Genomic DNA, 144,179 nt, shown 5'->3' with positions numbered 1-144,179 from the left:
TAGCTGAGAGGAACTTAACCACCTGGTTGATAAAAAGTATGACTAGGGTGGGGGCCAGGACACAGCCCTGTCTCACTCCACGGGTCACGGGGAAGGAGTCTGTAACCTGACCCTGGCGGCCCCATCTGACTCTCGCGAAATTTCCCTCATGCATCCTGATGGTAAGTTCTAGGAGTGCAGTTGGAACATCCATCCTTCTCAGAGCTGCCCACATCTTTCCTCTGGGGACCAAATCAAACGCAGATTTGAGATCCACAAATGCTGCGAATATAGTGCCTCCTCTCAAAAACACAGTTTTCCAGTAGATCATAACAAATCTAAGTATCTGGTCAACTGTGCTAGTGTTTGCCCTGAAACCAGCCTGCAATGGAGACAGAATGTCAGCTTCAGTCATCCATGACTGGATTTTTCCTAGCAGCATTCTGGCAATTACCTTTTGAAGGGCGTCGATGAGGCTGATGGGTCGATAGTTTCCCGCATCAGTTCTATCCCCTTTTTTGTACACGGGCAGAATCTCAGCCCCTTTCCACGAGTTTGGTATCCTAGCCCCTCTGGCTATAGTATTCGCTAAGGTGGTTATATACGGGACCCAGTGCGCTTGGGCAAACTTAAAAAGGTCCGCAGGGACACAGTCCATACCGGGGGCTTTACCATTCTGCACTTGTTTTAGGGCTTTAGTGGCTTCCATTTCAGTAAAAACAATATGATCAAATGGGGCACCACAGTCTGTACACTGGTATCTTCCCTAGTAATAAGGGAGATCCGTTCCGTGTTACTAAACTGTGCCGCATAATGCTTGACCCATTGCTCTGCAGGGACATGGTTGACAGGAACTTGCTGGTCCCCAGTCCCTCCCCATTTAACAACCTCCCAGAATTTTTGTTGGTAGAGGTACTTGCAAGATATAAATCTAACCAGCGCTGTTCATCCCAGTTAGTTTTTGCCTCTTTAAGCACCTTCTTGTAGTTAACCCTTTCTAATTTTATATCAATGGCTGACTTAGATTTAATAGCAGCTATCAGGGAGCTAAGGGCAAGGCGGCATGTTTTATTATACCATTTTGCCCCGGTTTGAGCTGGGCCATTTTTTCTTCCTTTTACAGGTTCAATAAAAAAAGTTTTAATTTTGTTAAAAAGAAACTCATGGATCATCCCAATTTGATCCAATGGTGTGCCTTCGTTTAATATGGGTACCATCAGATTTGTAGCTGGTAAAACCTCAACTGTAACCTTATCAATAATGGTGGGATTATCTAAGAACCTAGCCCAGCGTACCCTTCTGCAGTCGTTCGTAAGAACAGCCTCGGCTGTGACAAAATTGGTTACAGTATCCATAAGAAAACCCCCATTCATTAATAGTTTTATTACCAGAGGATTGTGATCGCTTTCTGGTCTTGTGACTACTTCCATATCCTCCAGTAAATTCCAAAACTTTAACCTTATTAGGAAATAATCAATACGGCTAGAATGGAGGGAATTGTCAAATGTAACCTTTCCCATCAAATCTGATTTTGTCCTTCCGTTCGCTGCTCGTAGATCCCATTCAAGACAAAGACCTAACCACTGCATAGCAGCCTCAGTTACTTTTTTAACAGGAGGGATAGATAGATGGGGAATGTTCCAAATTTGATTGGCTTCCCCATATCCCCCATTATCCAGATTGGGAAACGGTTCAAAAGAACAGTTAAAATCCCCTGCCACCATAACACATTTTTCTCTGCCAATATTATTCAGTAGGGAATCTAAATCATCTGCCGCTCTCACAGGCTTCCCACCAGGTCTCCCTCTTGCATAAATATTAATCAGGAAAAAGTCATGGTTATTTTTACTGGTTAGTTTCAAGGCTAATATGTCATTACTTGGAATAGGAAGGTCTGTGATTTTAAATGCTAAGGATTGTCTAATCCAAATGACCAGACCTCCAGATGGGCGACCTTTAGGGCCTTTACAGGCTGGTTTGTAATAATTAAGGTAACCAACCCGGTAAATGGCATCAGTTGACCAACTTTCCTGTAATATGATTACATCATGAGAATCCACATAAGAGCCCCAATCATCCTCTGACATTTTCCCCTTTAGCTCCGCTATATTCCATGACAAGACCGTGAGATTATATGTAGATGTCTTTGGCAGATTAACAGCTGGGTCCACAATCTCCCCAGGGATCAAGGGTCTAGGGGTGTGATTTGAGGGTTTATCCCTTCCTTTCCCCCCCTGGATGATTTCGGTAGTCCCTGAAACAGTCTCTTCCATAGTAGATGTAAAGTTATTGGGGGAGCGATTCACTGCAGCTCCAGTCATCCCAGATACCGGAGGTTCATTATCAAGTCAGTCCACACCTTCCAGACCGGATAGGGGGGCAAACCGGTTCGAAAGGTGGGGTTGAAACATTGGGTAGATTGGTGTTTCAAAATGAAATCTTCCTCTTGGTCTATCCCTTCTGGAATGATGGAACGGTGTTTGGGCTCTATTTGCGTATAAAGCGGGATAAAAATAATGCAACAATAGAGTCTGCACATCCCCAACTCTTCCATATCTTGGTTCCCTACTAATGAATTCAGCCACCCATGGCTCTCTAAAACTGATTACCACACAATCCCCCTCAAGATCTTTTTTGCTGTAGCCTACCCAGTCCACCCTCCTAACATTAAGGATTTCAGGATTCGAGTTTGGAGGGAGTGGGCGATTTTTATTCAGCCAGAACGTTACCTTGTTGTAAAGATCCTTATGTGTTTCTCTCTTACCTTCTCCAAGAGGAGCCACGCCAGTTAAGATGATAGTGTAAGGCAGTGACTCTGGGGGGAGGTTCACACATTGTTTCCTTGGGATGGGTTTGATCCTGGGCCGAATACTTTGGTCGTGACTACTGGTGGGGATAGGGTTTTTCTTAGCCTGGGGATGCATTATGGCCTTGTGCTGGGGTATGCTCTCAGTGATAGATGTTTTCTTTGTAACAGGTATGGGTTTTTGCTGCGGGACTTTTGCAGTAGAAGGTCCCGCTTTTAGACTGTTACCCCCAGTTTTATTATTCAAGGTGATAGTCTTCGGAAGGGTCGGGGCTGAGGGGGCTAAACCTTTAGAGGCTAAGGTGGCAAGAATTCTATTAGATGTCGCTATATTATCTTTTACCAGCATATCTAAAGAGTCCATTTTTGTATTTAATAGTCTGGTCCTTTCAAATAGCGGTAAGAGTAATGATTTAATTAGCAACTCTATCTTAGCCAGGAGTATTCCTTCTACAATGTTAACTGTGGTGTTATGTTCCTCAGGCTGAACAACCGCCTTAAAGTTAGGTAGCTGTGTGGGGGATATAGAGGTAATTCCCGAGCCCTCAGTATGTTCCCCTAAATCAGGCGAGTCTATCCTTTTACGTTTCCCAGGATTGTGAATGGGTGGGTGTTGCGAATGGGTAGAGGAATTCGCTTGCTCAGTACTTATAATAATATTTGGGGAGTCTGAGAGACCTGATTTCTCACCAGACTGGTCTAGGTAAATAGTCCCACCATTCAACAAGTTATCATGGGCCGTGTCATATGCACTTTCTTGACCAATCCCCTCTGAATCCAATGTGTCATATGCACACTCGACCAATAAGAATTAACGTCACGGAACAACCTAATGTATTGAGTGCATGGGGTCTCCCAAAAGTGACCGGACACCATCCCTGGGGAAATTGTAGTGTTTGCCACTTGACGACAACAACAAAAACACTACATTTGGCCAATGGAGAAACTTGGACGCAGCGTATACATACCAACTGTAACAGTGCAAACATGGTGTACCCGATTATCTGCCCATGTGGACTACAGTATTTGGGCATGACTGGAAGGAGGGTCAAGCAACGCATCTGTGAGCATAGAAGCTCAATCAGTTGTAAAAAATCACTACAAAACTAACAGAACATTTTTGGGCAGTCAACCACTCCACGAACGATCTTAGGTGGACAATAATTGAGCAAATACAATCAGGTGACAACATAACCCATTGTCTATTCGAAAAAGAACACCGCTGGATATATCGGTTATCAACTCATATATCTGGATTGAACGATAATATACCATGGTCCACTGTAAAAAAGAGATAATAAATGTCATTTCGCTATCCATAATGCTCCCTTAATCTAATGAAAAACGACACCTTAGGGCGCTAAGTTGATTTTCCATCGAACTGATAATTCAAGAATATTTCATGAAAACCATAGATATAGATCAGACATTCGGGCTGACTGAATAAACAACGATCTCTACCTACTATCTCATTTTAGTTTTTAGTCTTTTCTGGCGTTTTTATTGATCTTTTTTTCCCGCACATCATATTGTCTATTCAAGTAAACTGAAAGGGTGTCAATAAAGTTTCATTATTTCACCATTTTCGGTATTCCCTTACATTATAAACCACTGCCTCTTTGTACACAATCCCTTAGGGAACAGCCACGAGTTCAAACAGCAAGTGCCCCACTCATCCAATGAAAAGGGTTATGTTTAAATACGTGGAAGTCGAGGAGACAGTATACCCGGGACACCGTGCAAGAAAGATAGGTTTCTAGCGGGCTCATGCCGACCGACAAGTAAGTGACTGGAAGTAGTGAACCTTTGCCTATTTTTTTTTTTAAAAATGGGTGCCGTTACCTATGCACTCCTGGCTTTTATAACGATTAATTTGGGTGTTTTCTCATTTTCCAATAGAACGCTCGTAGGCTGCCCCCCCATGGTATCCATGAGGCCACAATAGTACCTCACACAAGTAAGTCCATGATCAGTTTTTCTGTCTGTTGGGCATAATGGGTATGTTTTGCATTACTGGCAACTAGTATTGACGGACGACCTGATCTCTCGCCATATTTAACATATGTGAGTCCGTAAAATAAGAGTGACCACATATTAAGAGTGATTTAATACAAGTCAAATTAATGTCCTTACAAATAGTTAAGGTACGCGTGTGACCCATTGTTAATAATAGCGAAAACGGCAATGGAACCCGGTCAAAAGACTCTATCTGAGTTATAACCCCAATGTTGGCCATAACCAATGCATGCTAAATATCACGCATTTAACACATGAACGGAGATGTATGATTATCTGAACAGAGCATCACTATCACTATGTCATGTCATCTTGTTTCAGGTATTTACACAAAATGCTGTAAAAAAGAAAGATATAACCGTGAGTACGCGGTATTCACATTGGAGGGTCTGGGAAGGGTACACCTTAGCGTGTGCAGACCTCCCGTCCCCCCAACTTTGGTCCTGAAGAAAACCTACAATCATATAAGGTTGAAACATGTAGACCTCCTTTTAATTCACATTTTTGAAACTACTTGGCCAATATAACCATGAAAATTATCTCACTTGTTTTTACTTGTGTTACACTGGCTCCAGAATAAATCCATTTGATGAGCACATGATGTACACCTTTTAATATCTCACCATTTCTTTTTTTCACATTTTCACCCAAAAAAAACAGCTCTGCTGCAATTGCAGGCGTCGCAGCACACCTAAGTGGCACTCGGCTACTTGGATGGGCCCCGATGATGAAGCATGTCACCGACCAGGTCGGTGAGTGAGGGGTTTCTTAGAAAAAGAAAAACTTTTTTCCTTTTTCCTTTTTCTTCACTCTTCTCCGTTCTGGTTTGCTAGGACTTCCTGTCATGGTGACTACTCCTTTCTTTGTTTTTTGGAGCAAATTGAGATGCCAGTCAGTGGAGCTGAAATGGTAAATAAGTAAGCAAAAGGGATGGCATGTGCTTGACGGAACACCCAAATGTTAGATAAATATTGTTAATGGAAAGGTTTATATACATTTGTTAAAGTATCAAAATGTGATTGGTAAATTAAGGACTTTTTTCTTCAGTAATACTCCATATTTAATTTAAGATAATTGAGTTTATTGACACACAAATTGCTCCTCATATGTTCATCATAGAAAGTCTGTCTGCAGATAGGAGCGCCGAATAGTCTCACACCAAAGCCACGGGGTTGCTAGAATATTGGATTCTGACATCCATTACCCTTGTTCTGCAATATATTGAACACATTTCCATAAAAAAGTATTTTGCTTTCAAACACACATTTTTGCAGGTGAAATGCTTATTTAAGAGTGTTATATTTGCTTCCAATTCATATTTAGCTGCATTTGAGGAATCATGCATCCATAGCAACAATTCCTGCTTTGAACATTTGCTGTGTAAATGCTATATGCACTCCCTGCAGCCCCCAGAACAGTTTTTGTAACATTTTGGTGGTGGCGTTGTCCAGATTAAGGAACCACTTCCCTTTTTAATAAAATACTGCTCTGGAGGTAGGAGTCCCCAGGGATGGGGACCTCAAGCCTGAGAAGGCTCGGGGAGGAGGCCAGGAAGGCCCCTTCCGCTTTTTTCTTGCATTTGTTACTGGGGGGGTGGGGTCCCCAGAGCCAAATGAGGCTCAGGAAGGGGGATCCTGCGTCCTCTCCCCTTTTTTAATTGATTATGTCCCCATGGGATGGGGTCATAGGGTCTTTAACTGCGGGGGGAGGGGTTCATGCAGCCCCTTCACATTTTTGTTGAATTTGGCCCTAGGGAATGGGGTCCCTGGTGCCTAATTGGGCTTTGGGTATGCCCCCCTGCCCTTTCTTAAATTAATTTGGCTCTGGGGAATTGTGTTCCTTAGACTAATGAGGCTCAGGTAGGGGGCCATGGGTCCCTGCCCCTTCTTTTATTGCATTTAGCCCGTGGGTTTGGGGAACTCGGACATAATGAGGCTCGGGGAGCCATACGACTTTCTTCCCTTTTTAATGGAATTCAGCAATGAGGATGGGGTCTCTGGAACGTAATAATACTTCTGGAGGGAGGCTGCATGCCCTCTGCCCTTAATATATGTGTTTTGGCTCCGGGGATGGGGTCTCCAGGGGCTCAAAGACAACCCTTTGATGTGCAAAGCTTGGCTTGGAGTTGGCAGACTGTAGGAGGGGTAGGCTGCATTCCGGTGGGCTGGTCACAGGGCCTAGCTGCAGGCCAGGTCCTCTGGCCAACTCCTGCTGTGCACAGCCTAAGGCCATATGCAGCGTGGGGTTGGCTGCCTTGGGGGTGGCCACAGGGCCAGTATAGTTGCCTCTTGCTACAAGGTAACTATAACTCGCACCGTCCCCATGCAATGCTAAATACCCATATATTACATTGTTCACGATATCTTCCATGACTTCATTAGATATATATATATATATATATATATATATATATATATATATATATATATATCCAGGCAAGCTTCACTTCACCCAAGAAAGAACCGGAGGGACACAAGCAGGGGGTCATGATGGAAGCACTTTAATACAGCACTGGAGGCATGACGCGTTTCGGGAAGAGTCCCTTTATCAAATGCCAAACACTGACTGCTGCCACCTGTAGCTTATCTGTGATCCATCTTGCTGCAATTGGTGGAAGCCCAGCTGAGCCAAATTTCCTGAACGTCTGGACGCTGTCTCGTAGAAGACTTCGTTTCCCAGTATGCACCATCTTGGCTGCCAGGTAAGCGTTTTCAGTTAGGCTCAATGAAACCCCAAAATAGAGTGCTGGCGATCGTGATCAAGCTTGTGTAGGTGCAGTTAAAATTAAACAGTGTCCTTGCTGCTCCAAAGTTCTGCCCGGCCCCCTTGACGTCTCACCGCAATTTTCAAAGTCCATAGTGGTGTGGAGACTCAGCTGCAGTGATGCCGTGATGCTGATCCCTCCGTGCAGTCACGGACTGCGTACGCAGCAGCACCAAAATGTTCTTTGGTTGCGGGGACCAGAGCTGTTTCGAACCTCGGATCCCACGAAAAGCTGCAAAGCAGATACCCTTGGGCTCCGGCCACAAAGCGAGACGGGTCCCTCAATCACGCCCAGGATATGGCGCAAAAATTATCCAGGCAAGATTCACTTCACCCAAGAAAGAACCGGAGGGACACAAACAGGGGGTCATGAAGGAAGCACTTTAATACAGCACTGGAGGCATGACGCGTTTCGGGAAGAGTCCCTTTATCAAATGCCAAACACTGACTGCTGCCACCTGTAGCTTATCTGTGATCCATCTTGCTGCCATTGGTGGAAGCCCAGCTGAGCCAAATTTCCTGAACGTCTGGACGCTGTCTCGTAGAAGACTTCGTTTCCCAGCATGCACCATCTTGGCTGCCAGGTAAGCGTTTTCAGTTAGGCTCAATGAAACCCCAAAATAGAGTGCTGGCGATCGTGATCAAGCTTGTGTAGGTGCAGTTAAAATTAAACAGTGTCCTTGCTGCTCCAAAGTTCTGCCCGGCCCCCTTGACGTCTCACCGCAATTTTCAAAGTCCATAGTGGTGTGGAGACTCAGCTGCAGTGATGCCGTGATGCTGATCCCTCCGTGCAGTCACGGACTGCGTACGCAGCAGCACCGAAATGTTCTTTGGTTGCGGGGACCAGAGCTGTTTCGAACCTCGGATCCCACGAAAAGCTGCAAAGCAGATACCCTTGGGCTCCGGCCACAAAGCGAGACGGGTCCCTCAATCACGCCCAGGATATGGCGCGAAAATTATCCAGGCAAGATTCACTTCACCCAAGAAAGAACCGGAGGGACACAAACAGGGGGTCATGAAGGAAGCACTTTAATACAGCACTGGAGGCATGACGCGTTTCGGGAAGAGTCCCTTTATCAAATGCCAAACACTGACTGCTGCCACCTGTAGCTTATCTGTGATCCATCTTGCTGCCATTGGTGGAAGCCCAGCTGAGCCAAATTTCCTGAACGTCTGGACGCTGTCTCGTAGAAGACTTCGTTTCCAAGCATGCACCATCTTGGCTGCCAGGTAAGCGTTTTCAGTTAGGCTCAATGAAACCCCAAAATAGAGTGCTGGCGATCGTGATCAAGCTTGTGTAGGTGCAGTTAAAATTAAACAGTGTCCTTGCTGCTCCAAAGTTCTGCCCGGCCCCCTTGACGTCTCACCGCAATTTTCAAAGTCCATAGTGGTGTGGAGACTCAGCTGCAGTGATGCCGTGATACTGATCCCTCCATGCAGTCACGGACTGCGTATGCAGCAGCACCGAAATGTTCTTTGGTTGCGGGGACCAGAACTGTTCCGAACCTCGGATCCCACGAAAAGCTGCAAAGCAGATACCCTTGGGCTCCGGCCACAAAGCAAAACGGGTCCCTCAATCACGCCCAGGGTATGGCGCGAAAATTATCCAGGCAAGATTCACTTCACCCAAGAAAGAACCGGAGGGACACAAGCAGGGGGTCATGAAGGAAGCACTTTAATACAGCACAGGAGGCATGACGCGTTTCGGGAAGAGTCCCTTTATCAAATGCCAAACACTGACTGCTGCCACCTGTAGCTTATCTGTGATCCATCTTGCTGCCATTGGTGGAAGCCCAGCTGAGCCAAATTTCCTGAACGTCTGGACGCTGTCTCGTAGAAGACTTCGTTTCCCAGCATGCACCATCTTGGCTGCCAGGTAAGCGTTTTCAGTTAGGCTCAATGAAACCCCAAAATAGAGTGCTGGCGATCGTGATCAAGCTTGTGTAGGTGCAGTTAAAATTAAACAGTGTCCTTGCTGCTCCAAAGTTCTGCCCGGCCCCCTTGACGTCTCACCACAATTTTCAAAGTCCATAGTGGTGTGGAGACTCAGCTGCAGTGATGCCGTGATGCTGATCCCTCCGTGCAGTCACGGACTCCGTATGCAGCAGCACCGAAATGTTCTTTGGTTGCGGGGACCAGAGCTGTTCCGAACCTCGGATCCCACGAAAAGCTGCAGAGCAGATACCCTTGGGCTCCGGCCACAAAGCGAGACGGGTTCCTCAATCACGCCCAGGGTATGGCAGGAAAATTATCCAGGCAAGATTCACTTCACCCAAGAAAGAACCGGAGGGACACAAGCAGGGGGTCATGAAGGAAGCACTTTAATACAGCACTGGAGGCATGACGCGTTTCGGGAAGAGTCCCTTTATCAAATGCCAAACACTGACTGCTGCCACCTGTAGCTTATCTGTGATCCATCTTGCTGCCATTGGTGGAAGACCAGCTGAGCCAAATTTCCTGAACGTCTGGACGCTGTCTCGTAGAAGACTTCGTTTCCCAGCATGGACCATCTTAGCTGCCAGGTAAGCGTTTTCAGTTAGGCTCAATGAAACCCCAAAATAGAGTGCTGGCGATCGTGATCAAGCTTGTGTAGGTGCAGTTAAAATTAAACAGTGTCCTTGCTGCTCCAAAGTTCTGCCCGGCCCCCTTGACGTCTCACCGCAATTTTCAAAGTCCATAGTGGTGTGGAGACTCAGCTGCAGTGATGCCGTGATGCTGATCCCTCCGTGCAGTCACGGACTGCGTACGCAGCAGCACCGAAATGTTCTTTGGTTGCGGGGACCAGAGCTGTTCCGAACCTCGGATCCCACGAAAAGCTGCAAAGCAGATACCCTTGGGCTCCGGCCACAAAGCGAGATGGGTCCCTCAATCACGCCCAGGATATGGCGCGAAAATTATCCAGGCAAGATTCACTTCACCCAAGAAAGAACCGGAGGGACACAAGCAGGGGGTCATGAAGGAAGCACTTTAATACAGCACTGGAGGCATGACGCGTTTCGGGAAGAGTCCCTTTATCAAATGCCAAACACTGACTGCTGCCACCTGTAGCTTATCTGTGATCCATCTTGCTGCCACTGGTGGAAGCCCAGCTGAGCCAAATTTCCTGAACATCTGGACGCTGTCTCGTAGAAGACTTCGTTTCCCAGCATGCACCATCTTGGCTGCCAGGTAAGCATTTTCAGTTAGGCTCAATGAAGCCCCAAAATAGAGTGCTGGCGATCGTGATCAAGCTTGTGTAGGTGCAGTTAAAATTAAACAGTGTCCTTGCTGCTCCAAAGTTCTGCCCGGCCCCCTTGACGTCTCACCGCAATTTTCAAAGTCCATAGTGGTGTGGAGACTCAGCTGCAGTGATGCTGTGATGCTGATCCCTCCGTGCAGTCACGGACTGCGTATGCAGCAGCACCGAAATGTTCTTTGGTTGCGGGGACCAGAGCTGTTCCGAACCTCGGATCCCACGAAAAGCTGCAAAACAGATACCCTTGGGCTCCGGCCACAAAGCGAGACGGGTCCCTCAATCACGCCCAGGGTATGGCGCGAAAATTATCCAGGCAAGATTCACTTCACCCAAGAAAGAACCGGAGGGACACAAGCAGGGGGTCATGAAGGAAGCACTTTAATACAGCACTGGAGGCATGACGCGTTTCGGGAAGAGTCCCTTTATCAAATGCCAAACACTGACTGCTGCCACCTGTAGCTTATCTGTGATCCATCTTGCTGCCATTGGTGGAAGCCCAGCTGAGCCAAATTTCCTGAACGTCTGGACGCTGTCTCGTAGAAGACTTTGTTTCCCAGAATGCACCATCTTGGCTGCCAGGTAAGCGTTTTCAGTTAGGCTCAATGAAACCCCAAAATAGAGTGCTGGCGATCGTGATCAAGCTTGTGTAGGTGCAGTTAAAATTAAACAGTGTCCTTGCTGCTCCAAAGTTCTGCCCGGCCCCCTTGACATCTCACTGCAATTTTCAAAGTCCATAGTGGTGTGGAGACTCAGCTGCAGTGATGCCGTGATGCTGATCCCTCCGTGCAGTCACGGACTGCGTATGCAGCAGCACCGAAATGTTCTTTGGTTGCGGGGACCAGAGCTGTTCCGAACCTCGGATCCCACGAAAAGCTGCAAAGCAGATACCCTTGGGCTCTGGCCACAAAGCGAGACGGGTCCCTCAATCACGCCCAGGGTATGGCGCGAAAATTATCCAGGCAAGATTCCCTTCACCCAAGAAAGAACCGGAGGGACACAAGCAGGGGGTCATGAAGGAAGCACTTTAATACAGCACTGGAGGCATGACACGTTTCGGGAAGATATATATATATATAACGGGAAGCGTCATTCCAAATCTTCCTCCCACGGAAAGAAAAACAACGCAGAGTAAGCCAAAAATTAAGTGCAAGGTCTCAGTGCTTTATTGTGCAATCTAGCAGCCAGCCGTCCGCCATGACGTGTTTCGCCTCTAAGCCGAGGCTTGATCACATGACTATATATATATATATATATATATATATATATATATATATATATATATATGTGTGTGTGTGTGTATATATATATATATATATTACCTACTGGCGGTCGCCATTAGGTATATATAGTTAGGATTTTTTCTCTATGGAACTTTTGAAAATTCTATGTCTAATAACTTTGGCGTTTGTGGACCGAATCGGCTGACATTTTCAGGAAAATGGCACATTTTGTTTCTGAGCAGCCCCTAAAAATTTGGGGGGGTTCCGTCAAGGGGGGGCCGAGAAAAAAGGGGGGTCCCAAAACGCGTTTTTCCCATTCATTTTTCCATAGGGCGTTTGGCCTCACTTTTAGCTCGAACGGCTAAATGGATTTGCACGAAACTTGGCAAAATTGTAGGGACTGTTAGCCCGATGTGCCTTTGCTGGGTCTCAATATATGTGCTCCAGTGGATTTTGAGAAATTAACGTTTAAAAAAACAGATATATCTGTGACAGCGTCCCGGATAGCGCTCCAGATCGCGTACTTTTCGCATAACCGAGCTTTGCGAAGCGAAGCTGATTGGCTCTCCGGTGTCTGTCAACATTCTAAACAGTCCGGTGCGGCGGCCATCTTCTCTCTCGGTAGGATCGAGAGACAAGAGGAGGAGAAAAAGGAAGGGGGAATTTAATGAAAGGGGGCAAGGTAGACTCCTCTTGACCCCCTAGGAATGATGTTGGGGATATTAAAGGGTCCCGTGGGGCAAATAAAAAGAATTTGATTTTTCGCGGTAGAAGCGCTTCTCGGTTCGCGAACCGGGTCGCAAACTGGTAGCGAAAAGGGAATTTTGCCATTTTGTGTTTCGATTTAATTAAATTACAAGATGGAGGAAAAGCAAAGTGAGTATTGGGTATAAGGGGGTATGGGAGACGTATCCTGACCCCCTATGTTTTCTGAGGGTGGTTGAGGAGGCTCATATATGTTGATACTTGTCTTCCAGCGGCTGCGCGTGAGCGTTCTTTTTTTTTTTGCCGCTTGACTTCTGTTAACATTTGATTCGAAGGAAATCAGGAAGTGTTGACCGCCATTTTGACACTGCGAGTAAATATATTGTTAAAAATAATTGTTATAAATTAATTCGTATTGATAAACATTGTCTGCGCCATCTTGCTTTTTTTCCAATGCCACACTTTTGTCGTGCACGGCAGCCATTTTAGATGCCTTGACCAGACCCACTCTCTGCACGCCGCCGATCCTCAGCATGGCTCCCCACCCTCGCAAGCATCTCCCCCACGCACTGGTCACCCCTGCTCTCTCTCTCATGCATGGGCCATAAACCTCCCCCCATTGCGCTGCTCTTCCCTGAGTATTACACCCTGTGCCCGCCCGACACCTCCCTTTCACCCTATTTACTACCGCACCCTCTGACACTCCTCTTCCTCTGTGTCTGATTGTCCAGGCCGGTCCCAGGCTATCACCTAGCCCTGCGGATGTAGTTTATGGCCCCAACTGTAAAGAATCACCCCTGTTCAAAGGAGTTACAGTAGATCAAGGCCCCCACCTGATGAGATCCGTCACACCACACGCATTCCTACTATCTGATAACGATCCTGTATTGTGATTGGGGAGGGGATTCTCACTGTAAGGGTGTGTGGGACCGAGCCTGAAGCGGAAGATTCCAGGGATGCCTTTTTGTACTTCAAAGTCTTCACAATTATGTGTCACATTAAAAATAAATAGCACTCCAACAAAGTAGTAGGATTATAACACTTTAATACCTTATAAATATATACAACGCTCCAACAAAGTAAACACGTTAAAAAAAAACTTTTTAAACAACTATTTACATGACATTGCTTTAACCAGGATAGACAAAGAAATGACACAGTGATGTAAAAGTTTCTGAAAGAAATGCCAAGAACGTCCCATGTGAAAGTGAATTTTATCTGGCAATTTTTTTCTTTTCCTTCTCATGAAAAGAAAGTTAAAGCCAGGTTCGTTACCTGCCTCATCTGAAAAAAAAAACTCTCGAGAGGGACGGAAAAAAAATATAGCTATGGTAATCATACCATGCATCGGCACATGGAGAGGTGGCACCCTCTTAATTATTCTAAAGCACAACTTCGAGATTTGGTGGATAACCCCCGACCGGCAAAAACATCCACCAATGACTTAGCAATAAGTGAGTCAGAGGCAAGGGAAATGGTCCCAAATCTGCAAAAGAACTTTGGGCAGATGAGATTGACTTGTGTAGCATGTGGAAAATTAATTTCATGCAGAGAGATGAGTATTACTTTAATAAATAGATCATATGAAAATCATCAATGTCCAAAACGTCCTAGAAAGTAATTTTTGTCATTTTTGAGGAAGAGAGATAACCTACAGTGGTACGGGTCGCTTTCATTCGTACTAGGGGGGCCAGGTGACATTCCTTCGGGGTGGCTTAGGGGCATTTAAAACAACTTTCCTGATACAGGTAGCATATAAAGTAGAGGCTAAATACCAGGATCTTTATCGATTGCTTTATGCTGTACAAAAATGAAAAACATATACAACAAACCTGGACCATTCATATTTTCAATTTATCTGCGTACTATACTTTTTAACCCTTAACTAATTGAGCTGCTTCATTTCACCTGCTTTTTTAAAAAAAAATTAAAAAAATCCGAAACAGTGGCCATTTATTCGAAACTTACCAATCTACGTGTTACAACTACGTTTGCTTTTTCAAAAACCTTTAATAAAAATGTTGGTGCCCAAATACGGGCCTACAACCGCGTGGGCCGGCCACGGAGCAGGCTGGAACTGTAAATGGGGGGGGGTATTTATTTGTGGAAAACATAACAGAGAGTCAGTGGTCGTTGATTTCATAGTAAAAAGTGCGACAAGTGCAACAAAATCATATCGATAATTCATTGTGAGCAAGTACCAAAAGTGTCGACAATTCGAACCTTCAATAATAAATACAGTAATCAATGATGCATTAGAACTTAATATCAATTCATTGTTCGAACGTGTAATCAGTACCCGTCCCATGTCAATTCATTGTTCGAACGTATAATCAATACCCACACTGGATGAATTCATTGTCCGAACATATAATCAGTCTTATCCCATATCAATTCATGTGCAAAAAACTGCATACATATCTCATGATATCAAGGCTGAGCAATCGGGGCACAACAAGGTGTTGAGAGTTTCATTTGTACCAGCGCCATTTTGGGTGAGGTCAGGAAGGTCCAAGTATAGTCAAAATGTCTCCACCAACTCGTGGTTGGACCGGGACCTCTTTCGGCAGTCCAAAAGTTTTCTTTGACGGGTAGCAGAGGGGACTGCCGACATGAACCATCAGTCAAAGTGGGGTGGGAGGCAACAATCTCTCCTACCGGGTTATACTGGTGTCCCACCGGAACTGATCAAGTTGGTAGTCTTGCAGGATTTTGGTCATTTCAAGACTGAGGCCGGCGCCGGCATGAGCGCGCCGACGTCCCGCGGCTACGTCGTGGTCGTTCCGTGGGTGATCATGGCAGTCATTCCCCATCGGGGGTGTCTGCGGGGGTCGGGGGCCCCCGTGGCTCTTATAGAATCTTCAAAGTTGAGGAGAACATTTCAGGACGCAGGACTCATTTTCTAGTTGAACTCAGAAGCGCCGTTGCACCGCAACAGTGGACGAGACCCCCGCTGGGTGAGCGGAGCATCATTGCCTCGCAATAGTGGACGAGACCTTTTGTCTGGTGAGTGCAGCGCCGCTGCATCGCAAGAGTGGAGGAACCCTTGTCGGGTGAGTGGAGCGTTGGGGGTGCAGCTGAGGGGCCGCCTCTCCCTCCCAGCGCACCCCACGCCGACACCTGGCATTGATATCCGTGATGTCCAGACCAGGCGATAAGAGGGGGGGGTCGGAGGCAGAGGCAAGACATCCCCCCCCCCGTGGCCTGCAAGGTGGCAGAAGAAGGGAATCGGGAGACCAGTACATTTTGGGCCATCCACCCCACGGCTGATGGCGGTTAGCTGGCCCCGCCCTGCACGTGTCGAGGACTCATCTTCCGGATGGGCGTAACCGTGGCCGTGTTGCACTTCGGGAGTTTCCGGAATGGGGGTAGGTATCTGCTGATTTGTATCTATTTCATGTTACCGTTAATGGGCGTGGCGGGTGGCGGGTGGTGGGACAGACATGCTTGGAGCAGTGGGGGGGGGTGGCGGAGCCTAGCTACCTCGTGGTTGCCGTAACGTCAAGCTTGGCTTCTTTCACCACTTCCATGTTTCTTATTTCTAGCGAAGTCAAAAACTCATCAGTGGCCTACTGATTTTGTTCGATTTCTTTCCCTTCCTTTTCAAGTGTGTTTCATGCTAAAGTTTCTGTTTAACAGGATACAGTGATTACTTCGTATTTTACATATGTCTTCTTTATTAGGGGTACTCTCCGGTTGAGCCAGATGATGTACCTCTAATAAATGGTCCGGGTGGAACTAGTTTCTCATTCAGTGGGGAGTAGATGGGCATGACAGATTATAACGGGGGACAAAGGTCCGCATTACCCACCCTTCACTATTTGTAAAGACTAGACAGAATATTTCTATTCCACGTTATTTGCAAACAGAGAATACCTCGAGAGAACTATTCCTTGAACAATAAATGTCCAGCCAATCAATCAATCAGTGGGGTGAAAAACAGGCATGACGGATTACAACGGGGGACAAAAGTCTGCATTACCTATCCTTCACTATCTGCAAAGGGAGACAGAATATTCCTATTCTTCTCTGTTTGTAGACAGGGAATATCTCAAAGAGCAATAATCGATAAAAAATTAGTAGGATTATAACACTTTAATAACTTATAAATATATACATCGCAACAAAAACAGTAAACACCTTAAAACATTTTTTATTAAAACAGAAGCAACAATGACAACTAACAGTAGTGATATCCTGGGCGGGTGATGGAACTGGGATTGTTAATGGAAAAAATCTACAGAGAAAGGTATTGGTGAATTACACTTTTCCGGAAATTTAAAACTCACAAATGTTTTATTTGTGTAATCGTTTCAGGTCAAACGGATTGTGGGACAATGTTCAGAATGAAAGAGTCACCCTGTAACGCCCTGAACGTCTCAGGATCGTTTAACAGACACGATAATGAGGACGCAACCACTTGTGAAGGGTTAGTTATTTTAATGAAGGCAAAAATAATACAAAGAGTAAACAAAAGTTATAGTCACTGGAATCCTCCAGGCTAAGTACGTTACCAGCCCACAGCACGGATGGTCCTAACCGTCCTCTGCATATACGCCGATCCCGGCGTATGCCAACAGAGGGCAGAAATGAAATGGCCGACAATGCCAATTGGTAGGCTGTGAGGGGCACGAAGAGTGTTGGGGAGAATCGAGGAGTCAGGGAAACACCCAGCCGGGGTCTCTAACTGAAGGGAGCAGCCGCTCAACCTCTTCCTCAGACTGCACCGGGACGCGGAGTCACCTCCTGGTGATGCGTCACCGATACCCCAATCAAAAGCAAGAAGACTGAACCGAGAGCAGCCGCTCGATCGATGCTGTGGACTTCCGAGTCTGTAACGCGGCAAACACCTCCTGGTGTGCGTTACAGCTGGCAGTCCCTGTATCTCTGGTCGGGCTAGGAGTTACGACTCCAACCAGCAAAAGCGCCACTGCGCTTTGACTCAGCCGAGTCAAAAAGCGAAGCTCAATGGTTGACCGGTAGAGCTTCCGGGTCCTTCACAGGTGACGATGGGGCAAGACACGGCCCAGGGAGTAACGACTCGACCTACCTCCGTTCTTGCCTTACTGGAGCACCACTCCGGAACACTGCTCTTCACAAAGCAGGTACGTTGGTGTAAACACAATATCCGACAGCGTTGTACCTCCCGGTTCCTCCCTTTATAGGGCGTGTTTTCCTTGAGTTATGTAACAGCTCTCCTGTTTACATAAGGGCGTGTTTTCCTTGAGTTATGTAACAGCTCTCCTGTTTACATAAGGGCGTGTTTTCCTTGAGTTATGTAACAGCTCTCCTGTTTACATAACCTCTCAACCGCTAAGCATCCTGGGAGATGTAGTCTGTTTTCGCTGGTTACCGTTTTCCTCCCCTCGCATGACAGGAATTCTTGACAGTACATCCTCCCTCTCAGCGGCTCCCCACGGGCCAGCGCTGGCAGGAAAACGCCGATGGAACAAGGAGACCAAGCGCGGAGCATGAACCCCTTCAGCCGGTTCCCATGATTGCTCCTCCGGGCCATAGCCTTTCCACGCAACCAGGTACCACAGCTTCCCCCTGCGCCATTTGGACGCCCGTGTGCCCGACACTTCATACTCCAACTCCGACTCCACGCATACCGGCCTAGGTGTCCCAGACGGCTTGGAGGGTGCTGGTTTGAGCAATGATACATGAAAGACAGGGTGTATCCGCAATGGCTGGGGCAAGCACACCTTCACGTTCACGGGACCCATACACTTGGTAATTCGATAGGGGCCCATGTACTTGGGATGGAACACACTGTTCTTTCGAAACCTCATGTTTCTTGTGGATATCCAGACGTAGTCTCCAGTGCGGTACAGTGGCCCGAGCCTTCTCTTCCTGTCTGCCGCAGCCTTGTATCTTCTCTTGGCCTCTATTAGGACAGCCCTTGAGCGCATCAACGTGTCTTTTATGTGTGCCACCCTGTCCGCTGTGGCGGGAATCCTGTCCTCTCTGAACTGATGTAGAAATGGCAAGAACCTGGGATGTTGGCCATAGTTGCTATAGAACGGAGATGACTGTGTGGAGCTGTGAGTGGCGTTGTTGTAGGCTATCTCTGCAACCCATAGCAAGTCGACCCATTCTTCCCTGCCCTGGTCCACAAAACATCGCAGATACTGTTTGAGCGTTTGGTTCAGGCGCTCGGTTTGGCCGTCCGTTTGAGGGTGGTAGCTGGTGGACAGGGCGGACTTAACATGCAGCGCAGTGCACCAAGTCTTCCAGAATTGCGCAGTAAACTGCGACCTCCGGTCCGACACGATCACCCCAGGTAATCCATGCAGTCGTACCACATTCTTTAGGAGTAGTGACGCCAATTCCCCGGCCGTAGGGACTCTCTTGCAGGGGATGAAGTGCCCCATTTTCGTCAAGTAATCCACCACCACCAGTATTGCCGTCATCCCCTGGTCTACCGGTAGGCCCACCACGAAGTCCAGTGATATGCTATCCCATGGTCTATCCGGGGTTGGAAGTGGATGTAAGAGCCCTTGGGTTCGGCCATGGTCGGCCTTCATGGTAGCACACGTAGGACACTCCTGTCCCCACCTCCTGACATCCACTCTCATGGTTGGCCACCAGAAATGCCGTCCCATGCTAGCCACCGTTTTTTCAAAGCCCAAATGACCTGCGCATGGAGAGTCATGGCACCAGATGAATGCTTGTTTCCTTAGCCTAGGCGTGGGTATCAATAGGCACCTGCCCTTCAGGGGTATCCTGTCCTTCAGCTGCCATTCTCTGTGACTGAGGAGCCACCTCCGCCATGCGAATGACCTGATCCCTCTCTTTATTCCCCTCAGGAAAGTATCCGGTTGGATAACCCCCAATACCATCCTCGGGGAAATGATGGAATGCTCGGTCGCAGGCAATGGTTCCTTAACTGCAGATTGACGGGACAGGGCGTCCGCCTTCCGGTTTTCCGTCCCCGGCCGATATGTGATGCGGAAGTTGAACCCCGCAAAGAAGATCATCCACCGCAGCTGCCTGGGAGAAAGGTGTCTTGTGGCCGTCATGAACTGTAGGTTCCGATGGTCCGTGTACACCGATACCACATGTCTTGCCCCCATCAACCAATGCCTCCATTCGGTGAAGGCGTCCTTGATTGCGAGAAGCTCCTTCTCCGCAATATGGTAGTTGCGTTCGGCGTCGTTGAGTTTGCGGGACATGTACGCAACGGGATGAAGCACCCCTGTGTCGTGGTTGCGTTGGGACAAGATAGCCCCCAGCGCCACATCCGATGCGTCCGCTTCCACCACGTAGGGGAGATTCGGATCGGGGTGAGCCAACACCGGCGCCTTACCAAAGGCGCTTTTCAGGGCCTCAAAGGCTGTGTTCGCTTCAGGGGACCAGACAAACTCCTTGGACTTCTTCAGTAGCTGTGTGATTGGGGCCACCAATCCTGAAAATCCATCTATAAACCGCCTGTAAAAGTTGGCGAAGCCAATGAAACTTTGGACGTCCTTCACGCTTTGGGGCACCGGCCATTCTTTCACCGCCTTGATCTTTCGTTCTGCCATCTCCTGTCCCTCTGGACTCAGCATCACTCCGAGGAATTCCACGGATGTGACGTGGAAGTCACACTTGCTGAGTTTACAAAACAGCATGTTTTCCCTCAGCTTTTGGAGCACAGCTTTGACGTGGTGTACGTGCTCCTCCACACTGGACGAATAGATGAGGATGTCGCCGATATATACGACCACGTAGATATCCAACTCCTCTCTGAATACCTCATTCAGAAAGTACTGAAAGGCTGCTGGGGCGTTGCACAGACCGAACGGCATGACGAGGTACTCAAAAAGGCCGAACCTGGTCTTAAAGGCGGTCTTCCACTCGTCTCCGTCCCTCATGCGTACCAGATGGTATGCCCCTTTCAAATCCAACTTGGTGTAGATACGAGCTTTCTTGACCTGTTCCAGAAGTACACTGATGAGAGGCAAGGGGTACCGATTTTTTATGGTTATCGCATTCAATGCCCTAAAGTCCACACAGGCTCTCAGCTCCCCATTAGCCTTCAAGATGAAGAAGAGTGGCGAGGCGGCCGGAGACTTGGACGGGCGGATGAATCCTAGCTTGAGGAGTTTATCCAGGTACCCCCGGAGATGCACGTTTTCAGGCTCCATCAGGGCATACAGCCTGCCGCTGGGAACGCTGGCCCCTGGCACCAGGTCGATCTGGCAGTCAAACTGTCTATGTGGTGGTAGCACTTCCGCCTTCACCTCATCAAATACATCCTCAAAACTGTGATAAGCCTGGGGGAGAGCCACATCTTTTTCTGCCGCTGTAGCCACCGTCTGACTCCCGCTCTCATCTGCGTCAAGGGATTCCGTTCGTATTCCACAATGCAGGGTGCAATACGGTGACGTCATTTCGATGCGATGTGTTGGCCAATCCACAGAGGGGTTGTGTTTCTGTAGCCACGGCAATCCCAATATGACAGAAAAACAACTATTTAAGGAGGGTCAAAGGGAATATATTTATAGACCGTCCAAACTCGGATCACCCCTATTGGAACTATAAAGAACAAGAAGAGTTGGAGGGTCTGGGAAGCAAAGTGCCAAGTCTAAAAGGTCCTTATTGAAAGCTACGCATTTGTACTGCACTGAACCAGACCAAAGGGGTCACTGGACACTAGATGTACAATAGATATCCTATCAGCCCACCCGCTTGGCGGAGCCTCGTCATGTAGGACATCTAAAACCAGATTGGTGTGTCGAAGCCTAGATGAATTGGCTGGACAGCACACAATTATGGCTCATACAATAGAAGTGTCCACGCCACTGGGCGGTGCTGGTGCAGTGCAGTGCAAAAAAGAAAAGTGAATAAGTGATGTAAAATGACGGTCAAGGCAAACAAAAAACTCTTTATTGGTATTCACCTGGACGTCAGATTAAAAAGAGATGCAAGACAGTGTGTCAAAATCACTGTCTACTTTGCTGTGTGATTAAATAGGCCAACATGTTTCTGCCAATAGGTGACACTACACTGGCATTCTTCAGGGCCATTTATATGGAATGTTGCTACTGCAAAGGTACAATCTGATAATGGTGTAAAAAAGTGAAGATGACAGACCAGGAGTTTAAGACTGTCAAACTAATAATGTGGTCACTGGGACCATCCTACCGTGTCCTCTTGTACCATTTGTTGATAGAGGATGCAGTCCCAACAGTATGTGGGAGTCAAGCCTCACCTCACCCGGCAACGGCTCGGAGATTGAGGCCCCGCTCTCTCCGTCGGTACCTCTCGGCTAAGACCAAAGCCGAAGGGGAGGCCTTGGTCTTAGCCGAGTCTTAAACTCCTGGTCTGTCATCTTCACTTTTTTACACCATTATCAGATTGTACCTTTGCAGTAGCAACATTCCATATAAACGGCCCTGAAGAATGCCGGTGTAGTTTCACCTATTGGCAGAAACATGTTGGCCTATTTAATCACACAGCAAAGTAGACAGTGATTTTGACACACTGTCTTGCATCTCTTTTTAATCTGACGTCCAGGTGAATACCAATAAAGAGTTTTTTGTTTGCCTTGACCGTCATTTTACATCACTTATTCACTTTTCTTTTTTGGACTGCACTGCACCAGCACCGCCCAGTGGCGTGGACACTTCTATTGTATGAGCCATAATTGTGTGCTGTCCAGCCAATTCATCTAGGCTTCGACACACCAATCTGGTTTTAGATGTCCTACATGACGAGGCTCCGCCAAGCGGGTGGGCTGATAGGATATCTATTGTACATCTAGTGCCCAGTGACCACTTTGGTCTGGTTCAGTGCAATACAAATGCGTAGCTTTCAATAAGGACCTTTTAGACTTGGCACTTTGCTTCCCAGACCCTCCAACTCTTCTTGTTCTTTATAATCCCAATATGACGCCATATTGGGGCGCTCGGATGATGTTAAAATCGATTTGTTCCAAATGGTTCCTCCCATATCTCATCGGAAGGACCCCCGTGTGCTGCCCGATGGGCCCCGTCACCAATCGCCTTCCGTCTACAGCATAGACGTCTTCGGGTACAGCTTTGGGAAGAAGCACTAGCCCTAGCCTGCATGCCTCGTTGTGGTCCATAAACATGCCAGTGGCCCCTGAATCCACCATGGCCACAACGGGTATCCACTGGTCATGCACTCCCACATGCACCGTGAGAAACAGGTGTTGTTGTCCCTTAGTGACCGAGTTGGAAAGTGAAGGGATGGATGAGTGACTCCGAGATGCCCCTTCTTTGGTCTGGGAGTCCTCTAGTTTTCCGCCGGTATGTCCACCACGGCTGTTACCTACCGGTTGGCCCGATAACGTGACGTCTTTGGTTTGGCAGGGCATTCACGTACGTAGTGGCCCTTTTTGCCACAATATAGGCACAATCCTTGTTTACGGCGTGACTCTTTCTCCGTGGCTGTGAGGCTCGCTCGTATTGCGCCGATGTCCATGGGTTCTCCCTTGGATGAGGTGGAAGTTTCAGGACTTCCCACCGTCACATAGGATGGAAGGGATTTTCCTTTTCTCCCATGATCCCCCTTTCTTTCACTTAGCCTATGTTCCAGCCGTAATACCAGGTTGATAAGGCCCTCACATGTCTTGGGTTGAGGGTCAATATGAGCCACGGCGTCCTTGAGCTCATCGCACAGCCCTTGATGGAAGAGCGCCGTCTGTTTAGCAACAGGCCACTTGGTTTCCGCAACCAGCCTTCGGAATGCGTTGAGATACTGCACCAGGTCGTTGGATCCCTGTCTCAACTCAAGCATTTCACAGTCCGCCGTGTACGAGTCAGCCCTTCTGTCGAATACCTTCAGGAATTCCTCGCGAAAAGCACCCCAATCACATAAGATGGGGTCGTCCCTGCTCACCAGAGGTACGGCCCATTGTGCTGTGTTTCCAGCCAAATAGGAAATAAGGAAAGCCACACGAGCTTGACTCGTGGGGAACACCTTTGGTTTGCACGATAAATGTAGCGCGACTTGTGTGAGGAATACCTGCACTGTGTTAGGATCCCCACTGTACCTCTCTGGTGTTGCCAAGGGGATGGCTACCGGCATTTCCACTACTACCGCAGGGGTCTGGTTCGTGAGGGAGGTGCTGGGCGTGAGCGGGTCCAATTGGATAGCATCCAGTCTGGCTTTTACATCGGCTGTTTCTTGCCTAGAGGCAGCCAATTCAACTTGCACGGTCGCTAGAGCAGCCAGCACATCATCAAGTGTTGCCATGTCTGTTATCGACCGGGAGACAGTTAGTGTTATTAAGGTCGGATATTTTGTAACGCCCTGAACGTCTCAGGATCGTTTAACAGACACGATAATGAGGACGCAACCACTTGTGAAGGGTTAGTTATTTTAATGAAGGCAAAAATAATACAAAGAGTAAACAAAAGTTATAGTCACTGGAATCCTCCAGGCTAAGTACGTTACCAGCCCACAGCACGGATGGTCCTAACCGTCCTCTGCATATACGCCGATCCCGGCGTATGCCAACAGAGGGCAGAAATGAAATGGCCGACAATGCCAATCGGTAGGCTGTGAGGGGCACGAAGAGTGTTGGGGAGAATCGAGGAGTCAGGGAAACACCCAGCCGGGGTCTCTACCTGAAGGGAGCAGCCGCTCAACCTCTTCCTCAGACTGCACCGGGACCCGGAGTCACCTCCTGGTGATGCGTCACCGATACCCCAATCAAAAGCAAGAAGACTGAACCGAGAGCAGCCGCTCGATCGATCCTGTGGACTTCCGAGTCTGTAACGTGGCAAACACCTCCTGGTGTGCGTTACAGGTGGCAGTCCCTGTATCTCTGGTCGGGCTGGGAGTTACGACTCCAACCAGCAAAAGCGCCACTGCGCTTTGACTCAGCCGAGTCAAAAAGCGAAGCTCAATGGTTGACCGGTAGAGCTTCCGGGTCCTTCACAGGTGACGATGGGGCAAGACACGGCCCAGGGAGTAACGACTCGACCTACCTCCATTCTTGCCTTACTGGAGCACCACTCCGGAACACTGCTCTTCACGAAGCAGGTACGTCGGTGTAAACACAATATCCGACAGCGTTGTACCTCCCGGTTCCTCCCTTTATAGGGCGTGTTTTCCTTGAGTTATGTAACAGCTCTCCTGTTTACATAAGGGCGTGTTTTCCTTGAGTTATGTAACAGCTCTCCTGTTTACATAAGGGCGTGTTTTCCTTGAGTTATGTAACAGCTCTCCTGTTTACATAACCTCTCAACCGCTAAGCATCCTGGGAGATGTAGTCCGTTTTCGCTGGTTACCGTTTTCCTCCCCTCGCATGACAGGAATTCTTGACACACCCAAAGGCAAAAAGTTCCACTTGACCCCGGGAGCCGGCCGCCTATGTAGGGTGCGATCTCAGGCCACACCAGGGCAACAAGACTTGGGGAGGGGGTCGGAGCCAAGCGCCTTCTCCGAGTCCGCGCCATCACACCGCCCCTCGGGGGCCTCCGTCAAGCGGTTTAGGGAGGTACCGTATCACATTGTTTTCAAATGCAGTCAGGTCCACAAACGGCCCCCACTTACTTTGAGAATAGTGAAGCTGCAGCAGGTGCAAATAAGCTTTAGACAGTGTTACAAGCACTGCTCAGAACTCTGAACTATGGCACCCAACATCCAGGACTTATGCCATTTGTGCAAGGCAGTGACATCGAATCAACTCAGGGACCAAAACCATGAACGTACACTCATGTATGAAAATCTTACTATTGATGCTTGACTGAGGCCAAGGAGATCAGAGTGCATGAGTCTCATGCTCGATCGATTGAGCTAGCCGGATCGGGCAACTAAAAGTATAAAATAGTTATGTAAATAGTTATTTAATAAAATGTTTTACCCTGTTACTTTGCTGGTGTGTTGTATATATTTATAATATTTGCATAGGGTTTGTCGTTATTTTGGGTGGGGTGGGTGGCGGAGCCGAGCTGTCTTGCAGCCATCATCGTGTGGAGCTCAGTTCATCTCACTAGTTTCGTATTTCTCATGAGGGGTTGTTCTTAATTTTTCTATTTTAGCGAGGTCAAAAAGAGATCCCATTAGTGGCCTACTGATTTTGCTCGATTCCTTTTGTTTTTTAAACGATTTATCACTATCTGCAAAGACTAAACAGAGTATTGCGACTCTGTGCTTGTTTGTAAATAGAGAATGAACCAAAGAGAACCAATTCTAAAACAGTAAATGCTTGGATAACAATCAATCAAATGGAGAGAGAAGCAGGCACGACGGATTACAACGGGGGCAAAGGCCTGCGTTAACTACCCTTCACTATCTGCAAAGAGAGAGTACTCCTAAGAGAAAAGAGGGGAAGGGGGGAGGGGGGGGCAGCGTTCAAAGCACATCAGCGTGCATAAACACGAAAATGTTTTTACCTTTCACGTACTTGACATTTGACAGCTTTTGATATTTGATATTTAAAAACCATTGAAATTCACTGAAAAAACCATAGGTTATAGACCATATATAGTTAGGAATTAGCATTTACAAAACCTTAATTTACTCAGTGATGTCATCAGTGATGTCACTGACCATGTCATGAATGATGTAATATGTGACATCATAAGCAGTGGATTGCGGGTGCGCGATATATAGTTATTGCAACTAACTATATATTCGAATTTCTATGGTTTTGTGCGAGTAAATTAAGGTTTTGTAAATGCTAATCCCTAACTATATATGGTCTATAACCAATGGTTTTTCCAGTGAATTTTCTAGGTTTTGTAAATGCTAATTCTTAACTATATATGGTCTATAACCTCTGTTTTTTTCAGTGAATATATATATATATATATATATATATATATATATATATATATATATATATATATATATATATATATATATATATTACCTACTGGCGGTCGCCAGTAGGTATATATAGTTAGGATTTTTTCCCTATGGGATTTCTGAAAATTCTATGTTTAATAACTTTGGCGTTTGTGGATGGAATTGGCTGAAATTTTCTGGAAAATGGCACATTTTGTTTCTGAGCAGCTCCTGGAAATTTGGGGGGTGTTCGGCAAGGGGGGGCTGAGATAAAAGGGGGGTCCCAAAACGCGTTTTTCCCATGTTAATTTCCATAGGGCGGTTGGCCTCACTTTTAGCCCGAACGGCTGAATGGATTTCCACCAAACTTGGCAAAATTGTAGGGACTGTTAGCCTGATGTGCCTTTGCTAGGTCTTAATATATGTGCTTCAGTGGATTTTGAGAAATTAACGTTTAAAACAAGATATATATCTGTAACAGCGCTCCGGGCAGCGATCCGGTTAGCGAACTTTTCGCGTATCGGAACTTTGCGAAGCGAAGCTCATTGGCTCTCCGGTGTCTGTCAACATTCTAAACAGTCCGGAGCGGCCGCCATCTTGTCTCTCGGTAGGAACGAGAGACAAGAGGAGACCAAAACAAAGGGGGAAATTACCATAAGGGGGCATAGTAGATCCTCGTTGATCCCCTAGGTTTTATGTGGAGGTTTTAAAAGGGCCCAGGAGGGTCAAAAAAAATTTATTTTTTTTTTTTGCGTGGTAAGCGCCAAGTTCGCGAACCGGAAAGCGTTCTGGGCAGCGTACTATAAGGATAAAAGAATGATAGACTTTTCTAATACTGTATGTTAATTGTTTGTTGTTTTTGTTGTTTTTTTTTGTTTTCTTTATTTTTAAAGTATTTTTTTTTATTTTGATTGTTTTTCATAATTCGTTAAACTTTCTAACATTTCAGTGTCAGAAATTTCAAAATTGAATATAGGGTGTAACATGTCCTCATTTTGAAGCAGGTTATCCACTGCTTCAACACATTGTAGTAGTTCCTGGTCTCTACTTTGATCCATAAAATCATCAATTTTGTCTTGGCTGCTCTCCTCCAGTACAATTGTAAATTGAACTTGCTGCTCGCCTTCCATTTTGCCTGAAATTTTGATTAAAAAAATATATATTAGCAGAGATAGGGCACTGTTGGGATTAATTTTAGATAGGCAGTTTTTATCAGTGAATTTATCTTTTGGCAGTGTATAGTATCAGAGTGGAAATAGGACTATAAAAAAGTGTATGTGATTTAACCAAGACAAGCCTAACTTCATTCATAACTATAATAGAGAAGTCTATCTAAATCTATAACTATTATAGAGGGATAGTATATATCTATCAGAAAAAGTCTACCATATTAAGTTATAGTGCACAATATACTTCAGTTTTAAAAATAACAACTTACCTTCACAAACAAGTTGAAGTGTTTGATAGCTATTCAAATGTGATGTACAAGTACAACAAGAAGTAGCAGTCAAAATGGCTGTGTTTTCTTCTCCTCCTTTATATATATACAGGTATATAACCAATCAAATGTCAGGTAATAAAAGTAGAAAATGAAAGGAACATTTTCATTGGTTGTCAATTCCAACACTTCAGGTGTGTTTTGTGAAGTAATTTACCTCACGGTACTTAGAGAGATCTACAGGCTTAATGGCTAAATGAAATTTCAATCAAATTTGTGAGAATGAAAGGGATTGTTATGTAGTATGAGCTAATCTATATTTGGTGAGAGTGTCTCTAGTCGTTTTTCTGTAAATTACTTTCCCACCTTTTTTTAGGACCGGTTTCCGGAAAGCGGCCCGGTTAGCGAACCTTAAGCGTCACGGGAGTCCACCATTTTGTGTTTCGGTCGCATTAAGATACAAGATGGAGGGCAAATAATGTTTAGAATGGGTAGAAGGGGTCATGGTAGACTTATCTTGACCCCCTAGGTTTTCTGAGGGTGGCTGAGGAGGCTTATATGTGCGGAAAAAAAACATTTTAAAAAAAAAATCCGCGAGGTTAACTTTCGGTTAGCGAACCGGGTAGCGGCCCGGGGAGCGTATTTTGTGGAAAATTAGTGAAAAAAGTTAGAGAAAAATAATAATTGTGAGTGATCAGATGTAGGGTAGCTCTGAGAAGAGCTTTTGGGTTTATGGTACATTTAGGTACTTATAAGTAGGTACCAATGCACAGTCTTAAATTCAGAATGAAAATTCTGTTGCCCTCATCTGAGAAGTGAACTCCATCTCCTCTGTAGATATCTTGCATGTAGTAACGCAAGTTATTGTTGTACAGGGAGCCCATTCCATGGTCTCTCATGAAAGCTGAAACAGATTTGTTTACATGCTTCCTCGCTTTCTCAATTTGTGGAGAAAATTGGTTGGACCACCTCCATTTCTGTCTTTGGCATATATTGGAATATACCAAGGCAGTTTGAGGTAAAAGTGCCATTAATTGCTCAAAGGTGTCCTTTAAAAGCATTTCCAGACCTACCCCTGTCAAAGTGCCCAAATCATTACCTCCACAGTGCACAATTAACAGGTCAGGTTTTGGCAAATGCATAAAGGTTTTCACCAATGGTATCAATTGGTGACATTTTAATCCTCTTTGGCCCAACCACTTAATTTCCACATCTTGTAAATTGAGGTTAGGTAAATTTCTGTTCTCAGCATACCTTTGAGTCCCCGTGGATGTAACTATGTCCAACAATCCAGACCTTAAACATGGTTGGAGAAGGTTGTGCTGCAGTCAGATGAAGTGTGGTAATGAAAGGGCAGTTGAAACAGTAGGAGTTTGTAAAGAAAAAAAACTGAGGATTTCCAATGCTAATGATTCATTAGCAGTGATTGGTGCATTTCCATTTCTGAAAACAGAAAGTTAGGGTGCATGGATGTGTTCTTTGAAAGATGTAATTTGAATGGTCAAGGAAGAAACATTTAATGAAAGATTGCACTGGATACGCAGGTGCACTGAGAGTTCAGAGTTCGATTGAAACATTGTTGTGTGAATTTGCAAACATGAGAGGTCTTCCAGGAGGTGGTTGCTATGGAAAAAAGGCAGAGAGGGCAGAGGGGGGAAGGGTTTTGATTTGAAAAAAGTGAGGGAAGAGTTATGATTGGCTAATATGAGAGATATGTGAAATGAATGTCTGTATTTCTGTGCTTTCAATAGCTGCAGCCTCTGGAGTGCATCCTTTTTCTTCTGCTGAAGACAATTTGGTGTATTTCTGAGACTGTTTTCAAAACTCAAAAAGTATTTGCTAAGGTGAGAAAAGATTTATTTAATTTAGATAGAGAATAGTATGATTTAAGGAGAAAATGATAAAGAAAGCTGTGTTTTTAAAATGTGGCTTTGTCTCTAGTGATATACAAATAGATTTTGTTTCTTTGAGAAATTGTAATTGCATATTCGGTGTAGCATTCTGGCATGCAGTAACACAAGTTTTTGTTGTACATGGAGCCCATTCCATGGTCTCTTATGTAAGCTGAAACAGATATGTTGTTTTTAAAAACGATTTTTGAAATCACTTACATTTCTGGATATGTACTGCTAGAGCTTCATAGGTTGTTTTGGGTCATATTTATAAGGCATTTGAGTGTCTTTGAGGTTATTTTTTCCTTTTCAAATGGAAAGCATTCCACATGGGGCAAGTGTCTTGTAAATACGCTCCCACCTGCGCTTGGCAAATTTAGATTTTGAGGGAGTTACATAGCCATGTTAATAATGTTCAAAAAATGGTGCTAGGGCATTCCAGAAAACGCTTTCATGTGTCTCAAGGACATTTTCAGTCATTTCCTCTTGAATGCAGATATACAATTGATTTATATGCTGTGTTTAAAAACGATTTTTTGAAATCAATTACATTTCTGGATATGTACTGCTAGAGCTTCATAGGTAGTTTTGGGTCATATTTATAAGGCATATGAGTGTCTATGATGTTATTTTTCCTTTTTAAATGGAAAGCGTTCTTCATGGTGCAAGTTTTTTGTAAATACGCTCCCTCTTGCGGTTGGCAAATTTAGATTTTGATTATGGGAGTTACATAGCCATGTTAATAATGTCAAAAAAATGGTGTTAGGGCATTCTAAAAAAACGCTTTCATGTGTCTCAAGGACATTTTCAGTCATTTCCTCTTGAATGCAGGTATACAATTGATTTATATGCTGTGTTTAAAAACGATTTTTTTGAAATCAATTACATTTCTGGATATGTACTGCTAGAGCTTCATAGCTTGTTTTGGGTCATATTTATAAGGCATTTGAGTGTCTTTGATGTTATTTTTTCCTTTTCAAATGGAAAGCATTCCTCATGGGGCAAGTGTCTTGTAAATACGCTCCCACCTGCGCTTGGCAAATTTAGATTTTGATTATGGGAGTTACATAGCCATGTTAATAATGTCCAAAAAATGGTGCTAGGGCATTCCAGAAAACGCTTTCATGTCTCTCAAGGACATTTTCAGTCATTTCCTCTTGAATGCACGTATACAATTGATTTATATGCTGTGTTTAAAAACGTTTTTTAGAAATCAATTACATTTCTGGATATGTACTGCTAGAGCTTCATAGGTTGTTTTGGGTCATATTTATAAGGCATTTGAGTGTCTTTGATGTTATTTTTTCCTTTTTAAATGGAAAGCGTTCCTCATGGGGCAAGTGTCTTGTAAATACGGTCCCATCTGTGCTTGGCAAATTTAGATTTTGATTATGGGAGTTACATAGCCATGTTAATAATGTCCAAAAAATGGTGCTAGGGCATTCCAGAAAACGCTTTCATGTCTCTCAAGGAGATTTTCAGTCATTTCCTCTTGAATGCAGGTATACAATTGATTTATATGTTGTGTTTAAAAACGATTTTTTGAAATCAATTACATTTCTGGATATGTACTGCTAGAGCTTCATAGGTTGTTTTGGGTCATATTTATAAGGCATATGAGTGTCTATGATGTTATTTTTCCTTTTTAAATGGAAAGCGTTCTTCATGGTGCAAGTGTCTTTTAAATACGGTCCCATCTGTGCTTGGCAAATTTAGATTTTGATTATGGGAGTTACATAGCCATGTTAATAATGTCCAAAAAATGGTGCTAGGGCATTCCAGAAAACGAAAATGTCCTTGAGACACATGAAATCGTTTTCTTCAGTGAAAATCTTATCTGCAACCATGTGTTGGCCTCACCTCAAACAAACAAAACAGGTGATGGACCGAATGTGGATCAATGACACACATTCACCCCAGTCCAAAGATCTGGGCTTAAACAAACCTTTAGATAGGCCACACCTTATCGTCATCCTGAATTAATCATTTAAAATTTTAGGGAGAGATTTATGATTGTTTTATGCCTGTTTTGTACCACTGTGTGTCATTTTTGTGATGCAGTGCTGGTGCAAAAGATTTGATATGTTAAATAATAAGTAGGGCATTAAGTTTTTGATGACTGTTATTCATTTACTGTTTGGTAATAGTGGTTTATAACATTTGTTATTATATTTTTCCACAGATTCAACTGCAGATCTTTTCCAAATTTGAAAAATGCCAACGAAAAATCGAATTAGAAAGGCTAGAAAACGTCAAAGACAGCAGGATGATCTTTTATTGCAGCAGTCCTCTTCCCCAAATACTTTTCAAAACACCAAGAAAGCTCCGGGTAAGAGCACAAAATCATTCTTAAGAAATATTTTTAGTAAAAAAAGTATTTATTCTAAAAATGTTTCAGTTCAGAAAAAGAAAAGCAATTTAAATGGAAAGGAAAGACCCATCAAAAATGTTACTGGTAGAGGAAGAGATAATTCTGTGCATGATAGTAGAAGGAAACAACAGTTTAGGGACATTCGAAAACGAATGTTCCGTAATAGGATAATAGTTAATTTATTAAAAAATATTAAGAAAGGCCAACAGAAAGCAGCATTTTATAAGAAGAAGAAAAATGTAGAGAAAATTATTGATCATGCTTTTGAAATTAAGCGAAAGTTGTTTATTTTGGTAATTAATAGAATTAGGAAACTAAGCAAGGTAATTTCTGATTTCAAAACAAAAAGTAGATGGAAGAGAGTAGTAAATCGTAGTAACTTTTGTGAAGTTTTTTCCGGAGAATGGATGCATAGTTCAAGTTGTGAGGCATTTTTTAATGAGGAGAGTTATTTTCAGGATAATGATTTGGTGTTTGCAGTTGACACCAGTGGTCGAGCTTATGAAGTGAAGGATGGTTGTCCAGTTGAAAAAGAAAAACTTGTGACAACAGAGACAGAAGAGGCGCTAAGTGATGAGGTTTTAGGAAGACGTCCTAAGGGTCCTGTGTACATTTGGAAGTGTAGTTCTATTTGCAGTGTGCGACAGGTTTCCATCAATTTGCTTTGTGATTTTATACGGACATTTAATAAGAAAAGTTTGAAGCAGAAAATGAAGTTGTTGCAAGATTTAGATCCTTGCAGAGTGAGACAAATAACAGGTTTACGTGGCCATTCACTGGCTTGTCTTTCCAGGAGAGTATGCCAGAGTGTTTTTCATCATTTCAGGATGCTAGCAGTGCATCATAATAAAGTGAGAAAATTAGTGAGAATGTTGTATTATGCTAAGAGTCCAGCAATTATGCTTAAACAATTATGTGCTGCTCTTTTGCATGGTTCTGAAATAGATGTGAAGAATATTTGTGAAGAAATTGAGTTTTGTTACTTTGGTAGTAAAGATGAGAATGTTCAAATTGACCCAGAAGTAGAGGGTAATGTTGAAGATAATGTACAGGTTACCAGTACAGATAATTTTCAGAAGGAAATTGCCACGTTTCAGATGAAATCAAGTGAGAGGCCTAATTTCACTTGTGTATGTTGTCGACGCACTTATTATAAGAATCAGACTAAGTTAGTGGATTTATATGCAAAAAGTGAAAGGGAAAATAATAGTGAATGGAAGGATTTTGCCACATACTTGATGGTAGAAAATTATTTAGATTTGGGATCGGATCAACGTGTGTGTACTTATTGTTGTAATAAATTAAACCAAAACCAGATGCCTGCTAGGGCAGTTCATAATAATCTGGAATTGGTTGAGATTCCTTCTGAATTGAAGGATTTAAATACTTATGAATCTATTTTGATTCAAAGTATCCATCCCTTTCAGGCTATTGTAAGAATGGAGCCAAAGACAGGGAAGTTGCCTCCAGCAGATTTACAGAGAGGATTAAAGGGAAGAGTTGTTTATTTGCCTCTAGATTTGAACAAAAACATTAACACAATTGGAGTAGAAAAAGTGGAAGAGGAACCTCTGGTTATCTTGGTTAATGGGGTTCCGACAAAGAATAAGAAAATATGGCAAGATTTAGTGGATGTTAGGAAAGTCAAAAAGGCAACATTGTATTTGAAGAAAAATAATAAGTACTATAAGAATGTATATGTTGCAGAAGAGGAAGTAAGTGATGAAGAGGATAGCGATTTGTGTGCTGGCCAAATTGAGAAAGTAGAGGCCTCTAAAAGTGAAGAAATATATGAACATTATAGTGTTCATCCTTTGCATTCCAAGGAAGTCATGGGGAATGCTATTGAGTTGTTTCAAATGAAACAAGCCAAAGGGAGTCCCATTAGTGTTTGGGAGGAAAGTTTGGAAGCTCGGTGTTTCCCACAGCTATTTCCCACAGGTCGAGGAGGAAGATATGATGAGCGACCTCATCAAATTCCTGCGTCTGAATACCGGACTTTACGATTGTATGCAGAAGATCCTAGGTTTCGTCAATGCATTCCATATTTGTTTCATCTCCTGTTTGAAAGCGATCTGTCTGGACTGTCATATGCAGTGAACCACATCTTAAAAAGTGGTATACAGATGCGAAACATCTCGGCAAGTGATTTTATGCATAAAGTCAATGTCCAAGACAGTATTTTCGATTCTCACTTAATTAATCTCATGGCGTGTCAGCGTGGTACTAATGAGTACTGGTACCGTCGTCATGGTGATTTAAAATGTATGCTGAGGAACTTAGGAATTCCGACATGGTTCCTCACTCTCAGCTGTGCCGAGTATGGCTGGGAAGACTTACTTGAATTTCTACGAGAGGCAAATGGAAATATTGAAAACATTGAATTCAAGACACCTGGAGAACTGTGTTCTTTGGATCCAGTGAATGTATGCAGGTACTTCAATCATAGATTTGAAGCTATGATGTCTTTCATCACAAATAAGAAGAATCCACCTCTTGGAGAGGTGTTGGATTTCTTCTGGAGAAAGGAGTACCAAGCAAGAGGTGCTCCTCATATACATATGTTGTTGTGGATCAAGGATGCACCTAAATTTGGAACAGATCCGGATGACTTAGTGATGAATTTCATAGAACAGTATTCTACGTGTGCTGTTCCAAACGCAACGGAGAAGAAAAGCCTAAGAGAACAAGTTCTACGTTTCCAAAGCCATCGTTGTGGAAAGTACTGTCGTCGTAAATTCAGAAACAAGGACAAGTTCTACACCAAATGTCGTTTCAACTTTCCACGACCGGTGATTTCTAAAGGAAGAGTGAACAGTTTGATGTCTTCTCTGCGACATAATGTGACGAGGAAATCACCCAAAAATACTTACAATTTGAAAAGGAACGAAGAGTCCAAGTACATCAACGACTACAACCCAGTGATTTTGTCCATGTGGAATGCTAACATGGATATACAGTTTGTGGCTGACAACTGTATGGCTGTGGCTCGGTATGTGACATCTTACATCACCAAAAAAGAAAAGACAGAACTGAAGGATATGTGGGAGGACATTTCCCATGAAAAGAGCCTCAGCAAGAAGTTGTACAGTTTCAGTCTGAAGATGTTGTCGCATCGAGAAATCGGAGCTTACGAATGTTCTGATCGATTGTCTTCAGCAAGTCTCTATGCCAAATCCAGGAGTATCGTTTGGGCGAGTCTTGGTCTTGCTGCAACGCGAAATGGAGTTCTAAAACCTGTCCGGGAAATTGAGTATTTGGCAGAAAAGGAACCAAACAGTACCGACATTTTGAAGACCAACATGTTGGAAACATATTATCCAAATCGAAGCAGTCACCTTGAGAATGTTTGTCTATATGAGGTTCTACAAAATTATATATTCAAGAGGAACATCAAAGAAGATATTGAGAAAGGAGTGTATGCTGTAATTAGAAGTGAGGGATGCCTGGTCAAGCAAAGAAAATGCCAATTAGTAAACCATCGAAAATTGAGTGGCGAATCTCCAGAAAAAAAGGAGTTCTTCTATTTAGCACTTTTGCAACTTTTCAAGCCTTGGCGTGCAGAAGAGGAACTGCTTGGAGATTTCCTCTGTTACGAAGACTCTTTCACTGCTGCTAAGGAGACCATAGAATGTCCTGCTTTTCCCAAATATCAAGAAATGCTAACTTTGGAAATTGAGCAGGAAGCAACGATTGCAGCCGAGATTGCCAGAGACAGTTCTCAGGACAGTCAGAGTTCTGTTTCATTGAGTCAAGATCCACTTGGAGGACCTATTATCGAAAATGAAGCTGCCACTGCTATGAATGAAGTGGAAAGAGCCATGGCACATGCTCAGGAGGATTCAGTTAACTTAGAAGACTTGGAAAAACAACTTAACGTTGAGCAGAGGAAAATATATGATGAAGTTACCAAGCAAATTGAGCATGGATTAAGTCATGAGAAGAAAGAGTGCTCATGTACATCGTTGAAGCCTGTCCGACTGTACGTGAGTGGAGAAGCGGGAACTGGAAAAAGTTTCCTCATTAAAGCAATTTCTTGTTATTTGCAGGAAAGGACTGAGTCATCGCTGTCTTGTGTTGTCACCGCTCCTACTGGACTGGCAGCACATAACATTAAAGGTATTACTTTGCATCGTCTACTGATGCTGCCAGTGGAGCATGACAACAAATTACAATACCACAAGTTATCTGGGGATGCTTGCTGTGAAGTTTCAAGAGTCTTGAGGAAAATGAAACTACTTATTATTGACGAAGTAAGCATGGTTTCCAATGTCATGCTTGCCTTTGTGCATTTGAGAATGCAAGAAGTACTTAAAACTGAATATGATGTGTTATTTGGTGGCAAACACATCATTGTTTTCGGAGATCTTCTGCAGCTGACACCAGTAAAAGGTCAACCTGTGTTCAAAATACTCACGCATGAAGATACCAGGAAGTGCCTAGGGAGCATTGGCAACGTCAATATATGGTTAAACTTCAATTATGCTGAACTGCATGAAAATATGCGTCAGGCGAAGGATGAAGATTACAAGAAAATTCTACAAGATATTAGAATTGGAAAAGTGACCGAGCATGGAAAAGAAGCTTTAAATGCACGATTACTTTCAAATTTATATCCCGAACAAGAGATTGTGCCTGAGAATATTTTTCAGAAAATTACTGAGAAGAAATCCGGAATATGTTTGATGCCAACTCTTGCAGAATGTGCCTTCTTCAACAACAAAATGTTGAATTTAGAAAAGCAAGAGATTGTGAAACTTGAAGCTATTGACAAAATAGAGCATATGGGATCAACAATTATTTTGTCAGAGAATTTGAAATCAAAATTGGATTCATTAGAGAAGACTATATCTAAAACAGCGGGTTTTGAAAAGACTTTGAATGTGTGTTTATATTGCCGAATCATTTTGAGAAGGAATTTACATGTTGAAAGAGGTCTGGTAAATGGATCAATGGGTAATGTTGTTGATTTTGAGAAATACAGAAATAGAGATGGAATAGAATTTTTAAAAATTAAATTTGATGGCATTGAGGAAGTACAGCTAATTGGTCGTTGTTCTGCTAGGTTTTTGCTTGTTAAAGACTTATATGTTCGCCGTAAACAGTTTCCTGTTTGCTTGGCATATGCGGTGACAATCCATAAATCGCAAGGTTTAAGTGTAGACAGTGCATTGGTGAATATTGGCAGTTCTGTGTTCAAGGAGGGTATGGCATATGTGGCATTGTCACGAGTTAGAACTTTATCAGGATTGTACTTGATTGACTGTGATGTCACAAACATTTGTGCGGATCTAGATTGTGTTAAGGAATACAATAGGTTAAGAAGAGAGTATGCGCCACATTTGCCTCAATATCCTTTGTTTGAGAAACGTGTGGTAGGCCGGAAACGTAGAAATATCAGTAATAGTAGGGAGGTTGTTGCAAAAAGACTAAAAGTCAATGAACCGAAAATTATTAGCAGAAAGAAAGTGGATTCTGTTGAAGATGTTGTCGGTTTTCAATTTGAAAACAGTTCTGGTGTCAACTGCTATGCAAATGTAGTGGTTAATGTTCTTTTTTCACTAGAGAGTTTAAAAGAACAGATTCTGTTGAATTCAGAACAAATGTTATGCTGTTTGTTGAATTCTGTTTTCGAGAAATGTACCACTGATCGAACAAAAGTAGAAAGTGTGTCTGAAGTTCGTTATCTGTTAGATGAATGTTCAGGTCAAACAGACTTCTCTGAAAATAATCAGCAAGATTGTCAGGAGTTTTTAATGTATATGCTTGATGTATTGCAAGATGAGGGTGTAGATGTAGATCACCTGTTTGGGCTTTCTTATCAATGGCAGCATGACTGCGAGAATTGTAGGGTATCAAGTACTACTAGTGTAGACTCAGAAAGATTTATATATTTAACTTTGCCAGACAGTAAATCAGTCTCCTTTAATAAGCTAGTAAATGCAGCGGATCACAACATGGAGTGTAGCCAATGTAAATCTGAAATGATGTCAACATTATTTATACGTAGATATGGACAGTATGTCATTTTAATGATCCAACGATGTAGGCCTGATGGATCAAAATTGTCAACTTTAATAAAAAAATTTGTGGCTTCTCAGCTTTCAATATCAGGAAGGACTTTTGTAACTGTAGCAATTATCTATCACGATGGTCCTTCAACAACATCAGGACATTATACAGCTTATTTAAAGTCTCGAAACGGCTGGTCATTCTGCAATGATTCCGTTGTAACTTTTAAAAAAAAATTGCCGTTTGACCTTAAAAATTCTTACCTGGTGTTTTTAAAACCAAAATTTTAAAGAAAGAATCTCAGGATTTCCTGTGAAGAATTGCAAAAGGTTCATCAAGTAGAGGGAATGTAAGTCTGCAATGCTGTCTAGATTATTGGTCCAAAACTTTTAATTATAATGTCAATTTTTAAAATCCAACTATATAAACCTGATGCAAGTAAGTCTGCTTCATAGTAAGCAGTATCAGTGTCATAGGAAAAGGAGAACATGAGTGACAAAGAAGGGTAAGATATTAGTAGTCCAGGATTGTGAAAATAATCTTAAATGTTTTCTTTTTGAAAGTTGCGAGAATAGAAAATGACGGGATTTGATTGGAAGAATTACAAGACTTGTGAATCGCTGCAACATGATTTGGCCTAGTGGAAACATGTGGTAGAATGTGAGAAGTCTTTTCTTGTATGTAACATATTTTTCAAAACGATGGAGGTTTTCTTTCAGAAAGTGGCGGGCTGACAATATTTATAGCACAACAGAGTGGACGCTGTTCATAGGACATCCTTCGACGTTATTGAAAGTAAGTTAATTTTAAGGAGTTTTGAATTCAGATTTCTTAGGTTGAATGGGTTTTTTAAACACAATCATTTTGATTGTGTTTTTTTTTCCCCGCTGTTACATGATGAATACCTTCAAGTCACTGATTTAAGTGAAATTTGATACATTCTGAGAACAGCAAAAATAAACCATTTAACATGTATAATTAATGTTCTGCTTTTTGTACTTATGATATACATTTAGAAATGTGAGGTAGATATGGAGAAACTAAGTCTTCTGTAAGTGTCAATTTTAATGCTTACAGTGCTGTACTTCTGGGTACTGTTTTTTTTAAAAAAAGGAATAGGCCTCACCTCAAAGAAAGCTCTTGAAAGCACACATCTTATTTGCATCCTGAAACAATCATTTAAAATGTTAGACACAATTTTATGATGGCTTTACATCTTTTTTGCGCTGCTATTGCATCACTATTGTGAGACATCAGCAGTGCAAAAGAAGCACCATGTTCCAAAATAGGCCTCAGTTCATCAGCATGAAGATACTGTTTGTTTAAAATATATATCTTTAGGATTGTGTAGGGGACGTAGAGAAGCAGAGGCTTCTGTAAATGTCAAAGTTGTTGAAAAACTGTTTCTTCTTTAACCTTTTCCCTTTTCTTTTCTAATTTTTAAATACATGTTGTAATATTTTTGGAAATGTTTGTTCTCTCTTTTACAGATTGAAAGTATGAAAAAATATTTTAAAAAGGTAACAAGAATTATAAGGTAAATGCTTTCTACTCTTTTTACCCGCAATGCACTGCTGATGATGTCACTGACCATGTCATGAATGATGTAATAAGAGGACATGACTTACTTCATTGGTAGGCCTTCACATGCTTTATCTGCTCTGTATTCTTCAACAAGTGTAAAATTGATCTGTAACCTTGAGTAGGTCTCACCTTAAACAAACCTCAGGAGAGATCACACCTTATCGTCATCCTGAATTAATAAATAGATCTATTAAACAGTATCTCTGGTTTACTCCCTATAGCTGTCTTTCTTTTAACATTACTCTCTGTTTACTTCCCTTATACTAACTCTTCTTTTTTTTTAAAAAATATTTTTTTGGTTCGCTTCAAGTTCACAAACCGGGCAGCGAACTGGAAAGCGAACCAAAAGAAATAGAGCTTGCCAGAGTGCTAAACATTCTAGCAATTTTATTTGAAAGGGGAGGTAGTTCTGAAAAGAACTTTTTTTTAATGTTTTTGTTGGGGTTTTTTTTGGTTTTTTTTTCTGAACATTTTTTGTTTTTTTTGTATTTTTAGAACAGTTTTATGTTTTTTTGTGTTTTTCATGGAGGGGAAACAACAAAAAAACAGGCATTGAAAAGGGCTCAACAGGAGCAAAAAAAAATGACTGCTTGGGTGGGTTAGGGCACTTATGGTTTTCAAACACCAAGTTGATTAAGTTCACGCTCATGTTCCCACATGAGAGCAGAGCACCACAATATATGCACGTTAACTTCATGTGCTTGAAGTTTGGCTGTATGTTTGGCACAGTTTCCTGTGCCTCTCTTCCAGTCAAAGATATACTTGATGTTGATCTGGCCACAGGAGTTGTCGGGGGATTATCTTGAAGGTCCCTTAACTCTGCCCGGCTGTAATTTAATGGATGCCACCTGGCCATATGGCGATGCATAGTATAGTTGCCCATACTATACTTTTTGTCAGTGCCTCGAGATAATCTGCATTTGCAGATTAGGCAGGTGGCATACTTGGCATTAACCTTCTTCTCCTCTCGAGGGATTGAGAAAAACTGCCATATAAAACTTGTTTTCCTTCGGGAAACACGGGGCAACTCCTGAATAAATTGAGGTTCATCTGTGTCCTCTTCTTCTAGGTCCTCCTCTTCCTCCTCTCTGTTGGAAATGAATTGTGATGGTGGTCCTCTCTTGTCATGAGGAGGTTGTGGTGGTGGTGGGGGTCCACCAGCTGAAGCAAGGATAGAAGCCATTGCAATAATATTGGAAAATGGTTTTTCTCTCACCAAGATGAAAGTCAGAGTGAGGAAAGAAGGAGGGGTTTACATGATTTGGGAAAAGCAAAAGTTCTGAACCAATGAAAAGTGTTATTTTTAGGTCACATGACCTAGTCATACATCATTTGGAAACCAAAAGTGAAATGAACCAATGAAAAGTTTGATAAACAAGTCACATGACCTGTTCCGCTTACGTTACGCGGTGCGCGCCGCGTCCCGGATCGTTTCCGGTTCGCGGTCCGGAGCACTTCCGGGAGCGTTAACGCGGCGCGTCATAAGACGCATTACGCGACAACGTGATACGTCGCGCTTCCGCGACGCGTCACAGTTCCGCTAACGAAACGTTTACCGGTTCGCGTACTAGATCGCGGCATCAAGATGAGCTAACGGAAAGCTTCCCGGTTCGCTTACCGGAAGCGAAGAAAAAAAATATTTAAAAAAAAATTATCAATAAACATCTAAAATATATTTTGGGTTTTAAAGAAGAATACATTTTACAGCTACAGATGTTAGCTTTTAAAAAACCAATGAAATTCACAGAAAAAACCATAGGTTATAGACCATATATAGTTAGGAATTTGCATTTACAAAACCTTGAAAATTCACTGAAAAAACCATAGGTTATAGACCATATATAGTTAGGGATTAGCATTTACAAAACCTTATTTTACTCGCATAAAACCATTGAAATTCCATATATAGTTAGTTGCGCTAACTATATATCGCGCACCCGCAATCCACTGCTGATGATGTCACATATTACATCATTCATGACATGGTCAGTGACATCACTGATGACATCACTGATGACATCTCAAATGACATCACTGATGACATATCAAATGACATCACTGATGACATCACTGATGACATCTCAAATGACATCACTGGTGACATCACTGATGATATCATTCATGTGATAATACGATGAACCTCTTCCGACTCTAATATAACCTTAGATACAATCAGTGTAAACAGACACTCACAGACTGTCACTCATCCATGGAGTTACTCACACACCTAGTCAGTCATGCAAAGAATCAATCACACCTCCATTTCCTCAACTATACAGTTATACACACCTTACTTATTCAAACATATACTAACACATATTTACTCTCTTATACAATCCCTGATACAAGTTCACAATGATCCATACAGCCACTCACACATTCACTGGCTCTTATGCACAGTTATTTATATATGTCAACTCTCACATGTACTGTGTTTTACATATGTACTTACTTTGACATGTAGCACTGAGATATCCATTCACTCACCAATACACTCATGCACACAGTCAACCGCCCATACAGCTGTTTCCACATGCACTTTTGAAACCATACATCTAGTGAATCAACTGCTCACACATCTATGCACAGAGTCATACACCTCCCAGCCACCCACACACACACTCAGTCTCCCATACAAATACTTGGGCAACCAATCAATAACCCATATAGTTACTCATATAGCTACTGATCAACACATGCAGCAGTTTACAGAACAGCAGACATAATGATGCACAAATTAAGACAGTTTAGTCACTAACTCATGCACTCAGTGAGACACATTTAATCACTCACTCATACAGTCAGTCATGCACCTACTAAATCCTTCATCCAGACACTTATACATCCAATCAATCAATCAATCAATCATTGACACTTATAAAGCGCGCTACATACCCGTAGGGTCTCAAGGCGCTGGGGGGGGGGGGGGAAACACCATACAGTCACTGGATAATGTCATCAGTGATGTCACTGACCATGTCATGAATGATGTAATATGTGACATCATCAGCAGTGGATTGCGGGTGCGCGAAATATAGTTAGCGCAACTAACTATATATGGAATTTCAATGGTTTTATGCGAGTAAAATAAGGTTTTGTAAATGCTAATCCCTAACTATATATGGTCTATAACCTATGGTTTTTTCAGTGAATATATATATATATATATATCCAAACAACTCCTGGTAAAAGATCCTTTTAGTCGGAAAAACCAGAGCAGAGGCCTCAGATAGTGCTCAGTGTGATTTATTGGCACAAAAGGGAAAGGATCTTTTACCAGGAGTTGTTTGAATGTTTAGGGGTTGGCGACCCCACCGAGTGCCCGCCGTCGAGAGAGGAGAGGCTCGAGCACGCCAAAATTTGGTGTTCGGATATATATATATATTTATATATATATAACCTAGATTCAGTTTCCTGGACCAAAAGTTTTTTTTTTTTAAATGTTGCCACAATAGATTGATTCTTGAATGATAACCCCATTGAAGTGCCAACTTTCTCTGTCAAGGAAACAGAATCTACTTTTGCATTGATGTACCTGGACGGCGTTGTTTACTGGGAACAAAAGGGATCGTGCTGGGACTCCAGTTTTGGACGGGGTCTAAGAATATTGAGCATTTGCTTTTCACGTGACAATACTTTATTTAAAGATCAAATGCACCGGCAACATGCAGTGAGCACGGCATCAGCGGGGCCAAAAGAATAAGAACTGTCTAAAGTTGTAACCAGCATTACAGTGACGCTCCAAGTGCATTATGGAACATGTATTCTCACAGCAAGTCACGTGATACAACATTTGAAATGCGTGCTTTGACGCACTCGGCGGTCGGCTTCCTTCCGTGATCAAGGCCAACCCGCCGAAACATGTTGGAATATGGGAAGCTTTCTTAATGCCGCATGACTGAATAAAGCTTCTGTCCTCAGTATTGTGCCTCTGTTTGTGCTTCATGGTTCGATGGTTTGACGGGCTTCTCCGTGCCCGCTGAAAGCACCGGAGGTGGAGACGGAGGATTTCACAATTAAAAGGCGTAGCTCCGAAAGCCTCGTATAAAGTTGAGTAAAGGAAGCGAGGTCCTGGTGAAACAGAGTCTGTTCCCCGCAGGGTGCTCATTCTATCTCCCGCTGAGCAGGTGACGGATATGGCTCGCTTGGTGACGGCCTTGTTGGTTCTCGGTGTGATTACAGTGATCAGCACAGCTGCGCGTGTAAATCCTCTAAGGAAAGTCCACGAAAGTGCAATTTCATCAGCCAATGAGAACCACGAGGGGGAACAAAGCAGAAACAAGCGACAGGACGCCGGTATTGTTGACAGCCCTGTGAGTACTGCACGACAAGATTGTTTAAATTTGTATTTCAAGCAGAACAACCATGAGACCAGCGGCCCTATGCCACATATGATCCCGCAGCGCTAACTTGAGACAAGGTGTACCAGATTTAGAAGCAGCGCTACTCCCTGTCAGTTGCATTGCATGACAGGAGGTAGAGCTTTAAGTGGGCCGGGTCCCTCCGGGTCTCAGCTACAGTAGCATTTTGGAATGGACATTGAAATGGGTCCCTATAGGGCCGTATAATCGTGCCCTTAACTATACTGATAGTCATGGACAATTGATGCAATTCATTTTCAAGTTATCCATGTTAGTGATTTAGTTTCCGTTTGTATTTCACACGTTTTACTGAATCTTGCACTCCACTTGAGTGTTAGCTGTTCTCAGGATCAGGGCTTCTAGTGGGATGAAAAAACGTGAGGGAGTCTCTCAGAGGGGTGTAGCCGGTGTAATTAAGGGTGTGGCTTAAGTTCATGTAAGCCAAAAACCAGTGCTTACATGCTTATCATAGTGTGCTGCGTGACTGGCATTTTGCTGCTTCTGTCATTGCATGCCATCCAGATATAAAATACAAGTAACATTACAACTACAATATGCCAGGGCTATTGGCTGTGCCACTGGTTCTTAGTTGCATAAACTAAATAAGCAACAACTATGGCTTCGTTGTATAGAATATTGAAAAAGCTTTAGTTCTGAAATGATGAGACTGTGAAAGAACTAGAACAAGTCTCTTTGAAGTTTCTTCAAAGCCCGTGAAGGGAAGAACTGCTTCAGAATTAGGACTTTTATTTCACCCTGAGGGTGAGGGCAACAATGCAGAACCCCATAGGGACCCGTTTCAGCACCTGCTTTGTAGAACTGCTGGTGCTGAGCACTGGCAGGACCCAGCTCACTTAAAGCCCTGCCAAGGATGTTATGTTTTTGGATGTTTTTTTTTTTCATGCAGCATATATATTGTATAGTGCATGCATTGAAGTGGATCAGCTCCAGGTGTTTATAACAGCCATTGTTGAAAGCTCTAAAGCTGAGGCTGAAGGCAGTGCGAGTTTCTCACAGTGCCTGTAAGAGGGTCAAAAAGTTGCTCAGAATACGTGGTCATCCAAACCTTGGCTTCTCTGCAGAGCTCACAAAGACAACCCCTGACAAAACCAATAGTCCTGGCTGTATTTAGGTGTATGCCATCCCATCTACATCTTTCTAGGCCCCTCACACCCACTGCAACTACACGACAAGGAACAAAATATCTCAGATAAAGAGCCCCTTTATGGGTGCCCGTCGAGCATTGCAGCGCCGGCTCGACGAGGAGCAAACCCATATGATGAAGCATTATGACACCTAGCTTGCTGGGTGTGTGAGGGTCCTAGTTCCGAAAGGAGGTAATCCTCACCTCCCTATTACCTTGAGTACACACCAGGTGGTGTATCTGCCACCCAGGAACACCGTACTACTCTTGTCCTCTAGCTTGATCCAGGGCTAGTACGGCTGGACCTTTATCAAGCCCTGATTGTCCTCCTTTTTGTTGACTTTGTACAAGTGAATCCTGAGCCTAACTATAAAGCCCCAGTAACTTTTTTTTCCCAGTGAATTTATATTTATATTATTACTTTTGAAATCTGCCACATAGAAAAATTAAGTAAATGGGATGTCTGCATATGAAAGAGCACTGTACAGGTATTCACTTTAAGGGCATTCAGGCATATTAACCAAAGGCACTACATTTCCCAGAATGCCCTTCATTTAATTTAAGGCATGTTAATTAGAAGGACCGTCGGAAGCGCCGGAGGGACGCAGCACTAGGGGCTTGAGATATACCGAGCCACTGTTGGACATGTGATCACAAGACACGGGGTCCATTCTACTGCGTGATTGCTGGTATGCACTGACTTGGCAATCACAAGGTCTTTTGAATAATTGAGTGTGAAGATTGATATAGAGAACCCCAGTTTGCCCTGATGAAGTTGCTGGAATGTGGAGCAACGAAACATGTCTGCACTAAATAAATGAGGATGGTATATCATTAACCATTTTTTAATTGGGAGGGTTTGCAGCATTGGAATGAAGGTAGAAAGCCAGCAAACCTTACCAGATTAATTTTAGCGAACCATATGCACTGGTTCTCTTTGGGGCTATAGGTGCATATCTACACAGTCTGTTATTAGTGCACATATTGATTTTTGTTCACTATCTTTACACTTTACTATTACTATTTATGCACATGCGAATTTCTTGTTTCTTTCTTTACACATCACAAAGAGAGCGTGACCAATGATGAGAAGTGGGTATACTGGTAATTGTTAGCCAGTAACCCCCTCGGTGTTGTTACCGTGAGGCACTCTCTCTGTTCTCACATACAATTTTACTTTTAGTGAGAAAAGGCCTGTGCGTTCTTTTCTTACAGAATATACACCTTGACCTAAGGGATTAGTGTTATTTTACACAGCCGTGGGGTTTAGAAAAATCATGGTATATCAGACTCCTTAAGCAGGTCCTGTATATTGGTGTTTTATTGAATAGGTAAGGCGTTATATTGTTGGTATTTGGTTGAGCTGGGGGGCAGCCTTACCTTAAATCCTCCTACACTCCTATTGATTGATTATGTAAATTAGAGCAACATAAGTTTAGCACCACTTGAAAAAGTTGGATGTCGAAACGCGTTGTGGTGTGAAATGCTGTCTCTTAAATAAAAAGATGTTGCTAATTGGAGCCCCCAGGAGTGCAGCGTTGTCTCAATTTGTGAAACAATTACTAGGGGGTTCATGGTGTTTTACCCCCAACACTGCACCAGCAGCAAGAGTACGCCACTTGTAGACCACTTTGTTTTGGACATATCTATATATACTAAAGAAGAATAAAACAATTGGATTTATCTTGGGTCTTTGTCAGTTTTTGAAGGAACATGATTGAATCAGAGGATAAACGGAAGAGTTTTTTTTAATATATAATACATATACATAAAAACTTTTTAAATACAAATGAACATTGAACTGACTTACAGTAAATATTCATGCTCGCATCAGGGACCTCATGTCCCATAAGGCATTATTGAGAAATTGCGCTGAGCACACGCCCACCAGGGGCAGTAACGCAAAGAAATAAAGACAGAAAAGAAATGAGTATGCAAGCCTCAGATTTCGTTTGTTTGCAGCCCCGAAGAAGAGGTGGAGAAACCTTGAAACGCGTTGGCAAAATTAATGAAAGGTGAAACAGGAAAGCAGGCCGCAAGAGAAAGCTGGATGGTTGAACGCTGCTGAGTGCCCTCTCTATGCTTCTGGGCATTTTGATTTTTTTTTTTTTAAAACCTATTTTATTGTTTTACAGCACAACATTCAGGTAATTTATTGTGCACTTCAACAAGGACCCATCCAAACCCTCCATGGTAACCAATAGATCCACATATTATACTAACTACTTCCCCATGTACCGGATCTTTGCTGCATTCACAATAATGTGGTCTAAACATTCTGCACACAGTATACCTCCTGCTCAGATTAAAACTAAACGGTCCCAGCCACAAACTATTCTCTCCCTAAAGACGGCCCCCCTCCTCCCTCCCCCTCCCCCCTCTCCTCCACCCCCTCCCCTCTTTCACCGGTGTTCCATGTATCTGCAAATATGTAGTGCATGCGGTGCGTTGACCGAAAGTCAGGATTCCCCCATTGGGTGCCTCAGTGGCCTCCTTGTGCCAGACCATTTTGTCCTCGGGCGTCCCCTGATTGTTGGTCGGTCAGTGATTGAACTAGTCCCTCCCAAGCTCTTGCCGTTTCTAACGCTTTCTCGTTATTCAAGCGTCGCACCTGCTGAAACCGAATAGTGCCCTCCGCACCAGCCCATTTAGCCAGCTCGGCCCTCCACATCCTACTACTAGGACCCTCCCTAGATTTCCAGTGCATGGTTATATCTCTTTTCGCCAGCACCAGTCCCATATCTACAAATGTTGTCTTGGAGGTATGTGGGAACCAATATAGTATGCACATGGCCATGTCAAAGCCATGTCAAAGTCTAACTGGCGCTCTGTAACTATTCAATTCAATAAAAATGTATTCGGTTTTATGTCAAAAACCATAAAAGTTACACACACAAATACAAAATTAAAATACATTGTTTGAGTTATAAACAGCAGCCATATCCAATCAGGAGCCAGGCACTAGGTGTACAGCAATTACAGTTCATCGTACAAGAATAGGAAAATGAAAAAGTAACAGTGCATTATTAAAATAGCAATCCTAGCAGCAGATTACAGGTAATAAATTAAAAAGCGAGCACTTATAAAGGTTTACTACAAATCCATAAACTTCCTTGATTTAACAATTGATTTTAAAAATTCCACTACAAAAACTATGCAATCCCCATTCAGTAATTGAAGGTGCATCATAGCAGGCCAGATTTGATCAAAATTAATTTTTTTTTAACAGAGGGACCAGATAGCGTTTGCATGGGGATTCATACAAATGACATAAAAACTTAAAATGCCGCATATCCTGCTGAGACTTTCCGTCGCAGCTGCAGGGAGCTGCCGGTTTGTTATAAATAAAACATTTAGGTCTAACAAGCATGTGATGGGACAAGTTTATACGATATCTAGTTTAAAGAAACTTCTCATACGTGGACAATGTGCCCAAGAGATAGGGCTTTGCTCTCAGGGTTGTTTTCAGCATAATATATGTCCGAACACTGGTTTTTAGGTCTCGCCCTGCGATTGCAGGCCAAGGGCCTGCTGTCGCAGAGCGAGACTATTGTTATCATTCCGGCTTTCAAGGACTGAAAGGGAGAGGACAAAAGACTGTCACGCGCACGCAGCAGCAGCCTGCCGAGATCAGGTCGCGCGCGTCAACACGCGCTCCGATTCCGGCAGGCTTTTCACAACACATGCACAACACACATACAACACCCATACAGACCCCCACGCATGCACACACATACACAGAGAACCCCCCGGCGCTTACACACACATCCCCTACCTCGTCTCGGCGTCTTCGTGCTCCCTTACCCCCGCTCCTCTGGTGGCGCGCACCACTGGTCCTTCTTCTGTGTCTATGATGTAGATCTCCCATGAAGAGTTAACGCTGGAGTACGCAGGAAGAAATCAGACAATGACTAGTTTTTAGGTCTCGGCCTAGAGACGTGCGAAGCGCCCTGCAGCCGCTGAGTGTGGCTCTGGGGTAGGCGGGCCTCCAGCGCCGTTTACAACTCTGCCGGGAAGACGAAAGTCTGCCCGAACAAACACTGAGCCCTTTTGACGCGCCGAGGAACGATGCAATCTTCAATGGGGAAAGGATCTATACTTTGCTCTCTAGGCAACACTCCCCTACAGCCAAACCACCAACGGAAAATAGCAGTGCCAACAAACAGCACAGACCGGACTGGCGACTTCACCCAGCGCACTGCGAGCAGCGCCCAAGCCTTGGCAGCGGCCACTTCTTACCCCAGGCTTTGGGGCTCAGCAGTTTTGCTTCTCTTTCCTCTGTCGTTGATTTTTCTTCGTTTTCACGGTCAGTGCTGCCCCCTCTTGTAGATACTCTGAGAGGCCTCGCTAAGAATCCTAAAGCGCTGCTTGCATTGACGACGCTGGCCCCTTAGTCTTCTGCGCCCTTTCATGAGCATGGAAGGGACACATGAACTTTGTTAGCCTGGTAATCTGCCCTAGCTCGGCCAGCTCAACCCCCTTTGTTCCTACTGAAAGTCCTTTGTTCTCTCTTGGCCATGCCAGTGCTCGTCGACCCCCTCTTTGTGCTTGGTTGCCATACACTGTCACAATATTATATTCCACAGTTGCGCAGTGTTTGTCTCAGCTTCTTAATTGGGTGCTGCTCCGAGCTCATGTTGCTGCATTTTAAGTGAGAACAGTTCACCCCGTCGTTTACCATACCTCTCTGCTGCTGGTGGTGGTGGGAGTTGTACACTAAGAGTGCCAGCAGACCTTGAGGCAGGATGATAACTTGACATATCTTCGTATTGTATTTCTTACTGAGAGCACGTCGACCTCGCTGTGTGAGCCCGGGAGGCTGCGTTGTTTGAAGAACTCGAATGCATGTGCTTATTTCGTGTGTTCCGGTCTCTGATTCTAGTGCTAGGGTGTATTTTTATATATTTACTGTGTTAGTCCACTTGACGCAATCATGAACTGAAATTCCCAGAATGCACTTTCTTATAAATGAAGGGTAGGACTGAAATCATGACTGCTGATCTTTCATTTGCTCAGCAGAAGATCGATCGGAGAAGGTGGGCAACTTTTGGAACATTTTCTGTAACTTTGGGCTATTTTCTGGCGAACCAATTTGCACCTTGTAAATGTCAAGTCAAAGAATTTATATAGCGCACTACATACCCAGAGGGTCTCAAGGCGCTTAGGGAGGGGAAGAGGATTACTTGTCAAATATCCAAGTTTTAAGTTGCTTTCTGAATGCTAGGTGGTTCTGGGTAAGGCGAAGGTAAGTGGGGAGTGAGTTCCATGTTTTAGCAGCCAGGTATGAGAAGGATCTGCCTCCCATGGTTGTCTTGTTGATGCGAGGTACAGTGGCGAGGGCTTGGTTGGAAGAACGTAGTTGGCGGGAGGGGGTGTAGAAGGACAGTCGTGAGTTGAGGCATTCTGGTCCGATGTCGTAGAGTGATTTGTGTGCATGGGTTAGCAGTTGGAAAGTGATCCTCTTATTGACGGGTAGCCAGTGGAGGTCTTTCAGGTGGCCAGAGATGTGTTCGTTACGCGGGATGTCTAATATGATCCTGGCTGAGGGGTTTTGGATTCGTTGGAGTTTCTTCTGGAGTTTAGCGGTAGTACCTGCGTAGAGGGTGTTTCCGTAGTCCAGTCGGCTCGTGACCAGAGCATGGGTGACTGTTTTTCTGGTTTCGGTGGGGATCCAGCGAAATGTTTTTTTGAGCATGCGAAGAATGTTGAAGCAGGATGAGGATACGGCGCTGACTTGTCTGTTCATTGAAAGTGAAGAGTCCAGGATAATGCCTAGGTTCCGTGCGTGGTCTGTCGGGATGGGTACTTTTCCAAGGGCTTCCGGCCACCAAGAGTCGTCCCATGCAGAGGGGGATGTACCTAAGATGAGGACTTCAGTTTTATCTGAGTTCAGTTTCAGACGGCTGTGTTTCATCCATTCGGCAACTTCTTTCATTCCTTCGTGTAGGTTAGTTTTGGCGGTGTTGGGGTCATTGGTGAGAGAGAGGATCAGTTGAGTGTCATCCGCGTAAGAGATGATGTTGAGGTTGTGTTGGCGTGCGATGGGAAATGTCGGGGAAAACAGATCTTCAGAACATAGCAATGCAGCCGACTGCGATGGTAAAGTAGTTCTGCATTTACTAGATGATCAAATACTGCGTTTTCAAAAAGCTTACGGGGTTAAAACACCAGTTGCGGAAATATCCGTTGGTAATCAACAAATCGAAGAGTAAAGCAATGGTAGGGTAAAGCAGGATGTTAATACACTTGCTGGCGATGTGTGTGCAAAAACCTTGCTCACGTGCTTAGTCTACAAATTAGCTGCAGAACTCTCAAATTTCCCAGTTCCACACATACCTTCTCTAACCATACGTTTTCAGCATCTGGGGATTGTTGCCCTGTTTTAACCCATTAGAAAAATCAGAACTACTAGTCCCAGAATGCAAAGGAAACACCATGGACTAAATGAAAAAACTTGGCATGGTCCTGGAAAACTAGGGAGCATTGTTGTAGACCAGGTGAAGGTGTCTTTTGCGGAGCAAGGCGTGTGCAACACATTATTTTTGATGTTTTACATACCTGTCCTCATTAAAGGCAGTTTTTAAAATACACATTTCCTAAGCCACTGTAAAACCCGGGCGCCCTTTTACATTTACAGGCGGCATCTGTTATTACCTATTATGAGACCTTCGGCTTTCAATCTGTTGCAGTAGGTTTGTTCCTTGCTCATTATGAAGACCACGTGGGTTCGTCCCCCTGTGAGACCAGCCTCAAGGCTCCCGCCACACATGGGAATATTTACCTCTCACTTCATCGGAAGTGGCAATGCGTCTCCAAAGCGATGCCTAATTAATCAGACCCTTAGCACGCTAATCATCACCCCCGTTCCTCCTTTGGCTGTTGTCTGCCCGAGAACCCCGGAAGTGCACCCTCTGCTAATCTCACTACCCACTGCTGTCTTTCCTCTCCCACCTGACTCCCTTCGTCGTAGTATTGGCTTCTCTTTTTCTACCTATCTCCATCACACTGCTCCTCCTCAATGCTACTCAGTTAAGTTACCTCAAGGGTTTTAAGTGGGCCAGGTCCTGCCGGTGAGCCAGCCACATTCCTGCCCTGGGGCGAGAAGGGAGCTCGGGCTGGGATGAGCTGTCAGAGGCGGGACAGGCCTGGACGAGCGAGTCCACGGAAGTACTGGCCGACGGACCTAACGGGGCCATAGAGGGCACGCTCGAAGTACGCAGGCCATGGCATGTCCATGTCAACGTAATATGAGTCAGTGCATGCATGCCACTGGGGAGGCGTCCCATGTGTCTGCATCAGTAGTGTCTGGCTTTAAGTAGAGAAGTGAGTCGTCCTTTTGCCTGAGGGGCTATCACAGCCACAAGGGGTACAGTGAGAACGGGGGCATCCATCTTTCACTCCAACCTTCCATGCTGCCTGGGTACACATAGAGTATCTCGCAATGCAGTAGGTCTCGCATTTAAGCGAGTTTAAGATATTGGCATTGTAAATGACAATGCCTTTTATTTATATTTTAAAAACAAAAATAAAAGGCATTGTCATTTGCAATGTCAATAGCTCAAACCGCGTAAATGCGAGACCTATTGCATTGCAAATGCTTGTCTTTAGCTCAATCGCTTCCCTTGTCAGTTTCCTCTCAAGGAGAAAGGCAGTTTTTATTGCCTCAACATCTCCTTTTCTTATGCAAGCAGGGTTAACAAATAATTCCCCTCTCCCAAGACTGGCGAAACTCTTCCTAATTTGAAGGCAGCCACGGTACTGCCTTCAAATTAGCCAATGCCAAACAATCCTTTAAAATCAGGTGGGTCAGAGAGATATCCAGTTCAGCCACGTTTTTAGCCAACAAGTCAGAGGACGCAGGGAAAATACATCGCTGACTAACTGAATCCCCAGTTCCTCATTGACAGCAAGATTTGATGTTCCTCTTGGGACACACAATAAACGTTTGAGGAAATCATTCTCCACAGTTTGAAGACAGTCTCTAGCATTGCGCCCCCAGAATTCACTGCCATAAGATGCTGATGCCACGGATTTGGCCTTGTAGACTTGCAGCATGGCCCCTATGGGCTTTTTCCCTAGTTTGGAGGCAAAATTAAAAATTGCTGCATTCACCCTCCGCAACCTCCCTTTTCTTTTTCAGAATGTGAGGCCCCCATTTGAGCCTATTGTCAAAAGGGACCCCTAAATAAGAGAACGTGTTATTGAGGGGAATGTATGAATCTCCAACTATAAATCGGTATTTCTTTTTTGACTGCTGCCTTACCTGCATAACATAGGATTTGGTATTGTTTATGGTCAAATCCCTATCTGACATAAAAGCATGAAAAGTAGTTAAAAGAGCTTGTAGACCCCTTTCAGTCCTAGACATAAGGACGGCATTGTCCGCATATAAGAAAACCGGAATCCCACGTCGACCTACTCTAGTGCAGTCAGCCTCCAATGCACTCCGAACGCCATCAAGTTCATTTATATAAAAATTAAACAAAAAAGGGGCCAGAAGGCATCCTTGTCTGACTCCCTTTTTAATGTTAAAATCCTTTGTTACACTGAGGTCCTGCGAGAACCTAACATTTGCTTTTGTGGACCTATGCATATCCTCTAAACAATCTACAATGCCATTCTCTACTCCCATTGACCTCATGGACTGCCAAAGCTTACTCCTGTTAACACAGTCAAAAGCTGATGACAGGTCCATGAAGGCAAGGTGAATAGTCCCCCGTCGCGCCAGTGTATTTGCTCAGTATCAAAAAAAGGTTAAGACCCTGTGAGATAGTAGAGCGCCCCCTACAAAACCCATATTGGAAATCAGACATCACATTATTGTCCTCTGCCCATAGTGAGAGTCTCTGCAAGAGAACCCTCCCCACAACTTTCACCACTGAGTCTAAAGTGAAATGGGCCTATAACAATGAGGGCTGCTTTTGTTGGCTTTTTTTAAAAACGGGGACTATAGTGGAAGTTGCCAATGACTGGGGGCATCCAAGTTGTGCTGCAGCCTTAAAAACAGACTCCAAGATCGGAGCCCAAAAGGGAGGGTCAGATTTGAAAAGATCAGGAGGTATCCCATCAGGGCCAGGAGCTTTGCCAGCAGTTAAGCCTGCAATACTTTCCAAAATGTATTCCTTCCCAAACCCTATTTCCACGTCCTTGGGGCCAAATAAGGTTGTAACATTGTGTTCAGGCAAACAATCAAACATCTGCTCATAATGGGCTTCCCATTCCTGCTTAGATATGTAACATTCCATCCCCCCCCCTCGGTCAAATAATGGTTTATTCAGCACACACCAAAACTTCGAGTTATTGCTGAGTATCTCTGGGTCCAGCAACTCCCCCCATGCTTCGTCCTTCAGAGCTCCCTTCCGAGTGGATAAAGCCTATTTGTAGTCCCTGCGACATGCGGTAACATCGGCTTGTACTCTTGGGTTGATGGCTAAAACCTCCCTCAACATTTTTGCTGCTTTAGAGCAGTTATGATCAAGCCATCTGGGACCCACTCTGGATTGATTCTTAGCTGGAGCCGAAAGCATCCCAGTCACCTTTTCTGAAATGGCCTTAAAGGCCACTAACACCTTTTGGGGTGAGTGCCTACCCTGAGTACAGAGGCGTATTTCCTCCACACAAGCAGTCTTGATATTGTTAAAAATTAGTTCTGGAGTTATTTGCGACCATCTTAATCTAAGTTTCCCATCAGATGGGCGTAGTTGGCCCATTAAGGGATATTCTCAATTTTGTCTATCCAAGGACCTGACAGGTTAATAGATAATGGAATATGGTCACTACATTAGTCCCCAGGTATGAGCCCCCTTCCCTAAAACTAGTGCAAGGATACCAGGGTGTGAGGATGTCACTAAATGAACTTTACACACCATGGCTACCGAAATATAAATAACCAAACCCCCCCCTTGGTCTTCCCCTCCTAGATGCTATGGCCGGTACAAAGTAGGTCTTATAGCCTTCTAGGAACAGGTCACTCTCTAACGACCAAGTTTCCTGGAGACATATTCTCTTAAATTGCTTATCGTAAGCTATCCATCTTGGATCTCTTAGTTTGACTGCCAAACCCGCTATATTCCAGGAGATAAAATTATTCTGGCTCCCCTTTTGTTGCTGCTCGCCCCCATCAGGTTCTGTTGTGTCTTACCCCCTCCCTGGGGGGACGGCTGCCCAAAGTCAGTCGCAGGTTTCCAAACCCGATAGGCTCTCAAATCTATTATAGACTGGCAGCCTAAACCCGATGTCACATTGCCTGTTCAAGAATAACTGTGGTGTCAACAGGGGAGGTGGGTAATGTACAGATCTCATTCCAACCGATCCTCCCTTTGATGATGTTACTCATTGACAGGTCTAACCATGTCCCTAAAAATTAGGGGCCTATAAAAAAACCCCAGAGGTAGCAGTCTAATTACAGTACCCGTTAAAGTCGGCGGCCTAACGCCTCTAGAAAAAATTTGGCCTGCAGTATAGGGGTTGTCAAAGTTAATAATAATACAGTCTTTCGTCCCTTGTTTGCTAGAGCTTCCAATCCAATTAACCCTACGGGCCATAATTATATTATTAAATAGGTTGGCACCATCTACGATGTTCTGGGTGAACCAATGCATTATTTTATTCTTCAATTGCCCATGGTTTTCACTCTTGTCTGGTGAAAGGACAGGGACAGACCCCAATATTACTACATATGGGCTGGATTCTGGCGGGAGCTCAACAGTCGGTAATCTTGTGTGTGCAAGGGACCCCCCCTCAGACCTCTTGTTTATCAACGGTTAGGAGGAGGCGCTCCTTGTATTGGAGGGTTGTCTTGAGTCTATTTTATCTTCATAAATCACTCTGGGACTCCTGGGACCCCTTATTTCCCCTGGCCTACTATTTACTAAAACTGGCACATTAATAGGTACCAAGCCACTATCCTGCCCCTCATTGTCTGTAGTGGGGGGCTCTTGGGATTTATTTTTGGGTAGGTTAGCCAGCAATGATTCTAGATTAGACAACCTTGATTCAACCCCACACATCTTCTGAACAATCGGGTCCAAAAGAGTGTTGAGCATAGTTCCCAATCTACCCCAAAAATCCCCTTCCACAGAGCCAACCGCTAACACCGCAGCATGAATCTGATCGTGGGTACTTATGTCTCTCTCATTATCTTTCCCACTATCATGCATTTCTACTACGGTCACCTCCCGATTGCCTGATGCCTGGTGGACAGGTTGTTTGACTCCCCGGTTTTTCCTTGAGATGGCAATGACTTTCTTGGGGCGTGTAGTTGCTGTTTTCAATTTCTGTACCCTTCCCCGTAAGGTATGTTTAACAGGGCTATGTATCTGTTCCTGAGTCCCTGAAAGCCTTGTTTCATTCGATGACAGAGTAATGACCTCAGAGGGAGAGTTCAGAAAGAGGTGAAACACAAAAAGGGGCTATTGAGGATTCATGAAGGGCGGGAGTAATAGATAACCTGCTCTGAGAGGGGAATGGTTCCAATGATAACCTACGCTCTGTTAATAAAATTTGTTTAGTAAGTACTGATTCTGCCCTTGATAAAAAAGCATCAAGGGTACCAACCACTCCTTGGCCCACAACTGCTTTCCGTTTACTCATTTTTAATTTTAGGGGTTATTGTGAGTGAATAAGATGGTGAATGTAAATCTATTCTACAGCAGATGAAAAAAATATACACTCGGGTGTTTACACTACAAATTAGCCCATGAACCTGTTTAGTTAAAAAAGCAATTCCTCAGTTCTTAATCCTATCAATCTCCACACAATGTAAATATAACTTTACACGAAGCTACTGTAATATACTGCGATGGGCTTATATATATAAATTGCAATAAAGACCCAATAATATATAAATTGTAGACCAGACCAATTGTCTCGCCTAAGCCCCAATCATACACCTAATGGCTGGAATAAAAGCTGATAACCCAGTTAAAATGGTATACAAATAACTAAACAATAAAAATAACCACAATAATTCCACCACTCTCAGGGCAGTATCAGATAATTCACAGTGGTAGGATGAATGTGATGCAATCCGTAAAGTTTCTTAAATATAGCAATGTCTCAGGGCCTTACTTCTAAATCCTCAAGTGTGGTGATTGATGCAGGATTAAAGAGGGGTGGCCCAGCCCGGCCTCAAACGGTCTGACGGCTGTAGACGGCCCCGCTCTTGTCCCGGGCTTCTCCCGGCACCGCCCGCGTGCGTGCCGCGCTGCGTGAGGGCCGGCTTTGAAGGCCTTTGACGCCCTCAGCTGACGCAGTGTAAAAGCGCCTCATGCAGCCCCCTGGGGGATGTAGGCACAGGGGCTGCGGGCGCGTTTGTAGATGGTGGCCGTTCCCCTCACGGCGGTGAAGGATAGCAGGCAGCTGGTGACAGGTTAGCGTGGCCGATCCCCCTCACTGTGAGTAAGATTAAATCTCTGAATGAAACGACTTCCGTCTGCCAGCCTTATTTGAATTTTTGTTGTTGGTTCGAACTCATCAACTACAACCCCAGTGTTATAATATACTTTTCTCTCTTCTTCTGGTGAGGAAGGCGTACTAACCATTTCAGGAGTAAGACCCCCGTACAACCTGTAATGTCCCTCTTAATTCCTGATGTCACACCTTGACTCTTCCGTATCTTGAAATATATATTTTCTCTAGAAGGCTCCGTAGTATTCCAGAGGTCCTCCCTGCTGACCTCTTTTAGTTTTCTTGGAGCTTCATACGGCATCAGCGCTCCAGAGTGGACAGACCTTCATTCAGCTGCTCCCAGCCTCCCGTTGCAGCCAAGCCGCAAGCAGAGAGCTGCAAGGATCAGCAAGTCACAGTTCAGGAAACAGGCGCCCGTCTCCGCCTCACCTCCGCCCCACCTTCTCACCTGATTAGCGTAGACCACCATCCATCCTTCGACAGCTTCCTGCTTGTCGCTGCACCTCCTGTACATGAGCGTTGGAGCAAAAGCGCTCAGGAAAGAGGAACTCTCAACTCAGGCGTCTCATCTCGCCTCGCCCCTCGATTTTTCCTGGACCTGCTTTCTCTCGTGACGAGCGCAGAGGACCTCAGACCGCAAAATTCACCGGAACGCCAGGTACGAGCCACCATTACTGGGGTTGGAGCAGAAAAAGTTGCCTGTAACTAGATTCAAGAGATCTCCCACTTCACACCAATAACCACCCAAGCACGGGCACTCCCACAACATGTGCTCTAGTTCTACTCCTACCCTAGTACATCTAGGACAAACCGCATTATTAATGTTAAAATATTTCATGATCTTACCAGGCGTCAAATATGCTCTGTGTATTATGAAAAAATGCACCAGCTGAAATCGTGAGTTTCTGGTGATTTTCCACACTCTGCGCAGAATTTGTCCCCATACAGTTTCCGGTATGGGCTTTCCAATGCCTTCTTCCCATTTTAGTCTTGGTGTATCCGGTGGACCCAGTCCCTCATTCAGCATTCTCGTGTATAGGCATGTAACTGCTTTAAATTTGCCCACCACCATCACAACCTACTGACACGCCATTGTTGGTGTAGGCTGTACCAGTCCCCCCATCCAATGTTTTTGCAGTGCCTGCACCAGAGCGGCGTGCACCAGGAATCCTCCCCTAGGGACATCGTATCGCTCTCGCAACGCCTGATAGGGCAATAATGCTCCGTCCTCATATAAGTCCCCAAGTACTTGGACCCTGCCTGTTCCCATTCCAGCAAGGACGTCCAGTCTCCACCATGGGGTAATGCTGTAACTATCCCCAGTGGAATTTCAGGGGCATATGGGTGCAGCACACCTGCTCGTCGCTAACTCCGATTCCAGCGTTTTCTCTTCCCAGGAGAGATCCCTAAGGTCCAACCGCTGCTGTAATATGATAAAGGATATGATATGCCTTGGTATCCCTCTAACTCTCAAGTTCTCAGGACCCCTAAACTCCTTTATGACCGCCTGTGTAAGGACCTGGATCTCTGCTGCTATATAGTAAAGTTCCAGGGCAGGAACTGCCAGCCCGCACTCCGCTTTCGGCCTCAACAGTGTTTTTGGTGCCCCTTTGCACCTCCCAGACTCCCAGAGGAACCCCACGATCATGGACTTCTATAGATTGAACAGCGAGCATGGTACCCACACTGGTAACATTCTAAACAAGTACAGCAACCTAGGAAGGGCCACCATTTTCAGCAAGGCTATCCTCCCTATCACTGATAACGGCAGGGTACTCCATGCTGCCTTCAGAGCTCGTACTCACCTCCCTATGTTTCCTTCCAGGATAGCATTGGCCTCGTGATAAATATGCACACCAAGATATGCTAAACAAGACGGCTCCAACGCATGGCCCGCGGCATCGCAGGTGCTGCCATCGCCGGTTGTACTGGAAATAAACATGTCTTAGCCCAATTCACCTTCAACCCGGAAATGCTGCCAAAATCTGAACGCAACCGTGTTGCCCCCGCTAGTGCACCCTCCGCGTCCGCCAAAAACATCAGCAAATCATCCGCATATAGCGAAATGTATTGTTGGTCCACCCTGAACGTCAGGCCCTCGTACCATTGTCCCAGCCGAGCGCGCGCTGCCAGAGGTTCTATAGCCAAAGTGAATAAGTGGAGAGAGTGGACAACCTTGCCGAGTCCCACGAGCCACTGCATATCGGGGCGAGATCATCGTCCCCACCTTTACTCTAGCCACTGCAGATGTATGCAACACTGTTGTCCATCCCACAAAGGCGTCCCCCAGCCCAAAACACCCTATCGTTTTATAGAGGTATGGCCATTCTAAACTATCAAAAGCCTTTTCTATGTCCGCCGATAGTATCGTGGCCATGGACGAATCAATGCGGGCCTCCCCTAAAATCCTCACCAATCTCCGTATATTTGTGGTGGTATTTCTAGACGGGATAAATCTAGCTTGATCCTCATGAACTAAACTGGTCATATGCTGCATCATGCGCAAAGCTAGGATTCGACTTAGGATCTTATAATCCGTGGACAACATTGACAATGGGCGAAAAGCTGCCGTATCCATACCTTCCCGTCCCGGCTTCAGTAATGGGATAATGAGTGCCTCTCGCATAGACATCGGGAGTTGGCCCAATTCTCGGGCCTTACTATAGACCTCCAGCAGTTTTGGTGCCAGAAAGTCTATATACGACGAGTAAAACTCTATCGGCAATCCTTCCACCCCTGGGGTCTTATTACGTGTCATATGTTTGATTGCACTCCAAATTTCCTCGATCGTTATATCTCTGCCTAACTGCTTCACCTGTTCCTCCTCCAGCTGTGGGAGCAGCACGCTCTCCATGAAGGACTCTATATCCACCTCTCCTGCCACCAACTTACTCCGATATAGCGTCTCATAGTACTCCTGGAACCGAGTCATAATCTCTCTCTGCGTGTATACCGCGTTACCGTCGCCCGCCGTCAGTGCCATGATCAGGGAGCCCCTCGGAGCCGTACCTGCTTTATCCCCCTCCGCATGAGTCTTCTCAACATATTTCCTATAATCAAAGCAGCGCAATCTCTCTACCTCCGTGGCCACTGCTTCCTTAGCATCCTCCACTTTTTGCACATCCGGCCGCTCAGGTCTTGCTTGTTCTGCCAATCTTAATCTAAGTTCTGCTCTGCCCACATCCTGCAACAGAACCTTCCGCACTCCAGCATACCTACTAATGCATAGTCCCCTTACCACCACCTTAAATCCATCCAACTCAACTGCCCTGGTAGAAGCTGTGCCTGCATTTTCAGTGAAATAATGCATTATCCCTTCTCCCACTTCTCTTTGGAACACTGGGTCATCCAACGTTTCGGGGCGCAGTCTCCAAGTAGGAATGTCGGACCGTTCCCTCGTCCAGTGCTTGGTAACCAACAACGGGTTGTGGTCAGACAATGTCCTAGTAAGGTACTCAGTGGGCTATGGCAGACACTACCGTCTTGGAGCATATCCCATCCAATCCAACATGAAGTTTATGCAGCGCCGAGAAATAAGAATAATCCCAGTCCTGCGGATGATGCGACCTCCACACATCCACCAAGTTCTATCTAGTTTGCCAATCCAACCTATATTTGGACAATCTGTGAACAGGGGAATCCAGCAAGGGGGGATACAACCTGTCCCGGGAGGCATCCGCTATTGAGTTAAACTCCCCTCCCAACAATATCGGGCCTGCCAAATAATGTGCCAATGGGCCAGACATCCGGTCCAGGAAGCGCGCCATACAGACGCCCTTCAATCGCCACAAATCTTCCCTCAGAGTCTATTGTTTGTTTAGTCACCTGAAAGGGGACTCCCGCCCTGATCCAGATCAGTGCCCCCCGCAAACGCTGAATATGAAGTACTGAAAACCTGCCCTCTCCATCTACGTTGCAGTGCCAGTCCCTCTGATTTAGCGAGGTGCGTTTCTTGGAGCAATGCTATATTTATACCTCTCCTAACCAAATACTCATGGACCTTGTGACGCCTTGTCAGCGTGTGTAGACCCGTACATTCCAAGTGATACAACGCAAATCGGGCACTGCCCCATCACCATAAATCAACCGTCCCTCCCCTCCTCACAAAAATCTGAACACACCGGTGAACACCATGTCCCAACCATTCCCCCCCCCCCCCCCTCCAAGAACCGGTCCTAGAACAAAACTGCTAGTCCCCATCCAAACCATTCCAACTCGTAACACACACCTAAGCCTTCCAGTAGTCACTGTAGGCATGCCTTATGAGCAGTGGGGGGGGGGGAGGGGCAGCACTGCCCGGTGACCACTTGCATTCAAAATAGTAACCTCGCCTCTATCCCCCAATGAAACACAGCTAACTCCTCTCACCCGTGCACCCTACCATACATCCGCAAGCTATTGCATACAGAGGTGCTATCCCACCCCGACGAGGCCTCCCAAAAAACTCGGCAGACCCTCCCACGACAACATTCCGTTACTGATGCAGGGCCAATGAGCAAGCCTCCTTCATCCAACCCACATTCCCCACCACAGTTTACTGTAAAGCAGACCATCACTCATCAAAGAGTCCATCCGCTGTGGCCGGAGTGACCTGCGGCATTTTAACACTCTCCGCCTCCGAGGCCTCAGTGTCCCACTGTGTTTTGTCCTTCTCTGAGTCTGTACTCCCTGGCGACTGCAATACCGGTTCCCCTGACAATGCCGTCACTGCATCCAGCACTTCCTGTCTTTCCAACTCCGTCTGTGACTGCGACGGCTTCCGCATGTCCTGTCGTTTGTGTCAAAGGCGCTGTGACTGGCATTGGGGAAGGCCCGCAGAGGACTCCTGAAGGCGCCGCTCCATTCGGTCTGTTCCAGTCCTATGCCCTATAGGTTTCCAGCCACGCCCCTGCTTCCTCCGGAGTGTTATGGAAATGCGTGCCACCATCCAACATTATTTTCAACTTTGCTAGGAATAACAACGAGTATTGAAGGCCTTCCGATCGCAGCTCTCTTAACTACCAGGAAGAACGCGCGACGGGGCTGGATCTCCAGTGTATAATCCGGAAAAATGGTCACTTTACTATTTTCAACTTGATAAGGCCCATCTGTTCGTGCTTTCTGGAGCAAGAAGTCCCTGTCCCTATAATGCAGGAGCCTAGCCACCACTGGGCGGGGGGGACGCCCTGGCTGCGGCGGTTTAGCTGGTACCCTGTGCGCACGCTCCAATGTATAGAAGGGTGACAAACCCTCCGCTGCTACTACCGTGCTCAGCCAATGTTCCAAATACTGCACCATGTCCGTCCCCTCCACTTTTTTAGGCAGGCCCACCACGCAAATGTTATTACGCCTATTCCGACTTTCTGCATCCTCTGCACGTTTCTCCAATGCTTGTATGCGTTCCAGTGCATCCGTCATTTTGTTTTCCAACACAGTTTGGGGCGGCGCCACCTCCTGCAGTGTAACCTCCACCCATTTCACTTTGTCCACAAGCTTAGAGTGGTCCGCTCTCAGGAGCCCCAGCCCCGTCGCTACCTGTGCAAGGTCTTGCTGCAGGGCCGTGCGCAAGTCCCCAATTTCCTCCAGGATTCGATCAAAGTGCTGCTGCATACCAGGATCCTGAGATGTTCCCGTTCATCCAACTCAGCCTGGGACAGCATTTCACTGTCCAGAGGTTGGGGCCCTCCTCCTTGCTTCCCCCTCGGTTTTCCCATGCCCTGGGCCTCCAGATCGTGGTCCGGCGCAAGTGGGTTTGCCACGGTGCTCCGAACCCTTAAAAGATTATCAGTGGCCAAGTCCTCCACGAACGAACTCCGGTGTCCTGCTCGCCGGGAAATCCCACTCGCCAACACAGATGTCCAATGTAGTGGCCGTCAGCCTCCTTTGATAGTTCAGAGCCGCGGATCCCGAACAGAGCCAGGCCAATCGCCCCCTGGCCTCAATCAACAATGTCTCTCACTCCCACAAACGAGCCGCCGTTAGAGCAGAGGAGCCACGAGTTGGATCCCCACAGGTGGTCAATGCACTGCCTCTTCACTATCTTCGGCTCCTCGCACTATGTGCCCCTCCAGTTGTTCCAGCTCAAGGTTTGCTCCTCTTGCTCCTCGACGCTACCATGGGAGTAAATGGGATCAGCGCCCTCACCTCCCGTTCAACCCGGAGCCTCGCCCGATCATGTCCGCTCCCAACTCCACCAGTGCACAGATCCGGGCACTCGCCACTTGCCACCTGCTCCTCTGTGGTCCTTCGTGCCTCTCCTCTATGGAGTGTTCGGCTGCTGGGGCCGGGCGCGAGTCCCTCTGACACCGGTTCCAGCGGTCCTCACAGCATGGGCCTCCACTGTCCGCCAGCTCTCACCTCCGCCCCCGCCACAGATTGTAGGCCACAGCCGCCCCCTTTGTCCCGCGACCACCTCCGCAGCCAGGGGCTGCAGGTCAGGCCTCACCGCGGCAGGTTGAAGTCTCATTCGCTCCACCGTGCACTGCCCAGCGGCTGCTCTCCACCGCACATCTCAAAGCCTCTTTGGCACCGCCATCGGGGATCAGGGCCGCAGGTTCCGTACTGTCCTGGCACGTCTCCTTCCTTCCTCGGTCCACACTTGCGCTGCCCTCCCATGGCACCGGGTGCCACAGCACACGACCTCCTTGCGCTCCTCAACACACTGCCCGCCAGCCAGTCCCACGCTGTACCAGCGCACCGGACCTGGCTGCGTTTCGCTCCTCCAACGGCCAGTTCCCTGCGGCCTCAGTGGCAGACTCGATCGTCCCTCACCAGCACGACCTCCAGGCCCAAAAACTGCTCAAAACTCGCACCCTGTCTGGAGCCAGGGCAGGTCCGCACTCCTCCTACGTTGCTCGGTGTCATCGGGCAATCCAGAGAACTCCCATAATTCAGGATTTTGCAGGGATTGAAGCGGAGCTTGGCGCTCACACAGCCAACTCCATCAGCCTCCAATCCACGCTCCCCCTTCTGGGCACTTTATATATATATATATATATATATATATTCAATCTGCTCCCACAAAGAAGAGGCACGTACACGAAGTGTGCATGGATAAGGCTTCTTTGTTGTTATTCAGGTCTCCCACGACCCCGCATAAAGAGACGCGTTTTGCCTGCACAGCAGCAGGTTTTCTCAATCTAATTGGTGCCATAGAGTTTCTAGGATATATAGCCCTCCTCCCTCCATCAGGCATAACATAGGCATAGAAAGTGGACTGTGTGCACGAAAATATCACAGGAAAAACCTACAGGTTTTAACATGTACATATATGCAAAGTGCAAGCAATATTGACTAAAGAACATGGAAACTGCATACTGCGCAATAACCAAGTAATGCCAACTATTTAACTTGATCCAATTCCTGATGTATACACAGTGAATATAAAGATGTGTCTCGTTAGCCTGAGATCTAAACAAGTCGTAATGACATGCCGAGGTGCTCTTCTAATAATTTAAAAATATGGCATCAATGCTCTCAAAACATGCTGCCTACCTGACAGTAAAAAACACTGCAAGAATTAAAACTTCTTATGAATGCAGAAAGTGTTGCGAATAATAACGATTCTTATTTGCTTTTCCCTCATTACCTAGTGACTGAACCGAGCATAAATTACACGGTTAAATAAAGTATATCACACTGAGCAGAATTGCATTGAGCTTTATTATTAACTGTGTGCAATAACAAAAACAAACGGTAAAAGCATACAGGGCATGTAACAGAGCCACGGGTCTCAAATGTATATATATACACACATAAAAAAAACACACATTCCTTCAACAAAGAGGCACGTCAACTCCGAACTCACAAGGATCCCAAGCACATTATTGCACAGTGCGATATGCAGCAGCTACGCTTATTTTCCCAGTTCCCGATACGCTTCAGCTCTATTCCTGAGCTTTGATCACGAGTGTTGGCATAGTCTCTGTTTTTAAAATGACCATGTGTTATTTAAAGACTATTTGGTTTATTATGATGTAGTCTTCAAGTCATATTCACATTAAAGAATGAGCATTTGAACATCGTAAAACATTAATTTGTGTTCTCAAACTGCAGCGTCTTGTTAAATCATATTCCTTTTTTTCAGACACTGCAGTCAATAGATATTCATATAATTCCAAAGCATCTGCTTTACACCTACCATTTTACTTATTATAGGTAATTAAAGTCCACAAGTAGAAATGAACATGTTCCGCTTGCTCCCTTGCTTGCATCCACTCACAATTATTTTAGGATACATCCTGTCTTATCCAGTTGAAGCGAATGAGTGAAGCTCTCATTAATGAATACCACACAAACACCTCCTCTGTTAACAGAGTACCAGACCCTCCCAAGGCAACTTTGATGTACTAGAATGGAGATCCAGCAAATATGTCCAAGCCCACACTCCTTTACCAAAGAGGCAAGTCAACTCCAAACTCACAAGGATTCCAGACACTTTATTACACTGTGAGATATGCAGCATTTATGATACACAGTTTCCTTGTGTGCAGGGGATTCTGCAATTATGGACATCAGCCTGTTTCAGTGGACATATTAGTTAACAACACCTTCTTCAGGACAACACAATTTGTAATATGGGGGAGACTTTGCAGGATAAATTGATACAAGCAGGGATCCCTGGTGATAGTAATAGCCCATCGGCAAATGCTTAATAGACAGATTGATGTGTCTTAAATGTTCTCCCTTGTGTTGTTGTTTTTAAAAAAAACAGTGATTCATGCTTGTGCAAAATTGTATATATTCAATTGAAGTTGAATATTTGTTTTCTTTGTTCATTTATGTTTTATATGTTCACTATGCTCAACCCATGCTGCACAAGCCAATGAGGGGGTTGGTTTCGCACATGGCTTGAGCACAGGGCCGTACTAGGCCCTGCAGTGAAAGCCCCTACACATGGCGAGAGGGCTGCACATCAGTGTTGGCCAGTTAGGCACAGAGAACTATTTTATGTGGTATATAAACATTAAGGAAGTGTCCATACACCTAGCAGCTGACCTAATGCTTAGCAATCTGTGTACCTAGTTGGTGGCCACCTAAATAGCAGAGAATATTTATTATTAAGCCGGCCACTGGAGAAATGCACTAAGAATGCCCAGTTTTCATTTCTCTAATGGTAACTAGAGATCCTCACTAAGCAACCAGGAAGAATCAGAAGCAAGCAAGTGATGTCACTTTGCCAGCTCGTCAGTGAGAGGAGGACGGACAGACTGAGGGATTCAAAAGAGAATAAAGAAACTAGGAGACTTTTCGGAGAGAATGAGGGGAGAGAGAATAGATCGGTGATTGCAGAGGTAAGAAAATGGTGTAGAGATTACAAGACTACATCCAGAACAGATAGATGGAGGATAGTGGAGAGGTTGGAAAGGAGAGTGAGAGACCGGTGAGGGGAGCACAGAGATTGCGGAGAGAGCAGTGAGACTGGGGAGAGACAGGATATGCAGGTAGAGTAAAGAAACCAAAATACAGACCAGACAGGAAGGAGAAAGAGCTGAGGCTAGGGAGGAGAAAAGACAGACTGGTGTGAATAGTAATAAGATAGGGAGTGAACTGAGAGACTGACAAGGCGAGCAGAGAGCTTGGGAGTAAAAGGAGGACAGGCCTGGGGAAAAACAGGGCAGACTGAGGGGGAGGTGAGATAAGGGAGAGAGTAGAGAGAATAAAATACAGAAGGGTCAATTTGGGGGAGACCAGAGACATTGGGAGAGCAGAGAAACTGGTGAGGACAGTGGAGAGACTAGGAGTGAGAAGATAAACAGAAAGAAAGATAAGACAACAGGGAAAATTTGGGCAATGTGAAGTCAGAAAGGGTAGAATGGGGGAGGGACAACAATTGGAGAGAGAGTACTCACTGAGGAGATCGAGGGGAAAGGAACAGAGAGCAGATAATATAGAGGAGATCATGTAGATGGTAAAATCAGAGAGAAAGGTGTGGAGACTAGATAAGCTGAGTTAGAGTAGACAGTTGGTAGCAAAGATGCTTTGGGTAGATCCGATTCGCTGAGGCAGGACAGGCAAAGCTGGGGGAGAGACTATAATTGAAACCAGGCAAAATGGAGGGGGAAAGATCAGACTGGAATGGAGAGCTGAAAGATGGTGAAGAGTGAAGCAAATAGGACGGAAGGGTTAGTCTGGATGAGCATAGATTTTGAGCTGAGAGACTGTTATTCACAGTGTAGAGATTGGGAGAAGAAGACAAGATACTAGAGAAGAGCAGACAGACTGGAAAAGAGAGTGGAAAGAGTAGGGGAAGTGTGTGCAAGCTGAGGTGGGAGAGGGTAAACTAAGGGAGAGGGGGCAGGCCGGGAGAGAGAACAGACAGAGTTTGGAGATGGGAGGCACTGGGAGAGTGAAGATACTGAAAGGAAGAATAGGGAGAGTGTAGGGAGTCTGGACTGAGGTGGCAAAGTGAGCTGAACAACGATGATGGATTCAACCTTGATCTATGAATGGGGTGAGTGTCTGAAAAGTTTTAGCGCTCCATCCATCTTTTCCTTGTGTTTTCTTTGTTTGTCCTAATTTGGCAGGGTAAGCCCAGGTGTGGGTCCCTGGCTCACTTTGCCACTTGATTCAAGCTAGCCTCGTTTATGAAGGGTGTTACCCTGAAACTAGTCCCAGGATGCTTGTTTCCAGTCAGGGAAGACCTGGCTTGGCAGTTTGGGTTGGACTGTTCCCATGAGGCACCGGGTCAAGATTGATTTGCATATGGCTTGGTCTGAACTGAGGTGGCAAAGTGAGCTAAAGAACAATGATAGATTCAACCCAGATCTTTGACGGGGTGAGTGTCTGAAAAGTTTCAGTGCTCCGTCCATCATCTCCTTAGGTTAACATTGGCTTATATCCAATTGGCATATATAATTAACTTATAATTCTCTAGTAAAGTGCACTACATGTGCCCAGGGCCTGTAAATTAAATGCTACCAGTGGACCTTCAGCACCGATTGTGCCACCCACTTAAGAAGCCCGTTAAAAGTGTCTCCGGCCTGCCATTGCAGAGACTGTGTGTGCAGTTATAAGCTGTCCTTTCGACCTGGCAAAAAACATTTTGCCAGACCCAAACATTCCTTTTTAATATATATAAGCCACCCCTAAGGTACACCCTAAACAACCCCAAGGGCAGGGTGCAGTACATATATAAAGTAGGACATATACTTTTACATTTTACATATCCTGTAGTGAAAAACTATTTAAATTGTTTTCCACTACACCAAGGCCTATCTCTCTCATCGGATAATATTGGAGTTACTGTATTACATTTTATAATTGTAATTTCCAAATGTGAAGAGATAGCCCCTACAAGTTTGGTACCTCTGGAATCACAATTAAAAATCCTAACTGATGGTAAAGTCGGATTTTAAATTGTAATTCAAAAAATGCCAAGTTGGCATTTCCTTCTTCTAGCCTTTTGGTGACTGCAGCCTATCTCTAGTCACATGACTGGGGTAGTTAACAGGTGGGCTTTGTGTATTCTTTCTATACAGCCACACACAATGGGAGCTTAGGTGTGACTGCATGGGTCATCACTGGCCAGATGAGAGGGAGGAGCCAAGCCCAGTCTCACTTACTTTGCACCGGAACAAGGTTGCTTGCATGGAAAATCAGTACGAGCCACTACAAGTTTGTCACTTCACACAGCAAGATTTGATTGCCCACGTGGACCGCCAAGGCAAAGCACCAGCCTGCGATGCTTATCCTGCTCTTTGCACAAAACATCTTGGGAATGAGATGGAAACCCATCAGCAGGACTAATCTGTGACGGTATCCAACCTGTGATACATCATGCTTTATGCTTTTAGGTGCTATTTTATAGTTTATTCTTTACAAATTCATAACTTCAGTTCCACTAACTGGATTTTTGTTATATTGGTCTTGTTTTATGTATTACATGTTGTTCTATTGTTCTAACCAGGTGTGGGATCTTTTGTGGGGGGTTTTCACTGTTTTACTGTTTGAAATGTTGCACAAATACTTTACACATTGCCTGTAAATTAAGCCTGACTGCTCTGTGCCAAGCTAGCAGGGAGTTCAGCACAGGTTAATTTGGGTAATGCCTGTGCCTTACCCAAACTAGGATTGTGGTTGCTGCGTGACCAGGGCTCCCACCCCAGTCAATCATTGACCGAATTTCTAGCACATGCATTTAGGCAGCAGTTGGATAAGTAGTGGTTTGTTTGCTTCTTGCATGGCATTTGGCCAAACAGTGCATAATCTGTACTACTAGCCAGCAGACAAGTAAATGCTGAAGTTTCTTTTCTATATGCACAGCAGTTGGCCAAATCATATATATTTTCTGCTATTCAACTACAAATTCAAAGAAACTTCACTATTCAACCAACTGCTGGCTAAATAGCAGTCTTTAGGTAATATTTGAATGGCGGCCATGAAAACAGCAAAGAAACTTTACTATTTGCCTAGCCTGTGGCCAAATAAAGCATATCTGCTTTTTAGTCAGTAGCCATGCCAATAGTAAAGTTGTGTTGCTATATGCATGCCATTTCTTTGTAATCTGCATGGCTGCCAACCAAACGGTGCATAATCTCTACTATTAGATGGCCAAAGAGTAGAAAGTCTTCTTTTTTGCCCGCTGGCAGATAAATAGCATTTGCATGGATGATATCCAACTAGTACCTAATGTCTGCGGTTTAGCAAGAGGCCTGGTAAATAGTGAAGTTGCTTCCTATCTACAGGGCTGGCGGTCAAACAATGCATTATCTCTACTTTTTAGCCAGTTACAGACTGAGGTTTCTTTGCTGTTTGCATAGCCATAGGCTAAACCGTGCTTAATGTTTTATTTAGCCAACAACCCGCTAGATAGTGCAGTTGCTTTGTTATTTGCACAACCACAAGCCAAATCCGACATATTATCTGCTATTTAAGCAACAACTGTATAAATAGTTACGCTTTCTTACTACCTAAATGACTCTTTGCCAAATGCCTTTTAAATAGTGGCTAGATAAATAGTCAAATGTCTTTGATATTTTCATGGCCGCCATCCAGAAAGTACCTAATTTATGCTATGTAGCCAGCACCTTTTAAAAAAAAAAAAACCTTAAGAAGTTAACTTGAAAAGACACATTTAAAGTGCAATTGTCTGTGTGAATTAAACAGACACACCACTGAAATGCAAATGGTTTGTATGCAAACCATAATATGCACAACAGCCATTCAAACCTATACCTTACACACAAATGCTATATTTATAACCTCACACAGATTATACCAAGAAATAACAATACTTAAAAGCACAAAGTAATTAAATTACAACTCGTACTCAAAGCAGTAAACAATTCTGCATTCACAGTCTTTAAGAGTGTTAAGGTAAATCTCATCTGAAATCTGAGCAGCCTATGGAGAAAGGGTGAAATGCTCTTACATGTGTTTTAAAGGTTCCTTGTTAATGAGAGGAGGTTGGAGACCCGCCCCAAATCAGTGTACATAAGACATCCCTGTACTTTAGCCATGTTGTATGTTTTGTGTATGTGTAAATATTAGTCAATAGTGAAATACCTTTTATATTTTCATGCAACGGAGACTCCTCCGCGGAGGCGCGTGGCCCAACTGCTTTTCAGCATTGCAAAAAATGAAAGTTAAATTGATAATAAAACAAAGTTATTATCATTTTAATTTTCCCTGCTTAGACAGTTTTGCAGGACGGGGCTGAGTTGAGCTGCTCATAGAGCAGGGAGAGGAGTGGTTGGGGTACTTTCTAAGTGTGCATGAGGGTTTGGCCAGCAGTCTTCGGCCGGACAAACTGTCATGTGCACTTAGCATGTTCTCCACCAAGCTGTATTGGACAGCTTAGGTGGAGAACATGCACAGGTTCCCAGTCCCTGTCTGAGTGCTGAACCACGGCGCTCACACCAATCACAACGCAGCTGTTATGCTGGAGACAATATCGTTGTGATTGACTTTGAGGGGCCTGTGTGCTTCCTGCTTCTGTTCTGGGACTCGTCGGGAAGAGAAGCGGAGGAGAGATGATGGAGGAGAGATGGGGCCGCGAAGAGGTCATTATATTTTTTTTCTTCACACAACCCTCCACGATCCCCGATCTGTACTAGCCTCACTGTTTTCATGGCTGTAATCCAGATATTACCAAATGTGTGCTATATAACCAGAGACTTAAAATAGTACCTAATGTATGCTATATGACCAGTGACCTGTTTAAGAAAAACAACATTAGAAGTTCACTCAAATATACACAATTAAAGTGCAATTATAGGAGTGAATTACACAGAAGCACCACTTAAATGCACATGTGGTGGTTGGGTATGCAATCCATATTTGCACAACTGCCATGTAAACTATACCTTGCAGATACATGCTATATTTAGAACCTCCGAATGATTATACCAAAAATAACAACACCTAAAACACAAACTAATTAAATAACAACTCATACTCAAAAGCATAAATAATTCTGCATTCACTGAGGCTTATTTATTAGCCCCTTGTGCCGCCAGTGCGTCACTTTTCGTGATGCTCCTGTGGCACAGGAGCCTGCTCCAAATTTACCAGGCAGCACTAAGCCACATTTTTTTGGCATATTGCTGCCTTGTAAATATTGTTACCTTTACTGCAGTTTTCTGCATTAAAGGGGCGAGCAATGGGTGTTGCTGGGGGCATTCCCAGCAACATCCATGGCTTTTTGACACTGCCCCAGATTTACGAGAAATCATAACTCTGAAGCATTGCCAAAAACGTACGCCTCTAAGAAAGGCACCATAAAGAGAAACATCTTTATTTCTCAAAAATTTTTCTATGTGTGCAGCATTCTGCAGCACACATAGAAAGAGGAAAAAAACTGTTGTGATTTTGTTTGTGCATGAAGGGAAGCTTCCCTGCACAAAAACAATCATCCCTGCAACGCAGGGACATTTGCACCATGGTGCAAAGGTGCCTGAGTTGGCGCACGGCTGCCCATTGTGCGCCAGCGCAGGAGAAAAGAACAGGAATGTGCCATATCTGATAGATAAGCACATTCCTACACTTTTATTTTGCCGTAGAGCAGTGCAGCAGGAAGGCCTGCGGCGCTGCCCTATTGCAAAAACGAATAAATTGGGCCCCCAGTCTTTAAAGCGTTATGGGTAAGCTCACCTGAAATCCGTGCAGCGTATGGAGAAAGGGTGAAATGCTTCTACATGTGCTCTAAATGTTGTTTGTTAATGAGGAGGTTGGAGACCTTCCCCAATTAAGCATACCTAAGACATCCCTGTGCTTTAGCCACAGTGTAGGTCTTGTGTATGTGTGACATGTGCACTTCTAGTGCCTTTGCTCTTTAATTTGTAGGTGATGCATGAACTCCTGCACATGCACTACCTATTCTGTCTGTGCGAGCAAGTGTGTACTGCTGCTGCTGCCTACTCTGCTACTCTACTAGAGTTACATCCAGCGCCATTTTTCTGTATGAGGAATCACAAACTGCAGTGATTTGTATTATACCTGCTCCAGTGCTTGATTTGTAAAAGAATAAGTGCCAGGGCTCCAAGTTGTGCCCGTGGTTTGCAATAGCAAACACCAAGGGTGCTGAATACCTAGGTCGCACAGATTTAATTCCATCTCATGTGTCTCCAGTCCACCACCAGACACTCCCTGCGCCTTTATCTCACTCTTGCAGGTTTCTGCTTTCTCCCTTTGTCACTGTTTTTGCCCTTCTCATTCTGCTTCTTTACCCCTTTTGGTCTCTCTCTTACTCTGGATCAAAGTCTGTTTTGAGAAAATGTGTGGCGCCAAAAGTGAGTTCTGGTGGGCCCCAGCTTCATCCACAAGCACCAATCAAGCACTGACCTGCTCCCTGAGTGTGAGGGGATATAGAGATGGGTTCACCCACACGGAGTCACTGGGACCTGGGTAGTATAAGTACTGAGAAAAAGGGGTCCCAGTAATGAGCAACAAATTCAAACAGTTAAATAGCAATAGAAAAACTCAATTGACCTGCATTGTTGTTTATTCACAATGTAGGTATATGCTAATCATCAACAGTTTAAATATGCAATCATAAATTGTTCATAGTGCCCCTGGAAGGGAGGGAAGTGGTATAGTGGAAGGTGGTGTAGGTATGGGATAGTGACAATATAAAAACCGGCCTGGCGGCCTCAATGTGCTATGTATCAAAACCCTGAGTGTGAGGGAGCCGATCACAGCTTCGGCTGTCACCCGCCCGACGCCCCACAGCAGATTCTTGTATTAGGGGCGCTTGCACTGCTGCTTCTCTTGCTAGTGCAGTTTACAAAAAAATCATTATACATCTGAAAACGAGTGGCATCCTCATTACTTGGTTCTAACATCTCACACTCTGTTCACAGCCACCATCTCAGACATCTGGAAATCAGGAAGACAACCCCGAAGATTTATCAATACAATCATTTAGTTATTTCTATTGCTGCCGGATGAACCTATGTGCTGGTAAGTCTCAGCAATAATACTATTTCAAATCCTTTCACTTGCTGTTTACATATTTATCATGTCTGCCTCACTGTACATACGCAATGCCTCTTGCTGCATAACTGTAATGAGATGTTTCAAAGTCAAGTATTGATTAGGAACATATTGTGCCTGTCAATAAAGAACTAAAAGACAACCTCAACTGGCAATAGTAGGTGCACATCTAATAACTAAACGGGTGTGGGAATAGCAGAAAATGAATTTAAATACGATCCGTGGACCACAGCATAGGGAAAAGTATATGAATCTGATGCTACCTGTGCAAGAAACCATACTGACTGTTAGCTTTGCAGAAAGTGCTGCAAGGCCCATGATGTATTTCTGAATTCACACTAACAGTGTACACAAAGATAAGCATGGTCATGTTACAGGTACCAGATATGAAGATAAAAGGGAAGATGAGGTTGCATTGGTGTGTGTGTTGGGGGGGGGGGGGGTGGAGCTGACATACCATATATCCCTCAACAATAAGTTGCCATTATTTTGCATACCCCGTAACTCCCTTGGAAACCATTTAGGAGGGACTTTTGAGGGGGCTTGCAACGTTCATCAGAGCCCCTCCCCCTTCTTCTGAATAGAAGCTGGGGGGGGGTCACATGTGCAGACATTGTGAGTGTGCCTGGAGCCATGCTGTCTGTATTTTTCCATACACACCCTGTACCCCAGCTGTTGGGATAGGAATCACCCCAGCATGGTATACAGGCATGTTCCACTGACCTGAGTGTCCAAATGCATGTACACCTGACTTCCATTTTGGCTCTAGTGTCGTACAAATATGAGTTCTACACAGAGTTAAGGGTTAAGGCAAAGAAAAAATGCACCTGCTTTCACCTGTGGCTTGAGAGTAGTAGGGATGGTGCTTGTGAATCCAAAGAACACAACCCTGTCTGTTCTTTCAAGGGCAAAACCCAAATCGCAATGAAAAATAAGGAATCCGCACCCATCCAAGAAGTGTTTTTTTCCAATAATTTCAAAGGTCCACAATGCATATTTTTTCAATAATTTCAAATATAAGAGTGTGCACAGAGACATAGGACTATCCAAGGTGCTGGACCTGTCACTTTAAGGAGTGCAAAAGTGTGCACGTATAACGAAAAGAGGAATACTGTCCCTGTTGTCGGCAAAGTGATGGCCGCACGATGCTCTGTTTATTGAAACTGATAATGTGGCCAGACCCTATTATCTGTGTTACCTACCTAGAGTTAGGCCTACACACCCTTTTTGTTCAAAGTTCCGCTATCATGTGTATGCCCAGAACCTTTTTTTGGCATCAAGTGTGTCTGGTTTGCAAGCGCATACAACATATGCAGTTGTGTGGCTCTGTGTTTGAGTGAGCCTGAGTATTGAAGCTAGTGGGATCCAATTTGCCCCTGTCTTAACATGACCCAAGATGGAGGATGAGGACTGCTTCCTGAGACAAAGGAAGTGTATTGTCTGCATTTCTTTGACTTGTAGTGCAGATCTGAATACAGAAGTGTGGGGGATGGAGTAAAGGCTACCTTTAGAAATTCCATCAGGACATTTGTTACCCAGGGTCTGTAGACCGGTTCTTCCTGCGCAATGGCATGTAGTGGACTGCAGGGATTGGGGTGGGACTTCATTTTCTATTTTGCTATGTCCAGACATTTCTAAATCAGACATACATTTTTTCCATTCCTGATTGCTACTTTAGAGATGCAGAGAACACACATCTGCAGAAACCTCACACTTCCATGTCTTGTAGATACTCCAGTCTGGAGACAGCCCCTCTGCTACGTACCTTGAGAAGCACCACTGTTGCACAGTGGATTTGCCTGGAGAACAGGCTGAGAAGGAGACTTAAAAAGAAAGTGAACAATCTCACAACAGTTCTGAATTTTCAGACATTGGATCCACATACCTGTCTAGAAAGGAGTATAAAAACGGGGACCCAAACCACCCAGCTTTGTTCCAGATACAAGTCCTTCATGACCAAGGAAGAGAGCGCTTCTTAGAGTGCACAATGTATTCTGTGTGATTGGGGTAGGTGCCTGCTTGTCAGACAGTTTTCCAGTGTTAACGGGGCATCAGCTGCAGCCTGCATCTTCTGATGTAGGAGTTAATGATCTTCCTGAGTGGCAAGAAGCCTGCCAACTGACAGAGGGACGGAGTCTGTCTAACCCTGCAGCATTTCAAACAGTCCAATATGGGAGAGTTCCAGCATTTCTCAAATACTGAGGGGCATTCAGAAAAGGGTGACTATCTGAGGGCAAGCTAGGAGCAACGCACGCTGCAGAGGTTTTCAGTCACTTCCAAATGGTCCCTGGCTGGACCCACCTCAAGTATCTGTGCTTAAGGTCGCAATTGGGGCTGCTACTGCATCTGCCTGCATTAGTGTTGATGCCAACTGGATCTGCTCCTGATGAGCAAGGAAAAGGCTAATGCATACCTGTTGCTCTATAATTGTATGCAGCTTAATGCTTAGCTGGATGTAGATCTGCTTGATCATATATACCTTTTATATATCTACTTTTAATCGATCAAAGTAATAGTATGTTTGTCTGGTAGTACAATGTCCTAACGTTCAGTAACTGTCTAATGTACAACGTTCTGCAGGTTCTATTGCTGGTCCTCTACGTTTTCTATGTATATACTTTTCATTTATATTTCTATTTTGACAAATTTGCAATTTTGCTTGTGTTGACTACCTCATCCATTGTTATTCTTCTATTATAAAGCACTCTGATACCCTCATGGGTCACGTTTGAGCTATATAAAACTCTAAAAATAAATAAATACCTGCTGCACCACCTCGAGTAAGATAGGAAAAAACTTTGAGGATGCATTTGGGGAGTGTTAGGGGAGTGTTTGATAGGCCTGTCAGGCCTGTAGGCCTGTAGGCCTGTCAGGATGATGTTGACTTAGTTCATTCTAGGTAGAACAAGAACTTGGTTGGTCATTCAAATGTCTGTAGCAGAGATGTAGCTCTTGACGCTTTTAGGAACTTAAGCTGATACCAAACACTGTTAGCTGTCTGATTTACAGGCATGTGTAAAAGCAAATTGCTATTGAGGATGAACCCCAAGGACTTCAGGTTTTGAGGACTCCAGGTTTGGGTGAGAATCAGGGGTTGCATTCATAGCTCCAAGGCGAATTGCCATAACATGACTGCATGATTTGGGGAGTTGAGACGAAGAGGAGGAATTAAGTCATTTTGGGGTTTAGTAGGAAGCCATATTAAGGAATCCAGAAGTGGAGGGTACTCGGGACGTGGGAGAGCCTAAGGATATCATCTTTTGAGGAAACTCTTAAGTAAACGTGTCAGTCTAATTCATATAGTGAGCATAAAACCTGCTAATTTTAAATTCAGTTAATAGAATCAAGTGACAGTTTAGGAGTTTAGGAGTTGTAGATATCATGTAGGAGTTCCAAGGAGAAGACCATGGCACATATTCTCTAGTTTAGAATGCAGTAATATTGTCTCCCCTCTACATCCCATATAGTGTTGCGTGTTTATCTAGGTTCCTGATCGATACTGCGACCTTATGCCCCTATTCGGCTATAAATCCATTTATTCCCTATATTGGCATAACCGTTCAAGTGCGATTTTCAGAAAAGTCATCTCTGGCCTCACACGAACAGAGCCACATTCCAGCATATTTCTCTGCCACTTCCTTTGCAACCAATTAGTGCAATGACAGAGCAGAAGTCACTATCTGATATTCCTAGATTAACACTCCGAGTTCTTCAACAAGATAAAAACTCAGCAAACCTGGAAATCCCCGCTTGCTGTGTTTTGATTAGTAATGGAACTCTAATGAGCAACTGATAACTATCACTTCCTAGTGACATCTTTAATTGACGTCTTATGCGTCAAACCCGGCACCTGTCAGGTATAAATATTACCAACGTTGCCTTAAGCAATAAGCTGTCGTGCTGTTGTATGCTGCTGTGCACCCTGTTGTGCATCCCATTGCTGCTGCAGGCAGTACGCTGCTGCTGCTGTCCCTTGGTGGTGAAGCTACTGATACCATTATCGCTGCTAAAGCGCGAACGATGGTGCAGTACGCTTAGGAGCTGAACAGCCGTCCCTCTGGAGTCAACTAGTGCCAAGCATCTGAAGGATTTAGTACTAGTAGTAGGTGATTTTAACCATAGATTGGACCCCAAAAAGGTAGATAGTTGGCACAAAGAATTGCTAGAAGCATATAACATTGAAGCAGCACTCTTTCCAAGGGGGGAGCTCTCACAGCAGGATGAGTCATTTAGTCAGCTAATGGGGTCCTTGGGCATGGTATGTGCAAATGGTAGATTTCAGCAAGACCAGCCCGCGGGAAAGACTTTTGTGAGGGGCCAGCAACCTTGCCCAATAGACTATATGTTCTGTCAGGCCTGGTGCTTTAATCAAATAAGAAATTTTGAGGTGGCGAAAACGACAGGTAGTGACCATTTCCCTTTGAAGTTAGAAATACGCATCCCGAAATGTAAACGTAGAGAGAGAGTTCTACAGGTCCATGTGGATTACCCCAAACGATTAACAACCTGTATATCAGATGAACAGATAGAAAAGCTTGGGCTAATTCGATAGAAAAGCTTGGGCTAATTCAACAATCAATCCCAACTGAAGAAATTCAGTCTAATGCAGGAATCCCGTGGTTTGAATTGACCATAGGTAAGCTGGCAGATTCTCTCAAGAAGGAATTCAAGGTAAAAAAGTCAGGACTGAGCAGCTATGTAGTTAATAAAAATAGGAAACCCTGGTTTGACGAAGAATGCAGGATAGCTAAGGCCCTGATAAGACAGAAGGAGAGAAGAGTAAGGGCCATGTTTAAAGTGGACCTATATCAGACACTTCAGCAACTAAGGTTAAAGTATAAAACATTAATTCAGAATAAAAAAAGAAGGTATGAAGAGAAATGTTGGGCAAATATGTTGGAGGTGATTGAATCCAAGGATGTGAGAGGGTTCTGGAAATAAGTCCAAGAGAGTTTGGGCGGTAAAGCCGGTTCCCTCGCTTGTAAGGTCCCGGAAGATGATTGGGTAGGCTATCTGGAAGAAATCTATGGAAGATGGCTGACACAACCAATACCGGGAACCTTAGGTTGGCCACGGATGAGGGATGAGATAAAGGACCATTTTACCCCAAGGTATATAACGGAGATTATAGCTAGTTTGAACCTTACACGTGCCGCAGGACCAGATAACCTCCCAGCAGTGATAATTAAAACGAGGCCTGAATGGTGGGCAGAGTTCTTTGCAAAGATGTTCCTGGTAATCCTGGATATGAGAATCATCCCAGAAAGTTGGAAGGGTGCAATTATTAGGCCTATTCATAAAAAGGGTAGCCACACAATACCGAAAAATTATAGGCTTATAAACCTCCTCGATATAGGGGAAAAAGTCTTTGCAAAAGTAATTTTAAATTTATTAAAAGATTGGGCAGAGGAAAACCAAACCATCCCCCCGGAACAGGGTGGGTTTAAAGCCGGCCACTCTACTATCGACCATTGTTTTGTTCTTTGGGCCATAGCACGGAAGTCAATGGAATCGCGGGGTAGGTTGTTCTGTTGTTTCGTTGACTTCCGTGCAGCCTTTGATCTAGTGGACCGGGAGCTGCTGTGGGAGGCCCTGATTAGTCAGGGAATTCCTAATGATATACTGCGGCTGCTTCAAATGCTCCACACTAAAAACTGGGCACAGATAATTTTAGACATAGATGGTAGTCTATCAGGGAAAATAGAAATTGGAAATGGTCTGCGTCAGGGATGTGTATTAGCTCCCCTATTGTTCTCCTTGTTCCTAGCAGACCTACCATCAATGTTGGGGAACACAACTGGGGCAAGCCCGAAACTAAATGGCAAGCAGATAGCATGCCTACTCTACGCCGACGATCTGGTGATTATGGACCAGACCGAGGTTGGCTTGCAAAGAAAATTAAATGCTTTCAATGACTACTGCTTAAGAAAAAAACTTGTGATAAATATGGATAAGACCAAAACATTGAGCTTTGGCCGGAGGAAAACTGAGTTCTCATGGTGGATTGGGTCAGAAAGTGCAATCAGTATCAGAGTATAGATACTTGGGGTTATGGTTCCAGCAGAATTTGAAATGGAATACCCACTTAGAGGCATCTAAAGTAAGAACCTCTGCATCGATTAGCGGTCTGAAATTGTTTAACAAAGCCTATGGTGCTATGACCGACAAACCAGTACTAAAAGCCTATGCTGCTATTGTACCCCCACAATACTTGTATGGTGCTGAACTGTTGTTCCTAAGTGGTAAGGAAAACTGGGATGTGGAAGAAGGCAAAAACCTAAAAAAGTTATTTACGCTCCCTCGGTCAGCAATGGTTCAGGCAGTAAGACTGGAACTAGGCCTGACTTCATGGGGTATACAAGTTGGTATGGCCCTTTTGCGCTTTTGGCAACGCCTAGAAATAGGCGCAATTACCAAAATATCTCAATGGGGCAAAAATTAAATACAGGACAGCGAACTAAAATGGGCAAGAGAGACCAGGGGGAAAGTAACAAAGCTATGCTTGAAGATGAGAGTTAATGTGTGCCCTACTGTCTCCGTGGCTAATATTGATAAAAAGTTACTCAGGTCAACGGGAAAGGAAATATCGCATGCACAGGACAAAATCTATCTTGCAAGTAAAACCTCGACCAGTTTTATGATTGATGCATGGAATAATGTTTATTGCTTCCCCTACATAGATAAGTTACCGGACCGTCAATTACGAAATGAGGTTCTGAGGGCTAGAATTGGGGTTAACCCTTGTTATATGAACAACTCGGTAAAGCGGGCCATGATCAATGAGGAGGGAAGCTGTACTTGCTCTTTAGGGTCCAAATGTGATATTCTGCATATCTTATTTGATTGTCTGAAGTTTTTGGACTTGCGTATCAAATTTTTAAAACCAATCCTTATGAAATATGAGATTAAAACTAGGACCCAGGCTGTGACACTGATGACAGAAATGTCCCACTTGGATATTGCTGTGGCAATGGAGAAATATATGCAAAAAGTGAAGGCAGTTTTATACCTTTTAAACGAGTTTTAATAATTAGTATTTTTAAAATATGTTTTTAGGGTGTCTGTGTGTAATGAAATGTTTTATTTAACTTTTTGGATGAACTTTTTATCGATATGTATTGTTTGTGGACCAACGGTCCAAATAAACGTGAAATAAACTTGAACTTGAACCAATTAGTGCAATGACCGAGCAGAAGTCACTATCTGATATTCCTAGATTAACACTCCGAGTTCTTCAACAAGATAAAAACTCAGCAAACCTGGAAATCCCCGCTTGCTGTGTTTTGATTAGTAATGGAACTCTAATGAGCAACTGATAACTATCACTTCCTAGTGACATCTTTAATTGACGTCTTATGTCCAGCAAACTTGCGTCAAACCCGGCACCTGTCCGGTATAAATATTACCAACGTTGCCTTAAGCAATAAGCTGTCGTGCTGTTGTATGCTGCCGTGCACCCTGTTGTGCATCCCATTGCTGCTGCAGGCAGTACGCTGCTGCTGCTGTCCCTTGGTGGTGAAGCTACTGATACCATTATCGCTGCTAAAGCGCGAACGATGGTGCAGTACGCTTAGGAGCTGAACAGCCGTCCCTCTGCAAAGAGCCCAGCAGATTCCAGCTGCCGCGGACGCTGTCCCCCCTCCTCCTCCCGACGCGCTGAAGAAGAGCCGCTGCCTTTCTCCTGCAGAGAAATCCAGCTCCAGCGTTTCCGGTCTGCCCTCGTGGGTGACTGGGATATCGAGTGCCCCCCTGAAGGAAATACCAGACTTCCATCATTCTATTCAGAGGTATGGTGTTGACTAAACCCTTAGACGAGAATTCTTGAAGCAAACCTTGGCAAAACCAACTTAACTTAAAGCTACTTACTTACTCCCCTTAGGCTTAGGTCAGGCACACTGGGGTAGGCTTAGTTAGAAGCACCAGTTGAGTATGTTAGCCTAATGTATATATGAATGTATATATGTTTTATTACTTTTAAACCATTGTATGGCTAAGAAACCATATCAATGCTTTTACAGTTCTATTTCGCAATCCTTATCTTACTGTACGTACTTTTTATAATAACAAGTCTTGCAATTGTGGCAATACATTTCTCTTGTACGAGAAGAAAGACTGTTCAATAAATGTTAACCCTTTATTGACAAACGCCCGTCTCTCTATTCTCTACATCTCGTGAAAGTAAACTGCACTAAACTGACTGAGTGAAATACCTGTCTATTGTTTCACACGACCCTAGAGATTGACTCTTGATCTGAGGAGCAAAGTTGTCATGTTGCACGGTTGTTGGAAAGCTGAATCCCTTCTTGTCTGTGCCAGGGAAGCTGATCACTTCCCATGCAGAGAAGAAAGTTTCCAGTGACCTCTGAGCTAGTTGGTAACACACCCAATTAAGTTTAGCATAGTCAGTGGAGGCCTGGAATATACGCAGTTCCACGTCGATACTACTGTTCATGTTATTCCAATGCGCAGGGCCTAGTGGGAAACTAGGAACTACACTACAATAGCAGATACACTATCTTGTGACTGAAAATAAATGCTCTTTTATGCTGCAAGGATCTGAAAGGTGCTAAATTCCCCTCAGGAGAGGTATCCAGGTGCACTAGACCTCTATAGAGAGAAACTGGAAATAAAAGGAATGGCTGTGATGATGTTAGCAATCAAAAAATGATGTGGAGATGGCGGCACTCGTGGTAAGAAGTGTTCATCGATGTAAATAAAGTATACTGAGTTGTTGGTCTTTTGGGTGCCCGGAAATAGTCCCTTCCGGCCGGTAAGGACTGTTGCTTGAACTGAAAAGAGGAAGGAGTGCAAGGACTGCTTGCACTGTATCCGAAGGCACTCAGTTCGGAGATAGAACTCCTGGATTATAATTTCATCAATAAAGTTTCATATGAATCAAGCAAGTGTAATCGATAGTAATCTTTTTTGAAAAGTTCATTTAATTGGTAGGTTACATATTAAATCTACATAGTAACTCTTTTGTAAAGTGGTGCGTCAAATATATTCATTAACAACATCCATTGATCAATGCATCATCCCTATGCATTTCGGGCTGGGCCCTTCGTCAGGGGATAGCAAGAGATCTGCAATGAAATAAATTGGTGTCAGGAAGGGGAGCTCGCAACCACGAGGTGAATGTCACATTCAAAAAAAATGGGAATTGTGCCACACATGCATTTGTCAGCACTAGAGGGAAATGGAGGAGGTGAAGGAAAGTACCGTATCCATGGTGGAAAAAGTGAGACAAAAGCACCCATAACGTGCCTGATACACATTAAAACAGCCTCGAACGAGGAGGAAAAATAACCGAGTCAATGGTGAAAATAATAGAACCAAAACGAACCATTGCGTGCATGCTGGACTTGAAATCAACAGTCAAAAGGCGAAACCACCTAACGTGTACGATATACCATGGTGGCATACATTATAGAGAGAGCAATCTTAAGCGTTACGGTTAAACACGTGTGGGCTTACCAGTAGTTCAGTGCAGCAACTCACGGAGCGCCGGGTTGCCGAGGGTTAGTAAACTCGCTAGTGAACGCGGAAGTAAATAGATGGCTGTAATACTAAAAATAAATAACGGACTTCCGTGGGTGTTAGTGAACGCGATGAACATGCCATAAAATCGTCTATATTGGGCAAAACCTCATGCTGGCCGTGGCCTAATGTTGTAACATAATAGCAAAATCTGAAGTCAATAGATGGATAAGCATTTACAAATGTAAACAAACCCTCGGGATCTATGATGGCGGCCATCTTGGAATGGTCAATCGTAATATGCAATCACTGTGGATAACATCATACACATATAAATGAAACCATGTTAAATGTCAAGAATAAGCACGTTTGAAAAAGATAATGATAGTCAGGGAAAGAGAAGTAAACAAGTGAGTAACCACAAAAGTTGGGGGAATTTTGTTTTTTTTTAACCCAAAGAGTGATGACCAAGAGGGGGCCAAAGAATAAAGGAGAGGTGATGACCATAAAAACTACGTAACAGAAAGGAAACATGGTAACAACTGAAGCAGTGGGGGTGTAAAACATGGAGTTATAAGAGGTTGAATATTAGACAGAGGAGCGACAAAAGAATATAATACTGATATGTGAATTCAAGCATATATATACATTAAAACAACAGTTGATTATAAGAAACAACTATATTCTAATCTATCGTTGAGACCCTTAGGCTGGCAGGCATCAAGTCTCTTAATCCGCACTGTTTCCCTTTGAAGGAGTAATTTCTTGTTGTCAACGCCTGTTCTCAGTGGGACAACCTCCAATACAAGGAACCTCAGTTGACTCACGTTATGCTGGTGTGTAGTGAAGTGAGCGGCCAAAGGTGCTTTGGTTGTTTTGTTTCTAATAGTGCTTTTATGTTCGGTCAAGCGAACTTTGATCTTACGTTCAGTTTTGCCTACATAGGGCAGTCCGCAGGGACACTTGAGCAGATACACTACATTCTTGGAGTCACAAGTGGCGTTGGTCCGTAGTTGAATGGCTTTCCCTGATGATGGATGGTTTAAGATGTTACCTGGAATTATGTTGTAGCAATGACTGCAGTTAAGGCACGGTATAGTGCCTGAATAGTTTGTGGAAGGATCAACAGGTTCGGTCTCAAGAATATTTTTGATGTTTTTAGCCCTCTGATAAGCAAAAAGTGGTCTGATGTTAAAAATACCCTGAAAGTCTGGTTCAAAACGGATCATATCCCAACTCTTAAGGATAATGTTCTTGATGGCCTTACTTCTGGTCGAATATTTGGAAACAAAGACAGGTCTCTGTTCACCGGTCAGTTTGATGTGTGTCGTTAAAAGTTCTGACCGTGTTTTTTTGGCCACACGGTTTTTGGCTGCTTGTAGTGTAACCTCAGGATATTTCCTATCTCTGTACCTCTGAAGTATTTTTTCTTCCGATCTTTCATAGGCTTCTGGTTCTGAACAAATCCTTTTAGCCCTTAAAAGCTGAGAGTACGGCAAGTGCGTTTTGAGTGGGGTGGGATGGCAGCTGGTAAACATTAAGGCATTATTCCTATCTGTGGCTTTGACGAATAAGTTGGTTGTGAGTTTATTGTCCAGTAATGTGACCTGTACATCCAGGAATGGTAAACTGTGTGGACTGATGGTATGAGTGAACTTTATGTGATCATCCAGAGAGTTTGTGTTTCAGGAATTCAGAAATTTCATCAGGTTGCCCGATCCAGATGAGAAAAATATCATCTATGTACCTCCATAGGGTAAGAATGTTATTGAGCCATTTGTTGTGACTCAATATGTGGTCTAGTTCCATCCGGTGCATGAACAGGTTCGCATAGCTGGGGGCAGCACAATTTCCCATTGATGTTCCAACAAGTTGAAGATAGTACTCATTGTTGAATGATGTTAGAACAGCCAGTTCTTCAGGCTTTTTTAAAGATAAATTGTTTAACGGATGGCAAGTTGGGGAGGAGGTTCCCGGTTTAAACCATAAAGTAAGAGAAGGAATGTCCGCCAGTACACATGTGGCAGATGCATGGAATAACTATAAGATTAAGTGTACTGGAGCAGAGCGCTCTAGTCAAGCTATATATGATGACCCTACTATTCTGATAGTGAGGGCCAGTGTCAGAAAGTGCTTCTTGCATGTGACAAGCAACTTAAAGGTGACACATTTATGAATATGTAGGCAATTTAGGACCTTGAGGTGAGGAGACATTGAGGTGCAACCAAGGAGGCGGCAGCGCTCTGTACAATGTAAGCGCTCGTTACGAGGTACTCAGGAATGTTGTCATAGAGCACTTTGCCATAATCAAGATAGCTGGTGATCAGGGCTTGGGTAACTAACGGACAAATGGGTGCTTATGGGGAGTCACATGAATATTTTGCAAAGCATTCTGAGGATACCAAAACAAGGAGAAGAGATGAAGACCGTCTGCTCACTCATAAGGAGATTGTTGTCTAGAATGAACTATGTTCCTGACTGACTTAGTAGGTACCGGCAGTTCGCCTCTTTCTTTTTGCCACCATGTCTCGCACCAACCAAGGTGGACTTGCCAAAGAGGACCACCTCTCTCTAATCTCCATTGAGCTTTAAACAGTCTTCCTTTATCCAGCTTGCACTTGGTACACGTAGACAGTAATTTTTCGACCCTAGTTTCTGGGACTTTTTCAGTAATTGACCCAAAGAGCTGATATCAATGCCCCCTCAAAGTTTTAACTAAATCATCTGACTAATATATTTGTATCTGGCGGTATTGTTGTCCTCAATATTTTGTCTGTGATATTAGGGAAGTACAATATTCAGTACTCAATATTTTGGACCCACACTTAAGTCCATAAATCTAAACACCTCGTGATAATTCTCAATGGAGAAAATCTTATAAATGGGATAATCTATATAAGCAAATTACTCACACATTAATTTCCTTTACCATATGTTGAAGTATGGAATTTGAAGAAAAGGCTTCACTCTAATGAGTTACAAGGGAGTGTAACAAAATATAGTTAATTTATGGAAATCGGAAAACTGTATAGAAATCTGTATCCATGTGACTGAGAAAACGTTTTTTTACAAAACAAATGACTCCAAAATTTAGACTACATATTTCACAACATTATATAACTATCTCCCTACAAATATCGCTACCAGAGTTTAATTGCTAAAACCAATCAAACTGACTTCCTACATATTTTAGGAATGGTCTCATATATATGTAAGTCCATTCCTATTACAACTAAGGGCAAGTAGTTGATAACATGATTAGGTTCAAATCGGAATCTTCATAGGAAGATATTAATGTATGTACAATTGATGGTTATGCTAATCTAAATTTTGGAGTCTAATTGCTTGCAGAAGATAACTTTCAATTAATTAAGTCCTTTCTATAAGTACAATGCAAGGCACTCCAGGAATACTGCTAAAATTAGCTTCAGGAAGAATCGCTTGCCGAAAGGAGTCATCTAAAAACCAAGGAAAGAATCACCTTATAAACAAGAGTGAAAAAGAAGGTTAATTAAAATGGGGAACAAATGAAGAAGAATATGACCTGTTATATTTCAATGTGAACTAAACATTATACTTAGGTAAAAATTATATATTGGAAAGATTTCCAATTCATTTTCTACTTTTCCTTACTTAATTTGACTGCAATCGGACACTCTGCTAGCAAAATAGTTTCAAGGTTATACATTTATATATTTTTGTGAACCCCTTATTGCCTAAAGGGTTAGCATTAAGCTAGATGTATGTTATTTTATGTGGGAGGTTGAAAAACAAAATATAAGAATGGTATTTTAGAAACGTCCACATTTTCAAATTGTCATTTTAGAACAAGTTATTTTTTAAAACAAATATTTTTTTATCATAAAAGTGCACATATTTTTGATTATCACTTTTGAAAATATTGATGTAGAAATAAATATATATTTTTCTCTAGAGAATGGAATGTTTAAAGTTATGAAGATCAGACTGAGTGAAAGAGGCCACATTCTTGATGGGAGTTAGAGCTGATCACCAAACTTCTCTGAGAAATCTGTAGCTTATTTTTGATGTCTTGGCAGGAACAGAAAGGATTTTCTCAGCAAAAAAGTGCATGTGACACATGGACACCAAAATCAAAACGGCAGAGCTCCGCAACAAGCACAATACATTTCCCAAACCAAAGTAGCTAAAAAGACCTAATTACAAAAATAATACAACTTAATTTAAAAAAAGGTTGAGATGTTTACTGCATTTAAAGCAATTTTTGGAATTGAACTATTAAACATACCAACGTTTTACTTATGCATCACTGAAATGACCAGGACTGGGCCACATTGCATTTGTTTTTTAGCACTGAAACTAAGCAATTCCCTCATTTTAAGAAAAGATACTTTTTGGAAAACATTATTCTTTAAATCACAGTTTAATTGACGTAGTAAATGAATGTTTAGAAAGTAGTGATACAAACAAATGTCCATCCATTTTGAACATAATTTCTGGTGCTTCAGATGTTCCCATAATGTCCACAGAATGTTTCTTGGGCACTGTGCTGCCAGTTCAGGAGGGAAAAAAGGATTTTATTCACTTACAGTCCAAGACCAGAGCTCATATTTTTGACTGAAGTCCTAAATCATATTCGAGCACGCTGCTGCCTTGTAGAGGACTGCAAACCCCACGATGCACCTCCAGCTTACTGGAGAGGAGGAGAAGCCACACCCCCTTTGCGCATATAGAGCTACTTCGATCCCGCTGAGTGGGATGTGCTGCTGCCTTGGAGGGGACTGCAAGCCCCACAGTGACCACCAGCTGACAGGAGGGACAGAGGTGTCATACCTTCTTTGGGCGTGTATCTCTACTTCAATTCTCACAGCACAGGACACCGTGTTGGCCACTGGTGGGCCCATTCATGCCAATCAGCAACAGGCAGCAGCAGGGCAAGGCCAAACCCCTTGTTCCTGCGCCCGGATAATGCCTGGAGATTGCTGCTAAGCCCGATATCTCAGCCGTACTATTGGATTTTTTGGAGTGGCCCTCTGTTTTCTTTCTTAAAAAAATTATTTAAAAAAACAATGGAACCCATTTATACTGTGATTAATTAGATTCTACTATACACTGATCTGCTATTGAATTTTATAGTGGGCAAAAGAAAGGCAGCCTAATATCCTCCAGGTGCTGGGAGGGAACATATGACCGCTCAGAGAGATGCGGCTGAAAACTGCACTCTACAGGTCATTGACAAAATAATAGTGGAGGTAGAGGAGATCCTCAATAAAGGGAGAAACCTGCATGCAGTGCAGGCTTTCAAGGCCTTAAACCCTAAGATAACTACATTTTACATAGAGAAACCAAATGATGTTCCTCCTAGTGCAACAAACTCCCTCCCACGCCAACTTACAAAATGTTGAGGAGGCAAGGGCCACAGCCAGTTGCAATTGGAGGCTCTAACACCTGATCAACCTACCAGTTTGACCATCTTAATGTCTATGAATCATCATATCCCTCAAGCCTGGACAATGAAAGGGAACAGCCTTTTATTTCTGATCTGGGACCTAATGCTTTGGGTCTTGACCATATTAAAATTCATTTTTAGTAGTTTGAGGAATGAACTTAATATTGCATGAGATGCTGTTTTTGCTTTGTTAGTAACTAATAATAGCCTAATAAAGACATTTTTGTCACACCAGACTTGTAATTATCCGGCTTGTTGAACAGTACAGTTCAACTGACTACCCAGTTCAGCTAACTCTGATGGAACATCACAGGGTAATTGTGCTACAGGGAATAGTCATTCATCTTTCATTCCTACCTTTCTCTTATGCACAGAAGTAACTTATCACAATTGCTCAGGACATGGGGGTATTTGTGTATTAAAGAATGCTCCTCCTGTAAATTTACAGGTAGTAAACAAGTTTGAAGTATTCTCCACTCGTTCCTCTGATCCAGACTTGTTGAGGCATATATCTGCCCCACATACGCTAAGTAAGATTCAAATAGCGATGTTTTCAGGTAGGGACCCTAGTGCACACTTATCCAATTCTAATCAGTTGGTTCTACCACTGAAAGGTACACCTTTTGCTGCTGTTTTGATAAATATACCCACGCTTAAGCCGAATGTCAGTGATTATTATTATAAGTAAAGTAACACATTGGCTAACTACAAGGGCTGAGGGTGAAGTAAGCATTCACACTCAAATTGACATGGTACTTAGGGTAGGATGAGTGGGGCGCAATTATGGTGATTGCATAGTGGTTCATTTTAGTAATTGTTGGGCTGCAGCCAGAATCCATGCCTCTTTTGAGGGCAAGGAAGATTCAGCTATGAATTTGGGCTACGGCCATTGGGGGTTTTCTATAGGCCGGACACTGTGCAAAGTCTGAACTCCTAGGCTTACTTCAACCCTGTCGAGCCAAGATCATTGTGAGGTACATCTTAGGCCTACTAAGGAATCTGCTTCCTCACTCCCACTCTTGATTAGATTTGATGCTCTCAATACACTTGTGAAGGTGAATTGACTTACTCCTACTGATCGCAATGTAGTTATGGTCTGAAAGGGGGAGAGCTGATCCACCCTCTATACGGACTGATGTCACTGATCAGCTTAGTTTTTTGTCATGGAACATAGCTGAGCTTTAGGAGTAGGCCAATGATCTGAATTGGTTTGATTTCATTAAGCCTTATTGCATACCTGCCCTTCAAGAAACCTGGTCAGTTAGAAATATACCCTTCTTAGATGGTTTTGCTAATTTCTTTCACCCAGCTATTCCATCTTCTTCTGGGCAAGCTGAGGTGGGGACAGGGGTCTATCCTAATATCATTGACCTTGAACTGTCTGATTGAAGAGTTAGAGATAAACTCTTCAAATTTAGTGGTGGTCTTCTTCACTTTCCCTAATAAAACAAATCTGTTGAATTTAAACAACTAGAATTCTAATGGCCTTCCTTCCACTCTGATGTTATAGCCTCTATGGGTATGGTCCTAACGAAATAGAAGACCTTTTCTTTAGCCTCTTGCTCAAGCTCCACTCCTTTCTTGCACAATAGTCATTGTAGGAAAGCAGGATCTGCTTATTATGGGGACCCCCACTTGTTGCTAAATGTAATGCTGTTTTTGACTAGACTGACAGGGATTCTGCTTATCAGGACTCCAGTCTATCTGCTTTCTCCTTACACTGTTATGTTATGTACTTGGGTAGATTCCAGATTGGATACAGAGGTACCCTTGTCAGTCCCTCATATATGGTACCCATGTACCCAAGGCATAAGTACCCCAGAGAACTCCCATGAGCTGAAGCATGTATTATGCCACCCATGAGAGGCCATGCACAATGGAACTAATGCTCTCCCATTGCAGCCTGTGTAAGTTGTTGCATGCATCACTTACTTAACCCCTTCCATGCTCATGACGAGCTCAGCTCGTCATGGCATGCACCTCTCAGGTGCTCATGACGAGCTGAGCTCGTCATGACCACACCCGTTTTCGTTGCTGTCCAGCACAGCAGGGGAAAGCACCAAGCAGCGATGTGGTTAAGATATAGCTTTACCATATCTAAGGGCCACTGCACTTAAAACCTATAAGTCACCCCTCTAGCAGGCCTTTACAATCCTGAGGGCAGGTTGCTTGGTTCTAAGTGAATGGGTGCCACAGCATGAGCAAAACACCCCTGCAGCTACAGAGTCCATTCTCCCAGGTTGTCAGTGAAGCAGCCAGATACGACATATAGAGGGGCAATACAGGACCGCGTGATGACCAACTCTGAAACGCCTGAAACTAACCCTATCGTGTTTGGTGCCAAACATGTTGGAATCGTACCCCCACACTGGTAACAGGTGTGAGGGGTATGATTTCACCCCTCAGAAGCGAGCTTTGTGGGGTCCCTTGTGTTCCAGGTACCAGCCTTCAGTCCCGGAGAGCACAAAATCGTTGCTGCCGACCAAAGACACATTTATGCCCTTCTGCTGCTGAGCCAAGCTCAGGCAGAACAATAGACATCCTGTCACACAGAGGTGCGACTACCTCCCAGACAGGACTTAATGTATTAAGGCTGGGTGGGTGCGCTTGCCAGTGACAAAGTCTGCATGAGGGGCACATTTGGTGTCCCTGTGCATAGTCCAGTACAAACCAGTCCTGGGTGCCGTTGGCTCCCGCTCTGGCAAAAAACTGGACAAAGGACATTGGAGTAACCTCCCTAATGCCCAGACCCTCCCCTGGGAGGGTCCCTTGAATCTTTTCAACCCACTCCTGTGGGTACTTAAGGGCTTCCCTGGCTGTAAGACCGTAGCTTCGACCTGGACAAGATCTGAACAAGAAACCACTGACCTTCGACCATCTGGCCACTCTGGACTTCGCTGGAATTTGTTTGGGCCCGACTCAGTCTCCCACTCAGCCTGCTGCATCATATGTGCCTGTGCACCATACAGGATCTGTGCAGGACCTGTGGAGCATCAACAACAACCAAAGATATCTCCATTGGAGTGAAGGAGTCACTCCCCTGCATCCACAGGTACCGCAACAGTGCTGTCTGGCATGCTGATCCTGAGCTCCTACAGACTTCAAAAGCTTCAACAACACAAGAGGTAAATTTCTATGTCCCTTGAAGTCTGATCTGTCCTCTCATCAAGTTTGAGGTCTGAATCCCTTGTGGGGGCTGCAATGCCTTAACCCCTTTGCACCACATACATTTGCAAGGGCATAGGCTTGTTGGTATTTCAAGAACACGTGCATTGGTCTACCAGTAGCCCCAACCTCTAGCAACATTTTCTACCAAGAAATTTGACCTCCTCACACCAAGTGCTCCGTGGGCTGTTGTTTGGTGAAATTGCTTAAGGTCTTCTCATGACTCCTGTGCCTCTAGCCTGTGGGTCCACTTGAGGGTCAACTTTGCTTTTTGTGGTATCTCCTGGTTGCTCCAGGCTTGCCCTGGCTCTCCTGTGTTTGGTGAGTCTCCTGCACCTTAGCATAACTTAACATGTGTATTTGTAAAGTGCACGTTCACCCACAGGTCTCTTGGCGCTGAATAACAGATGTTCATTGTTACCCAACTCAATGGTACTCCTTTTATCGACCTCAGATTGATGAAAGGCTGAGTGGACCTGCCGGGATTTGAACCTGTGATCATGAGGTCGAACATAGACCCCTCCAATGGACACATTACATTAGTCCACTGAGCCACCAGACCTTGCTGGTTCGAACCGTACACATCCATGACCTTCTGGTTGGGTTGCCGTTGCCAATACTTGTTTATGCTCCTGCCGGACACTGACCACTTAGCGCTGGACAACCTTCATGGGAAAGCTCGTAACCAGCTCCTGGTTGTCTTCGACATCTCCTGGTCCCCGTAGCCGCAGATTCAAGGACTCCATCAACTCACCTGAAGCCTCCGACATCAGTGGGCATTTGTCTACCGAGCTCCTGGTAACTCCTAAGTGACTCAGACTCTATCCTCTCAGCTGTCAGGTACTCTTCTACAAGAATCTACCTTTGTATTCCAACAGACACTTTTCTTCGTCCAGCAGCAGCTCTTCTCTGAAGTACTCCATTGGGTTTGACTGTGGTTCCGATGCCAATTCAGACCTATGCACCCGGCTTCCTTGGGATAGGTAAATTGGGTACCTCGGTAACAACAGGTGGGGTGGCTCTCCAACCTTCTGTCTTCGACTGGGTTTATTCGAAGTCCACTGGAGAGGGTCCTTAAACCCTAAAACTTCAACCACGACTTTCCCATAGAATTGTACGGAGCACGCAGTTGTGTTCCCACACGGCACCCATCCTCCATGGGGTCCCTATCTACTCACCTTGAGTGGTTCCTTGGGGTCCCAGCATTTCTACGTCCTCTCAACACTGTCTTGACTTGGGTTGTGGTTAATATATCACTTTCTTAGTATATGGTTTGGTCCCTCCCTGTGGCCCACTGTGTATTAGTGCTATTTACTGTCATTTCTGGGCTTAAGTAGTGTGTGCTTTGTGATTATCTCCGTGTAGGAGATACTGTGTCGTACTAGATGGTAGTTATAAAAATATGTACTTATTAATATAACACTATGTGGTTCTCCTTTCATTTAACCAATACTATAAGATTGCATTCTGGTAAAACAAGCTGCTCAACATTTCTTCAAGACTAAGCCTGAAGGCTGCTCTCCACAGCTACCACTTTGATAGCTTTCTAATGTTATATTTGACCTCTCAAATCACCATAAGCATTGTTTGGACTGGTGCAAGGTTCCCACTTTAATTAGTGAACAACATATACCAGGCTAACTTCTCACAGTCATTATGGGTTATTTTAATATCCATCCCTGCCAAAACGTTTGTCAGATCTTCCAGGATTTCCCCTTTGGGGCGAGGATGTGGCATAGCAGCTAGGGCACTCCGTCTAAAATCTGGGGAACTAGGTTCGATTCTCGGCCATGACGCTCAATATCCTGTGATTCTGGGAAAATTACCTAATCTCCCTTTGCCTAATCAAAATGTATTTGTCCTTGTGAAACGCAACTGGTGCTCTTGTTAAGCGCTCTGATACTTGATACCTTTGCGTCAAGTTTACGCTAAATAAAACTCAGAGAAAAATAAAACTCAACTTTTTATCTTTGAATCTGGTTATGCCAAGCTCTTCCGGACATCCTACCTATGTTGGTAGAGGCTGTGAAACAATAATGAAATATGTATTAATGTCCTCACCTCTATCCTATTTTCTGACTGACTACAGGATTCTATTGTCTGGTTGAAGTGAGAACAATCCACTGGTATTACTGTTAAAGTATTCAAGTTCAAAATTGTTTGTCGACCCCTGCCACCCAACATCAAGCTCCCATGGATCAGGGCAGATGCCTGAAATGGACGAAAGTGATCCCAGAGGAGTTTTGTGGAAACTTTTTTTTGTTAGTAGTGATCTTGAATGCTGCATAACCCCCAATTCTGAGCCTAAAGATGTCTTAAATGTGTTTTCTATACTCTGTGACAGTGTGAGGAACGTCCTCATTGTTAATAGTAGAGACCAGCAAAACACACAAGATGATGGACGGAATGTTTCCCAAATTGGTAAAACATTCACCCCCAGTCACAGATCTGGGTTTAATCCATCGGTATTTTGCTCATCAAGCCACCCCAGTTCAGACATGGCCATATGCAAATCAGTCTTGACCCTGTGCCTCATGGGAACAGTCCAGCCCGAACTGCCAAGCCATGTCTACCCTAGACCAGAATCAAGCATCCTAGGACCAGTTTCTGGCTATCCGCCATCTTCAGCCAGGATAGCTTGACTCCAGTGGCTTAGTGAGCAAGGGCTAAAGAACGGTGATGTATTAAACCCAGATTTGTTGACTGGGTGTGAGTGTTTGATTGGTTCAGATGCTCCGTCCATCACCACCACCTTTTGTACCACTTTGTTCGCCATAAGTTGGCAGGGTATGCTCAGATGTGAGTCCCTTACTCACTTTGCCACTGGATTCAAGCAAGCCGGGTTGAAGACTGCTGAAATTCCAGAAACCGGTCCTCGGAAGCTTGTTTCCGGTCCAGGGAAGGCATGGCTTGGTAGTTCGGGCTGAACTGTTTCTATGAGGCACAGGGTTAGACTGATTTGCATATGGCCATGTCTGAACTGGGGTGGCAGAGTGGGCTAAAGAACGGTGATGGATTAAACCCAGATCTGTTGACTGGGTGTGAGTGTTTGATTGGTTCAGATGCTTCGTCCATCACCACCCCCTTTTGTACCACTTTAATTGTAGAGACCATACTGTTACCAGGGATGAACTTTGGTTTGATCAGGTGTGTTCCCAAGGCCCAACGAGATCTAATGAAGACCCTCAAGCGTTACCCAAGGGATAGAAGGGAGCTGAAACTTCTGTGGTCTTGTAAAAAGGCTATTAAAAGAAAAGAGTCTCTTCTGGACAATGCTTAGGATCAGTAATTGAGTGCAGGCCTCCTTCATGATGGTGCTACTTTTGGAGGGTTCTTCACAGTCCAATTCTAGGAGATGAGGACGTGCCAATTTTGGCCTCCGAGATAAACGAGGATAAATGGTTTGATCATTTTTCACATATTTACTCCCTTGATATGGGGACAGATCCTTTAATACAACCCGCTGTGCAACAGTTTCATTAGATCTGTTTAGGAGTGATTCCATCATCTTGACCCCCTTGTTATCCAAGATACTAAATGCTGCTGTGTTATCAGGTCCTCCTAGTTCATGGGATCAATGCATCATTGTGTCCACTTTCAAAAAGGGCAACAAAGCCGATCCAAGATATTACAGGTCCATCTCCTCGATTGATGTAGCTGTCAAGGTCTTGGGTCAGGTGATTTTAGAAAGGCTATTCCTGTGCGCCAAGGAGAACAGCACAATTTTTTAATTATAGTATGGGTTCACGCCTGGCTTAACTACCATCAAACAGTGCCTGAACCTGTACCTAATAACCCATAAGTGCACTGTGGCTAAAAAAGCACCTTCTTCCTGGGTTTTATGGGCCTTACCTTTGCATTTGATCTGGGGAATCGCACACAGCTGTGGTCAATGATATTGCCAATGGCAGTAGATCCAGCATTGGTGTCCTTCCTCGGGGACATTCATAAGGACATGTCTGCATCTGTGAGGGTCGGGCAGGATCGTTGTTTTACAAGATCTTTTTCCTTAAACCGAGCTGGTATGCAGAGGTATATCCTGGCCCCATTCTTGTTCACCATTTATACTAACCACTTAGAGGTAGTATTGCTGGACCAAAAATATGATGTTACCCATATGGGCTCCTGTTCGTTACCAGTTCTGCGTTACTCAGATGATGCCATTGCAAATGCAAATGTTACTTGAAGCCTTTGCAGATTTTATGGATCATTTCGCTCTCTCCATAAAGCACACATAATCATATGTAATGGTTATCAGTGCTAAGCCCACAAAACATAAAGCTTTTTTGTAATAAATAAACATTACACAAGTTCATACTTTGAGCGCCCTGGATATCTTGTTTGTTGATAGGAACACATTGGGACTCTGTTCACTTCAAAAAGACTCATATTCGCTCTTGGGGAGCAGTCACCGATTTTGGCATAAGGTTGAGTAAGAAACCAATTAAGGCCCTTCTCCTAGTCTACAACTCCAAATGTGTGTCTGCCACATTTTATTGTAGTGATATATGGGGGTTACAGGATCTAAGTGTCATCTAGGTTGGGGATAATCGGTTTGCCAGCTGTATCCTAGCTGTTTTGCAAAGTATTTCAACCTTTGCTGCTCATGAGGAATTGGATATTAAATATATCTCGGATACCATTGCACTGTTACAGTAGATATCTGTGTGGTACAAGAGTGAACCAATCTTGAACAGATTGATTATTAGGGAGTGTCCAACCCTAGTCAATGTAAGAGCAATCTCATAGCTCAAATATATAAAATCAGAGTTTACTACAATGGGCGGTCCGGATTTATATATTTCATACTGCGAAATGATAACTATAGCAGATTACGAGTGGATTAAAAACAGTGTCTCCATCCATGTGGCTGCTTCAAGGGAAGGTAACAAATTACAGAAACCTGCTGCTCATGTCCATTGCCTGATGTACTTCCAACTGAATCATACTTGACATTGACCTATATCTAGGCTGCCTTACCCACCAAGCTTTTCGAAAAGCTTATGAATTTGCCAATGACAGATTTTTTGGATGACAACATTTTCTGAATGACACGTCACCTAGGTTTCACAAAGGCCGTTATACGGAGTCGTACAAAAGGGGCTGGTGATGGACGGAGCATCTGAACCAATCAAACACTTGCACCAAGTCAACAGATCTGGGTTTAATCCATCACCGTTCTTTAGCCCACTCTGCCACCACAGTTCAGACATGGCCATATGCAAATCAATCTGACCCTGTGCCTCATGGGAACAGTCCAGCCCGAACTGCCAAGCCATGCCTTCCCTGGACCGGAAACAAGCTTCCTAGGACTGCAAGCCTGGCTGAAGATGGCTGTAATGCCAGAAACCGGTCCTAGGAAGCTTGAGTCCGGTCCAGGGGAGGCATGGCTTGACAGTTCGGGCAGGACTGTTCCCATGAGGCACAGCGTCAGACTGATTTGCATATGGCCATGTCTGAACTGGGGTGGCAGAGTGGGCTAAAGAACGGTGATGGATTAAACCCAGATCTGTTGACTTGGTGCGAGTGTTTGATTGGTTCGGATGCTATGTCCATCACCACCCCCTTTTGTACCGTTATACTGAGTCAGCATTAATAGTAGCCACAGCGATAATCAAGGCATCCGTGGACAAGGGTAGTAATGCTGCCCTTGACCTACCTGACCTATCTGCAGCGTTCCACACAGTCAATCATGAGCTCTGGATTGACCAGTTGTGGGGTTAGGGATTTGAGGGTGTTGAGTTCTCACTATTGCGCTCATTCCTGACCATATTCAATCTGTTTCCCTAAAAGATTTTGCATTAGAACCTTTTTCTTTACCATGTGGGGTTCCACAAGAATCGTCTTTAAGCCTTACTCTTTCCAACATGTACGTCACATCTCTAGGGAAATCTTTTGGGTTCAAATTGTTTTCGTACACTGATGACACCCACATTATGAGATCTCACTCTAGCAAAGGTCCAGATATGAGCATCATATTTCATAACTGTATGAGTACTGTGTGCCAATGGATGGACAATTGTCTTAAATTAAATTTGTCAACAACTGAAGTTATCCTATTTGGTAACAACACCTCTTTCTGTTCCCTTACTTGGGGGCCAGATGACCTTAGTTCTCCTCCGATCAGAGTAAAAAAAAAAAAGAGAAATCTTGGTGTTTTAATTGACGACAAACTCACATAAAGGAAACCAGGCAATTAAATGATCTCTACCCCCTTTTACACCTTGCGTATTAACAGGAAATGTGATCTATGGAAAGCAGTCATTATAGCCTTTGTGCTATTTAGAGTTGATTATTTAATAATGTGGCTGATCCCTCCAACAAGCTTTCCTCCTGAAAAGCAGGAGTTTTGTTATTTACACTGCACAGAACCAAAACTTGCTCCCTTTACGACTCAAAACAGCTCCATCCCTGCTCTTGTTTTGAAAACCTGCCTTTTCAGTCTAAATGATTCTAGCTTGCTCCGTAAGGCTTAACTTCCTGGCTTTTTTGCCAAAGCATCTGCAACCTGCTCACTAACCCTGTCACTTAGCGCCAAGATGCCTCCGGGTATTTGCTTGCACTTCACAAGTATATACAGTATATCAAATCACATAGGTAACTAATGCTTAGCACTGCCAGCTATTGACAAGGTTTAGTCATAAACTCTTTGTACAATGAAACCGCTTTCCCAAAGCCTAGACTGCTTATAGTTCTCTATCTTATCCCCCCCTCTGAGTGCAATTAAACATCGTCCCAGACCATTGCCCATTTTGTATTATTATAAGGAAAAGATTTTTAATACTCTCTTTTAAAAGTTTTAAAATTCATATAAGTGCGGCCTGCTATGCTACACCTCCTGGTGCTTAATGATTTTTAAACTTGCGTGTGAGTAGACAATATTCTAAGTAGTGCAGTTAAGCTTCAAGAGGCCTGGATTTAATTTTGTCATGGGCTTTCAGGTCTTTATTGCAGTGTCTTGTAAACAGTGGGAATTCTTTCGGTTCCCACTGTACACCGTAGGCCAGTGACTTAACCGTTGGAGAGAGAACTTGAAGACAGGATTAGAATGTTAAGTTCTGACTTACATGCAGCAGAATAACTATGTGTAAAATTACTCTCCGTGGGTGATGTGGTTATTGGCGAGTTATTGAATTGGCATGATGCTATAAATGGCAGCGTGATAGGAGATGCAAAGCCTGTACATTGAATGTTGTACAACAGATAGTTTACTGTGGTACAGCAAACTGCTTGTGCATGCCATGTGTGCCACAGTTAAAGTGTAGAATCAACTCTGGAACTGGTGGAGTCTCAGAGCAACACCAGCCTGTGTAAAACACTTAAAGATAAAGAAAGAGACATTGAAGGTCTATGTATCTTGGCCAGGAATTGCATGAAGCGGCTGCAAATAAAAGGTACTGCGCCTTTACATAAATTCATGCCATCTGCCATACGGAGTAAGAATGCTAAAGGCGGATGCAACCAGGTTAAGAAAGCAGCACACAGCAATAGTTCAGTACAGATGAAACTGAAGTTTATGTGCTATGGAAGTTTAACCAGGTGTTTGCAAATAAACATTTACGCACAAATCTGCCTTAATATCATAACTTTACTTGCTTTCATGGACTACTAGTATACAAGGTTTATCTACTTACCTAAACCATTTGTGAATCATTGTGCCACAATGTGATACAGGGTGGACCCAGAAAGAGGGGTGAGGTTGTGCTAGTGGAGTAGAACCTGAAAGTAGCGGCCCACCACCAAAGTTGCCAGGTAGGGGCTCAGAAGAACTTCCTAGAGCCATCAAATAAAGAGTTCCGATGGAGAGCCAAGGCGAGATCCAAGCTCCACAAGTCATTAAGGCTGACCTTAAAGTCAGAACGTTACGAGGTGATGGAGAAGCTTTGCCTGATTGAGTTCCACAAGAAGCACTTGAGAGACCACTAATGTCCAACAATTTTGCTGCATTTGATACTGCCAAAAAAAAAACAATAGTGGCAATAGATGAACGGCATGGATAGAGACTTTTGAAGATTTCATAGATGCAATAGATGAAAAAGATTATAAAAAGGATTATGCAACATATGAGGATCATTGTTGGTGAAGGAGTGAAAGAAGCCAAAAAGAAAGATACCACAAGAAGGTGAAGTGACATACAATCAAATCATAACAGCCTTAAATGTCAAGTTTAATCCAGTGCAAACGTGGATTATGAAAGATACATATTCAGTCAGGAACGCTAGAGGTCAGGAGTTTGTTGAGAGACTGAATGTTCAGGTGAAACACTGTAAATTCAATGACTTTAATGATGAAGAAGCTGCCAGCCTCAAAGTAATCGATGAATGTACGTCCGATTCCTTCCAATGGTGAATGCTGAAGAAAACTCATAACTTGGAACAAGTCTTCAAGGCTGCTTATGCTGTAGAGCCTGCTGGTCATCAAGAAACTGGCATGCAGGCCAGAGGTGCCCAATATGCATAAGTCATGAGCATATAAAGTAAGCCAAAGTACAAGGCCGATGGACACAAATCGATGTCTCCACAGAAAAATAAAACTTGTTACAGATGTGGACTGTCATTCCTACATGAAGGTAAATGTCCTGCCATTAGACAGATATGCATTGGCTGTGGTAAAGTAAGCCATTTAGTTACCACTTGAAAAAGCAAAGGGGAAAAGTGCGCCACAGAGTGAAGACAAAAGGGCTGATGGAGCGCTACCTCAGCAATGTTAGACATGCTCCCTCAAGCCAAGTGTTCACATCAATTGAGGCAAATCCAGTGAAAGTGACCATGACAATTGTGCGAGTCGATATTTAATTCAAAAAGGCATGCACCAAAATCATTCAAACATTGTTTGAAGATCACTCTAAAAATACATTAGTGTTGGATACCATTCATAATTGATTGTGGTGTGCCAATAAACATCATGCCTGAGGAGAAGTATAAAGAAATGTCTCCGTTACCACAACTTACAATGTCAAAAACTAAAATAATCATATGGGCTGCTTCGAAGCCCTTAAAGATTCAAGGTTCCTGTATAGCCACAATGAAACATAAGAAAACTGTGGTACAAGCACCTTATTTATGTACTTCAAGGAACAGCTTCAATGGTCTGTTTGTTGAGCTTCAGCACTGCTTCTGATATGAGACTGATATCCGTGAGCAACAATATGAATGCCCATCATTAAATTGTAGGTCAATTTCCTTCATTATTTCATGATTTAGGACAACTCAAAACAATGAAAGTAAGGTTACACATAACTGAAGATGTTTATCCTGTTGCTCAAAGACACAGACAAATTGTGCTCCACTTGCGCGAAGCTGTTGAAAAGGAACTTTAATCTTTTGCTCAAATGTGGAATTGTTGAACAGTTCACTGGTCCACCTCCATTGGTTTCTACCATTGTAGTTGTGCATAAAAGAGACAGTGAAGGAGCTTTACACATATGAGTTAACATGCATCAAGACAAAAAGACAATTGAGTGAGAGAGACATCCCAGTCCGCACATTGCTGATATGATAACTCAATTGAATGGGGTTAAGTTCTTGTCTCGACTAGACTTAAATAAAAGATATCACCAATTGTACTTGGATAAAAATCCAAGTACATTTCAACCTTTTCTACACATACTGGTCCGTTTCGCTATATTCAATTGAGTTTTGGTGTATCTTCTGCTGCCAAACCTTTCCAAGAGGTCATTTGACATGTCATACAGCCTGTTGTAAATGCATTTAACTACTCTGATGACCTATTTGCTTTCAGAGCCATACAGAAACAGCATGACAAAGTTCTCATGCAAGTATGTCGGTTGTTGAATGATGCAGGTTTAACTTTGAAAGCTAACAAATGTGAATTTCACAAGAAAAGCTTGAATTTTTGTTGCCCATGTTTTTACTGATGGGAGCATGAATCTAGATCAAGACAAAGTGCAAGCGTTATCCCCTGCAAATACCCCACAAGACATTTGCATGTAATGATCATATCTTGGAATGGGCAGTTACTGTTCTAGATACAAACAAGACTTTTCTACGATCAGTGCAAAGTTATGAGAATTAATGAAAAATAATTTGTCAGAACTCTTGTGAAAGTGAGAAGAGCTTCCAAAAAATTATGCAAACTATTGAGTGCCACAGATATGGCCTACTTGGATCCCAAGATTCATACAGAGGTTTTAGTTGACGCAAGGCCTGTCCGATTAGGCGCAATCCTTGCACAGCACAACGGACAGCATAATGCTCGGAGACCTATTGTTTGCATACGCCAGTAAAAGCTTGTCATAAACGGAACGTGCTTACTCGCACCCTGAGAAAGAAAGTTTGATAGCAGTTTGAGCTTCTGAATATTATCCATGTATTCTTGTACGGAAAGCCTTCCACCGTTGTGACTGATCATCAAGCACTGTTGATGATATTTGGCAATCCCAAAGCCAAAATGCCTCCTTAAATTGAGCATCGGGGTATGAGGTTACAAGAATACAACTATACAGTTCTTGATGATCCAGGGAAAGATCAGAATCCTGCTGGATCTATTTCCTCGAGTGACATTACAGTATCCTGGTACCCCATCTAAGACAGTGTAGGGCTACCTCAACTTTATTGTAAACCCAAGCACACCCTTTGCCATGTCTTTAGAACAAATTGCCACTGACACAAGCCAAGATAGTGATAAGTTAAAGTTAAAAGACATTATTGCACATCAGTCAGCACTCTAGACCTCTCACTAATGACAATGAGTGTTTGAAGTTCAAAAATGTAAGAGATGAACTTTCAGTGGCTCAAGAAGGCCTCGTCATTCTGCAAGGTACACAACTTGTTATTCCTGAGAGTCTACAATAAAAAAAGTGATTGACATTGTCCTGGAGGCACATTGAGGAATAGTTGCCACCAATATAGCTCTCCATGACTAAGTCTGATTTCCTTACCTCGATGAAATGATCAAAAAAGAATTAAAGACTTATCATACATGCAACTGTCTTTTATCTCAAGTTATTCAGCACCCTTTAAAAATATCTACATCATGCTTAGGATAGAATTCCTATTGGTTTCTTTGGTCCTCTTGAGAATGAACATCCTCTTCAAGTCATTGTTGATGAATACTCTGTTTTCCATTGTAGAAGTTTTTTTATCCACTACACATGAAAAGGTTATTCAAAAATGTTATGGCATCTTTGTGACATCGGGTGTACCTACATTCATAAAATCTGACAATGGCCAACACTTTAATAATCAAGAATTCAAAGACGTTCTAAATCATCTCAATATAAAGCATCAAAAAAGCACTCCTCTTTGGCATCAAGCCACTTACCTGGTAGAACAGCTCATGAGTACTTTCAAGAAAGCTTTTCAGCTTGCTGCATTGGGGAAGCTCGACCTCAAAGTTGTTAAGAACACTAATCTTTGAGCTTACCATTTGACCCCTCATTCAACGACCGAGGAAAGCTCTACCACTCATGTTTGGAAGAACCAGGACAACGAAGCTGCCCCAATGGACTACTGCAGATTAAAGAGCGAGGAAGACATTCATACTAAGGACTTTGGTCGCAAACAGAAGATTAAAAGACATTCTGACAGGTGACGCCTTTACAAGAGTAGATCGAGTGCTTGTCAGACAACACAAGAAAAGAAAGTCTGATAATCCTTTTGAGGCTGAGCCCTTTGCCATCATTAACACCAAAGGACACATGGTATCTGTCCAGAGTCTGGGGAAGTCCCTATTGAGAGATTCCTCTCATTCGACATATGGCCCATCACTCACCAATCATCAATGTCAATGTAGAGACTGGGTCCAAACAGACTGTTGATGACTCTGTATATGCTGATGATACCACCTCACTGGTGCAGATCAAAGGCACTTCGACCGACAGTTCCTGGTTTCCAGTGACCTGATCAGGACGTGTCGCAACGCTTGATTGAAAAATTATAATTTCCTAGATAGATAGATAATACACAATTCCGGTAACAGAATTTTTGCCCAGCGCAAAGTATCCCAGTTATTGGTCCCCACCAGTATTATATTACAAACATATAAAAACATCAAAGTACTGAGATATCCACATTACCAACAATTCACAATACTTCTTCTTGATTGGTTTCATAAGTTGTTTTTATTCGGTCTTCAAGTTTACTTTTTGTGTCAATACATCCACAATAGCCCTAATTACTGTAAGCAGTCAGACCAAAGCCAACATGTGTTTTGCTCTCCACTGTGCTTCTTCAGGGATGTTACAAACCCACAATTATTCAAATTAAAATCTAAACATAATCTAAAATCATAATTAAAAACATAATACCTCTATTTAACAACACACTTTTCAGAATTGGTAATACGGTTTTTATGCAATTCTTGTCAAGGCTACAAAGAGTACATTGACTCGATGTTCTCTATTGCCACCTTTATACATATTCTGTATATTGGTAACATTTCCTGTCATTGGATTGATGGTTGCATCACAACAGTAGCACTCAATTCTATCCACCCCAATAACCACAACTTTATTACAAATGCATTGCATGAAATATTCTCAGAAAACCTCCACTCTTGTAGTAGTTCTGCTTCTAAGCAGTCTAACCACCTGGACCATACCCTTTGATATATGCATTGCATGGATTTCCTCAGAGAACCTACATTCTTGCAGTGATTCTGCTTCATTGTAGTAAATCCCCCATACCCCTAATACTTGTATTAAGGCACAATCACCAATGTTATTTCTAATATTATCACAAGAAAAGTTCCTGAACTATTTTTACCTTTAAGTTTTGTTCCTGGTGGGGGCGTGGCCTGGCGCACGGCAAGATGGCTGCACTGTAGTATTGCACTGCCGGCTGCCTTTCACATCCTTCACTATCCTGCTCCTTGAACGCCCACTGCTGCTACCTGCGGAGCTTATTTAGTAGCCACTGCGACGAGCTACCAGAAGCTGCCATCGGCGGTGAAAACGAAGGCAGCTGGACCTTGAAACGAGTGTTGGAACTTTTACCCATTCCATTGCTGGCAGCTGGGCGCTCGCAGCGCGGGCCGCCTGAAACAACGCTGCTCCTGCGGACGGGACGCAAATTCAATGACGCCGCTTAGAGGGAGGTGAGCGGCTTGTTGCACCGGCGCTGAGGCTCCCGGGTCTTCTGCTGCGGGAGCCGATCATCCTGAAGGTGAGCGCCTGAGGCAGGAACGGCGGGCGCTGAAACTATGCGAGCCGCTGGCCTGAGATATTGAAGTAGGCCCCTACAAGGCGCAATAATGTGCGTATTTTAGGCCTACCGGAGTCCACAAATGTGGGGCGGCTGGAAGACTACGTAGAAACTATGATCAGGGACAACCAGCGAGGCCGAAAATTTCTCCACCATGTTTACCATCGAGCGCGCCCACAAATCCCTGGTGGCGCGCCCACAGCCTGGTGCCCCATCTCGGCCCATTATCGCAAGACTATTGAACTTTAGGGATCGGGACACCATACTATGCACCACTAAACAGAAGGGCAACGTCCTATTCTTCCCGGATTTCACAGCCACGGTCCAGGCAGCACGCAAGGAATTCCAAGGAATCAAAACACTCCTCATGAAAGAACAGATCACAATGCTATGTCCTGCCTGTTTCCACATCGGTACTGAAGGTAACGCTAAGATATTTGTGAACCCGAAGCTGGCCATGGACCACGCCAGCTGCTGCGAAGGACACCACGATCTTCCACTCAGACTTCCGACATTGATGACTGAAGACAGTTTTCCCTATTTCACTGTGTATGCTTTGTTATATGATGTCCTACTGCTAAAGATTACACGAAAACAATGTTTATCTCCTATTTCTTGCCTGAATCAGGCCTACCAATATGTTACCGACATGTGTCCATAACTCCATTTATACGCACGCCTTATTCACCCATGTATAACAATTTCAAGATGTTTGAATAATATTAACAGACTGCTTGCATGTAGAGATTACTCTTTTTGCCCCATAATTATGGACACAATGGCAATGATAAGATTTGGTATTATATGCATTTGCGTTGATTTCTGTGCTGAGATGGTCGCATTGCTCAATAGGTATATACTTATTGTTCTAGTATAGTGGGCTAAAAGTTGGGAGCGCTAACAACTCAAAAGGCGGCCCCTTCCCGATCTGTCGGGGAGTGGTTGTAGCCACTACGTCCCCTGTTGGGTGTACCCCACTACTACTTTTTTACATTGTACTGTTTGGTTCTTAGGGTTGGTTATGACATTGGGATTTGCCTTTGGCAAGATTGGGTTAGCTAAAGTGGGTGGGGGGAAGAGTTGGGTACAGTTTCAAAATATTGCAAACCGCGAGATCAGAGTTTCAGATATGGCAACAACTCTGGACATGAGACACAGTGGGTGCCAATCAATGTACACAGAGTATGCATCAGGATTTTTACACACAGATAATGGGTGAAGATTATAGGTGCATGACATGGAACGTTTGTGGACTCAACACCCCAAAAAAGATAAGGCAGGTGCTGAACTATTTGTACAGACACAATGTACAGATTGCCCTATTGCAGGAGACACACATGAACAAGCACACAGACACTAAAATTGCTCACAAATGGTCAGGGTTCCCATTGGCATCGTCCTACTCCACTTATGCACGGCGCGTACTTATCTTGATCAAGAAGGGCGTCACATTCTGGCCTACGCATACTCATACGGACTCGGAAGGTCATTGGGGCATGGTACGGGGCAAACTGAGCATGATCAACCTCACAATTATTAATATGTACGGACCTGTGGTAGAAGATCCCACACCTTTTATACAGATGCTTACTACTCTACGCTCATGGCCCAAAACAGCTATAATATGGGGGGGGAGGGGGAGGGGGGGCGACCTCAACAAGCATCTCAACCAACAGGTCAACAAATTGAACCCGGCAGGTGCCCGTACACTTAAAGTTGCCCAATGTATCCGCAAAGCTATGGCAGAACTGGGTCTGGCTGATGTTTGGCGGTTACGTAATGATCAGATTAAGGAAGGCACACTTATCACACCCGCCTACAACAGTTGGTCCCGTTTGGACTACTGGTTATTAAACGAAGACACAAACAACGGGGTTGCTCATGTACACAATTTGCCCTGCACCCTATCAGATCATAATCCTGTCTACCTGCAGTTGCGAATCCCTGCTAATCCCCATCGTCCCTTTACATGGCGCTTCTGTGCTGAGGCAATGCTCGATCCTATTTTCAACTAAGCCATAAGAACTACCATAATTAACTACTTCAATGAGAACACTGGCTCAGTGGACAGTCAAGTATCCCTCTGGGAGGCATTCAAGGTGACAATAAGGGGGGGGGCTGTATTAGCACTGCATCCGGTATTTTGAAAGACATCAGAAGTCAACTCTCCAAAACCGAGACTGCCCTAGACGGGTTGGAGAAGGAGTACTGGACATCACCATCTAACGCAATACTTGCCTGCATACGCAAACTTTTAGCAGAATATGACAAATTAGCTGAAAAGGAGGCCAGTTATATGCGGGGGGAGACATTTAGCTAGAGCATATGATGAAGGTGGTCAACCTGGCAGGCACTTAGCCACTAAACTACAAATCCGTGCAAATCATAATCACATTGACAAGATCAGTGATGGTAACCGGTCAGAACATTACACCCCACAGGCCATAGTAGAACAATTTAGGGACTGTTATAAGACACTGTATACCACACAGGGCAATGTGGCTGAAGACACCATGACGAAATACTTGTCAGACATAGCATGTGCATGGCTATCAGATGCACATCAGGAATATTTATCTCTGCCCATGTAAATGTAAATGTAAATGTATAGGCATTTATATAGCGCACTACTTACCCGTAGGGTCCCAAGGCGCTTCGACTGCTGCGAAACCCTTCCTGGCTTCCCTGAGAGATGGTCCCTTAATGGGTATCTCCAGGGTGAGACCAGGCATCCCCGGCGGTCTGGTGGGGCCGTTAGTGAAGATGAGGCAAGCTAATGCCCAGAGTTGCCGAGTGTGATCGCTGATCAGAGTGGGCACCGAGGCGAGAGAATTATCGAGTCCGCTGACCCTGGTCCAGAAACCTGCCGCGCCGGGAATCGAACCCTGGTCCCGGGCCGTCCTCTGCTCTCGGGTCTGCCGCCTCTAACCAGTGAGCCACACTACTTCACTCATAAATGAGTCAGATGTTAAAGACGCTATTCTCTCCCTTCCCTATGGCAAGGCCCCGGGCCGGATGGTCTAACAGCAGAATTTTACAAAGCTTATGTGGACCTTCTGGTATCCCATTTATTGGAAATGTACTCCGAGGCAAACAAAGCTGGCAGACTACCCCTCTCTTTAAGGGAAGCCATGATCATTACCCTCCTCAAAAAAGACAAATCACCTACCTCCTGTGAGTCCTACCGCCCTTATCACTGATTAACCTCGATGCTAAGCTATTGGCAAAAATACTAGCTACAAAGATTCAACCTTTGATGCCCCTCCTCGTACTCCCTGGTCAATCTGGGTTTGTTCCAGAAAGATCCACTTCACATTATATGCGCACTATTTTTTCCATGTTCCACATACTTAACCCCGACTTGCCAGCGGCCGCTATCATGCTTGATGTGGCTCAAGCATTCGACTCCATAGAATGGAGTTATGTTTCACATTTTACGCCAAATGGTGTTCCCTGATGTCATAATACAGTGGATCTAGATTTTATACACCAACACGTCCGCCAGAATGCGCGTGGGCAGCCATGCCTCTATACCATTTCAGATATAACGTGGCACCAGGCAGGGTTGTCCTTTGTCCCCTCTCCGCTCTCGTGCTCGAACCACTTGCTTGTAAGATTCAACAGTGTCACAAAGCACCTGCCCTCAATTTTAAACCCAGACCAGTCGGCATGGCCATGTACGCAGATGGCATGGTCTTGTTTATTAGAGATCCCCAACACCACCTATCCCCAGTTCTCCGAGAATACATAACATTTGGTCTATTCTCTGGAATTACAATTAATTGGGAGAAATCTGTCATCATACCGTTAACTACGATCACATCCCAGCCCAACCTGGAATACCCTTTATTATGGACAATGGACCCCGTTAAATATCTCGGTATCTGGGTGCATCGAGAGCCTGAAATTGAAGTCGGAGAAAATTACGGTTGGGCATATGACACATTAGAACAACAAGTGGATAGATGGCTGCACCTGCCACAGTTCCTGGCGGACCGCATTGCAGTAATAACAAGCATTTAAAATGCAATAGGTCTCGCATTCGGAAAGTTTGAGCAATTATCTGATTGTAAATGACAAATTTTTTATTTGTGTTGGTTTTGAAAATAGCGAAATTAATACCTTTGTCATTTACAATGCCAATAGTTAAAACTTTCGCAAATGTGACACCTATAGAATTTGTAATGCAATATGTGTTGTATTTACGTGACTTACATGTATTGATATTACAAATAACAATGGTTTTTATTTTTTTTAAATAATACTTAAATAAAAGTTATTGTAATTTATAATGGCAATAGCTTAAACTTTTGTAAATAACTTTTGTGAAGATTATGTTCAGTGTATTTTATTCTGACAAAAATACAATAACAGAAGTGAAATATTAACATATTTTTGTGACATTTGTATTAAAGCTTGAAATATTGAGAGAACATATTTGAACCAGTGATGCCGTGGTGGTGCTGAGTGATGCTGTTGTTGCACTGGGTGATACTGTTGTTGCGCTGAGTGATGCTGTGGTTCCGTTGAATGATCCTGTGGTTGGGCCAGTGATCCTGTGGTTGCGCTGAGTGACGCTGTGGTGGCACTGAGTGGTGCTGTGGTGGTGTTGAGGGATGCATTCTTGGCCCTGAGTGATGATGTGGTGATGCTGAGTGATGATGTGGTGTTTCTGAGTGATACTGTGGTGGTGCTGAGTGATGCTGTGGTGCTGCTTAGTGATGCTGTGGTGGTGCTGAGTGATGCATTATTGGCCCTTAGTGATGATGTGGTGTTGCTGAGTGATGCTGTGGTAGCCCGGAGTGATGCTGTGGTAGTCCCGAGTGATGATGTGGTAGCCCCGAGTGATGCTGTGGTAGCCCCGAGTGATGCTGTGGTGGCCCCGAGTGATGCTGTGGTAGCCCCGAGTGATGCTGTGGTGGCCCCGAGCGATGCCCCGAGTGATGCTGTGGTGGCCTCGAGTGATGCTGTGGTGCCCCGAGTGATGCTGTGGTGGCCCCGAGTGATGCTGTGGTGGCCCCGAGTGATGCTGTGGTGGCCCGAGTGATGCTGTGGTGGCCCCGAGTGGTCCTGTGGTGGCCCGAGTGGTCCTGTGGTGGTGCCGAGTGGTCCTGTGGTGGTGCCGAGTGGTCCTGTGGTGGTGCCGAGTGGTCCTGTGGTGGTGCCGAGTGGTCCTGTGGTGGTGCCGAGTGGTCCTGTGGTGGCCCCGAGTGGTCCTGTGGTGGTGCCGAGTGGTCCTGTGGTGGTGCCGAGTGGTCCTGTGGTGGTGCCGAGTGGTCCTGTGGTGGTGCCGAGTGATCCTGTGGTGGTGCTGAGTGATCCTGTGGTGGTGCTGATTGATCCTGTGGTGGTGCTGAGTGATCCTGTGGTGGTGGGCGAATAAGGAGGGAACTGCAACTCTTAGTTAAAGTGAAAGTACAATAACCGCTAATGTCTCCTTGCAAAAACTAAGAAAAATATATATCTATTGACAGAGTGCGCAAAACAACTAGCAAATAGTAATAAAACACAATAAAGACATAGCCGTGCACAAGTAAAACAAAAATGGCAATATTTCCAAGCACACGACACACGCCTGTTTGTCCCAGTAAAAAACAATAATAACTAATTAATGCTTAAATTGCGAAGCACATAGCTAATGTTACCTTGGCGTTTTATAAGAATACAAGATAACAAAACAAGCATGCGTGTGTTGTGTGCATGGAAATATTTCCATTTTTGTTTCCCTCGTACACGGCTAGGTCTTGAATGTGTTTTATTCCCAATAAAAGAAAGGCCGTGCACGAGTGAATAGTGAATGTGTAAATTGCCAAGCACACAGCGAATGTTACCTTAAACTTGTGTGAAAAGAAAGTGTTTCCGCTAACCGCCACTGAAGCATGCAATTTTGCTATTCTTGGTCGGATGTGTGACCTTGAACATGTTTGATTGATGTAAAACAAGTCTTTATGCTAAAAAGTGTGCCCACATCCTCCAAACAGGAATATATTGAGATATGGGTCCAATTTCTCCGAAGCAAATGAGCATCTTAAACAAGCCAGATGGCATCAGACAGGCTTAGCATATGGCGTAGCTCTGTCGAAAGGAGCAGGCATCGGTTGGGCTGGCAGAATGACTAACTGCATGTCATGGGGTGGAGTTGTTCGAATTCTGCAGATTTGGTTTTGTTGCATCAGCTTGCGAGCATACAGCTTTTTGCCTGTCTCCTCCCTGCATCCTACATTTAACACAACTGATGCAAGCGCCTCTAGCGATGAGCAAATGCGAGGTGATTAATTCAGCTGCCCAGGGCGGTTATGCACTTAATCTGTCCCCATTGTCCTAGTCGGTTATTTGCTCTTTGGAATCAAAGGCGTTGGTAACAGGCCGTCTTTGTTTACGTCGAACCGTGCGTTTAGGGCTCACCTAGAGACTGCGTTCTCCGACGATGCAAAACATCCCCGCCCTTATTTCAGTTCTCACAGACTCCTGATGTACAACCATCAATACAGTGGTCACATTTGTACTTCAGTAACGGGGCTGCTGTTATTCTTACAGTTGTAATCTGCAGCTAGATGCCTGGCATTTTCTTGGTTTCTCTGGCCACGGGCTGATGTCTTGTGTGGGAATGTTACATTTCCCATTGGTGACTGAGGCTGTAACGACCGGATTTTCGGACAAGATGGAATCAGCTCCTAGGAGCCCCTCTAACCCAGTCGGAACGTAATCACCTCCCTCCTTAGAACCTATTTGCAATGGGTATAGATATATATATATGTATATACATTTCGTACCTAAGGATAGGGCAAATAGCAATAAACATGCATAGATTTCTACAATATCCTATTCATACCAGCTAGTCTCGCGGCTACTTAGGCCCAGACTAATCTACCCTGGGGCAGATCTGATTATGTACCCTTACACACTGATCTCTCTCAGTGCTCACTCGACACGCAATCCGGCGTGCCTACACACGGGCCTGCAGTCCCAGTGCTCTCATTCACTCATCCAGTCCACAATCCGGCGGACCTCCACACCGTGTCCTCCCGGTGCTCTCATTCACTTACACACGATCCACAATCCGGCGGATCTCCACACCGTGTCCCCCCGGTGCTCTCATTAACGCCGCATACCAACGACGATCACTTTGCTATGAACACTTATGGAAGAAATCTCTCATTGTCTACTCAGGATAAAACTACGATAATAGAATTTAGTATGGCTTTCCGAATTGAAATATGTACCTTTTGCTCTTGGCATCATACGTTCCCTCTCTCCCTCATTGCTCAGTCATTTCTTACCTGACCGAGATTCGCATCCGTTCATGCAAACAATGCCTGACTAGAAGACCAGGTTACCCTGATTGAACAAGAATACAAGGCACATGTCGGTTCACTAAGAACTGGGGTATTTTTATTACAATAATTATAAACACAACACTATATGATAATATATATATATATATATATTCTGCAAAGAAAAGTAAAAGGTTAGAATGTGCACTCTATAAGGGAATGGGCAGATGTCACCTGATTAATGTGAAGTCGGGGTTCAGCAGTCATCTAGGTTCCCTTCTCGTCTGTGTCTTGGCTCGTCTCGGAATCACACCTTAGCAGTCACGAGTACACGTCTGCACCGCTATGCTCGATCTCCTCTGCTTCCCTCCAAGTCACTGGAACCTCTCTCGTTATTAGCTGCTGTCTCTCTCTGTCTCTGATCGTTCTGCGCTATTTCTCCTTCTCCTTCAATCTTTCTCAGAGAGTCTCAGCTTTCTCGGACTTCAAAATGGCGACTGTCTGCCTGGAAATAATTAATGACATAGATGCTAACGGCTAGCTGCCGCCTACAGACTGACTGACTCATTGCCTAACACTTTCGCTAATATCGAAGCCTGTCCCTTCATGGAAAGTTACGGCCAGTAACCTGCCGCCCACCAAATTCTTGTACCTCCCCGTACCAAGGACACGTTCCCGGCCGGCCTGAAGTTGTGTCTTCGGAGTGGAGAAAAATACAGTTTTTCGATAAGGGCCAGCCTGAGCCGGTTCTCTCCAAGCGAACAACACCTCGAAACTAAAACATTACACTTGACCTAGAAAGCCTCTCAAGCTACCAGGCAGAGGGCAAGATGGAGTCTGTCCCGTTTAAGGCCTACAAGGCCCGAAATAAGCATAACTCCATAGAAGGTATACTAACACTCTTGCAAAAAGACGGATCATCACTAATACTAATATATCTATCCCCTAGCTTAAGTTTATAAGCCCTGATCTAAAGAAAAGGGTACGAAAATGCACTACTGTGCCTCATGGATAAGTCCTGTTTATAGTCCTAATCCCTATACTATAAGGGTAATAGGCTGGAGTCATCTTCCATCATCCTCCCTCCAAAGAGGGCCGAAAAAGTCGGTCATTACACTTCACCCTTGACTCCAGTCTATTAACCATGTTCTATATGGAACTAACATCAGCGGAAGAATAATAAGAAACAAAATTAACTGATCTATTTCTCTTGCTAAATTTACAGTATTGGAGTAGAGAAGGAATGCACTGAATAAAGCAGCAAATAGCTACTAAAATACAAATAGAAATCATAACACCCCCTAAAATCTGTCGTAAAGAATGTAAGTCAGGTAACCAATTAAAGAGCCAGTCAAACCAGCCTTGATCAATATGTTGTCTAACTTCTGCAGTCAAGTCGTGAAGTTTGTCAATATGAGCTTGGATCGATTTAGAGTGGTCAGACAGGTTGAAGCAGCAAAGACCTTCAAAGTCAGAACAGTGATGGCCATGTTTTAACAGGAGGTAGTCAATTGCTGCACGATTTTGCAGAATTGCTCTGCGTTCACCCTGGGCGTCTAATAACAAGTCAGATAAAACGGTAGATGTCTGATTATTAGATTTGACCATCCAGCATGCCATTTCACCAATTGATTTGGCATTGTAAACTGCCAATGCCGGGACACCAATAATAGAAAACGCTAAACTGAGATATTCAGATTTAGAATAAAGATGAAGGGAAGAATCACAGTCCTCATGTAACGTCATAGAATTGCGGACCACACGGGAATGGGAACTGGGATGTGAAGAAAACATTAACAAGCTCAGTCTGGTGATAGCACACGGACCTCCAGAAATATTTGCAGGAATATAGGGCCAGGAGGAATTCCCACATGAAAACAACCAGCCAGAGGGCAACAACATCGCACGGTAATGGCTAGGAGCAACTAATATACGTTTGCATGTCATATTATTTTTAACAGAAACACATGAATTCGGAAGTCTTTGCAAGCACAGCAAACGTTGATGAGCTGAAAAAGAAGTGGCAGCTTGTAACTTCAGTTTGACACATTCAGTAATTGCCTTGGGATCACAGGTCAAAATAAAGCATAAATCACCCTGCGTGATATTGTAGGTAGTAATTTGGGAATTAATCGGGGGAATGGAGTCCGAAAGAACAGTACACAAAGGGCAAAATTGATGGGCCGCGAAATCGCCCATAATAATAATGGGTCGGGCACTCGATATATTGAAAATGTGCCGCAACGTTTCAGTGGAGGCAGGGACAGCAACCAAGCAGGTCGCAAGGATGTCAGTCACAGAACGCATGGGAGTGAGGCAGAAATGCGGAGAGTTAGTAACTCTCTTAGCAAGGGTGATCCAAAAGTTTGAGGAATCCCACGCAGCGAAGGAACGCGGAACTCGGGTTCTCCAATCAACCGAAGTCTGTGGGTTCTCTCCTCTCCCGGCGTAGCAGACCAAAACGAGTCCAACGCCGGCACATCCTGCAGCAGCAGTCCAGAGAATGATCTGAAAGAAAACCAAATACAGGCATTATTCATTCTCGTAAAGAACATTTGTCAGCCGGGACAGCTTCCCAGCAATCTTTCCCTGGTCTCATTACCAAAATGGTATTATCATGACCGGTCGCAATGACTTCAGCCTGTTCAGGGGGATGTTTAGGTGATTGCACCCATATTTTCGCTCCTGGATTGTCCGAAGACCCGAAGCCTTTTTGGCCTCGTATTGTTAACTAAGTCGGGGCAACGCCTTTCTTAATCTCACCACTGAAAACAGGCATAATTAGCAACTGAGCAACACGGTCAGATTTTTGAATCGATAAATCAATCTCACTGCTATTCAGCAGGAGAACCTTAATCTCTCCCTGATAATCACTGTCAATCACTCCTCCGAGTACCTGAACACCTTTTAAAGCAAGGCCCGATCTAGGGGCAATCAGTTCAAAACTTCCAGCTGGTATACAGACACCAATGCCTGTTTCAACAATTATTCGGTCCCTGCTTTTGAGGATAGTATCATTCATGGCATGCAGGTCCAAGCCTGCAGAACCTGGGGTCGCTCTGCATGGGACCAAAGCTCCGGGGGTAATTTCCCAATACATAACAGTATTAGCAATGGTGTTGGGCTTTGCATCAACATTTGGAGGAAACAAACGCATTAAAGGAGATTCAGCATGCAACAAGGGACGATTATTCAGAATCAGCAATGCCTGGAGTAAAAAGTCCCTCCAGTTCCTGTAATGTTCATCAGTTAACTTTCGTAATTGTTCCTTTAGCAAACCATTCATTCTCTCAATGAGGCCCGAGGCCTGCGGATAATATGGAATGTGAAACACCCATTCAATGTTATTCTCCACACAGAATTCCTGCACCAATCTTCCACGGAAATGGGATGCATTATCAGATTGAATTTGAAATGGAACACCGTAATATAATATGAGTAGTTCCAATGTTTTAATGGTATTGATTTGGGTAGCATGTTTGCAAGGGAAAGCAACCAAAAGGCCACAATAGGTATCAACAGCGGTACAAATATACTGACAATTTTTGCTCATAGGGAGCGGGCCAATATAATCAATTTGCCAAATCTGAGCGGGCAATTTTCCTCGATGTAAATGGCCTTTAACAATATGAGGCACTTTTCTCTTTCTAGAATGTTGACAGATAGGACAATGCAGAATGATATCTTTAATGTAATTTAAAGGAATATGAATTCCCCGATCGGCAGCCCACCTGCTAGTGGCTCTCTCTCCAAAATGTCCTGCTTTCTGGTGGGCCCATTTCGCCAATCCTGCCAAATCAGAATCTTGCATGTCCACCACTGCCTCAACAATTTTAGACTTTTCATCTGCAATGTTATGAAAGAATTTGTCAAGGGAGTCTATCGGGGTATGAGCATCCACATGAAAGATTGTCACAGTACTCTGTGGGAGCATTTCCCAAATTGCTTGCCATAATTCTTTTCCCCACAGTTCTTTTGAATGCAATTCCCAATGATGAGAATGCCAAGTTGGTAACCATACCGCCAGTCCATTAGCAGTGGACCAGGAATCAGTGAAAATATGACATGTGCCAGGTAGTTCTTGTTTCAAAACTTGGTAAACTGCATACAATTCAGCATATTGACTACTCTTTCCGTCACCAGTTGTACTCCGTAATTTCTGCGTGATCGGGTTATAGGACACTGCTTTCCAATGCCGTTTCTCACCAATGAACCTCGCTGAACCATCCGTAAACCACACATGTTTTCTGTCCTCCGCGGACAAATCATCAAATGGCTTACCCCACTTGACAGGAGATTCCCGCACTACAGGTGCAGAGCAATGACTTTCAGTATCGTTCGATGGCGCCTGCGCCACTCGCTCATGTAACACTGCCACACCTTTCGGACCCACACGTGCCCTGTCCTGAATGTACCATTTCCATTTAATCACGCTCGCCTCTTGAGCATGTCCAATTCGATGTGATTTCGGCGAACTCAAAACCCACTGCATGATAGGAATTTCAGGTCTTAAAATTACAGCATGACCTAAAGTCAATTGCTCGGTATCCACCAGAGCCCAATAGCTTGCAAGCAACTGTTTCTCAAAAGGTGTATAACGCTCACCAGCCTCAGGCAACTTTTTAGTCCAAAAACCTAATGGCACTTTTTGTCTGCCCTGCTTTTGCCATAAACTCCAATTGGCATACAGACCATCCACAGACTCATTCAAATCCACATCACCCTCGCCCACAGGCCACAGATCCAAGGCGTACTGAATCGCTTCTTTCGCCAAATTAAAAGCATTTTGTTGTGGTTCACCCCATTCAAACGCATTCTTTTTACGAGTGACTCGATATAAGGGAGCCAAAATCTGACTCAAATGGGGAATATGTTGACGCCAAAAACCAAACAAGCCAATGAAACTCTGAGCTTCCTTCCTGTTCCTCGGAACTGCAAAATCTAAAATTTTTCATTTTACTTGTTGAATCACTTCTCTGTGACCTTCATGCCAATTGATGCCTAAAAATTTAACATTTTGGGATGGACCTTGTAACTTATCAGGATTAATTTCCCAACCTTTTGCACGTAAGCAGTCAAGGATCTGATCTAAATGGGTCTGAACCTGATCTTGTGTCACACCTTGAATCAAAATGTCATCAATATAATGACACACCTGAATTTGCGGATGTACAGTCACTTCGGACAAATGTTCCGCCACCAGCCGGTGACAGATCGTAGGACTATGTACATAACCTTGAGGAAGACTTCTAAACGTCATTTGACGTCCATTCCAGGTAAAACTGAATTGTTCCTGACACTCGGGGGCAATCGGAATCGAAAAGAAAGCATTAGCAATATCAATGGACGCATGCCATGTACCTGGATGCTTCTGAATTCTTTGAATTAAAGTAACAATGTCTGGTACTGCAACAGTCAAACGAGGTGTGTATTTGTTCAGCTCTCGATAATCAACAGTCATGCGCCAAGAATTATCACTCTTGCGCACAGGCCAAACGGGATTATTCCAAGCAGAAGTAACCGGAGTTATAACTCCTGCGTCAACCAAATCCTGAATCGTGGCACTAATTTCCTCATGACCACCTGGAATGCGATATTGTTTCTGAGAAACCACTTTCGTAGCTTGGGGAATCTTAATGGGGGGCATCCGTAAACGGCCAACCCGTGCGGATCTGGATGAAATGTAATGCTTGGTTCCAAATTGATAACAACTATCATCCAAATGCAAAGTTACTCCTTTCAAAATATCAATTCCAATTATATATTCCAAAAGCGGTACAACTAACACAGAATATTCTTTACGGGGAATCCTACCAATTTTCATCTCAAGTGTAGTTTGCACTGCGGGGGTCTCTTTTCCACCTAAACCAGTAATCGTGAAAAATTGTCCTTTAAATTTCTTAGATTTACCATGAATTAAAGTGGCCTCCGCTCCTGTATCTACCAATGCTCGGGCCCTTTAGATATTACGATGTTTCCAAAAAATCTCAATATCTACATAGGGTCTGTTGTCTCTGTGAGCCCACCTGCGTACTGGAGCTTGACCTATTTCCTAGTCATTTTTACTGCGTTCTGTCAACCAAGACAAATCAGGATAAATGCTCTCAGGTTTCTTGGGTATCAAAATGTCCTGTTCATATCCATCTCCATTACGAAATGGATTTTTGTCATTTTCATAGTACTGTGAATTACGATCAGAAAGCCTGTGACGATCCTCCCTTCTCCTCAACTCAGGGGAATAATCCCTTTCATCTCTATATCTGTTGGAAACACGATCATCTCTCCCCCTTTCTTTTTCCCCCTCTCTCACTCTCACTTTGTCACGACGAGGGGACACATCACGTTCATAGCGCCGGTCATCACGGCGATCAGAATCCACACGACGCCTTTCATCACCACTGTCATCAGAACGACGGTCACAATCATTCTTTCGCACACGACGGGCACCCTCCTTCCGATCCAAACCACGCTTACGAAATATCTCCCATAAGCGATTATTAGGTTCGCCGTCAATGTCCTCCCTTTTTACACCATCAGCCAATAGTGCCAAAACCTATCACGTCTAGAGAATTTAAACTCACCAGGAGTACGAGCTTCGGGTCTGGACTGTCTCTCAGGTTTAAACCATTCACCCAACTCACCGAGCTGGCGAACAGATTCAAGCACCGTAGATAAAGGATTGCCAGTCTGATTGAATAACAAAGTCATCATAACTTGCTTATAAGCAACAGGGGAAGAACGGATAATGCGATTGCGTACAGAAGATGTTAAAAGACCGTCCAACAATCTGTCAGAAGTACTGAGAAAAATCGCAGTCTTCATCACTTCCTCTTTAAAACGTTGCGACGCATCGCGCAAAGTGTACCACGGCTTGTCATTGACAAGCCAATCAGATTCAGTAGGGTATTTATGATTACAGCCATCATTCGCAAGCTGGAGCAAACTAATTTGGCCAGCACCATTATAATTCCGAAAATGATCTTGTACAGTAGAATCGGAACTCAAAGAGCAAAATCGTAAACAATCACCAGCATCAAGCATGATACCGGCAGCACCCAGTTCATAAAGGCGCACCATCCATGTAAGCAAAGCTTCACCGGGCCGTTGACGAAATCGTTGTAAAATGTCACTAAACTCCTGTTGAGTAAAATCCTCAATACTATCCATAGGAATACCATTAGGATTACCAGGAGCCTGTTGTAATTTGCGACGAAATACAGGGTGAGCAGAAACCTCCGGAAGAGCCTCCGAAGAAGCCCGGTCCTTAGATTTAGAAGAACAATCAGGGCGAGACACGTCATCAGAACGGGAAGAGCGACCACGGTCGCTAGAAATATCATCTTTGTCACAAGAAGCATATTTACAATCACGTCCGGAGCGAGAAGACTCGCGCTTGTCACCCTCCTCAGCCGAGGAGTCAGAAGCATTCGAATCCCAGATATTACCATCCCACTCGTCGGGGTTCCAATCCAGTCCGGCTTTCGCCACGACCAGACGCACTTTCCGCGTAGACACACGACCACGACGGTGTCTGTATTTATATTTCGCAATGCGCACTGCAGCCCTTTCGGCTATAGTTTGATAAGTCTCAAGTTTGTCGGCAAGCAATTTATTCTGACATCGCAAAAGAGTATGCGCATTCTGAACTTCAACAAACTTTTCTTCCACATCTACAAACCGCTTCTGCAATTTAAGAAACTTCTCATGAAGCATTCTGTATGCAGTCAGCACAATCCAACCTCTGCGTCCTAAAATAGGAAGCTCATCACCCTTCACTACTGGAGCTTTTTGCAAGCAAGCAACCACATCAGCGGGCTCCGCCTGCTCCAAACAAGAAGTCCAATTCTCACTTAAACCAGTAGAATCGGCCCATTCACGGGCCAAGGTCTCGTAAGGCGTGGATTCCCAGCCGGGAATTTTAACAGGCAATTTGAAAGTAGATTTCGATTTTTTCAAAAACATTTTGACACACAAAAAATATATACACAATTACAAACAAAGAAAATACGTACGAGCCGAGCGCAAACCAACAAGATCAAAACAATACAGCGCACACAGGCTTCGTAAACAGTTCGTGACGCCAGATGTAACGACCGGATTTTCGGACAAGATGGAATCAGCTCCTAGGAGCCTCTCTAACCCAGTCGGAACGTAATCACCTCCCTCCTTAGAACCTATTTACAATGGGTATAGATATATATATATGTATATACATTTCGTACCTAAGGATAGGGCAAATAGCAATAAACATGCATAGATTTCTACAATATCCTATTCATACCAGCTAGTCTCGCGGCTACTTAGGCCCAGACTAATCTACCCTGGGGCAGATCTGATTATGTATCCTTACACACTGATCTCTCTCAGTGCTCACTCGACACGCAATCCGGCGTGCCTACACATGGGCCTGCAGTCCCAGTGCTCTCATTCACTCATCCGGTCCACAATCCGGCGGACCTCCACACCGTGTCCTCCCGGTGCTCTCATTCACTTACACACGATCCACAATCTGGCGGATCTCCACACCGTGTCCCCCCGGTGCTCTCATTAACGCCGCATACCAACGATGATCACTTTCCTATGAACACTTATGGAAGAAATCTCTCATTGTCTACTCAGGATACAACTACGATAATAGAATTTAGTATGGCTCTACGAATTGAAATATGTACCTTTTGCTCTTGGCATCAAACGTTCCCTCTCTCCCTCATTGCTCAGTCATTTCTTACCTGACCGGGATTCGCATCCGTTCATGCAAACAATGCCTGACTAGAAGACCAGGTTACCCTGATTGAACGAGAATACAAGGCACATGTCCGTTCACTAAGAACTGGGGTATTTTTATTACAATAATTATAAACACAACACTATATGATAATATATATATATATATATATATATATATATATATATATATATATATATATATGAAGCTCCAGGGGAGTGTCCAAAATTGAATCGCACTCGCACACAGAGAAGCTTTCCCCAACGCTTTTATTGGTACAACATTGGCGCTTTCCAGTCAATCAGCAACCGACTGCGGCCCTGACGCGTTTCGAATCATCTTTTTCAAAGGGTGGTTGCAGTCAAAGCGCATGTGTGGACGCACAGAGCACGGATTAATACAGCGGCGCTTCCCGGGGCTCATGGAGAGCCTTAAACTTACACCGAATTTAAAGCGCATCCATCTGAGGACTTTAATTGGACTTCACCAACCAGCATGCAATGCGTTCTGGAGGGTGCGTCCACACATGCGCTTTGACTGCAACCACCCTTTGAAAAAGATGATTCGAAACGCGTCAGGGCCGCAGTCGGTTGCTGATTGACTGGAAAGCGCCAATGTTGTACCAATAAAAGCGTTGGGGAAAGCTTCTCTGTGTGCGAGTGCGATTCAATTTTGGACACTCCCCTGGAGCTTCATATTTTGGCGGCTGTCCTGCTGCCGAATTGCACCACATCAAAAGGATGGCCACGGAGCCTCTCAAGCACAGGGGCTTCAACTGTGGGGCACAGAGCACGGATTAATACAGCGGCGCTTCCCGGGGCTCATGGAGAGCCTTAAACTTACACCGAATTTAAAGCGCATCCATCTGAGGACTTTAATTGGACTTCACCAACCAGCATGCAATGCGTTCTGGAGGGTGCGTCCACACATGCGCTTTGACTGCAACCACCCTTTGAAAAAGATGATTCGAAACGCGTCAGGGCCGCAGTCGGTTGCTGATTGACTGGAAAGCGCCAATGTTGTACCAATAAAAGCGTTGGGGAAAGCTTCTCTGTGTGCGAGTGCGATTCAATTTTGGACACTCCCCTGGAGCTTCATATATATATATATATATATATATATATATATATATATATATATATATTCTGCAAAGAAAAGTAAAAGGTTAGAATGTGCACTCTATAAGGGAAAGGGCAGATGTCACCTGATTAATGTGTAGTCGGGGTTCAGCAGTCATCTAGATTCCCTTCTCGTCTTTGTCTTGGCTCGTCTCGGAATCACACCTTAGCAGTCACGAGTACACGTCTGCACCGCTATGCTCGATCTCCTCTGCTTCCCTCCAAGTCACTGGAACCTCTCTCGTTATTAGCTGCTGTCTCTCTCTGTCTCTGATCGCTCTGCGCTATGTCTCTTTCTCCTTCAATCTTTCTCAGAGAGTCTCAGCTTTCTCGGACTTCAAAATGGCGACTGTCTGCCTGGAAATAATTAATGACATAGATGCTAACGGCTAGCTGCCGCCTACGGACTGACTGACTCATTGCCTAACACTTTCGCTAATATCGAAGCCTGTCCCTTCATGGAAAGTTACGGCCAGTAACCTGCCGCCCACCAAATTCTTGTACCTCCCCATACCAAGGACACGTTCCCAGCTGGCCGGCCTGAAGTTGTGTCTTCGGAGTGGAGAAAAATACAGTCTTTCGATAAGGGCCAGCCTGAGCCGGTTCTCTCCAAGCGAACAACACCTCGAAACTAAAACATTACACTTGACCTAGAAAGCCTCTCAAGCTACCAGGCAGAGGGCAAGATGGAGTCTGTCCCGTTTAAGGCCTACAAGGCCCGAAATAAGCATAACTCCATAGAAGGTATACTAACACTCTTGCAAAAAGACGGATCATCACTAATACTAATATATCTATCCCCTAGCTTAAGTTTATAAGCCCTGATCTAAAGAAAAGGGTACGAAAATGCACTACTGTGCCTCATGGATAAGTCCTGTTTATAGTCCTAATCCCTATACTATAAGGGTAATAGGCTGGAGTCATCTTCCATCATTCTCCCTCCAAAGAGGGCTGAAAAAGTCGGTCATTACAGGCCCACCAGCAGGGCCGGCCCTAAAACGATTGGACCGGGACAGCGCCCTGGAAAGAACATTTGGGGTTTGTTGTGGGGGCGGAGGATCGTTGCTGTGTGACAGCAGGAGGTGCGAGGAAGATGGGAGGAAGATGGGAGGAGGGCAGGAGGTTGAAGGGGTGCTAACAAGTACGTGGAGGAAAATGAAGGGCTGACTGCACAGGCTTTCAGGGGCCCGGTTGAGACCAAGTGGGATGGGCGAGTTCTGTTTGCATGACATAGGCAGCGCTTCCCGGAATATTTGGCGCCCCGGGCCTGGGGCCCCAACCTCGCCCAAGGCCGGCCCCGCCCACCAGTGCTACAGCGCTTACATTTTATAACCCAGTTACTACCATTCGGCACTTCACTCTCCTGTGATAGTAAATTCAAGGTGTACACGAGTTGGCGGTAGAGGTTAGCTACCTAGATGCACTATGACACAATAAATAAGGGAATAACTGTCCAGCCAGTGCATTAGCTTCAGAAAAGGATTACACTTTTATTTACAGGGGTTTGAAAAGGATAAAGTGCTAGAGGATTTTTAGGGCTGAAACTTGGTTTTCGGTAACAGTGGCTGTGTGGCTAAAGTTATGAGCTGGTGCTGCCAGTCGGTTGAGTGTGAATGTTAGGGTTTCATATGTTGATAACACTGTCTTTGAAGGTTCCGAAAAATGGACAGAAATACCGTCCAAAAATAAGTGTAACAACTATGTCTTGGCTTGTTTTTTATTTATTTTGTTTTTTGCTGCCGAGTTTCTTATACGCACAAACAATAAGGGTAGCTCACCCTTGTCAAGCATATTGATTTCAGTGTCCAAAGTCTCGCTGTCTAAATTCAATCACGAACACGGAGCTGAACAAAATTTGTTGTACACTCTGTCTGCAAGCCTATTTCTCAGTAACGTTTGTTGTTGTTTTTATGTCTAGTTTACTTGACATCACTGGGCAAAACCTGCCGATGGCAGGGGTGGCCGGGGCAGGAAGAGATGCTCTCGAAGACGGCTTTGGAAGAGACGGTAATTTAACGGAGAGCAGGGGGCGGAGCGGGAATAGCTGCCGGCGTGCGAGGGTGATTGATCGGCGGGGCAGTGCTGGGGAAGCCTTTGATGTGGCCTGGCGGCCGTGGAGAAATGCTGCTGGCAGTGGGAGGGTCCACGATGAGTCACGTGACTCTCTCGTGCACTGTCCAAAATCCGCCGAATCCGCCTGGTAGGAAAGGAATTTTTTGGGTTGACTACAATAGGTTCGAGTAAACTCGACCTAAAAATGGTTATTCTTCCCCGCTTTCTATATCTTTATTGCAATGTACCGATCAAACTTACCAACTATTTTTTAAAACCGTAAGAACCCAACTTTTACATTTAATCTGGGGCACTGGACAGCCTAGAAATAGCTGACATACGCTAACACTATCCGATGACAAAGGGGGATTTGCCGCAAAAGATTTTTATGTATACTAGCTCTGCTTTCAAGCCCAATATGCATACTATTGGTTCAAAACACACAACTTTATACCACACGTAGCAGTGGAGGACGGTAATGCCCATCCCACCCCACTTGGAAGCATGCTAACACATGTGAAAAGACATACGTTAAAGCCAGAAATCAATACACTAGATATGACCATTGCTGCATGGCAAGCGATTGGCAATCGAACACACAAATTACCACTGTATGCACCGCCGCTGCCCCTAGCCCATCACGCAGCCTTATACATCACTCAGGAGGCGGGACCTTTAAAATCGTTAAAAGAAGCTGGCATTACTCATATGGGTGACCTATACCCTGAAGTGCGATACCTTGAAAGGAGTGATTTAGAATACATACAAAACTCACGTCCTTGTTTCAATATACCTGTTGCCGCCTCAAAAGTGCTGTACGTGACCATTTCCCTGATTTCCCTGCTGAGCCCCTGACACTCGCGTCCTTACAACTACTACTAGTGCTTCCCAGCAAGAAAAAATTGGTTACTAGATTATACAGGGCTGTGCAGGAGGAGACGGTCAAAGGGCCCAATAAAAGCCTCACAAAATGGAATGAAACACTAGATCCCCAGATCACTGGAGAGAAATGGGAGCTAATATGCCAATTGGCGGTTCTCACACCCAATGGGAATTTACGCATTATTCATTTTAAGTTTCTGCATCAGATCTACTATACTCCATCCAAATTATACAGAATGGGTCTAAGGGAATCAGATCAATGCAAACGTTGCAGACAAGTGCACGCTGACTTCCTACACCTTGCCTGGTGCTGTGGCCCGGTATTCCCATATTTGGAGGTAGTGCTTGATTGTCTCCACACCTCTGCACACCTCTCATATGCTTACTAAACTACATCCCCCAGCTGAAAGGCACTATGGGCAGATTTGTTAAAGTTGCCCTCCTACTCACCAAACGCCACACTCTGTTTACGTGGGACAGTGTACTTGCTCCTAAATTGAAAGGGTGGATGAAGGATATGGCATATTGTAAAGAAAATTTGGCAACGTACGCCGAAGAATTGGCCGTTACATCTAGGCCTAAGGATTTTTGGGGTCAACTCAAACAATTCCTTGCTATCCTAACACCTGCAGAAGATGATGAACATTCTTAAATATCTATGTTAATAATAATATCACTATGTGATCGCACTCGCTGTGTTCTATTTGCTTTGGCTTTGGCTATGTTGTACACTCTGATCACTGAGGACTTACCTGCTACTACATTGTTATAATCTTATGTTTACCATGATTACGCTGCTGTTGTTGGCAGTGAATGTATGTTACACCATAACTCAAAAAAAGTATTAAAAAAAAAAGTTTTGTTCCTGGTATTTATATTTCTCTCACTCTCATGCACCAATTAAAAGGAGCCTCATCCGTTAATATTCTGTAGTGAAAAAGAAGGGATCATCGTGATGTATCTACACATACACAAGAACTTTTAAGTTGGTTTATTATCTTAATGGGAACCCAGGTGGAGCATGCGCGGATTTGCGCAATGAAACGGGCGGCGGCAGGTGATGGGTGTAGTCATGGGAGGGGGCGGGAGTTCGTAGATTTTAATATATAGGTGCTTTTGTTGGAAGGGCATTGCGATAGCAGTGCATAATTTGTGCCGGTGCTTTCTGGTGCTAAGCAGCGGCACTTATTTCTCAAGGCCGGGTCTACAAGGGGCGAATGCTGCTAAGAGCCTGGCCTAAGAACAATAAACAAAAGAAAAACCCACAAGCTGTTTCAGGCTGCACGTAACCTGAAACTCGTGTTTTTAAACACTGTGAACGTGAATGCACAATGCAGCTCCCCATGTGTGAACCCAGCAAGTTTTACTCGCCCCGGAGGCACAAGGCAGTGTTGTATCATCAGGATGGTGGGCGCAGCATTTTACAATGCCATTGTATTTGCTTCCTAAGGCGACAGTCTGTTAAGTCCTCTAGCCTGGGGCGGGGTGCACACAGCACCAGAGACAAGAGGCAGGGTTGATTTGGGGTAAACATGTAAATCCCTCCCCCACCCCATGCTGGCCTGGAAAGCTTTTGCTTCAAAGATTTGGGGCTGGAGCAGGGGCCCACAGTGTATTTGGCAATTGCCGCCGTGCACATGAGAGAAGTAACGGGTGCAGGCCAGATCATTTTGTTTGCATGTCGGCAAGGTGAGCATTGCTCTTTCAACACTGTTGCCTCGAGCAGCAGGATTGCACTCCTATCAGTGCTGGCAAATCCCACTCCTTTGGAGCTGCAGTGCGTCTTTGTGGATTGGAGCCAGGCTGCAGCCCCAGCCTGCACGACGCCATTGACCGGATTGACTGTCTCATGGAAGAGCGGGACATCTGCATTGGGTATGTGAAAATAGCAGCTAACACTTTACAGCATTAATGCTGTAAAATGTAATCGGCGTGTTGCCATTTTAAAGTTTGGTATGAAGATGCCATCCGAAGATGGTCTAACAATGCTCCTGGCCTCCCTGCACATTTAAAGTCAAGTTTGCATTAAGGTTGGCAATGGAGGTCATGAAGGCAGCGTGCAGTTTCCACCTGAAGGGGATGCCCGTCATGCCCTGGTGAGCGAGGAAAGGCGGGAGGGAAATGAAGAATATTTAAAGAATGGTGTATATTACTAGAGACACCCTCATGCGCATCCTCTGGGAAGTCGTTTTGAGAAGGTAAGATGACCCCTCAGCCCTGTGTTCGCTGGCACCGCACATTAAGGGGCAGATTTACAATAACTGGCACATCCCTGCGTATCAGCAGGGATGCGCCAGTTATTGTGCGCCGCAGCTCCGCCACCCTGGATGCGCTGCATTTATAATGCGTCGCACCAGGGGGTTTAACGGCACAGATGCGTTGCGCATCTGTGCCGTAAAATCGGGGCATTGCTGGAGTTGCGCCGCAAGCGCGACGCAGCTCCAGCAATGCTCTGAGGGGGCTCTATCTCCACAATGCTGCATCAATCCTTACGCCTGCTTCAAGCAGGCGCTGGGTTTTGACGCAGCATGGGCCCAAAAGTGACTGAGTGAAATCTTGTAGATTTCACTCAGCCACTTTTTGGAGGTGTTCCTGCGCCGGAACGCCCCCCCTGCGATGGAACGCCTCCTTCTGGCACAGGGCTTTATAACGCGTCGCATCTGGGAGATGCGTCATGTTGTAAATACCCCGCACCATGGCGCATCTTTTGCGCCACTGCTGCATCATAAAAGTGACGCAACGGCGGCGTAAAAGAGGCGCAAGGGGCCTGTGAATCTACCCCCAAGTTCTCAAGGAGTTAAAACAAGACTGTGTTAACATCTCGACCAGGCCCCCCCCCCCCCCTTCCCCCCACTAATTTTCGGCTGAGAAAACGAATGCTAATCACTGTTCATGTAAGCGGTCTACATGTTTTCATGAATTAAAACTCGGGCAATTGGGGATAGCTCTGAGCTGCATCGTAGTGGTTTCTCCTGTCAGCCAGGCGCCACTAGGAATGGGGAATAACACCATAAACTAGACCCCAGCTTCAGTGATGAACAGACTTCAGAAAGGAGATTTTTGTAATCTTAATGTGTGACATCTTTCAGCGGTTTTAGAATAATATAATTCTGTAACCGAATGCTAAATTAATGAATGTGCATGTGAAACAATTCCTACATGTAAGTGTCTGCTTTTTAAAACAGCGCAAATCTACATTGTGTGACACATTGCTCTTAAAAGAGATCCAGGTACCTTGTAAGCAACTGGCTACTAATGCATTGTTTATAGAAAAGATACTTTTTAAAACTGTCTGTTTTAGTGACTGTAGTAAACAGCCAATCAAAGGAAATGCAACAGTAATCTGGGTACAGGACTATCTATGCACCTGATTTGCACCCTTATGCTAAATGTAATGCTTTCTATACCCAGAACCCACTTGGTGCCTGTCATTTATAAAAGATGTTGCCTTACTGATGCAAATTGTCCGATATGCCAAAAAGTAAGAAAATGGTGACATCATTTTCTACAAAGGGCTTGTGTCAGACTGGTTTGTCACACTAAGGGTAAGATTGTTTGTAATAGTCTCCTACTAGCAGCATGCAGATGACCAATGCCAGAATAATCATACTGTTGCTTTACAACAAACTGGTTAAGAGCAAGAAATACCACTTGAGAGAACTTGGCAGCATGAAAAGTAATTTGCATATTCACACCATCACTGCTTGGCTCATGGTGCCATATAGTCGGATTAATAGGCCTTGTCTGATTGCTCCCTCTATTTTAGATGCCACACACTGAGCACCCCACTGCCCTTAAAATCAGGCTCATGGCGTGTAGCTGCCTACATGTTTAAGTCCTTATTACAGTTTTAAATGTCACAACCCTCTCCAGTGCTTAATTTGTGCCTGTGGTTTCCGTTGCTCAGCACCAGCAATTATTTCACAGGGCCGGGTCTATGTGATGCTTCTCTACTTAGTGGTAGGCCTGGTAATTAAGGATAGATGTGCCTGTTCTTTGGTGTCTGCCTTATGGGTCTTCGTAGGCTCACCCACCCTGGTCCAGACATGTTGAGTGTGCATCATCATCATTATCATCATCATCACCCCATTGGTGATATCAGCGAAGCACACATGCATGTTTTGAAGGAACATGTGGTTTGTTTCCATTAGATGATCATGGCTGCGGGCAGGCTCGTGACTTGAGTCAGGCTGAGAGAGTTGGGACAGGCTTTCAGCGACGTTGCGGATGCTTAGATTGAAGGTGCGTCAGCTCACACTGAACTGAGATCAGTTGGAACCGTCTGTAGTTCCGAATTTGGCATGCTCATGGTCGGGCCAAATCTTTTGAGATGCTGCTCAAGAATGTCACTTGCACCCACTTCCTGCTAACCTCTCCCATTCTTAACTGTTTGAACGTCGATGTTTTGGAGCTCTCGCTCCCCACACACTTGGCCTGGAAGTAGAGGCCTCTTTGTTTCCATTGAACCCTTTGGGTCTGCCATATGGAAGCATTCTAGAAGCCTGAGCTGAAAATAAAGTTTTATAACCTCAACTGATCGGCAGGTGCTGACCAGATGGTTTAGGGATCATTTCAGACGTGTTTGCCAATTGCTTTCCCAAGTTTTCGGCATGTAATCTCTGCAGTCCTTGGTTAGTGCATCTCATCGGCCGCCACGGGAGAGTGCAATCACATAGTAGGCATATAACTTGCGATTCGTCCCACCATACTTTGCCCCCTCTTTTCCCACCACAAAAGGCACCATACCAGTACCTGCGTAGTCTTTATTAATTTTCATATAACGCCATCTTTATTTGTAGATGCACTGTCAATATTAGACCAACTTTTATTAACCAATCCAACACACATTGATAAACATTGGGTTACACAGTATTCGTTTGAACCACAGGTTACAGTTACAATTGTATTTACAGTTCTGGATCTCCAGAGACACACTGTATGCGGGTTGTACCAGCAGGACACAACCCATCTCCATTGCTTACATTTCAGGCAACTACCCGTCGTCTACCTCCTAGACGCGGCCACCAGGGCACTGCTTTGCGCCTTTCCTTGCGCACCAGCTTTCACCAAGTTGTTTCCTCCAAGCACCGGCATCTTGGGTAAGGCTGGAGAGTCTAGGGCCATCAGCAGGACAGCCCCCCCTCTCCTGCCAGCCTGGAGCCCCATTGACTGCCCTCCCTGTTCCAGGATCGGCCAGTCCCCGTCAAACAGGAGTCCCCGCCATTTTCCTTGCCCAGGACCCCGCCCGCTCTACCTTTAAAATGAGAGTTGGGTGGGTGGGCAACTTTGCTTCTGGCTGCGACCCCTGGGCGCCCGAGGAAAAAGGACAAAGAGAGGTTCTCCCTCGTGTTCCGTGTTCTTATCCGTTTCCCTGGAGGAGTTGCCTGCACACCTAAGTGAGCACTACGTGCCTGCCCTACCTCCTCATATTTCCTGGCAGCCCCTCCCGCTTGCCCTGACCAGATGTGCACTAGCCCAGCCTCTCTCTTGCTCTCGCACGAAATGCCACTAAGGGCCCCCCACCCCTAGGCCCGAGGGGGGCCTCTCATTCTTATTACTGAGCGCCTCACACTAAGTGAAGAGCAATTCCTTTCAAGGTCTGCGTGATGGTGCAGCTGGACAGGAGGCAATGAGAATGAGCACAAAATGCAGAAGAGTCAGAGTAGTAACTTCCAATGGTGCAGCAAGTGTTTTTGCACCAGTTCCCAGGAGTATGAGGCCCCACTGATCACAATTACATAGCTGCTTTTTGCTACTTAACTGGAACCTGTGGCTGGGGAAGGAAAGTATTCCTGTTAGGCCACTGCGTAGAGTACACAAGGCCAGATGTAACGCTTAGCAGTCACTTGTAGCTGGTACTCCTTGGACACTTTTACAATACTCAGTCCACTGGTGGCTTTTCCCTGCTCAATGTATGGGATAAAACACTAGCCAACGATAGTTATCGTCACTTTTACTTCACTGAGAAATAAGAGCTGTAAATCATGTGCGTTTCATTGGTGCCACAGGTACTGTGGCATCACTATGCCACATGTACTGTGGCATCAGGTACTGTGGCATCACAGGCAGTATTTAATTTGGGCTGGTGGTTCCTGGTGGGGGCTACCGGCACTTATTAGTGGGTACCTTCGCTTTTTTTTCCTATCAGATACTTACTGACCACAAGAAGATATTTACTAAACACAAGACATGAAAAAACACAGAGCTTTGAAAGACTAAGGAAGACAAAGATGACAGAGGAAGAGAAAGACAGCAAACTATTTTCAAAGGGAGAAAGCAGGGGCCTTCAAGAATGAGATAAAGGGGCAGGGAGTGGCTCATAGTGAATTAAAAAGACATGAGGTGGATTAAAGACCACCAGCCTTGGAATTTGGCGCAACATTTAATTGCTCTAGCCTCGGGTGGATCACACCGGACACTTCTCCTTCACATCGCCTGCAGCATCTTAAGCTCCAAGCCCCAGCAACCCGCGTGACGAAACCCGACACTACTTCGACCCTGTGCACCCGCTTCCTGTGGGTGAGGTAACTCAGCAACGCCGGTGTTCCCACACTGGTACACACCTCTAGGGTCTGCGTCTAAAGTTTTGTCCTTCTAGGTTGAGCGTAAGTATCCTTAAACTCTAACTTTGTAACTTTTACGCACCATTGACATTGCATTGGTGCAAGCCGCGCTTTAAGCGCTGCACCCGATTCCCGCAGGCTTTTCCCGACTTCAGCATTGCTAGTCCCGACCAGTCCCAGCGATTCTCTAGGCCCTAGGCCTAACCACTGTTTGATTGGTATCTCTTATACCACTTTCTTAGTATATGGTTTGAGTGGCCACCCGCCCTCATCCATAATTGTGCAACTTACATATGTTATACTGTGCTTTTGTTTAACCCCTTCGAAGCTAATGACGAGCTGGGCTCGTCATGGCGCTTACCTGCCGTGCGCGGATGACAAGGCCAGCTCGTCATGATTTATGGAGTTTTAGATATTTTAGCGCAGGACGGGAAAACGCCTAGCAGCCATGTGGTTAAACGCTTGTGCCCCTTTGCTCATAAAGAGTACTGGGGATTATTTTGAGTAATAAATACATATATTTTTATAATATATACTTGTGTGGTGTCCTTTCATTTGATATTACAGGATTGTGATTGGTAAAACAGCTCGCTTAACACAACCTCTTGAGTTTAGCCTTTAAGGCTGCTTAGTCTATGCTACCATTAAGATAGCTTGTCTATAAGGTTGACTTACAACCAGACACCATAAGGGTTGTTTGGACTGATATATGATGTTTCCAATTCTGGAACCACCTTGTATCAGGCCAACTTCTCACACCATCCAACCTGTTATCTGAGCTCAGGGAAAACCACAGGTGCTGATAAACTGTTTGGCAGTTCCTTATTGCCTAGAGGTAAAAAAAAACGTTAACTCTGGTCCATAAAAAGCAAATATGTTAGGTGCAATTACATCAAAAATAAAATGTTGTACACTGTACGCGATAAACAGCAAAAGATAGTGATTTATTGCAACGGTCACTAAAGTAGTCCAAAGCTAGACCATCAGAAGCAACATCATGCTACACTACCAACTGATTGAGCCTAGCTGTTGATTCATCTGATTAGTTTCTGTTAGTTGGCGCAAAAAATGTTATGTGGGTAAAGGAAAACACTATTTTCAGGGTGAGTTCAGTATTATCCTTAATGGTGAATCATTTAATTTGATAGACATGTTAACAGAGGAGCAATCATTGCCTGTAGCTCGTTTTGTTTGTCAATGTAGGTAAATGGTATATAATTAAAACATAGATTTGCATTCATTGCTTCTTAAAGTCCCAAAATGATCCTTGGAAGCATACACCTATTTATTTATATAACACATCATATTTAATCATGTAGCGATTGTCTTGATATAAGCGGTAAAAGTCTTATCCAGGCATTCCTATTTCTAAGCTATACTTTATGGTGGTTTCATATCATTTGTATTTCTGCTGCTTCTTGATTTTCTGACATATCACTATTGTTTGTTTAGGCCATGCCTGTGCGTAATGGACCATTGCATAAAGGCCAGAATGCAGAAAACCTACAAAGAAAAGATGAAGTGATATCTCGGATGTGAATGGGAAATAACACCCCGTTGTCCATAGCGTTTAGTTCATGTTGCATTCTTTTACAATAATAGTAAATCTGAAGAAGGCAACCAGGCAATTCACATGCCTAGAAGCGATTAAATAATCAATGTCTCCATTAAAAATAACTATTTCGATTGAAATCTGCTGCAATTCGGTTTAACATCATATCACTTGCTATTCAGAAATAGATGATATCACTTGATTTATACATTCTTTCCTTGAATTCACAGATTTTGCACCTCGAGAGTTGATTATTGTTTTTACATTTGGGCATGTCCACTTTACTTGTATACATAGTTATGAAAGATGCCATTATGAAATCTGAGTAATTACCACAAGATTATAACTGTAATGATGTCTGTAACTTGTGATTTTAAAATACGAATGTAAGTACATGCCCAAAATATGTCAAAACATTGTGTTTTTTTTTAAAGAAAGATAACAATAAAATGTGTTAAACAGTGTGTTTTTTTCTGTTTAAGGCTGTAACATGATGTTTGAATCCCCCCATCTTACACTCACTCCTCAGAATTTAAAAAAAATGTTCGGCAGTATTTCAGCTATTTAATCACAGGTGGTTAACATTTCCTTTATTTCCTTTTTTTTTTTTTTTTATAAGCTACGTTTAGTAAAAAGTGTAACTATTCTGTTGATGTTGCGACATGGTAAGGTGTACATAATTGAAAACTATTACATCCACATTCTGAAATCATAGGAGAACTGACTAGGCGCGGTTCGTCCATTGGGGCGTGGGGGCGTAGCCCCCCCCTGCCCGACGCCGCCCGCAGCTCCCTCATGACAATCATGTCAATGAATCAACATGACGTCAGACCGCCGGGCGGGCATCATGTTGATTCATTGACATGATTGTACAGACGGCAACACAAGTATGCATGCGTGGGGACGGAGGGTAAATTTTTACCCGTGCCCACGCATGCGCACTTGTGTTTTGGCGGCGTTGCGCCTGCCCATCAGGAGCCCTAATGGGCGTGCTGCGGGCGAGAGGGTACCTGTGCCCCTAGTGCCAGGATTGGCCAGGGGTGCTGTGAGCCTGTGACGTGTGCGGGACCGGCAACAAGGTAAGAGTGTGTGTTTTTCGGTGTTCCAGTAAACTAGCTTGCACAAATGACTTGAGATAGTTCAGTGTGTTAAAGCATCTGCTGCAGAAATGTGTGCGTCTATTCCAGGTCACCCGTTTATTTCACGGCATGGGGTTTTGGAAATGTAAAAATTCTGAGAATTTCTTTTTTGATAGTTGCAACAACAGCCTTCAACAGATTTCATTTTATAAACATTTTCCAGAAAATGAGTTAACAACTGTCACCACAAATATAATGTACTCTTTGAACTAAGGTTATAAAATTTCAAAATGTTAACAAACGGTAGAGGCGGAATAGCATGATATATGCATTTATTATTGCATGCATGTTGGTGTATGTTTGTATGTGAATTTGTATAGTACATACCTAGGGCTTACAGGATGGCAAATACATGGGCGGTAGAAGGTTTCCAGCATAAAAAGGTAGGGGGTGATGTAATATGTAAACTGGCACATCCTTCAACATCGATCCTAAAGGCTTGTTAGAGTCCATAATTTATTTTTATATGGTCATAAAAATACATGAATGATGGATGGATGCAGGGTGGGTGCATTAATGATTGTTCGGTGGATGGGTGGGTGGATGGGTGCATGGATGGATGCATGCATGATGGGTGGATGGATGCATGAATGATTGATGCAGGATGGATGGGTGGGTGGATGCATGAATGAATGATGTATGGATGCAGGATGGGTGGATGCATGCATGATGGGTGGATGCATGATGGATGGATGGATGGATTGGTGGATGGATAGATGGATGGATGGATGGGTGGATGCATGCATGATGGGTGGATGCATGATGGATGGATGGATTGGTGGATGGATAGATGGATGGGTGGGTGGGTGCATGAATGAATGATGTATGGATGCAGGATGGGTGGGTGGATGGATGGGTGCATGAATGATGTATGGATGGATGCATGCATGATGTGTGGATGCATGGTGGATGGATGGATGGATGGGTGGGTGCATGAATGAATGATGTATGGATGCAGGATGGGTGGGTGGATGGATGGATGGATGGGTGGATGCATGAATGATGTATGGATGGATGCATCCATGATGGGTGGATGCAGGATGGATGGATGGGTGGATGGATGGATGGATGGGTGGGTGCATGAATGAATGATGTATGGATGCAGGATGGTTGGGTGGATGGATGGGTGGATGCATAAATTATGTATGGATGCATGCATGCATGATGGGTGGATGCATGATGGGTGGATGCATGATGGGTGGATGCATGATGGATGGATGCATGAATGAATGATGTATGCAGGGTGGGTGGGTGGATGGATGGGTGGATGCATGGATGCATGCATGATGGGTGGATGCATGATGGGTGGATGCATGGATGCATGAATGAATGATGTATGGATGCAGAATGGGTGGGTGGATGTATGGGTGGATGTATGAATGATGTATGGATGCATGCATGATGGGTGGATGCATGATGGATGGATGGGTGGATGTATGAATGAATGATGTATGGATGCAGGGTGGGTGGGTGGATAGATGGGTAGATGCATGAATGATGTATGAATGGATGCAAGGTGGTTCGGGCTCGCTCGCTGCGCTCAATCGCTGCGTGCAATATGCAAATTATTTTACGCCTCACCACTTTCAAATGTCACCAGCCGCCCCTGGAACTGAGTTGACTCCATTGCGATGGTGGCATAGTTACCTGGTCATGCAGAAGCAGATGGGAGAGTGCCACTTGTTGTGCAAGGTTTCCCCATCATCTTCACCCAGGACTGTGGACCAGTGATGGAGTGCTCACAGCCACAGCATCCAAGGCGGACATCTGCAGCCGCCAGGCATTCCTATAAAAGATCCAGGATTAGATCATTTGATTTCCTTTCTTGCAACTACCATTCCAGGACATTGCCACTTTCCTATGATGGCAGGTGTGGTTGTGGATATATTGATTTCTAATCAAGATGGTCACCTTCACAGCTTTTGCTGCCAGACCTATCCTGCCGAAGACGGCGTTCAACCATTTTCTTATAAAGTTTTTTTCTTGTTCCACTCACATATAAGGGAGCTTGGAGCAGAGAAGGATTTGTTGCAATGCTTATGGATTCCCCTATTTTTGTTGCATTCATCCCCAAGGTAAAAACGAGTTTTCATTGATTTTTGCACCTTTTTCCTCAGCTGCTTTTCTGTGTTAAATTCTTCAACCCCAGAGATTATGCTAGACTCTTCCTCTGCTCTGTCTTAGGATCGTTTGGTGTCTTGCTTCAACATCTTCTATCAACAACTATTATTATTGCAGACGATGTTTTTCTGTCCTTGTGATTTTTTCCTTGCAATTGTATCTTCCAAAGGAGCAGATGACAACTTTCACATATATGTCAAGTGCAGAGGGGCACTGAGGCTAGTGGGAGGAGTCACCCTTTCTTCAAGCAATTACGAAGGAAACAATAGAGAGCCTCACTGCATTCAGTCCTGGGAAACTATATCAAATAATAAATGTAGCAAAATATGTCCATCCACAGTGTTAAAATATACACTCACTCAACCCCATTCTCCTATGTGACGTTTCACTTTTCTATCACCTTCTGACTTTTATCAAGCATATGCTGGATTCTTTTTTCTCTCTTTTTAAAGATGATCCTGAAAAAGTCTTGGTTTCCCAGTGAGGTCTTATCTCAGGGCTGAACTAGAGAACCAAAGTAGCCCTGGCAAAAATGCTCAAACCAGCGTCTCTTCCTTCATCTCCTCACATCCCTCTCTTTCCATCCATCCATTCTCTCTCTTGTCCTTCTCTGATGGCTTTCCGTCTACCTTTCCATCTTTACACCTTTCTTTCTTTCCCTCTCTCTCTCTCAAAGCCTCCCTGTACCTACTTCAATTAACCTGAGGGCACTGGGGAAAGTGACAGAAGCACCAGGAGCAGCCACACCTGCCCTAAAAATCAGCCACCTGGGGTTCCAGCTCACCCAGGAAATGCCCAGTGGAATAGGAAGCCTGTCCGGGCTCGACTTCTCTACAAGAATTCCCTGCTCTGCCTAGGCCATTATTAAAATATGCTCTTCATTACATGTCATTTGTCTATAGTTACTTTCCTTTTTATGGACTCCTAAGGTTAACTGTTACACATCTAGTTGGGATGCACTAGTCAATAATGGTCTTTCTGTATAGCGTACATTGGGAGAATCACTGTTAAGAGTAATGGTCAGAGTTATTCCTACCTTTCCACTCTCCAGTGGGCTTGATCATGGATTTTCTTCACTGTCATCCTCAGGGACTCATTCATTGGGTATTAGGCATAATATAAATGCCAGGAGGCCAACATTTCTGATATCTTCCTCTCACCAAATGTTCTAGGCTCTATATTATAATCCAGTGAGGGACCGTTAAACAAGGAATCCAAAGGGAGTTTGGTGTAGGTTGATTTTTATCTTTCCCCTCCCCCTTTTCTCTCCTGGTTTCTAATACCTCAACTTCGTGGCACTTCAATGGTGTGGGCCTTCAGTAAATTGTCAGTAGGATGTTGCAAGATGTGACCGCAACCAAGGTGAGGAGACCATTCAAAGAAACACGTCTCATTCTACCAAAGAAATAACCCACTAACCCCATAGCAGCTTTCTTGAGCTTTTCTCTTCTATGGACGCCTATAAACAAAAAGCAACTTGCAAGTGATACTTCAGCGCATCACATGGTACCTGGGCCTCAACTTGCTCTAGGCCAACTATGTATCAATCAAAACTAATAGTACAATTTGTCTGCCCTAGCTTCTTTAAGGTTCATCCTTGCTCACATCCTCTAGATTTGTGCTTCATTCTTGCGGAAGCTATGTAGGATGGCTTATCTCTTTGTCAGAATCCCCTAATGTGCAGATAGCTGTGGTCCCTTTCCCTGCAGGCAAACGTGTGCAGCAGGACCCATACCAGCTACTCGCACTACATTAGACAGTAAATCTCAATCATAGTAGCTCCAGAGAGTTTGAGGTTAAGAGGTTGGGTCACATATATGAACCTGGACTAGGAATCCATCTACTTCAAGTTGATCCTGCTGGACCAAGAGAACTCTAATAGAGTTTTGAACAGAGTATCTTGCAGTGGTGGATTTTACAATCTGTACAGTATCTCATATGATTTATCAATATGAACCTCCAAGTAGGGAACTGAGTGGTAGGCATAGTGACCAACTGCTGACAGCATCTCAGATAACTTAGAATCTTGAACCTTAATACCTGGGAAAACCTTTTGACTTCTTCAATCAATACTGACAGGGAAGTGGTCAGATGTGGCACAAAACAGATTTATCAGGGACTTTTTTTGCAGTTTATCCTTCTATCTACTGATTGTCATTTATTTTAGTTGTTGAAAGTAGGGATGAAAATTGAAGTGGAGAGCAGGCACCCCTGTCTTGTTCTCTCCCCAGCTTGATCGTTTAGGAGTGTATATTGTTAATCTTGATTAGGCCACAGGATGAACACAGGTAGCTAGAATTAAACAAGTCATTTTAGTGGCTCATAGATGTTTTGTCCAGGACTTACCTCAGTTAATTCCAATCAATGTGATTGAAGGCCTTCTCTACATCCAATGAGAGGACCATTGGTACCTTTCATTTTTCGACCATGCTGATCAGATTTAATGTTAATATGATATTGTCTTTGGTTTGCCACAGCTTCGTGTAACTAGCCACCAATGGAGAAATAATCTGTGGCCAAATAGAACATACGCGACAAGTCATAAACTGCAAATTGTAGTAACTTTTTTAGTGCTACAAAATGTAATACAAATTGCAATTCACAAACTACGTGCAAAGATTTACTCCCCTGTATCAATATGCATATGTATGCAGCAGTTTCCGACTTTGCAATTTAGTAGGAACTGAGGGCGGTACACAACAGAGTGTCTTTTAAAAGGGCAGACTTACTCTAAAATTGGGGAGGATTAGAGAGAAGTGAATGGGGTTTAAAGAACATTTGGGAGGGACGTCACTCACACAAGAATTAGTCAATTGCTATACTCCTATGATTGAGAGAAGTAACTTACACTTAAGCATTACATTTACACTTGAGGTTTGTGAAAAACAAATACTAGTAAACCGACTCCAAAGTGTATATTTCTCAAAGGTGCAAGTTCATTTGTGAGTCCAGCTGTGCGCCAGACTCCCCTTCACCCGTAGCCTTACGATTCAATCACAGGGGGAACCCAAGGGTCCCCCCTACACATGCAGGTATGGTGCGGGTGGCACAGATGTGTCCCCACTACAGGGGGCGCCCTTGTGCACAACATACCTTTTCCGTCACTGGGAGCCTATGTACGTGTCATACGACGGGCTCCCATTGACTTCAATGGGGCTCCAAGCGACCCGTGTCTGTCAACGCTTGTTCGCATCATACTCGGCGCTTAGAGCCCCGGAGCGCGAGTCGGTTGGAAAGCCCTCAGGATCCGAGTCGGACGGAGCCATCAGCAAGATCGGAATCTGCTCCTAAGTGTTGTACTGTCGACTTTATGCCAGTGAGTATGAGATTAGTTTGCCTCATAGAACCACCTTTGCAGTACTCCAGATAGTGCTCTAGGGTTATTTGTCTGCTTTATTCATCTTGCAATAGCATTCTATAGTTTCTATTATAGATCCTTTAAAAGCTATGTCTCTGAACTCCATCCCATTGCCCTTACCCCTACCCCCTATTTTACTATCTTACATGATACTGAGGTGAGCTCTACTAGCCAGAAAGAAGTCTATGCTGGAATACAATTTATAAACATGGAAGCAAAATGTAATGTTTTGTTCTTGAGCATGTAGTGTGTGCTAAATTTCATATATAGCTAGGTCTGGTATGCCACTTAGGAAAGCCACTGAGACTGGGGGATGACCAGTCAGCTCTGGAAGTCCCCAGTTCCATCCCATTATAGTTTTCCTGGCCCTCTTCTGTGTCGAGGCATTTTTCCTTCACAGTTCACCACCAAACAGGCCTGTAATGGGTAATCGGGTCATTCATCAATGCGTTGTCCTCCCCATAATTATGTCAAGTTCCATTGAGGCCTAAAAGCCTGCATGCTGGGAATTAGGCAAGGGACTGCCCTGGACCAATCCACAGGGTTCAGTCCCACCAGGATCAGTAAGGCCTTTCCCTGGGGTGAATCTCACCACACATGCCAATCGCCACATCTTCTCGGGCTACAGGTCCCAGCGCAGGGCAGCTCTCTACGCCATGACCATCTTGCGGCAGCCATCTTGGAAGCACTGAGGCAGGCACCACTCGTTCAAGTGAAACTCGATGGAGCAGTTTTCAAGACACACCCAACACCCTCCTCCTGGCACACAGGCATTCATCATCATGTTGGGATAACTACTGACCAAATTCGGTTGAACATATCTTGTTGGGTCCTCGCCTAACACACACCCCTCTGGTTATTAACTTGAACCTATTCGCCAACACACCATCCTAATCTTGTTACTTCAGACATAAAAGACAGAATCCATCAATAACCTATAATGCTTTGATGATATGATCTACTTGGCTGGCAGTTGTCTACCTCTGCAGCCCCTAATTAAAAATCGTACACAGCAATTGAAACTTCTCCCAAATGGTTTACTGACATAATATCGATGTTAAAAATATCAATGAAAAATATAGAATCCCAAAATATTGACTCCCTATACTTAAACAGGTAAGTACAAAAATATTGAATCAAAACTATGAAAGTAAAAAATATAGATTTAAAAATAATGATTTAAAATATATATATGAAATAAAATTCAATATTAAATATTATTTTTAACAAAAGAATACATATACAATTTAAATAAATATAACAAAAACTTAATTTAAAAAAATATAAACACACAAACATAATCATTTTTTCATATACATTATACATATATTTAACTATTATCTTTTTTTATTTTTGAACTTTAAAATTACATAAAAATAATATATATATATATATATATATATATATATATATATATATATATATATATATATATATATATATATACAGGACGTTGCAGCTTCCATCAATAAAAGCGTTGATTCAGACCTACCTGTTGTGAGACTCCTTTTCACGAAGATCAAAACTTTACGTTGGGATATATATATATATATTCACAGAAAAAACCATAGGTTTTACACACGTTATAGTTAGGAAGTAGCATTTAAAAAACCTATGAAATTCACAGAAAAAACCATAGGTTTGACACATGTTATAGTTAGCTGGAAATTTTACTGACATAAAACCAATGAAATTCCACGTTATAGTTAGTTGGACTCACTATAACTTGCGCGTGCAATGCACTGCTGATGACGTCACATATTACATCACTCATGACATGGTCAGTGACATCACTGATGACACCATCCTTGTGACATAGTGACAGACCTCCTTTCACTGTAATGTAACCCTTGAGACACATATTCAAAAATAGAAACTAAAATTTAAAAAAAAATGGAGATACCTATATCAGTTACAACAAGCAATTCAGTAATTCCACTATCTATATACACATCCACTCATTCACCAACAGTTCTATATAGTCACTCATACATATACTCACTCATCATATGAAGTGATACACCTATACATCCTGTTACACACCGACAGTCATCCAAAAGTTACTCACACACATATTCACACGTGCAAATAAACTATTGAACATCCATTTATTTGAATATAGAGTTATACACACACTTCCACCTTACTTCTATTGAAAATTACACATATTTATTCTCTTAAACAATCACTTATAGAAACACATACTTATTTAAACAGGAACTCTTACAATCTCTTACTCTCACATATACTCACTTATATACATCAATATTCATATATACTAGATTGAAACATATGTAGTTACTGATAAAGACACTAGTGAGACAGTCATTCACTCACTAACAAACACATATAGACACTCATCCACCCATACAGTCCTGTACATATGCTGTCTTCAAAACACATACAAACAGAGAGTCAGTCACTCATGCATCTATGTGCTAAGTAATACCCCCACCAAACCATATAGACACTCATACTGATACTAATAAAAATATCTAATAACCCATATACATACGCATGTAGCTACTTACCAACACATGTAGCCACTTATACACAAAGTGAAACACTAATATATATATTTAAATATTTAAACATAACTCACTAATATTTATTTTTCAGAAAGACACATATTCACTGGATGGTGTCATCAGTGATGTCATGAGTGATGTCACTGACCATGTCAGGAGTGATGTAATATGTGACGTCATCAGCAGTGCATTGCACGCGCAAGTTATAGTGAGTCCAACTAACTATAACGTGGAATTTCATTGGTTTTATGTCAGTAAAATTTCCAGCTAACTATAACATGTGTCAAACCTATGGTTTTTTCAGTGAATTTCATAGGTTTTTTAAATGCTACTTCCTAACTATAACGTGTGTAAAACCTATGGTTTTTTCTGTGAATTTCATTGGTTTTTAAAATGCTAATTCAGAAAAATGTCGTGTATGCAACCTATACTTTTGGCAATAAAGTTCTGGCAATATTTTTTTCGAAAACAAGCCGTTTTCTTCACTGTTCAAGTTGCATAGAGACTCCTTGTAAAGCGATACAGAATTCGAAAGTCTGTACCTTGCCTTTTTTTAAACACATTAAAATTTGTCTGTAAATAAAAATAGCCTTACTAAACTTTCGTGCGCGACCCGGTGTGCGCACTCTCGGCAACAGTTGTCAATAAAATGGATATCGCATTTCCAGGCTTTCGTGCGCGACCGAGTGCGCGCACCCGCCTATATATATATTTCGGGAAAAGCTCGCGATTGCAACTTATTAAATTTCTTCATACACCCACCATAGAACTTATACTACTCAGAAGATATATTAAATCCGGATATGTTTCGATTTACTCCTTTTCACGTTTTGAAATTGGACCGCTACTTCCAACCAGATACTATCACCGCGTACACGTCCTGAGACGCGCATGTGAAGTCATGTGACTTGAAAACAACACTTACAATTGATTCCTAGTAGTTTCTATGCTGCGTCAATACCTACGCCTGCTTCAAACACATGCACAGTTTTGAAACAGCATGGGCCTGAAAGTCACTGAGTGAAATATCATACATTACAGTCAGCCACTTTCAAGACGCATTCCTTCAGAGGAACACTTACCGTTTATTAGAGGTAGATCGTCCGACTCCACCGGAAAACACCCCTAATAAAAAAGACATATATATAAAATGCGGACTAGCCGCTGTATCGTACTAGCAAACTTTAACTTAAAAATCGTTAGAGAAAACAAAAGGAATCGAACAAAATCAATAGGCCACTGATAGGATCTCTTTTTGACCTTGCTAAAATAGAAACATTAGGAACAACCCCTCATGAGAAATATGAAACTAGTGAAACTAGTGAGAGAAACCGAGCTCGACGCCATCTTGCCCCCTTTTAGGCCCCATCACGAACATAGATAGCCCTACATAGTAAAACGTGATCTTATCGCCTGCCCAACTTCAGATCTGACCCCCCCCCCCTTTTGCTCTCATGTCCTGTCGGAATGTCCGGCTGTAGATTACAATCACATGTTCCATTTGGGAGGGGAAACGACATCAGAGCGACAAATATTAGAAA

General features: G+C 44.0%; 1 long non-coding RNA gene across 1 annotated transcript; it reads left to right on the top strand.

Annotated features, from left to right (window-relative positions):
• The first annotated feature begins 43,601 nt into the window (after window positions 1-43,601).
• Window positions 43,602-133,956, top strand: LOC147685226 (uncharacterized). Its single transcript, XR_015300418.1, has 3 exons — window positions 43,602-44,080; window positions 73,961-74,060; window positions 133,393-133,956. It is a non-coding gene; the product is annotated as an uncharacterized LOC147685226 (long non-coding RNA).
• Window positions 133,957-144,179: the final 10,223 nt, after the last annotated feature.

Source organism: Lissotriton vulgaris, chromosome 10, assembly GCF_964263255.1.
Source record: "Lissotriton vulgaris chromosome 10, aLisVul1.2, whole genome shotgun sequence".
Lineage (NCBI taxonomy): Eukaryota > Metazoa > Chordata > Amphibia > Caudata > Salamandridae > Lissotriton > Lissotriton vulgaris.
Note: the sequence above shows the minus strand (reverse complement) of the source record. Positions and strands in the feature narration are given on the sequence as shown.